Source organism: Molothrus aeneus, chromosome 1, assembly GCF_037042795.1.
Source record: "Molothrus aeneus isolate 106 chromosome 1, BPBGC_Maene_1.0, whole genome shotgun sequence".
Taxonomy (NCBI): domain Eukaryota; kingdom Metazoa; phylum Chordata; class Aves; order Passeriformes; family Icteridae; genus Molothrus; species Molothrus aeneus.
Window position 1 is genome coordinate 112,424,877 of NC_089646.1, and position 144,179 is coordinate 112,569,055.

The window sequence follows — 144,179 nt, forward strand, 5'->3', positions numbered from 1 at the left end:
GTTGGAAGAGGTTAGGCACATGTGAAGACATTTATGAATTTTATCATTACTAGTTCACATAATAATACATATTCCTTTTCAAATTTCTCTTTCAAATACAGCCAGTAGTGGAGTGATATAAGATGTTCCTTCAAAAGCTGAAGTGTATGAATTGTCTCTTGTACTTTGTGTCTTTCTATCTGTCCACCCTGGATTCATGTGACACTTTCAAAAGACAGGCAACAGCCACCACGTAGTAGGTACCTATTTATTTTGACCAACGGATGATCTTTCATATAAAAGTAGGAGTGTTTTTCAAAGACTGACAGATTAGATCTGGTATTGACACTGACTGTTGCAAAAATGAGAAGGGGAAAATTGTAGCTGAGAGAAGACATTTTCCTTAATCATTCAAAGATAATGGGAAAATTATTATTATGATGATAAAAGGGAATGTACCCTAAGTGAATGAATCATTTACAAACACTTTCTAAATTATACTCTTCATGTCCAAAGTAAGGTGACAGTTATTATACGTGGCTTGTACACCTGTCTTCCTGCTATAGAAGGCTAATTCTTTTGGCATGTCCCTTCCTCCAAGAAAATATCAGAAATATTTCTCACAATAACAGTCAGACTTTAAAGTTACTGAATATTGTAGAAACATATTCCATTTGGATATCCATTGGGAAAAAAAAAACCACTGAAAATTAAGAAAGTCCTGGCTTTTGATTCAGGAATGCATGTTGTCATCAAAGGAATTTACTGTTCAGTTCTGCTCACCTATCTAATTCCCAAGCATTGCTTTATCAGCTCCATAAAAGCCATTTCCTAATGTGTGGTTTAAGTACCAAGGAGAATGCCTTAAGCTCTTTATGGTGTTTGGAGAGTATTCATGGCACAATGCATACAGACTATAGCACTAGCCTATTCTCTGCCAACTGCTTATCTACTGCAAGTTAAAAGAAAGAAGATTAAAATATTCACCCACCTTAAAATTGTGAAGTTCATTTCCAGGCATTAAAAAAAAAAAAAAAAAAGATATTTCATTAGAAAAATTATTTCATATTTCCCTCACAGGTAATTTCACTATATGCATTCAATATGAGTTTCGGCTGCAACAATAACAAAAACTTCTATGTGAAAACCTATTTTGTGCAAACTCCATTTGATTCATAACTGAAAAGATTTGTAACTGCTATGATCCTAATTGCTGATGCAACAGATCATGGATTCATAGAATAGTTAAGGTAAGAAGGGACCTTAAAGACCATTTAGTTCCAAGCCCCCTGCTATGGGCAGGGACACCTTCCACTAGACCAGCTTACTTGGAGACTCATCCAGCCTGCTCTTGAACACTTCCAGGGATATGGTATGCACACAGTAAAGAATTTCTTCCTAAAATCTAATCTAAACCTACCGTCCTTCAGATTAAAGCCATTCACCCTTGTCCTGCCACTATATTCCCTTGTCAAAAGTCCATGTCCAGCTTTCTTTTCAGCCTCCTTTAGGTTTGGGAAGGCTTCTCTAAGGTGTTCCTTGAGCCTGCTCCAGGCTGAACAACCTCAGTTGTCTCAGTCTGTCTTCATAAAGTGGTGCTCCAGGTCTGCATCAATTTAGTGCCTCTTTATGGATTCATTGCAACAGGACCACCCCTTTCATGTGTAGGGGACCCCAGAGCTGGACAGAGCACTCCCCCCAGGTGGGGTCCTGCTAGGGCAGAGTAGAGGGGGAGAATCACCTCCCTCCACCTGCTGGTCACACTTTTTGTCAGGCAGCCCACTGTGGTTGTGGCTTCTGGGCAACAAGCATACATTGCCAAGACATTTTGAGCTTTTCATCTATAAACACAAGATTTTCTCCACAGGACTGATCTCAATCCATATTCCTTGTATTTTGTACTTTTGCTTGGGATTGGCCTGATATATTTTCTTCATAGGTAACCTGAGAATTTCAACCTTCCACAATTCACTCTGTTATGTGCTGTTGACCTGTGCATGCACTATATTCCCTTTTCAGGAGAGGTTTCAATTTACTCACCTCAGTAACCTGCACTCAGAAATGTCATCAGAAAAAAAAAATTGGAACAAAGATCAAAGACCTTAAAGCCATTTACCCTATTCATTCAATCTCACAGAGTCAGTTTCACACATATGCCTGAAGAGCTTACCTCACTTTTCAAGGACTTCACACAACTTCTGATTCTGGTGTTCTTTTTATTAAGGTTGGGGTTTGTTTAGTCATCTCTGCTTTAATATCACACAAAATATGACACCCAAATTAATATGAGCCATATTGGAATTTGGAAATGAAACATTTTCACATCACTGACTGGCCCAAACAAATAAGCAAAATTAAGCTTGCATGTGTCTGAGCTAGTTCAGAAGGAAGTGAAAACATGACAGGGATAGCCAAAGGAAAAAAAGTATAGTAATAATCACATCTTCTTCTAAAATGCTCTGAACCAAACACTTTCTAAAGGACCATCTGTGCTCCATTGTCATAAAAAATAATTAAAACACAGGGAAGGTATTTAAAAAGATTAAAACAAGAATCTCCAGCGAATTGCAAAGCACAAACTGTTATTGTCTACAGACAGAGCTGTAAAAATGCAAAATCTCCATCAATGAGCCAAGGAGGAAGGTTTTCAAATGAACTTGTCCTTTTATGTCTAATTAAACACATACTATGTATTATTGCACAATTTCAGGTAAGTACTCTCATTGCTAGTTTTTGCAAAAGATAAATTGTGCAGTAAAACATAAGCACTAAACCATAAGAGAAATTTTTCTTAAGTTCACCAGACTAGGTATCACGTCCTATAAAATTTTATTTCATTAAGTTTATAGGAAAAATTTTATGCTTATTGTGCATAAAACTGACCATTACAAAGTAAGGAAAATAATGTTTTCAACAAACATTTTATAAACATCTTTTCCAAAAATGTAATTCTCTAAAATGTAATTGTTTAGACTGATCTTTTACTTGGAGGTAGCAGCAGCAGCAAGTAAAAATGTGCAGTTTAAATAATATTTTGCAAGAATCAGATAATTTTTTAAAATTATTTTTAAAATTATTTTTTACCATGTACTCTGTTAGAACTTAGACTACTCTAAGAGTATTCATAGACTCTTCTAGAAAAAAATAATGCAATTATAAATTATAATTTTTACAAAAAATATGGATCCAGTTGGAAAGTCTGGTTTCAGGTATAAAGACAAACCTATTCCTTCAATGCTGTTCATGAGCTTCACTTCAGCACTAAACTGGAAATTCTTGAACAGCATTCAGCAAATACTTTTTCCCTCAGATACATTTTATATTGATTTTTTTACCTGAAATAAAAAATTAACGCTGGGAAAAGGAAAATTGCATCTAAATTGCACAAGTTTCATGGGAAAATTAAACATTTCATGGAGAAAATTAAGCTAAAAATGGCAAAATTTCAAAACAGCATTCATCCATTTAGTTTTTCTTACATGAGATAAAAACTCTTTGGAACTTCAAAGGAATGTCATGTGATTCGATTACATTAGAGATGATGTTGAGATTTTAGAAGCAGGAACCTTTCCTGACAAGTTTTTTCTGCTTTGTTGAGCACTGACAGACCTTGCCTTGAAAAAACAACTGAAACATTTTATGCAACATATAGCTGAGAGATTTTCTATATTTCAAGAAAATAATAGCATTGCCTTTTACTGAAAACAAAAAATGCCTCATGACCAAAGTTAAGCAAGCACAAGAAACAAAATCTACTGAGTAAAGCAAAGTCAAGAAAAGAAATTGAAACAAATCCAACCAGCAAAACTGAAACAGGCTTGTGGCCCAGTTAACTTTTAAGCAGAAATCAAGCTGTAGTATTAATTTTCCTTGTTGCACCTCATTTGACATTGCCAGAGAAAAACACAGGGCCTGAGGAAAGTTCCCATGTGGGTCTTTCAAAGCAGATGTTTTGTAAATGAAGCTTCCTTCCCCCCATGCACTGCCTCAATATTCTTTAGGTATTTTCTAAGTTTTTCTTCAGCATTTAAATAAATTCTAATGACCTTTTATTTTTTGTGTTCTCCTTTTTTGCAAACTCCTCTGTCAAATTAAAGCTTTCAAAATCTCACCCCTTTTTAACACTTACATGGTCATAGAATTATTACAATATAATCTGAATTACTGGCAAAAATAATCAAAAATATTCTAGTATTCCTGACATACCATAGTGCATACATAGATTTCCTAAAACATAAAATTACTCCATTTACAATAAAGAGACTTTTATTTTGTTTCTGTTGGTCAGGTGTCTTATGTTAAGGAAACATTTGTCAAAAAAATCTTGTCTACTTGAAGCTCCAAATTATTTTTCCAGTGCCTTCCTTCTTCAATGTCTCCTCAGAAAATTTCTAAGACACTGGGCAAAAGGGAAGAACCTGGGATAAATATGTAATTAGGAGGTAAGTCAAAGATAGCAGGAAAATTGTCTTTATTTTGGATAATGATCTTTGACAGTTCAGGGTTTTAAGGCTCCTATTGTTCAATATATTCCTAAAGAATTTAGATAAACTAATGAAAAGATGGAGGAACAGTAATAAAAGTAAACACTTACTATGAACTGGAAAAAAAATATGAGATTGACTGACTTAGATTAAAATGGACGTAAATAAAGCTACTTCTATGGGTGAAACTAGTTCTAACTTCAGATGTTAAATAATGCACTCTGAGATAACCTTTTTTATTTAGAAATGAATTCATAACAACCTTGATGAATAAAGATGATCAGATCTGAAACAAATCCAAAATGAGTCCTTTAATTTTGCAGACATAGGGTTTTTTTTTAATTATCTGAGTGATAAGAATTGCATTTAAATTCTTTCTACTTGACTTCCTCCTGGCTTTTAAAACTGGTCTAATAGGTGTGTTAGGAAACTGTTTTCCAAAACTACTTCACACTGAAAACAGCCAAAGGATTTCTCATAAAAGAGATTATTAGGCTTTAAGTTTCTGTGTGCCACCACTGTAGAACTGTCAGCTGACATTGATGCTACGGAATACTTGAATGGATACTTAAATTCTAGATTCTGCAAAGAATTGTAGCTTTTAAAAAGTTATACAAGTAACAGATAATTTGTCTGAATACCAAATGCCTGAATTGGAAATGCATCTACAGCCCAACAGCAGATTAATTGTGAACCCAGCATGTTAAGCATGAAGTTGTTATGGCTTGTCATATTATGGAATGTTTTGAAATCCATCAAAACAAGTCTCTGAGTTTGCTTTCTCTTGTTTGCCTTTAGCCTTTTCTGTTTCTTGATTTTACACTTGTTTCTGTATGGCTACCAGAACTGATCTTTCCAGAGCACGAAACAGTTTGAAAGCGTTTTGAAAGGTGGGACCACAGGCACCCCTTCACTCAGCTGGTGTCAGGAGTACTTTTCTCTGAGCCTCGCAATTTACTTCTGTCTATCATTTGGTGAGGAAGAAGTCAGTATAGACCACATGAATTAGAGACCTGGCATGATAGGAGCAATGCTTTGCAAATGTGAAACACAGATTGCCTTTTTGCTGCAACATGTTCTATGAAAGCTGTTAGCCCTAGTTAACCCTGCTACTGCCTCTGATGATCAGGACTATAAATGCCAAATTAAAGTCACAGGCAATAACACATCTGAAAAGAAATATCTCAGGTTACCTGTCCAAAACAAGGAGATGGTAATTAGACACTGAGATACAGTTGTCATTTCAGGTCAGCTCAGAGAACAGTTGCATTAGTGCTTTCTTTCATTTGTTGGAAAGACACAGCCTCACGGATTTTTATCTGGACCTACATTTGACTCCCACTGAAAAAGAGGTATGCTTGAACAACAGTCATTCTACATCCTGCTTCACTGATACAAGCTGTTTTGCATAACATACCCATTTCAGCCTTTCATTCCCTCACTCTTGGGAATCAATGCATTAATCTGAACTTGCTTTACTTGAGCATGAGCAGGAAACACAGCTGCTTTAATTCAAGAAGACCACTGAGTTTATTGCCTTTAAACAACTGAGGTGGGCTAATGTCATTTCTGTATAAGGCCAAGAATAATAACTTTTAATACATATTTATACTTCCAATAGCAAAACAGCTTGACTTCTGTAGGGGAATACTTGATAAAATCAACACTCATATAAGTTACATATTAGATATAAAATATAGTTAAAAATATAGGCTCTGTTTAAACCAATCTTCTCCAGCATGAGAATAAATTCACAGATAGAATGGCATGTATGAGCCAACACAAAACTTGCTATTAGGACTGACTTGCTACCTCCAGAATTTAGTTCAATGACCTAAGTGACACGACTGATGAGTTTAGGTTGGCTGCAGTTGTTCAGAATGACAAGCAGGAGACCATGTTAGTATTCACAAGCTGTTGAAGTTCAAAGAGATTTGGAAATAATGATAGTGTTTCTTGTCACAAAAAGATCTTGTAGAATCAGCAGTGTTCATAAAATTTGGAGATAATAATAGATATATGAATAAAAACATGACATTCAGCCTTTCTGCATGACATTCATTGAAAAAAGAACAGATATGTAACTATTTAGACCTTTCTTTATTTCATATTTGGTTACAGTATAACAGCATTTATCAGTGAATCTTCAGACAGTTTTGCAAGAACATCTTACAAAGCATATTATTTTTTTACAATTTGCTTCACAACTGCAAAATTGATAAGTAAATATATTACTTTATCCATAGGCCTGTATTACTTTATCCATAGGCATCTTCTATTACAAAAATTGATGCTATGTGACATTACAAGGAACTCTCTCTCTCTGGGTAGCATGGTCCCTAAAATCAGGTTACTTTATGTTTAAAAAATTGCTGTCAGGTGTGCTAAGATACTCCTTCCACTGGAACTAAACTGATAGGTATGGGAGTTTGGTAAGATACCTGAAGAGTGAGAGGAACTGCATATTTTAAGTTTTTTGCTAGAATTTGAAGGAATCAACAAGGGGAAAAGTGGTAAATATATTTCCAAAACACTAAGATTCAGTGCTTTAAGTCAAGAGTTATAAGTAGAAACATCCAGGCAATGACAGCACAGAGAACTGCTCATTTAGCAGACTTGAAATTTGTACTGTGACATTCAGAGTCATAGACATCACGTGGCAGAGGACTGCCAGTACCTGTATTCTGAATTTTAATTAATTTCCTGAAAATAGATTTAGCTTAATTTTCTAATTGCTTGCTCATTCTGTTTGCTGACATGACTACAGCGTATTTGGAACTAATTTTTTCCATTTCCATCAGATTAGAACAAATGAAATAAGGAGAGAGATAATTTGAAAGCTTTGGCTTGGTTTGCAGGTTAAGACTTTTATCATTAAAAGGGCTGCTCTGTATGCTATTAAAGGGAAGAGCTGTAATTGTACTGAATAATTTAAAGTTAGCTATTTCCATCTCCTGACAGGAGAATCTCATTAAAATATTTGCAATAATAAATGACAAATTTTTCAATTTGAGCCTCTTTGTGAGAATAAACTTGGCAGTTCACATACATATTACATAATTTTCTTCCATTATATACAGTAAATTGTGTTCTGTTAGTTCCTAGTGAGAATCCTCTTCTAAAAATCAAGCCACTGAGCAGATCTGCCAGTATTCCTTGGGAAGTTTTAGCCATCTAATGCAATTAAATGCATATGGCAGATTTTCATCCTGAGATGCAGTTCACTCTTTTCTTTATTACTGCACTGACATCTCCAAAATTATCATGAGGGAAATAAAACCAAAACATAAATTTCAATATTCTTGTGTGATGTTGATGACTTAATGGTTTTGTATCAAAAGACAGCACTGTCACCATTGTTTAAAAGTATTCAATCCATGCACAGGTTTTATTTTCCTAATAAAATTAGATTCATCCTAGCACATCTTCAAATAATTCTATGTTGCTGATTAATACCCACTAATAAAGGCTGAAAAGATATGTGAACCTTAAAACCAAGAGCAATTTGTGTGTTGGGACCTGGTTTTCTTTCATAGTGACACTTTTTTCATAGAAAGAACTTATAAATGAAATTAGTCATGTGCCACCTTCATTATATTTAGTTAAGTATTAGCAGAAAAAAAAAACTAGTAGACATTTCTGAAAAAATCCTAGTGAAGACAATTTTTTCTCTATGAGATCAATAAATAATTGACCTCTCCAGGAGGAATTACTGTAAAAAATAGTTTTCCAAGGCAAAGGTAAATTTCTATCTAGACTAGAAAACAATGCATCCCAGTAGTAGGAGCAAATATGTGAATAAAAGTAGTTTGTCTTGAAGAGGAAATTATTTTTATATAAATTTCAAGGAGGAAGAAATAACTTTAAGCTTCAGTCTTGTCCAATGAACCTTTCTGGATTTGAAGTTACTTTGTCAATTCCTGGCTGGCATTTTTTTTTTTTAATTGAAATAAAATACAAGTTTTGCTTTATAAGTTCTCTGATGGGAACCAAGGCAAAGTAATGAGATCCAGCTGAGATTAGCTTCAAATATGCTAATCCAGACTAAAATGCTGAAAAGAAAGTAGCTCTGAAGTATACATCTCTTGTAGAGTGTTACATCACCCTACCTATGCTTTCTCACACAGGGACTAGACTAGAGGATTGTATGTTGCAGTGAAAGGCAAAGAGGAGAAAGTAGTTAATTCATGTTTCTCTGCTCTTCAGATTTAATCTGTATCAATGAAATACATCAGAAGAAAATTGCTAGGTAGAGTGGGCTATAATATCACGCCCAAATACAATTTTTAAAGGACAGTGGTGAAATTCCAGTAAGTATGTAAAACACAGCGTGATGTATGGATGTATGGGAGAGTTCACCTGCTGCAAGTGTAAAAATTAATAAAGACAGACTTCACTTTCTGTCACTTGTCATATACCTAATAAGAAGATCCACATTAAGGTTCACATGCCTCATGCTATTCCTCACTAGTATGGATACTGATGTCCTATTCTAAAGTACTGGTTTAAGGATTCTTAGGAAGACAGTCTAATCAGATGTCTCCATAAATTCAAATTTTGGTAGACTGTGGATTTTCAATTACATGGAAAAGTAATTTTTGTTCCTTTGGATTATTGAAGTAGTATAGAACTCTAAGGAAATTTCCATTAAGTCAATATGCTTATTTCTATTACCCTGTTAAAGATTTTTCTAGAGAGTGTCTTTTCATGATGGAGAGCAGAGGTATGACAGGTAAATTTAGAAGCTAAGTACACTTAATGGCAAGATACTTTATTAAAAATTTTACTCAATTATATTCATCTGTGTTTCTTCATCATGCTTCTGCATAAAACAATTTAAATCAGCAGTCATCCTGCATCTGGTTAGAGAAATTATTACCTCCACAGCATTCTACAAATGAAAGAGGACTTGGTACAAAGACAGCTGAGGGCTACAGAATGTACGATTGACATGCTAAATGATGTGCCAAGCTGATTAGATAAATCCTCCTTCAAATAGAACCAGTTATAAAAAAAAATGACAGATGTATATTTTCTGCTGGGATTTATACAACCATCTGGCTTTGCAATTTCCAGATGGAAGTTTCACATTAAGTTCTCAAACTGAGATTCTAAGGTATTTGAAAGATCTGTGTTTTCCTTTATTCAAGTATCTGTGGGATAGATGAAGTGCTCTCAGCACTTATGGTTGTAGCTGCCTAAGGAAACTAGAATTTTTACATAGTATGAAATCTATTAGTTTGCCAAATATTCCCTTAATAAATTCATTCTATTAAAAGCTGCTGCATGATTAATGAAAATAGTATCTTCAAAGACATTTGCAGAAAGTCAGAATTTCACAGCTCATAGCAAACTTTAATGAGACAATTAAGCCATTAAAGTACTTTCATTCTTGCATTTGAGTTTGTTTGCTATATTTAACTTTATGCCATAAGGAAGCCTTTCAAACTTGTCTTTTAGTGTTTCAGAACAACCTTCTAGAAACTAATATTGTAAACAGGACATGAACAAATATACCAGGACTAAGGACATTTAGGATTTACAGTAGGATGACAGAAGTATAAATGGAGATTGATAACACCAAGCTGAACAGGCAAAAATCTTATGCATATGCATAATAAAAGATAGGTTAAACATTCTGGAAAGCATATGTGGTCTACACTTACTATACTACACTGCGGATAAATAGTTCCAATACACAAGTGCATGTAGTGAGTGGCATCATGGAAACCTCTGAGAAATCACAGAAATCAGGAACCTAAGAACCTGTCTGAGATTACTGCCCTCTCAGCCTGACATCAGGTGCTGGTTGTTGTTCCGCTGGAAAAGGGGACATAAACAAATATGGAAATTCTTAACAATACTTCTCTGGCTGCAGAAGAGGGTTGCAGGGGTGAGGACTGCCTCAGTTCTTAGCCCAGTGTTCATTTCTCTAACTGCATCACAACTACAGGAGTCATAGATCTTCCTTCAGCTGCCATAGTTTGAAGAAAACCACGTTTCACCACAAAATCTTCTTTTACTTCTTTGAGCAATGAAAGTTAAAGTGTAACATGCTTGATGCTTTCTACTGACTTTGGCTCCTACTTGAGCTGTAGAACTGTTTTCCTTCTTCCTGTCTCTCCTATAGAGCATCACTTGGGCCAATGGTCCTTGTGACCATCTCAATCTGTGTACAGTATTTATTATGCCAATCAGTTTTCTTACAGACTAGCTTCATATTCAGAGTAATGAGCTATAACTCAAACCCAATTTGATTAATTTTATTTAGGAGAAAAACACAGATGAGAGTTATCCCAAAATAAACTGATAAATACATATATGCATACATCTATAAATACATACTAGATAACTCCACAGTATTAACACCTTGAGAATCCAATCTAGGTCAGTTTTAAAGCATGGGGCATTGAGATGGGTTAAAACTCATCTGTATTTCTGCATGTATTATACTCCCTCTAACCTGCCAGCAGAGGACAAATTGCTGATTCAGTGTTGTACACAATACAATCATGACAGCTGCAAACAACAACAATTATTAACTCAGATAAGTGACAAATAACTGTCTCCATCTAGTTATTGCTTGAAGAAATTCAACCAGGCGTCTGGTTTCAAGTGCTAAAAAGAAATAAACACTGAAAGTTCAAATCAGAATTTTTACTTAAGTGGAGAAACTTTAGACACTTTCTCTGTTGGCAAAAATACATTTTTTTTTTATCTAGAGCCTCTCTGGGTTTTACAATATTGTTGAAACTAACCTAAGGGCTCAAAACAAGCCTTTTTAATAGGGCACATGACCAAAAAATGGATACATTTTGAAATCAGATCACTTCTTCAAAATTTAATTCACCCTCTATCGACTATATATCCTGTCATAATATGTAATATTAGTATGGGATGTGTTAAATAATAATTCTTGCCTTTGAAAAAAATTCTTGCTTTGGAGTTGGAAATTCCACCTGCTACTTCCATTCCAGAATATTGCATATCTTTGCAGCAGCTTTGGCAGATTTTGGATCAGTCTTTGGAAGGCTGGTGTATATTACATATTCCTGAGGAGAGTTTGCTTTTTAAGACTTAGACTTACTTACTGGATGTTGTCACTATTGTTGTTCATACCCTGTTTACTCCCATTTCAGATTTTTTTAAGACAGATTCTGACTAGATCAGCAGGAAAATGTCCAGTCCTTGGGCCATAAAATGAAACCTTAAAATAAAAATTTAGATTCAGCTATATTACTCCCTCTTTGGAGCCAGAACACTTGTCCTCGTCTCTAAGATTGCTCACAGTTGGACTTAATCAGCAGTTCAGGCACCCTTTATTATGTCACAGTCACTCTGCCAGGATACTTGAAAAGAAAGAGGTTGGTATTTTCTCATGAACATTTAAGGCATGCAACTTTTACCTTGAAGGATTTCTGGGTTTGAGGAAGCATAACCAGAAACTTGACATCAAGCAGCAGAACAGAAGCACACAGAGGATCTGCTTCTGATGGTCACTGCTGATATGAGGGGACAAATGTTTTCATGAAAGAAAATTAGAAAACTCTAAATATTTTTAATGTCTATAGCTAGGGGATTCTGAAAAATTTTCCAATGAAAATTTTTTCTGAAAAACAGACACAGAAATTCAAATATGATTCAAGACCTGGAGATTAAACTAAAGACTATTAAACTGCTTAATTTACTGATTTTTGGCAAGAAGCCATTTAAGCAATCAGTGCAAAGCTCCTAAATGACTTCCCTTTGAAGTCATGCGATGAAAAGAATTGATAAATGCCATCAGTTAAAATCAGATTTTTGTCTTGTGTTAAGGCTGTTTTTCAGTGCTGCACTGTCCTGTCCTACTCTCCCTCTATGCTTTGGTTGGTTCATCAGTAAACCATAAATCCAAACAATAATTTTATTCCACATTTAGCCTAGTCTGGCCACACAGACAGTAATGATTGAGTATAAGGATTATTACGGATGTTTAAATTGTTTAAAATTGCAATTTTCCCCAATTTATCTCTCAGTCTAATTGTGAAGTTCTCAACCACAGTCATAATGGAATTATAAATGTTATTAGAATTATAAAGCATAATTATAATAAAATTAGTGTTCCTTAGACAAAACTACGGTATCATGAAGTTAATTACCAGTCTGCATCCTTGAAATGTTATAACTGAATTACAAAAAGAGACATTAAGACTTGCCCCACTCTTGTGTCAGCAGTTAAGGCTTCCACCATAACCATAAGTACAAGCCAAAAAGTGATGCTAAGGATTTGTTACATAAACAAAAATGCACATAAAATGTGTTAGAAACTCAGAACATGATATGACATCAACATGATATTGTGGTATGACTTTTTTCTTGAAATGAAAATCTTTTAATGGGTAAAATTTAATGGAGATTAATGCTTGGTAAATGTAAGACTACAGACCTGGTTCATGCACAAATATATTTCTGATTTTCAGAATTCTTTCTGATATTCTCATATTAGTATTAGAAATGAAGGGTCATATCCTCACTAGGCAGTTTTTCATAGGAAGTATAGGAGATCTACACTGGAAAAATATGAGGGATCAAATATATTTTATACCCAAAACTAGGATACTCATTACAAACTTGGCTACTCTATCCAAAACTAGGTTACTCTTTAAACAGTTAATACAATAATTTGATTAATATATGCTTTAAAAAAACATAGTGAGGAAGAATTTCATTTTACATTAACAATATTTCTTGCCCGAGAGTAATCAGCTATCACTAAACACAAGCAGTATTTCCTGATAAAAAAAAGAAAAATAGAAAATGAGGGGGCACGGGGGGAAGAACTAACCCAGCCTGTAGTTTCCAAACCCAATTTTTCATATACTCCTTAAAAGCATCTAAATTGACATTTACTTTTGCCTGGTATTAGTATCTGTGTCCTTCAAATTCCCTGAACTGGAAAACCATATTATTAAGAAACACTTTTTTAACAAATCAAATATTAATGTACAATTAGATAAGCTTACATTCCGCAACTATGACTTCACTTCATGCAACCTTTTAATAACATTTCTGCTTGGCCCTGCTGTCCCAAAAATGCTGCTTTGTATGCTCCCTTAAGTCCTCCAGCTCAATGAAAAGCTCTCAAAACTTCACTTTTATGATCATTATGAAACCAGTCTTTCACAGGCATTGTAACTGTCTGAGCTTGAAACAGGCTGTGCTAAAGCTACAGTTTTGTTGAGAACATAATACTTTTATGACCAATGTAATTTGATGCTTCAGGGTCTTCCATGGCCACAAAAAGAAACATTAGACAACCTGGCTCCTGAATTGAAGGAAGTAGAAGGACTGGAAAAACTTAGGATATCACACTTTGAAGTTAAATGTTTTCACTTCTAAATGATGATATGTCAAATAAGATAGCCATGCATTTTAATGGCATAACCTTTTGCAAGATTAAGATCTATTCAATTAGGAAAAAGTTACATGAACTAAAGAACATAAGAAGCAATAGTGAAATGGAGATCAGGCCTTAAAAGTCTTTAGTACACAGATAACCTTCATTTTATCTTGTTTTATTGATTTTTCAAAAACTTGAAGAATTTGCAAGCAGCTTTTTTTTTTTTTTCCTGTCAACACATTTTATTTGTAAAGACAGATGGAAAGATGTTTTTTGAAATTTATACCACATCCGAAAAATCACAGATAAGAACTGCTAAGCACTGATGCAGTTTTGCATGTGGGAGAGCTGTGCTACAGTCTCTCAGGCTGATCTGATGACTCTGTGATGACAAGGTAGTGATTAGGCTTTCAGCTGAGATGGAAGCCTTTTCCTCTCTTCTAGTGGAGTTGTTTACCTTCTGAAACCCATTTCAGTTTCAGGTCTTCCAAGGTATCTAGAGGATGGATGATAGGTTTGCTTGATTGCTTTGACAAGATCAGTAAGTTCGTTTGGCTTGTGCACTTAGAAAAGTGTCAGTTTTCCCACAAGTATTACTGGCAGTCTCTGCAGCACTCCCAAAGCTGAACGAGCAGCTTAACAGACTGATCTATCTCACATGAAAGTTCATGGAAAGGCTGAAGGTGACTTTACTTCTCTTGATTTTAATTAAGTTGTAGTAAATTGGCTAATCCATATTAACATTTTTTTTCTACAAATATCACATCAAAGTGCTTCTCACAAGTGTATTCCTAGCAAAACAAATGTAACCTTAGGAGCAACTTGCACAACATCCTTGATAATTATTTCAGAACTACTTGGAATTTATATTCTCCTTCTCCTTGGCAAGTCCTCTGAACTGAAGAAGCAATCTTCATTTTTGCAACAAGCTGGGTTTAAATTTAATTTTATCTCTATTTTTTTGTTTGCTACAGTGAGATATTTTCAGGTGCTTTATTCTGAGATGGAGGTCTTTATTTTTTAGCCCAGTAAATCTCAATTATAAATTTGGATTGCATTTCAGCAACCACTTTTATTCTACAGTCAAAACATTCCTCTTTCATTACTAAAAAGATACGTTTAAAAGTTAATATTAAAATTGACATTAAGAGATAATGGCAAAAGAAACTGGATAGTGAAGAGGCAATTCAAGAACCAAACCATGACCAATACTTAAAATTATGCATATTTATGTGCATCTGGCTAAAAAGTATGCTATTTTCCCTTAATTAAATAAATTATTAACTTCTTTTTTTAAATTGATATATTGTAAGGGTTATGCATGTATTTTGAATGACACAAAACAAAAGACAACAGCAAATTAAATAGGAAGCATAAAGGATTACAGAAAGGAATACAGAAATAAGAAAAAATATGTAAACAGAACACTTACACAAAATAAGAAAGTAAAATGTGTAAATTTCAGATGGAGAGAGGGATAGAAAGGGTTTAGGAATGCAAGGAAAGATGAAGAAGAAAGGATTTACCTAGAATTAAATAAATATTTTTGTTTCACTTGCTTGGCCAAAAAAAAATCCTAGGAAAATTAATTGAAAGAAGGAAAAATTTTGTGTGACTCATTTGTCAGTGGAACTTTTCACTGGTGTATTTTTTTGAAAACTGAATTTCATTTAATCAGTGGAGGTTGGGGTTGATGAGAATTTGACCAAAGCTAAAAGCAACTGTTGAAAATGTATGAGTCATTCCCATCATTTAATTAGGGATTGTAACCTATGATTTTAATGCCACACTCAACAAAGCCAGTGACTGAATTAGATAAGCTGCATCCCAGCACAAGCTTTCTCATCTTCCTTACTCACATTGACTCCAATCCCAGGTGGAGATAATTTTAAGGAGATAAATTTCAAGGATTTCCCTTACTATGTATTTCTGGTTTTGAAAACACAGCCTATGGAGAATGGTCAGTCTCCAGTGCTCTTTCCCTCTGTAGTCTGCTGTACAAAATAAGTTAATGCAACAACATTTTCATGTTCCCAAGAAGCAAAACCAGGGGAAAACAAGGCAGGAAACTTCCTTTGTTAAAGGATTTTGGAGGTTGACCTGTAAACTCATCCCTAATTTCTGTAAATTCTGTGTATAGCCAATAGACTGGCAACCCACAGAAGCAATTTTGAGGACTGAGTCAAATATTCCACAATGCAGCATCAGTGGCATTTGTTCAAGTTCTCTGCAGTGTAGATGCATTGAAAGAGAATCTTGAGTAACTCCCTATCTTAATTAATGACTGGACAAGGACATTGATTAATAACTAGAAAAAGCCATAAGCTTTTTCTTATCTTAAAAGCCTTACTGCTGATCCAATAATGGCCAAAATGTTATGAAGAAATTACTGGCAATCTACCCACCAAAAAAAAAAAAAAAGTATACACAATTATCACTGTTATGCTAGTATCTGTCTTGCCTGTAAATGCCCAGAATTCTCTAATAGGTCATAATTTTTCAACTCACAAACAAATTATTCTGTCCCCTTTGATCATTTTAAAATAAATTGATGAATAATTCTGGAACAAATCCAATTAAAAGATGGGGGTTTTTTTAAGGAGTGCATTTTTAATTTAATTTTGACAAAGCTTAACCTGCAGCTTTTAAACATGGGAATCAAATGTTCTTTGAATTCCAACTGAAGAACTATAAAGTCAAAATTAATAACACAGAATAAGATCTTTCTGTAACAGCAAATATTTAGTAATTCCTATTGTCAATTTTTACAGAAATGCTGAAAACAACTCTTCTCACACTTACTCTTCAAACAAAATTTGAGAAATATGGGTGCTTATCCTTCATAGTAAAAAGTACAAACTAAGGTAGGCACAACTAAAATAATATTTTAAGAAAGGTCTAAGAATGAGGAAAGGCTAAATATAGAAACAGAGAAACATATAAGCATTAGTATTTATAGAGAGATAGATTTAAATTTTATTAAAAAGAATTTAATTACCAATTTCCTACATTCCTAAAATCACATGATAGTAACATCAGAAGACAGAGATTACTTTAATTCAGTGCCAGCTCATACTTATATTCTGTCACTAGCTTTTTTCCCCCACATTTTAGTACTCACAAAATGTTGGGTTTTTTTTGTTCTGAAGCAGTTGCAATTTTCAGCATTGCTGCTAGCCCAACATTGCATGCTTCAGGGGAAGGTTTAACATACTGAAAGACTTGCAAGATGAGCTTAACCTGGCAGTGTCGTATTTAGCCCTTCCCTTCTCATCCATCACCTGACTTCACAGACTGCCTGGTGTGATGGGAGAAGGGCAGTGTGCAGGGATGTGCAGACCTGTGCCCAGCAGAGCTGGAGCATCTGGTGGTGTGGTTTAACCCCAGCCAGCAGGAAAGCTCACTCCTCACTGGCAGCATCAGGGAGAGAGAAGGAAGGGTACAAGTCAGAGAACTGTGCGTTGAGATAAAGACAGTTTATTAGGGAAAGCAAGAGATATGAACACAAGCAAAGCAAAACAAGGAATTAATTCACTGCTTCCCATGGGCAGGCAGGTGTTCAGCCATCTCCAGAAGAGCAGGGTCCCATCACAAATAATGGTTACTTAGGAAGACAAATACCATCACTTCAAATGTGTCCCACCCCCTTCCTTCTTCTTCCTCCCACTTTACTCAGATCTCAGCAGAGCAAGATCCCACATGCTCGGGAAAATCCCTTTGGTCATTTTGGGTCACCTGTCCTGGCTGTGTCTTCTCCCAGTCTCCCATGCACCCTCTACTCCCTTGTCCACATGGCAGTACAAAAAGCAGAAAAGGCCTGGGCTCTGTGTTAGCAATGTTCAGCAATAACGAAAACATAAATTTTGCAGTCAAGAAAGCTGAGAAGCAGTCAAACATTAAGCTACCTCAGATCCTGCTTACAGATTTAAACTTTCAAAAAGCTCAAAAAAGCCAGACATCAAGCTCAGCACGACTAAAACTGTGAGGCTGGGTAACCTGGCTGAAGCTACATCGAGTTGAACTAATAATTTTAAAGTAAAATGCAAGCATGCCTTTAGATCTTAAAATTAGAAATCTTTCTGAAACATATGCAAAGCGATTTTTTGATTTTTAAATTATTCACAGATTATTTAATTCAATGGAGTAGAATTAATGCAAGAAAAAAGCAATGCTTATAAACACATTTCATTGATTAGCATGATAGCTATTTTCATCCCTTTTACCACCAGAAATCAGTTTACAAAATGTCACATATAATTCCTTTTCAGAAAACATTGCCATATCTCTTCACATCTTGTTTTTCTGACAAACCTGGTTTCTTTAGCCAAAGAATCAGAAATAGTATTAGATACATTTGCTTCCTTGAGTTCATGGATGGCTGAACAACCATTTTATCAAATTTGATAAAACCATCTGATAAAAAAACAAACTAATTTTTTGGTGCCTCCAAACCAACATGTAGCAATAGTACAGAACATTTGTAGATTCACTTATGATGAGACCACTATAGGGAAGGAGTAACATGGGAAATTAATAAGTACTAAAAATTGTGTCTTTTGTTTTTTTTAGCATCAGATATTGCAATCCCAATAATTTTTTTAATAATAAAAAACCCAAATAAACATAACGAGAAAAAACCCCCTTCTCTTAAAAACAACAAAAACCCCCAAGCAACAGTAAAAAAACCCATACCCACCACACACATGCAAAAACCCAAACCCACCCTCTGAATGGCTGCAGCTAAGCACTGACTGCTAAGAGAAAAACAGCATTTCAGCAAATCTATTAAAGTATCATTCTTCAAGTTCTAGAAGGATACAGGAAGTAACCAGAAAAAACCTGCAATTTCTCTGAGCAAAGATAAAACAAATTCTTAGTGTGGAAGCAAATTTCTTCTTATGGAGTTAATTGCATGTCAAACCTGCTGGGTGACATAAAGAATGGATAAATCAAAATAATTACAACCTGTTTCTCTGTCTCATGCTACTGCAAAAAAAAAAATCATAGTTTGAACAACTATGTTTGAACATTTATTCCTTTAAAAAGTTTCAATTATTTTTGGGAAAAATTACACTTCTGCATTCTTAAAGAGCAGCATGTCTGAGAAAAATAAGAAACATTCAAAATTTCATATTGATACATAATGAACCTTTGGTATAAAAGTCCAAGAAGAATTCTCATGGGGATGGTAAAGAATTTTTATAATCCTATTTCAGTAATTCAGATTAGATTATTGATGATAGGCTGTTGTCAGCATGTTTCATTATTTTACTTTATTACTGTTTCATTATTTTCCTGAAACAAATTCCCCATCTTTCTGGAGGACTTGTATCTTGTTTTGCACATAACACTAAAATCTCAGTGCAATGTAATAAAAACAATTTTGATATCAGCTAAGGGAATCAATTCAAGTTGTCAACACAAAAAAAAACCAAACCAAAAAACCAAAAACCCCACGAAAGTTCCAGTAAGTTTTGTTTTATTTATTTTTGGGGTTTTGTGCCTTTTTTTGGAGAAAGCAATGAGTTTGTTATGGAGTAGAAATAATTGATAAGGCTTTGAGCACAGCAGTTTCTGCTTTGCTGAGACTGAGGAAATTGCATGCAAGAGACAGAGAAAATTATTTCTTGATGTAAGTCACCTGGAATAACAGAAATTAAGGGATTCTTAGATACTTCTATGATCAGGAGAAACTCAACACCCTAAGAGATAAAATAAATAGTAAATATGTGAAATCTGTCAAAAGACATGTTCTCTCTCTATTACTTTTAGCTCCTTCTTAATATCAAAGGCCTATAACTGTGCAGTGCAGGGTAAAAATTATATATAGAAGTAGCCTTTACTTATTTTTTAGGAGCATTTTTTTGAGGATATACTCACTCTATCAAGTTCATTTACAAGCATTATGAAAATTGCAGGCATAAAGCATTCTGGAAAATGCAACAGAAAGTATCTAAAAAATCTGAGTGGTCATCTGATATCACCATCTCTCTGACATCCAAGAAAACATACAAGAGTCTCTGGCTGAGCCAAACCAAAGATCCATCACACTTTGCGCTGTGTTTCAAATGATGGGTAGTAGACCTCGTCTGGAAAAAAAGAACTGTAAAGTTACTACCCCAGATCACAAGCTCCTATAATTTGCAGCTCAGTGACTTCCTGACACAGAGATTTGTATTCCACAACCTGATTTGATTTCTCTACCATGAACAGATCCAACTACTCTGTGGCACCTGGAAAAATATTGAGCTCCCATTCATCCTGTTGCAAGAAGTCCCAGAGCACAATTATAGGCTAGGCTATATAGCTATTATTACACAGGAGCCATTCCAAATTCAGTTATCTTTCAGGAAGCACATGACTTTGTCATCTTACTCCTTACTTACTTACAGATCATTTACATATGTTAAAAAGCACAAGTGTCAGGCAATGTGCTAGTGACTTTTTCCCCCTGAGAATGATGAAAAAATATTTATATTCTTTACTTTCCTTCTTTTTTTTTTTGGGGGGGGGGGGGGGGAGGGGGTTTGTTTGTTGGTTTTCGGTTTTGTTTTGGTTTGGTTTTTTTTTCTGTTTGTGTGAAATTGTTCCTTTTTACCTGCTGGTTTCCCTCAGAAACTCTGAAGGGAAAACCTTCTTTAATGTATTTTGGAAATCCAAGAAGCCTACACTGAATTATACATATTTATACATATATCTTACAAACTATGAAACACTTTCTTGACACATATCTGTATACCATGGAGACTCATTATTAAACCACAAGGAATGTAGCTCTAAGGACATACAAGAGCAGATCATATGAAATAAAAGCATAATACAGTGCAAACCAAAGCCATGAGGAGCATCAGGCAATTTCCCTTTGGTACCTTTAGTCATTAAGTTATTTGTTAAGAAGCAGCTTGCAGGACTGAATGAATAAAGAGATGAGCACACATGCTGAGATTATTAAAACACATCCAGGAGAGTGTCCAGCACAATCCAGTCCCTTACATCCTACTGCAAAATTGTCTCATGTTTGGAACCTTATCATAGCAGTGATCTCTGAATGAAACAAAAACTAATCTGTTTTCTAAGATATAAATTATTGAGACACAATTAAGGATAATCCTTCCCTGAAGTCTGTCTTCTGAAATACAAAACTCTTTCACTTGAGAAGAGAAAGAAGATACAGTTTATACACTTCTATATGCAGTATGCTAAGACCTATTTATTGACTCAGAAAAGAGCAGATATAACTGTAGTACAAATGACAGCAATATCACCTTTTACTCTACAGTAATTAATGCCACTGGTTTTTTTATTGTGTAATATGTATTTGTCTGTATTGTACCTGCTTCTTTCATCCCTGTGAGTTTTAAGAAGGGAACAACATTAATTTACTTATTAATCAATGTTGGGTATAAAACAACTTTCCAAGTTGCCTTTAATGTTAAATTTCGATCTTCAGAGAAGATTTTCCAGGTACATATCCCCTGAAAATTGCAGTTCCAAATTATCTAAAAAATTTATGCATTGTTATCTTTAGATTTTTCAACACAATCATGCCTATTTTCAACTATGTTAGAAACGTGTCATAACTTGATTTTATGCCTGTAGGAGTTCTATTAGATGACTGTGTTAGCAATTTGACATTTACATCTGAAGTTGTTTACTTGCAAAGCAGTACATGTCTGTCTATCTGGTATAACAATATAAGGATCTGAAGACATATGCAAACTCATTTTACCTGACTTTTGCAATCAAAATTACTGCCCCTCACAGACAAAAAAGCTATTTTAATACAGTTTAACAGAGATTTAGTTTTCTGACAACTAATTTTGTAACAGCTGACTCCGATGATTCCATTTCCAATTCTTCTGTTTCTTTTATATATTCCATATTGACACCAGAGGTAGAATTAGTAAAGACTGATGAAAATTCAGATTGAAGTATTGATCTCCATAAGCAAGCAAATTCTAAGAAATCCTAATTCTGTTTAATATTAACTCTTGAAAAACTCAAATGTTTGTGGAAGATTATTCAAGCTAAGAGACAGTGACAAAGACTATGTCTGTACCTTCTTCTGCAGGCATTGTGATTTCATTATTGATGTTACTAAGTTTAAAAGTTTGTTGTTAAATGTACACAGGACCTATTCATATGACTTTTTCAGGGACTATTATTTTTCCTGAACTAAGTCATACTTTCCCTGGTACTTAATAATATATTATATATTAAAGAGGGAAGCACATAAGATGTAGGCTTGCAGCATGCTAGACACACACTTATATCTTCCAATTTGTGGTAGTAGGGGTGCCCTCAGAATATATAAAGGAATTTCCTGATTTTCAGAACTGGAATGACAGTCCATAAATAAAACTAAAAACAGAAATAAAAAAATAAGGCCCATTTTACCAAAATATTTCTATTCTTTCATTAGAGATATTTCATAATAAAATTTATGAAATTCATATTAAGCCAGTGCAAATCCTACGCTGAACAAAACATCAGTTGCAAGGGTTTGTCAGATTTCAAGGGAAGTGTTGGAAGAGAAAGGCTAGGCTGACTTTTTCAACAGACAAAGAAATGCAGCATGTGTATCAATCATCTCAGTTATAACTGATGTTAATTCCTGTACCCCAATGCTTTATTCAGATTTACAGAAAACAAAAAGAAAACAATTTTTTATGTAAATGTAATCTCTTAGGACTTTCAGGCACCCTTCTGTAAATACCAATTATCTTATTATGAGCCAAAAGGAATAGCCAAGTGCAACTCATGTAAGCTAATGTAAACTTCAATGTTTTTTTCAAAAGCGATGCCAGAAAAATTTACAACAGCTGAGTGATCCTTTTTGGAGAGACCAAATGACCAAAACAAGTTTAAATGAGAAAAGTAACACATTTCATGAGAGTGTCTTTCCAATCAAATTACCATAGTTGTATCTATAAGATTTTTTTATTACCTGAGTCTAGTCTCCTCAAAATCACAAACAAGTCCATGGTAAATTTCAGAAAATAATTGAGACCTGACAGTGGTATTTTACTGTATGAGACTCTTAAAGCTGACAAAACAAAAATTAAACTCATAAATTCTTCATATTCCCTGATATTTATTCTAGATCAGAAGCTTGTGTTTCCTTTATCATCCCAGCAGACCTGAGGATAAAATATCTAGTGGTTCATTAAATTAATTAAAAAATTTATACCACTAATAAAATTTATCCCACTTGACTTAAATATGAAAATTACCATAGTTTTAAATAATTAACCCATAAGTTAATCTAAATATATATCCCATAAACAGTACTATTGTAAAAGATTAATCAGAGGTGGAAATCTCCTCTATGAATTTTGGTGTATCAGTAGGATTTTTTCCATTGCTATTTGTAAAAATGATTATGTGTTATCATGGTAAACATGGTTTCATGGAAATATGGAAAGAGAAAATGTGAGAAATATGTATGTGTTGATATATCTCAGATATCTCTGACAATTTCACAAGTTTAAAAGCATGATTTATACCTAAGATCAGGACAAGTTTACCCACCAGTAAAAGACATGAAAACCCAAAATGCTGTTACAGTAACGACTACAAATGAAGAATTTAAAGCCAAATCAGCCTACAGCCTTTATGGCCCACACTTGGGGTTTGGAATGGACTACATGACCTCTGGATGTTCCTTCTAGTCTAAAGTATAGTGAGTTTCTACACAAAAATAATAATTTTCCAAGACATTTATATTAGATGGCCCACCCATACTTATCAGGCTGAAGCAGTCAATGGAGTCAATGGTCAACCTGCCCTCAGTGCCTGAATGTCAAACTCCCTCCTTACACTTATATATGTTGTTCTTAGTCAAATGCTACACACTGTGGGCATGGGACACAGGAGAAAAATCAGTAAGCAAGAGATAACAAGATTTAAATCTCTGCTACAGATGGAAAGAGATTTTAGGAAAGAATACAGTTTTTTAAGGAGTCGCAGACTACATATTTTTATCTGCCTGAGGTTTTGGGGTACCTTCCTGGTATTTATTCTAGGCAGTGCCTCTCTCTCCTCTCCCTTGAAATGGAATTCTCTACAATATAAAATACCTCTACAGGTTACTAAAAAGAATTACAATACAATAAAATAATAGTATTTAAAGTAAAAGAATAATGCTTGTAAAATCCACCTAAAAGATATGGTCATCTGTTAGTTTGGGGTTGCACATTCAGCTGTGAGATTACTCTCACCTTCACCTTCCTCAAGAGTCTGAGAGGGCAACTCATACTTTTCCAGATTCTGCTGGCCCCCTGAGCAATGTGTAAGGTTTCAGTAGGCAGCACCACACATCATCAATCATGTGGAAGTCAGGTTTGTACAGCATTCTGAAGGTCTGAGGAAAAAAAAACCATAGTAAACTATACTCGTAGATCATTCTGTATTTAATGGTTTGGAAGGCTATCTATAAAAGGTCTCATTCTCAAAAATGTTTATTTAATACATGGTAAATTATGGCTTTACCACTTCCACAATATTTTATTTTGAGAAATAAAAGGTCAGTTTAGCAACATTATTAAGGAAAAACAGCATAGACTTTATGGATTTTTTTGATCACTCTCATTAATGTCAGGTTCAAAATGGGTTGCATTCATAATTAGCTCTTACTGACTAAAAGGATCCAGTTTAAGAAAGAAGAAACTGAAAGTCTTTTCAATCTGATAAATTGCTAAATTGGCCTTCCATCCCTGGAAAAAATAAACCAGCTTATTTTTATAGACCATAACATTTAGCAAATGATGGGTTTTTGAGCACTTTGTGCACTGCAAGCTTCATTATTTGTGATACAGGGAGCTGCCATTTGATAAAGCTTATGGGTTGTATTGCTGCATGATGTCTTGGAGAGATCACCACCTATGGTGAACAGTAAAAGATCTCCTAGATGTAGAATAACATAATAAAAATATTTGCTTTTACTCAGGGTATTCCATCCACTTAGCATCTCACAAAAAAAGAAGGAATGCTTCCTGACAAGGAGAAAGAAAGAAGTGCACAAGACATGGACCATTTGCAGAGTCAGTGATGTAGGGTATATGTAAAGAATTTATATTTTCTGATCCCGGTGGGTTTCTTATTAAATTGTTCTTCAGTCATCCTGAAAACATGGTGGCAAATCTAATAATTAATGGAAGTAATTAGAATCTGCATTATAAAAGTGTAACCAGATCTTATTACAAATCCAACTCTTTTTTCAGAATTACATGGAGATTTTTTTCAGAATTTTTTCAGAATTTTTTCAGAATTTTTTCAGAATTACATGGAGATTTTCTTACCTGCCAGAACAGAAGAAAGTTTTCTAATTTTTAAATATATATAGTTAAGAAATTCGGTACAAAATAATTTATTAAACAAATAATTCTAGTTATGTAATCATTCTGAGATTAGTTCCACTACACAGACTTGGAAAGGCACACAATTCAAATACTAATGTTCAGCATATTAAGTTGCTTATTACATACTTATATATTCTTTTGGAAAGCAATGCTCCACCCCAGGATTTATTTTCTTGTCTAAACTAAAATCATGATAATTTTCTTTTTTAAATGCATATGTGTAACATTTTTCTTCCGTATAAGAAGAAATTGACCCTTCCCTTCCTGGGTGCTTTGTGATATAGGAGACAGCCTGAATGGATAAGTCAAGGCTTTCTACAAAGTAACTGAGTCAAAGAATTTCAGATACTGAAATGATTAGGCAAAAACCGTGTGACTATTATGAATGCAGCATTTCTTTATGTTTTTATTAAGATAAAATGTGAAATAAAACATACACAATTTAAGTGTCTCAACTACATTAATCATATGCAGCGATGCATTAACATAATCATTAATGTATTATTTATACATATACATGTAATACTTTCTCTTATTTTCCTTGCACAAATTTTATGCATGGAACATGACCTTATGTAAATTTGATTTAATCTTTTTTTTTTCTTTTGTAAAGGGATTCAAAAACTAGCCCTTGGGCTGCACTATAAAATGTGGCAAAAAACCTTAATGGAACTAAAGTTGAAACATTGTCTGGTTTTAGTTCCTCTGCTTTGCTTTCAAGTGAATTTAATATCACAATTTTATGGCAGCTATAATTAAAAAGTGTATATACATATATGAACACTTAAGTATTAAGCACCTTAAAGTCACTAAAACCAAAATAAGCTTTTTATGGCAGTGTTAAGGCCTTTTCAAAAGGAAAAAGATGAGCAGACTGACGCTTTGTTTCTGCTTTAGTTAGATAAGAGAACTCTGACTCCTTGTCAGGATGTAGGAACCACATATTTATATCAGCTATGAACACAAAAGTGTTTCTTCTCCTACATTTAAAAAAACCCAATCTATTCCCTATATTAACTTGTCCAAAAACCAGCCAAAGAAACATTCAGAAGCCAAGACTTTGATGCATGATGGCAGGGGAAGGAATATGGAGGAGCAAAAGGGTTGAAGCCAGTCCTCCTCAAATATAATAAAGACTCATCTCATCATAAATCTAATGGCTAATCCTGCTTGTCTAAAAAGAAAGTCACAGAGAATAAATGGGGAAGTACAAGGATAAAGGCCTTATGGCTGGCTGCAGCTGGGCTCAACATTTTGCAGATTGAAAGCTTTGAAAAATGTTTTCCCTTTTGTAGTAGACCAAGTTTGCCATGTCATAAAAAAGCTCATTCTGCATGAAGAAGCTTTTTAAAGAGTGCAAGATGAAGATGCAGATTAAAGAAGGAATAAATATCATGGTGGAAAAGAGCAAATAAGAAAACCACAGCTCTCCCACACTGCATGCTTTGTCCTTGTAGCTACAAGCTTCATTCCTCCCAGCAAACAATGAATTATAAATTACCTCACTGAATAGAACATTCACCCTCATCTATATGCTAATATTAAGAAGTAAATATGCACAGAAATAAGTGCACGTTTACAACCATAATAATGAATTAAAAGCAAAAGAACTCTAAACCTAATTCTCCAAGTCTTAATGGTGTTGAACAAAATGACTCACCATGATTTACAGGGCTGAAAAATTAAAGTCTCCTCTATAATTCTCAGAAGATAGGCAGAATGACTGAAACAGAATCTGTGCTTTAAATCTTCCCTGTCATATGTATAATGTATGTCATGACATCTACATTAAATTTACTACTGGTTTAGTTTTTTTCCTTTGTGTCTCATGCACTGGGTGCTTATATGAGGCTATATATTTATTTCAAAACACTGCAACATTTTGTCTAAGTATGCATAAAACTGAGTATTCCTTTAATCTTATAGCTTTTAAGAAGCCCATATTAGCAAAATTACTTTCAGAAAATATGGGAACTTATTGAATCCGCCATGTATGAATAAATATTTTTCAAAGACATTTCTTCTAAGTTTTTCAAAAAATAATTTTTCTGCAAATAAATAGTGCATCCAACTTGTTGGTGTTTTCAATGTATCCTGAAAGATTCATTCTAACAAGTCAAAGTTATGCTTACTGACTGCACTGGCAGATAACCAGCATGTGTCAGTACCTGTCTCCTAAATATGGCTTCACAAATAAAGCAATAAAATTCTTTACTGGATATGATGCTGGAATACTTTAATATGATTTTTTAAACTACTTCAGGTTTCTATCCTTAGGATGAGCTTTGATGCTAGGGGTAATGCTGTTCCTAACATGCAGATTTTCATGCCTTGACAACAGTGAAATACTTTTAAATCTTGAGTCCTTTTAACCTGAATTTCCTCGTATTTGATTTCAGGAACAGTAGAAAAATCTTACGGTGTTTTACACCTGGGGTATCAATGTACAATTTTTTTCATATTTGGTTTTTTTCTCTGCCAATGTGCAATGGACACCATCTAGTAATAACATTTAATGCCTTAGGAATCAGTAGCAAAACCTTTACAAAGTTAATGGCTACAGGATTGAATTTATATACTTTAATGGAGGTCTCATATGTCTGTGAACAAAAAACAGTACAGAAAGATTCAGATAATATGTAAAGACTTAACTAATTGGAGAATAATAACTATTTATAATTTTTTCCCTAAAAAAAGTTATCCTATAAAATGAATTACTGTTAATTATGGTATCACAAACAAAAGACCCTAATTTTGTGCAGGAGGAATTCCTTAACAGCAACATATCAAGTGTAATGAGACTCTTCTCTGAGGTCCTAAGCAGCTGTCCTGTCACTGAATATTATGGCAGTACATCATCTAGAAAATTAATCTGAACTACATAAAACATGTATAAAAACCTAGTATTGGGTATTGAAAGGAAAAAGCAGGGACTAAAATCTTTCCCTTGTTACTCTTAAGTTAGTATTCCCAGGAAACCATGTGTTAACTAGGAAAATACTGGGAAATTAAAATGACCTTTAAATTAGAGAGATTTTGGCATTTATATCCTGGTGATAAGTTGCCTTTTTCATACCTTCTTCAGTTTAAAATCCCACAAGTACATCTCTCAGTCTGACAAGATTTATAGCATCACTTGAAAAAAAAAAGCATTTTCACTGGTAATTCTTGTTAAGAATTAACATAACTTTTATATTCATCACATAAATAAAGATTTATAGTCTGATTAAAATCAGGCACAGAAATATCCTCCTTGCCATTCTTTGTAAAGATGCATAATGGGAATAAATTCTGATTTACAATATTAATTATTCCATGTCATAAAAAACAGTGTCTGCCTCACACACTGATATGGATTCTTCAATAAGAAATCTTCCTTTTATTTATCACTTCTCAGCCTACAGTGGGGATTTTTTAGGCTTCTGCTTCAGTTACAGAAGCAAAATAGAGCAGTATCATAGACACAGAGACGAAGAATATGCTAAAATAACAAAAACCACCCAAACCGTAATATTTTAAAAGATACAATCTGTTTTAGAAGGAAATAAAAGCTGTTTCTTTCACACCAGTTGGTTGATTAATGATACAGCTCAAAAAGATTAAAAACCACAATACTTAGCAAGTAACAAAGAAACCATAAAGTAAATTGAAGGACAAGCAGATGGTGACTTCTATCATATTGTTTTAAAATTGTGAAACCATGCTGTAGATTCTAATGATGCCAGTGCTATGTATGCTATAATTACCTTTAATCCAGGCAAAGGAGCTCAAAATTTGGGAACAGGCTGATAGGTGGAAATACTAAGTTAAACAATCTGGGATAAATTTTTGTTTCAAAAATAACAAGATACCATAATATTGGATGAGGGTCACAGATGGTTAGATAGATCTAAGTCTTTACAGAAGAGGCATCTGAAATAGTTGGTTCTTCAAGAAATCCTGTGTTGGCGACATCTGTTAGAGAGTTTAGAGCAATGAAATGGAAAAATATCAGACTAGAGAACATTTAAACAAACCAAACACATACAAGTCCGTGGGAAGTATCCATAAGTGTTGATGTCTCTGCAGGTCCATACAACTATCTTTGAAAGCCCATGATGCTCAGAAAAGTTTCCTGAGGACTGGAAAAAGCCAATGTCCCACTCCTCTTCAAGGAGGGCAAGATGGAGGATCCAAGGATCCAGGGATCCAAGGATCTACAGGCTAATCAGCCTAACATTTACCTTCCATGAAGTGATGATGCAAATAATCCTGGAGACTGTTCCTATGCATATCAACAAGAAGTTGATTTGGTGTATTCAACATAGATAATTGAATTATTTCTCCTGACAAACCTGACAGCCTTCAACAAAAAACATTATTTGTTTGGTGGATGAGGGAAAAGAAGTTGATTTTGTGCATCTTGATTTTAGCAATGCTTTCAATGCTTTCACAACATCTTCATTGAAACACTGATGGATGTGTAGACCAGGTGAGTGGTCAGTGGTGTGGACTTACACGGCCTGAACCTCTGGGTTCAAAGGACTGGTCAAACTCATGAAGTCAAGCTGGAGGTCAGACACTGGTTTGGCATCCCAGGAAAAAAAACCTTGATTCAATACAGTTTAACCTCTTTATTTATGACCTGGATGATAGGACAGAGTGCACCCTCACAAAGTTTGAAGGTGATACAAAACTGTGAGGAGTAATCAGTAGACCAGATGTCCATCCCACCATACAGAGGCACTTCAGATGGCTGGAGAAATAAGCCTTATAAAGAAAGAAAATTATGAAGTTCAGCAAAGACAAGTGTAGAGTCCTGCAGCTAGGGAGGAGTAACCCCATAGACCAGAACAAGCTGGGGGCCAAATGGCTGGAAAGCAACTTTATAGAAAGGCTCTGGGGGTCTTTGTGGACACCAAGTTGAATGTGAGCAAGCAGTGTGACTTCAAAGCAAATAAGAGTAACAGGATTCTGTGCTGCATTAGGAAGATTGTTGCCAGACAGTCAGAGGAAATAATCCTTCCCCTCCCCTTGGCACTAAGCCCACATCTGAAGTAGTCTCTTCAGTTCTGGGCTCTGCACTACAAGAAAGACACGGGCATACTGAACTAAATTAGGCAAATGGACACAGAGATGATTAAGGCACTGGAGCACCAATCATGTGAGAAGTGGCTGAAAGAGCTGGGAGAAGAGAAAATTCAGGGAGATTTACCAACGTGTATAAATACTAATGGGAAATGAGCCAGAGAAGATAGAGCTATGTGTTCTGTACCCAACCTCGTCCATAGGTTTCTGTTATGGGTTGACCTTGGCTGGAAGCCAGGTGACCACCAAACCACTCTACCATTCCCCTTCCCAGCAGGACAGGGGAGGGAAAACAAGAGGGGAGAATAGGCAGAGAGAAAATACCTTCTAGGTTGAGATAAGGCAGTTTACTAATGCCAAAGCAAAATATGGTGCATTTACAAGCAAAGAGGAAGAAAAAGTTTATTCTCTACTTCCCACCAGCAAGTGATGTTCTGGCACTTCCCAGGAAGTGGAGCTTCAGCACACAGAGAAGTTGCTCTGAAGGGCAAACACTGTGAACAAAAAAGGCTCTTCATTCTTCCTTCCTCCATTTAATTTGTATCTGAGCTGATGTCATCTGGTATGGAATATCTAATTGGTTAATTTGGGCCAGCTGCCCTAGTTGTGCCCCCTGCCAGCACCTTGCCCACTCCCAGCTCCTTGGCAGGGGGGAAATATCAAGAGATGGTGTTGATCCATCTTAACCAGCCCCCATACAGCTCCCCTTATCTGTCACTGTCAGAGAGAAGACTCAGGGCTGGACAGATGTTTGACTGCAGGTAAATCAATAACTGACTGCAGGTAAATCAATATTCTTTTAGTGACATCAAGGAAGGACCAACTTATTTTCCTGTTTTGCTGAGATGTTTATAATGTTCATTTGATGGTAAAGACAGGGGCAGCTAACTCTGTTCTAACAGCAAGAGGATAAATAAGAGCTTCACAATATGTACATGTTGGTCTCGATTCCTGGATTAGTCATGTATTCTCCTCCTCCAAAATGTCAAAGATACTGCACCAGAATGTTGCCCTGCCAATATCAACTGCAAGGACCATTGGAGAACATAAGAATTCTTTAACAAAAAAAATCTGTGTATCTGTATGATACAGCTGTGACTGAAAATCCATATGTCAAACACGCAACTGTGACTCATTTCTGTCATCACGCCTTGTACTATTTTGTGCTCATTACACTTGATTTGGGATTATAAACAAGAGGAAGATTTGTTTACTTGTTAAGAACTTTGTTTGTTTAGCTCAGGGCAAAATAGCTTTGTATCTTTGTTGACAAAGTGTGACAGCTACTAAAGAAAAAAGCTTTTAAGCACTCCTACTAAGCAACATTATCTGGGAAGCTAAATTAAAATTTACTTACAGTACAATAGGATTTCAATGGGTTTTTAACAATTCTCTTTGTACTTGCTTTGCCACTTTGAAGAAGATTGATATGGGATATCTAACCATTAGAGAATAATTTTTTGTTTGGTTGTTTTGGATTTTTTTCCAGAAATTACGTCTGTGTTAGAAACATAGTCTAACTGTGATACAGCAGTGTAAATTGGCTGAGTAAACCCCATGGGGGCTGAAAATGCAAGGATCCTTCATTTTTCTTTTTTTATTGGATACATACTCAGAAAAAATAACAACTTCCTAACTAAGCTTCAAAAATGTGTTTGTGAAGTTACAGCAATATGGGTGGAACAAGAGCACTACTAAAACTTTACATCTGAAAGTATATTTGATAAGAATTTAAACCCAAGAGTAAGCACAAGACTTACCTTGCACATTTTGCATTACAGAGATATTAATCTTTTGCTTGAATATAAAAGATGAATATTTAATCATAACAAGCCTTTTTCATTAGTTAATTTAAACAACTTTGTTTATGATATCCATATATTTCAAAAGACATTTTTAAATGGGGGACATGTCAGCTGATCAAATAGCTTTGCCTTTTTTGGCTAAATTAGTAGTAAATATTCTTGAGAAGAACATTGGATGTGCAACATGAAGGGAGAACATAATCTCTTTATTCTCTTTTTCAGCGCAAGTAGTTTGGTCCTTTCTAAAGAGACTGAAAAGTTTATGTTGTTTCTATAATGAAGTTTCTACTGAGTTTCAAGAACAAGATGACAGTGGTCAGTATGTGTTCTCTAAATCCTTCCTTTTAGTTTTTGTACTTTGGCCTCTGATGACAGCTGTTCATTCACACATGCTTATGCTCAAGAACACCACTTTTCTTTAGCAGAGCTCTATAGTATTTTCATATATTGATGATTATTAGTGAAAGAAGTATTTGGTGTATCAAAGTTAATGCTCCAATTAATGTTTTAATCCTGATTTAGAGTTTTCCTTAATCTCTTAATTGTTCTTCTTTTGAAAATATTTTTATGCCAGATTTAAAAAAGTGTAACCAACAAACAAATGGTTTTCATTAAATAATATATAACTTTTATTCTGGAAATTTTAAGCAAACTTTCAAATTTTCCATAGTTTCCACTTGGTATTAGTAAATTCACTATGAAACAATCTTCATGATTATTTGGTTTCCTGATTTAGAGATAGTTCGGTTTAGTGAGTGCAGCTTGGAAATTTGGGGTTTTCTTTGGCAAACTTTTTAAATCCCTACTTCTTCTTCAATGTTGTCTGAGAAAGAAGACCTGTTAAAAATTTTCCCAAGAGAGACACCAGGACATTTCAAAGAGATGGAAAGCTTTCACTTAAGTCTGTGTCATGATTTGACGACAATTTACATTATTTTTTAAATAAGTTGAAGAAAATATTTTTTTTTCAACAGCATTACTTATTCCTAGGTGTTTTCATGCCTAATTACCTTTAGAATTACGCAGAATTCACAGAATTCACAGAATCACTAGGTTGGAAGAGACCTTCAAGATCATTGAGTCCAACCCAGCCCAAACACCTCAACTAAACCACAGCATTGAGTGACACATCCAGTCTTTTTTTAAACACATCCAGGGATGGTGACTCCATCACCTCTCTGGGCAGAGAATTCCAGTACTTTATCACTCTTTTAATAAAAAACATTTTCCTAATATACAAGCTATATTTCCCTTGGCACAGCTTAAGACTGTGTGCTCTCCTTCTGTCAGCTGCTGCTAAAAGAAAGATAATTGATTAAATCAGAAAAAAATCAACCATCTATATGCTTCAATTTTCTTTCTCAAACATATGGACATGTGAAATATAGTGGCCATCAAGTTACTGAAGACAGAATCCTTTTCAAAAAGGAACAGAATTCATAGGAAGCACTTGCTTCTCCTCTATTTGATCTATATACAAGCATATGCATCTTGGACAAAGAATTTCCTTCTGCTGAGCACGTGGAATAAACAGTATTCTCTGGGGTTATATATACATCTTGCAGTTCTGAGGTAATAAAGAGTTCTCTGGAGAAGAGGGAAAAGGTAAGAATAGAGTAGATATTAAAACATACCTCAGAAAAGGTATGTTAGTGGGGTTTTGTTATTATGACCTTAAAACATAACCAGAGTAGATTAAGGAATAAATGAGGTGATGAACTCTTAGATCTGATCCTAAAACTGACTCATTATGGAGTCAAATTCTAAGGAAGGGGTAATTTGAATTATGTGTCTTAATGACATTTTAATTGGGTTAATAATAAACCTTCAATTAAACTGTCAAGATATTAATTAGGCTAACAAAACATTATTGATTTTGCATATAAGATGTGTCTCACTTGTCCAGATAAACCATACAGATTGCAGTGTAAAAACTGTTGAATATGCTCAAAATAACCTGTAACTTGGAAGCCTGAAAATGGTAAAAAACCAAGTTTTTACCTTCTACTTCTCTGTATTATTCAGTGTTCAAGTCTAAAAGATACATTTCCTATTTTCATGAGTTCCTGCTTACATATTTGATAACAGACACCAGTGCATCAGTGTGCACTGATGTGCGCACACACTCTGAAAAACAAGGAAAGCTGTTCAAGAAGTTACACTACTGTGAATTCACATTTTTTGTCTGCTACTGATTGCATTTAGTGTTCATTTTTCATTATTATAGTAAAGCATGTGGGATTTCTATAGCTTTTAAATATAACATTTTGGATATCAAAATGGAAAAAGAATATATGTCAACTTTTTGACACATAAAGCATCTGTGTTAATTTGTACCTATCACTACAAGTTCTTCTTGCCAAAGTATGGACTTTTTTCCTACAAAGTGATGTTTCCAACCGTTCCATTTAAAAGTATCTTACAGTTCTATAATTGGTGTTAGTAACCATGTTGATGGCATTTTGAATAACGTTAAATAAAAATTCCATTTCCATAGAAATGGAAATTATTTTAAACCTCCCCCACTAGTGTATAATTTTCAATAACATGACTTCCTGTTAAATTCAGTGATCATCATTTATGTAATTTTTAGCTACCCAGTAATATTAATTACGGATTAAGATTATTTCCTAGCTTTGACAGGGTGAACAAGACATCAGTTAGTTCAAAACAAATTTCACTATGTTCTACTGGTTGTCCATGACCTAGAGAGATGGAAAATGGCTCAGAGCCACAGTGATGCTGTACTGTATTTTTAATTATTGAATGTCTAGTTAATTTTTTAAAAAGCTTTTTTAAGATGGAGATTGTCATATTTATGCTTTTCTTGTTCTATGACAATTTAAAATGCCAGAAAAATTGCTGTCCCTATTTTAGGTCATGTTTCAACTGAAATGAAAATGGAAATAGAAAGGGTTGCTTGAGGAAGAAGGTTTCAAGAAGAATTTTTAATTAGCATTTTTATGTCCTAATAAACTATCAAAGGGGTAAGAACTTTAATAAATCTGTTGATAAAAATGTAGTCTTGTCACCTTAATCTGTCATAAAAATTGACAAAAATAGGCTGACATTAAATATCTCTAGTAATCATCTCTCACCTTAAGATAAATTAACTTGCATGTAATTGAATTTATGATTAAAAGTTTTAGAAATATTCAATTTTTTTCAATTAAAATTTAGAAGATTTGCAGAATTCCAGTACATTTAATAAGTTTCAAAATAAATGTGGGTTTTTTTCCTACTTTTTGCTATGGACAATAAACAGTAAGATATTTTAAACTCTTATTAAAATGGCAACAATCACACTTTTCAGACAGACTTCCAAGACCATAACATCAGCAAGTCTTTTTGCAGTCTCTTTGTTTGGAAGGGGCATGCTTAATCTGAATCCAGGAAGTCTGGATAATTCAGAAATTACAGGATAAATTTCTGCTCATTCTGCACAAGACAATATCCTTGATGAGTCACCTCAAGGACCAAAGTAGGCTGATCAGATCCTGCCTCAGTGTAACCTCATATGATCATGACAATAATTCATCACTCTTGTGTCATGTCCAAGACAAGAGCTGGTGCCAGGCTGTGGGAAGGAAAAACTCTGTAATAAGTAGTAGTGAAAAAAATTATTCAGAAGTGAAACAACTTCCTAATCTCATGCAGCTGGTATCTGACATTTTCCGAATATTGACTTTTATTTTCCATTTTTTTTCTCTCTAACTCATAAAAATGCAATAAGGCATGCTGTTAACTACAGCTACATATCTTCTGGTTGGCTTAGAGAATGAAAAAAGTGACTATTTTTGGATGAAAAATGCCATGGAAACATACACTGAGTTATACTGATGTTGGATTGCAAACATTATGTATTTAGTTTTCATATATTTAAAAGAATGTATGGCCTTCACCCACACTAAATCAAATAATTTGTTAATATCTTTGGGTATTTGCACATTTTTAATTGGAAATTACTAAACAGGCGAGTGCTTTTTTCACATTCATGTTCATGCTTTTGTGCAGCTCAGTTGCTGCATAGTTATGTTCTGCATAAATTCTGCTTTCCACAAGAATGACTCTTGAGTTGCTACCATACTGAAGGAGAAACTGAGGGTAGGACAAAATTAAGATACCTAGCAGCTATGGAGCACTCAGACTCTTTTACTGTCAAAGCCAAAAAGCCACTTCTTAAGTACATAGACATCAGAGAGAAAATTAAATCATTATTCATGTAATCTAGCCTTTTGCCCATATATATCTCTCACTTGTCTGTATCCATATATCTGTGTACGTGAAGTTAAAACACAAAATCATGTTTGAGCCATTACTTTGATATTCTGTTATTGAAAAACACAGTTTAGCATGCATCTTCCTCCTGTTCTGTTTTTAGCACAGTTTTTATAGCACCATCTTCACTAAACAGCTCCAGAAAACTTTTAGAAAAAAAACCCAAAGAACAAATAAAAGTACTTTCAGAATCATAAATGCCACAATCTGAACAGACTGAAAAGCATTAATGCAGTTATTTCATTCTACATGCAAGTGGAGGCATAATTGTCTCTGCAGGATCTAGGATTTACTGAATGTGTAATGTTAACATGAAGATATCAGGATCAATTTCAAGTAACAAGCAGCTAGAACATCTCTATATATACTCCATGACATAGGTAACTAAAAACCACTAAGAACTACCACCTAACACAGGGAAAAAACCTGAGCTACTTCCAGATATCCAGTGGATAAAGAAAAAGAGAACCCACTGAAAAAGAATCAAAATTAAAAAAAAATCAAAAATCCTTCCTCTTAGAGATTGCTAATATAAAATATCTTTTTTTTTTTAAATGCTTACCTGTAAAGTTTGGGTAATAAGATAAACCAAAACAGGGTTCAAAAACAATGAAGTTATATTCAGAATTCTGGGGTTTTTTTCTTTTTCAGTCAGAATGTCCAAAGATATGTGCAGTCAACTTACTAGAAGGATTCAACTGTGGTGAGTTTTTAATGAGGCAATAGTTCTGCACTAAAATTTGAGTAACCCCAGTTTGCAGCAGCCTCTACCTTTTATTTTTTTCTTAGGATGGTCAATCACATTAAGGTATAGTCACAAAACATTTACACACATAAAATAGTAAAGTCTGCAATTAATATTAAAAACTGGCACATTTCATTTATTTATCAGCCATTGCTGAATTCCCTCCAGAACAGCTGTTTGACTACACCCATGTACAAATGTGTTTACAGTACAGGCACTCTAATCCTAAGACTTGACCTTTATCATGGATTGAGGTCATAGATAATTCCTTATAAAAGTCTTGCTTGAAATGGACCAAACATTAAAAAAAAAAAAAATTCCTATGAAAAAAACCAACTTTGATGGAAAGCTCCCTGTACGTTCTAGTACATTTGAGCCAAGTGTGTTAGTCCCAGAGTACAAACATTAAATAGGGATATTCACAGAAACACATGGATTGTGTTGGGACATTAGATCTTCTAGTTCCAACACCCCAGCTATGGGAAGGGACATCTTCCACTGGTGTCTACACTTGGCTTTGTTGGCCAAAAAAAGCTGTTCTTACTGCTGTGGCTTCCTCAGGGGTCTCTGCAGACAACACAACAAAGGAATAATTTCACTTTGTGCTTTATGTCTCCTCCAGGTAAGATGAAGAATATTTTATTCCAGGCCAATGGAAGAAATTAGCTGAAATTGTAACTGTAACTGTGCTGCCCATTTTAGCAAGATAAATTTAGGTCAACTGTTCTGTACTCTGGAGAGGAAAGAGATGCAGGGAAACCACATTTTCTCTCCACCACTGCAAAGCTGCTAGATACAGTCTGTGTCCTTCAGTTTGGAGGCATGAAGAGTTCTTTACATTGGATGCCTGTGTAACTCACTCTGCAAGCACCACTTTTTCTAGGCAGAAAAATATAGATCTTCCTGTATGATGGGATCATTCTTACTTAATGCATCCTTGAGATTCCAAATTGAAAAATATTAAGGAAAACATCCACTCCCATTGAAATAGTGTAAAAATGCTGAATATGCCTAAAGTTCAGATGAATGGCAGTTCTTGGCAGAGACCACTTCTCCTTACAGAACAGACTCACTTAGGCAGAGGCTTAACCAAACCTGTTGTAGCTTATTTATTTTCCTGAGAGCTACCATTTAGCTTTAAGAACTTTTTTATTTTAATACAAGTCTTCCCCTCATATGATAGAAATTTTCTTAGAAATGTCATGTAAGAAAAAAGTCATTCCTACAAATTATGTTTATTTATGTCTTGTTTTATTTCACTGCAATTAGGCTGATCTTGAGGTTGAAAACTTAATTCTTCAGGACTATCAACATCAAAAAACACTTGATTGAACAGATGTGAACTTCACAGGTTTGGGGGTTTTTTGTGATGTTTATCAAAGCCAGATATGATGCCTTCTGGAAAGAAATCTGAAAGCATCTGAAAGAAATGTGTCAAGATAATAAGGTCCATCTGATTTCTATCACTCTCATATGTTTGGAGTTGCAAATAGATAATTTTAGAAATTCACAGGTTTTAATACAGCTATTCTGAGAATTTTGAAGTGTTATCAGCACTCAAGCAGACATAAAATTAAGGAAATGTGGGTAAAGATGCATGAAAACTTCACTTCTGCATCACAAGTTTCCTTGGATCTGTTGTACCATGATAACTGCCCATTTGTCTGCTCTCAGATTATGCTGAAGTAGTTTGACATGCAAAAATAAATGATTATGGAGAATTGCAGAACTTTGCATTTTTATTTATCACATATGAGCTGATGAATATTATCTTGCTATGATTCTATAGTTTATGACTAAATTACGATAAACAAATAAATTCTCCATTTGACCCCTGACTTTCCTTGAGTTGAGAAATGATAATGTAGCAGAAAAGCAACGTCCTGGCAGCCTCCTCAATCCCAATGGTGTCTAGTTTATTAAGCATTTGTCTTTAAGGGATATTATCATGTATATATAACTTTATAAAATTCTTCAGTAAATCTATTCCCACTGGGATACTGGAAGAATAGCACTTCTTTCTCATATAGTGACTCAGTTTTGAGTTTTATAACACTAAAGTGAAATGAAGGCATAAGGAAATATATAATTGCACAAATTTAGGGTTGTCATTCTTTGAATAATTTAGGTTTCCGCTGGAGTTAAAATGTTTCTTCAAAACCTAATCTCATCACAATTTCATGGTTTCCATTAGTATTAACAAGAATTACATGTACATATTGACAGGGCAGCAGAACCCTATGGAGACATTAACAATTGTATCAAACCTTAATGTCTCTTTTGCCAGGACAGCAGCACTACTCATCCAGCATTCTTTGATACACCATGTGATGCTCTGTTTTCTGCAGTGTTCTACTCTGAATCTAGCACTTTGTAAGGGTCTAGCAGAGGATGGAGGCATTTACTTTATTGCAGTAAGCTTTAAGGGTTTTAAAATGTAATACAACTAAGTTTATAACATAGATAAATATTCCAATTTTGGTCACTTGCAGATTTCTTAAAAAATGTATGGATTTTTATATATGTGATCATATTTCCCTAATTTTTACAAAAGCAATAGTAACACTTGGATGCTTTATTGCGTTGGGACAATCTTTCTTGTTCTGAAGATTTCTTGATAATAATTAGCTCAACCCTAGCTCTTTAGAAATAAATGCTTGAATGATGGCTAAATTTTGGAACTGCCCAAGCAGGATTTACCACAGGGCTTTAAAAACATTAGTTTTGTTAATTAAGAAGGCAAAGGAACTATGAAAAATTTGAGGTATGAATTATTTCCAGCTGTGAAGAAAGGAAAAGAAATAACCTGAAAATGACTTCTTAATTTTCATAAATATTATACCATCAATAGAAAAAACATTTCCATGAGATAAAGGGTATCTTTTTTTTCCCATGAAAAAATATTGACACAGGTAAACAATGTTGTAAGTGAAAAGGAAAGATCAAAACTTATGTTCAGACTCCTTAAACAGAGAAGTTTAAAATAATACAAAGTGAAACATGACATTTAGATCATACATCTACAAGAACTAATCCTACTCATTGTTGGATTCTGCACCTGGGATGGAGGGATTCCAGGCACAAGTATAAATGAGTAGAGCAGGAGATGAAGGGCAGCCCTGCAGAAAGGGATCTGGGGGTGCTGGTGGGCATCAGGCTCACTGTGAGTCAGCAGTGACTGCCCAGAGGGGAAACCCCATCCATTTACAGATGAAAAAGATACTACAGATACTTCTATGAATTCAGGGTCACAATCTGCATAGCAGCTTGAGAAAGGAAAATCTGCAGTCTCTGATTTAGTCTCATTCCTACTGGGACAGCAACTGGTGGACTGACCAAACTGACTGTTTACATGTTTCTTTCACCAAAATATGGTATAATAAGAATACCCAGACATAAATAATACTAAAAGCACAATTTTACCATGACATTTTTGGAACCTGAGTCTCTTTTTCTTTCTTGTTTTACTTCATTACCTTCTTTTAAATCATATATATATGTAGAAGCATGGTGTAAAATACTTTAATGTGACAATTCAACCTTACAATAAAAATGGCCATAACCCACATTTATAGCACAAATAATTAATTTCTAATATTAATTTTAGTATAAATTTATTAATTCTTTTAAGACATCTATAACATTATGTTTTCAGAATAGCATAAAATAATTCCTGATTATAGGCATTTTCTCAATAAGCTTAAAGCATCTCGAAGTTATCACAAGGCAGATGAACTTCTGAGGGATTGAACCATCAGTGGGCAATATCAAGACAGAATAACATGGTTAGAAAGAAGCTCAATATTTCTTTCATGCTGTCAATTTTCCATCTGGAACAGAGATTATCAAAACCTATTCAAAGCACATAAGATATAAATTTACAAAAAAAAGTAACACGATAGAACCAAACATCATATAATTTCTAAGCCTCCTGGCAAGGCAGTAGAATATTTTCATGAATAACGAATAGGAATGAGATCTCTCCCTTGCCTTGTGCAATCCCATTTTCCAGCAGAGAGTGTTGTTCATTTTGGGATCAGACTCATCAACACAGCATTTCAACAGAGTGGCCACAAAGCAGTGGGAACAGCACAAATACTCCTTTCCTTTTTAAACCCCATGCAGCTTCACATGCACTGAACCTGTGCACTCAGCAATTCAGCTCAGCCCCAGCATTTTACCTCAGAGAAGGAATATCACTGTGGGGAGAGGCAGAAATGGGAAGAATATCATCCATCAATTTAATCTGCCTGCTGGATCCATTCCAGCCCAGTCAGAGCAGGTCAAAAATACCTGTCAGTATGTCAAGCATTTTAAAACTGTCCAAGAACACTCTCCCCAAGGGGTCCCAGTGTTTTGACCTGCAAAACACCATCATCATATCCCTAGACAGATCCCAGCAGGAAGTGCATGTGCTCTTTCACAGGGGTAAATACTCTGTTTCAGGCCAAGGAAGGCTGAGTACAGTGTAAGATACTGTACTCCAGTCAGATCCCTGTAATAAATCTACCTAAATTTACACATAAATAAACCAAGACACTCAATCTTAGCATTCTTTTGCAGCATATCAGGGAGTTGTTCTTATGCATAAATGTAGTCACAGCTGTCCTATCGGGTTGTCTTGCTGCAGTGATTCAGCAGGTATTGCTGCAAATTTTAGGCAGTAAGAATCATGTTTCTTCTATTCATCAGAAAGAATTATCTATTTTTGTCAGAAATTTTATTGAGCATTTTTGTCCGGCCTATAGATTTACTCCTGTGTAAACCAACACAAACCTTGTGCTACTTTTGCCTTGGCCATTAAATAAGAAATATGTGTGCTTGATCTGGTTTAGGTAGATTGAACTTTTTACTATAATATTTTTCTGGACTTCTGGGATGAGATTAAGTTGTTTGTGGTAGGACATGATTTTAAACTAGCCTGCAGAGCCTTGTTTCTTTACCAAGAGAATATTCCGTTTATAGTAGCTTTTGACTTCTTTTATTTTGACGGGAGCATGTTATGAATTCTGTCTGTAATTCCTAACTATGAAACCTTTGATTGCCACCTAGGGATTTCTACCTCTGAGAGAACTTGAAGCAGCTTTGATCACAGCTGTCAGTGCAGTAACATTGTTTTTAGTCTGAGACCATAACTCTAATCTTGTATTATAATTCATTTCTGGATTTAAGCCACACACTGACTGAATAAAGGCTGTCAGCAGCTAATGGGTTGGCTCACAGGAACTGGGAGAGAATCGGTGTCTTCTCTCACTCAGCAAGCAACCCCCTGTTTAAAATCAGCAGTATCCCAAGACACTGCTTTCAACGTGGGCAGAAAACAGGCAAGACAGAGATAACACTTAGACATAAACATGGGAATAATCAATATTGGAAAAGTGACTTTAAGAATAGTAAACCTTACAGAGAAGTTATGTGTGAGTGAGACAGATGCCCTTTCTCCAGAAAGCCTAAATTATACATCAATCTTGCCAGACTTTTATAACAATCCAGTGCAATTTTTCCCCATCAGAAGAGCACTCAGCCACAGCTAATATGATGCATTTTCTTTACTACAGCACCAACTAGCAAAATAAACCAGATCTCAGTGAAGACAAGAGTGACTCTGAAAAAACCACATGATAGAAACAGATGAAGCAAGCAATTAAGTGCTAGCTATGTGAAACTAATGGAAAAGGTTAAACCTTTTGGTTTTGATTTCTCCTTCAGTAATCTGGGTATATGGTTTAAGTGAAAAGAGTCCCTGCAAAGATGGACACAAGGCATTAATCCTGAATAGAGTTTTGGTCATGGTGCAAGCTGCATATGCACGGTGCTGTTGTAGGAGGAGTGGAGAAGGATCACACTGGGGCACAGTGCTGGCAGGTGGCACCTGCTATGCTGTCCCTCTTCATGAACACAGGAATGCACAGTTCACATTTAGAGAAGGCAGATGCATCTTATATTAGTTTGCCTTCATGATTCCCTGTCAATAATGAGAAAACTCACATCTCTAAAATAGTATTTTAAAATTAGGTACGGCTTGCAAATGCCAGATTCTGAACCTAGGATGGAGTAATACTGGAGACAAGATTACACTGGGAAAGGAATGCAGGAAGGGACCTGGGGCTGCTGGTGGGTGTCAGGCTCAGTGTGAGTTAGCCATACGTGCCCTGGTAGCCCAGAGGGCAAAACCCATCCCAGGCTGTTTCAAACACAGCATCACCAGCAGGTCAAAAGAGATGATAACCCTGCTTTACTCAGCATTGGTGCAGCCTTACCTGGAGTGCCATGGGCAATTCTGGGCCCCACAGTTTAACGAGGATATGAAGGTACTCAGTTACATCCAGAGAATGGAAACAAAGCTGGTGCAAGAGCTGGAAGAAACATCCTGTGAGGAGCAGCTGAAGAGTCTGCATTTGTCTGTTTAGGAGAAAAGAAGGCTGAGGGGAAGAAGGCAATGAGACCTCATTGCTCCCCACAGCTTTCCAAGGAGGAGAGGTGAAGAAGGAGTTGTTGATCTCGTCTCCCTTTTATCTGGGGATAGGACATTGAGGAATGGCTCAAAACAGCACCAGGGAAGGTTTAGACGGGACATCAGGAAACCTTTCTTTACTGAAAGGCTGCTCAAACACTGGAACAAGCTTCCTAGAGAGGTGGTTGATGTGCCAAGTCTGTCAGTGTTTAAGAGGCATTCAGGCAACACCCTTAATGGTATACTTTAACTTTTGGGCAGCCCTGGTCAGGACAAGACTAGTCCAGCTGGACCAGGTAGTCATTGTAGGGCCCTTCTGACTGCTATATCTATTCTTTAACTCCAGATTGTGTAGCCCAAAAGTTTGAAAGTTAGACTTTAAATGAGTATTTCTTTCAACTCTCTTGAAAACAAGAGTACTCAAAGTTTTGCCAGTTAGAGTTTAAATTAGTATTTCTCTCATCTCTGTTGAAAATAGGAACAGAAAATGTTGTGAGCTGGTTTGCTGAGTACTGTATTAATGTTTTGCTCTTTTTCTCTGCCTTGAAACTGAGAACAGCTGGATAAAATTTAGAGGAAACTTCAGATTTTTTTTCATTATGTTGGCTCTGAATTGTTTCTGGTGACTCCACTTGCTGTCTTAATTTATCTCTGCTTAACAAGAAGTAAGTTTTTTTGATCAGAGAACTGCTGATAGCTGCTACACTTATTCCCTGTGGATTTCTTTTATGAATACTGCTACATTCTGTTTGGTGTGGTGGGGGAGAAATCATAGTTATTACATGGCACAAACATGACTCATTATGCTGAATATCAAAAGGAGAATAATGAAGTCATTATCAATCTCTCAGGTGGTTGGTCATAAACATTTCACAGGTAGAAAACTGAATTTCAGGAATTTGCAGAAGTCTCCTCTTCTAACACTTGTGTGCCATGCATGTACAGACACTATGCTCTAAAATGCATAATATCTATTTTCCAGTCTCCTGCTCTGATCACTAGAAAAGTAGTAATCTTGCTGCCCTTCTTATTTTGCTTATATTCTAGTTTTAGGAAAGAAATACTTTTCCCTTAAAAAAAAAGCTTTAAAAGCAAATAACTTTTATAATTTCATGTATGTATGCATTCCTACAATATCTGACTGCGCTTGTCTTCACTCTGTCACCTGTCTTTCACCGTCAGCTTTTCAGAACAGAGCTTCTGATGTTAGCACAGCACCTACAGACCTGAGCCTGGAATCCACATAAATCCTATATAGGCTCTTGCCAATTAAAATCATAGTAATTATGCAGAAAACTATGCTTGGAAAAAATTAAGTTTTTATGCAATAGCTATGATAGTAATAAGGGACATTCTTTGATTTTTAGAATTTAGCTTGAAGAATCTGGTATCACAGGATAGTTGACCTTGAAAGGAACTCTGGAGGTTGTCTGGTTCAATGTCCCTACTCAAGCAGGGCCACATAGAGCCAATTGCCCAGGTCATGTCCAAATGGATTTTAAATATCTCCAAGATTTTACTACTCCAAGTGGTAAATTCACTAAATATAAGATTCCAACTTGGCTTCATCCCTGTTGTGCTCTTGAGCTGTCAACTTTTCCTCTTCATTTGTAGTGTCATGATCAGCCTTGTCAAGTTGCAAAACGTGATTTAAAAAGAAAATTTTAAAAAAATTAAGAAAATTTTGGTTGTTATTATGTGAAGAATAATCTCAGGAGAAAAAATGAATCAGTGTTTTTTTCCCCCTCTTACAGCCTGCGGTCATAAAATAGTCCAAGAAAAAGGCTTTTACAGAATACATTTCTCAATATAAATTGTTTTTTAAAAGAGGAAATTTGAAATTTGAGGGAATCAAAATTGCCCTATAAAGTAAAGAAAAGGGATTATATGTGAAGGCTCTTTTTACTCCAGATACTAAGAAAATAACATTTACCTTGAAACCCTTTTAAGCAATTTTTTTGCTCTAAAGCTATTGCTGCAGTAGGATTGAAATACATTCACAGTCTGTTGTTAATGTTCTGTACTGTTAGAATTGCAAATGAAGACAATTTCTAGCAAAACAAAAAAAATGCTCTTGTCAAAAGCTTTCTGAATTTGTTTGTCCAGAGATAATTATTAACAACACTGACATTCAGACTAGTGAGATAAAGCAATCCTGATGCAATTTTCTCTCCAACAGCACTTGCAATACTCCTTTACAAGATATTTCTAATCTATTCAGTTATCCAAAGGATAGGCATTGCTCAGGGATAGGTATTAACGAGCTGTGCAAAAGAAAAAAAAGTTTTATAAAAACTGCACAGAGAAAGGAAATGGGAATTAATTTCTGTTTTGTTTATAATACTTTAAGAAAAATGTAATAAATATTTCAAGTGGTTCCAAAGTATTCAGAAATGATAACAACATATTTGTATACTGTATACGTTTGCTAAAGGACTCTACTAATTTGGCTAAGCACCACATTCTAATAGCCCAGTAAAATATGTGGTGACCTTTTTTTAGTTGCATTAAGCAAGAGAATGACACAATATCCATAGAAAAATGCTTGTGCAATGATGATAGGCAGCTGGAGATGGAATCCATTGGAGCAGAAAACCTGGCATGAGCTTTTCACAAATGCAGCTCATTTCCAAACTAAGCATTGGTGGGAACTTCTGTTTAATGTGTATTATTTTCTAGAATAAAGAGGACATTTTCTTTCTAGAGTAACACGACATAAGTTCCTTTAAATCTATCTCCTGCTAAAATGGAACATTTGTATTACAATCACTTTTTCCCTCCAGATGTCATTTGGAACATAATTCCCTAATAATTCTTTAAAATATTGGCTTACTTTTCATCCTCTTATTAGAAATGAAGCATTCATGCCCACAGCCTACTACCCACTGCCAGAGATAAAATGGGGGAAACTGACACAGCTTTCCTAGTGACATTAAATCCATTTAAGTTGTTTTTATTTTCTCTTCATTATCTCCCAGCAGCTCTGAGGTCTAATGCTCAAATTTACTTCCCATCCTTAGTCAGATGCTCCTGTAGACATAGAGCTCTCTTCACTGCTTTGAGACCTGGACTAGCTTAGCAACAGCATGTTCGGGATGACATTGGAGCAGCAGAACTAGTGTCCATGTAATTTACCATTTTTCTCTCATGAAGGCAGAAAAAAATCAGCTCCATTTTTAGTCTGGTTTTGAGTTGTACTTTAAATTTATGTTTTGCTTAAGGAAAACTTCTCGGAGTGAAAAGGATCAGAAAAAATTAGGTAAAAGGCACGGTCCAGCTGAAATTTCCCATGATACAATCTTGTAGGAGAGCAGAAAACGTTTTCCAGAAAGTGGTTTCAGGGTTTGAAAATTTTAATTTTGGGAGGCTGTAGTGAAAAGTCATAATCTTATCAGGCTATTTGTTGTATTAGCAGGTTTTAGATAGCTGTGAACAGGTGAAATGCCTTGCATAAGAATGCAAAGCAATGCACAAGTCAGTAAGCCATCCTCCCATGACTACTATTGATTACCAACATCAAAACTTCAAGAGAAATTTATCAATTTTGAGTTGAATATTTTACATGAGTTTTGACACTAGCACTAGTGTCAAAACACTAGCAGTTTTTTGAATTTTAAGAATAATGAATAGTCAAGAAGTCACCTCATAAATAATTCAAAACTGTTACTATTCTGACTTTTACAGAACATACAAATTACCTCCCAACTATAAGGGCAGGACAAGAATATTTTTACCTTGATATCTAAAGATTCCAATCACTACAAATGAGGCTGCTTTGATCTGGAAATTTCAGCTACAGCTTGAGAAACCAAACTTTAAGCGTCTAAGCTTGAATATTTTGGCCTAGATTCAAAATTTGAAGCTTATACTGCCTTTGAATGTCAGCCATCATATAAAAAGGTTAATGAGACTCCTTTTAGTGTGGTGCAATGCAGTAACATGCTCTTCTGAGGATGGTACATGAAAGGATGAAACAGCATGACCCAAAGTTTCAGTGAAATCCTGATAAAAAATACAATTAAGTGGAAAATTTTATGGTCGGAAAAGCGAAGCTTAATTAGTCAGAAACCAAGCAAGAGCTTGAAACAAATAAATTAATCATGTCTTCCTTCCTGAAACAGGCTTGGTTTTAAAGGTGGCAAAATTCCTTTGAGGAATTTTCCAAAATGCACATGGATAGCCTGGCACCTCTAAGAAAAGGATGGATCACAACATTTTCTTTTTTTTCTTTTCCCAAAAAAAGCTATACATTTAAATGAAATCTATTTACCTACTGTTCTTTCATCTTTTTGTCCAGAATAATTAACTGTGGAAACACACCAGGGGCTTATCCAGTCCCACTTTTTATCACTGAAACAAAATAATGGTGGAAAAAGACAGTGTTTTGAGTAGCAGCTACCAATTTCAACTTTGCCCCTGATGCATAAGGACACAGGGAAACACATCCCAAGGATTCAGTCAAGACAAAGATGAGAGAGTATATTAAAACAATATGGAAAGCATGCATGATAGAGTGAAGGAATAATAACCTGCAGATATGAAAACTTTCTCTAGATAGAATCCCTATTATTCAAAACATATTTTTTAATGTTCTTAAATGTTTTGAAAGTATAGCAGGTAGTAAAACACTCTGTGGTGAGTAATATCCAGTCATAATGCTTGCATGGAGTTTACAGGAACTGTTGAAATCAATCTGGGTCTTCCAGAAGGGCCCTGAAGGACACATTTCCAACTGCACTCCACAGCCCAGGAGGAAGGCAAAGAAAATTCAAACTTACCCAGAAAGATTCAGAAGCAGAGGCAGCAGTTTCCACCAGCAGTTGGCAAAGAGTGATTTATGAATAACTGTGCTGTGCAGAAGGATGAGGCAATGTCATTAGAAGAGGACTGAGTTAATGAGACAGCCTGAAAGCTAAAGATTGCAGCTTTCAAAATTAACCAGCTGCCTTACTGGGAAGAGGGATACAGCTTTCACTGCAGTGATTAAGTTCGTAGCCAGACACCTCTGAGTAGTTTTTCTTCTTCCTCATATGGGAAGAGGTGAAGTGCAAAGCAGCCTCGCCCTCTGTCCATACATGCTCTGCTGTACCAGGGATATGTTTTCTCCTAATCTCTAGAGTCACTTAGGCTTCTGAGAAATTCATATGCCATTAAAATTTTATTCATCACTTACTATGTGACTGGAACAGAATGAAAAAAAAAAAAACAAAACAAAACCAAAAAACCAAAAGACCTGCAGTAAAAGTTTCAAGATTAAAAATGTGAAAAGAAGCATTTTCTATGATAAAGGATGCATCTGATAAGAGACAAGATGAAGCTTAAAATCACAATGACTTGAATAAAAGTGAGATTAAAGAAACAGCTAAAATGCTATAGTTCTTCTTGCAGAAAGAAAAGGAAAAAACCATTGCCACAAAAGCATAGTCTGTATGAAGCTGAGTGTGACACTGGAAATAAAAGAATAGGGAAGGTGTATATTCTGATTGTGACTCCAATATCTTGAAGAGAATAGCGGGTATATGCATTTTCTATTTATTGCCAATGGAACAAAGAATCTGATGAATAACGGATTACAATAACTTCACTATATAAAAGAATTTGCATTACCTTTTAAGTAACATGCGAATGGTACCAATGCTAATTGCAATATTTAATTTTGATCTAGCTTTACAAGAGATGTAAAATATCTTCGCAAAAAAAATTGATAAGAGTTGCATTTTCATAGTACAGAAACATTTTTTTACAGCTACAATATCTTCTACCCTAGAAATGGCACTTTGCAAGTATTTATGAATATCAGAGATGGTGATAAAAAAGTAAGAAAGAGACATACCAAAAAAACCCCAAAGAACACAAAAAAACCTACATGAGTGAAGCAAATCCGAGAAAAATAATTCCCTAGCTGGTTAAATACCAAAGACTAAATAATTACTGTATGATAACAGTTCTAGAGCATATTAAAGTCATATTTCCATGTTATACACTGTTTTAGTACCTCTCAGAGAAATTATGACTCAATTCTTTCTTATTCCATTTCCTCATTTAATACCTTCTTCTGGTCCAATTTTTCTCTCAGAAATGAGCTGCTATGTACTTAATTTAATTTTAAGACACTATTCTCATGTGTACTTAGCTTTGCAAGATGAAGCCTCTTTTAAAATTCAAAATAAATGCTTTCTTGCATAAAATTTTGTCTTTCTTTCTAACATTACCAGCCATCTAATAAAAAACTTCTCTACCTACAAATAAAAATTTGGGTTGTTACATCCAAATCATCAACATTTTTTTTTCCTTAAAGCATGATGATGTTTGGCAAGAATTACCAAACTGAGGAAAGAGTCACCTGATATGAGGCTGTGAGCGAGTTTTTCCCTTATTAGAGCTATTAATAAAATTGTAATTGAACTTTTTTCCAACAGAGAATAAATGTTTTTTACAAAATCACAGAACAATTGAGGTTGGAAGGGATCTCTGTAGGACATCTGGTCCAGCCTTCCCTTGCTCAGTCAGGGCCACCTAAAGTGGATCTCAGGACTATGTCTAGATGGATTTTGAGTATCCCAGAGGATGGAGACTCCACGGACTGTCTCGGCTGCTTACGCCAGGGCTCAGTGCATTATGAGTGACACAAGAAAGTGAAACACATTAGAATGAGCCTTGAATCAGTTTTCAAGTATTACTTCCATATTTTCATTGCCTCCATTTTACATGTCTGCACCTGTGTTTCAGATGCTTGCTCAGATACACAGAGCATTGCAAGTGCTAGAAGGTAAAGCTGAGATGATTCTAAGGATAATACATCACAAACATGATATTGTCTGTATAGTATATCTTGTTATGAGGACTTTACTTATGGTAGCATTATAAAGTAATGACACAGAGAAATATTTGACTATTCTTTTGGTAATTATATGACCTTAGAATTTTATTCTCAGCAGTTAACTTTGTTTTGCTAACACAAACATTTGTTTGTAATGGGAAGTCATAATTGGTTTTATGCTAGTTTTACAAAAGAAAATGAAAATTTTACTTTGACTGCAACCCCAAAGACATCTTTAATTTTCAAAATGCTTTTCAACATTAAATTATTAACTAATACGATTACAGAGTAACATCTCAAATCATATTTCAGTTCATTTTGTCCCACTGAATATGAAATTTCTTAATTTCAGTTTTCTTTCTTTTTATTATTCAGTTCTGTACATGTTTCCTGTTTTTTTTTTTTTTTTGAGAAGATACACAGAATAGAATTTGTTAGTTTATTTGGACGCCATGTTCCAAATTTCATTGCACTTTTCTGCAGTAGTTGGTGTTTCTACGCTGGTGAGGAAGATTGGGCAGGAGACTCCTTCTGTAGGGACCCTAGTTAGAATATTATCATTCTAAAACAAGATAACAGAGGCAAATTTTAATTATTGAAAATGTGGCTGTACTTACAGAATTAATTTATCCAGTTCTAAAATACAAATGTCCATATATCAGGGCTAACAATAATAATAATAATAATAATAATAATAATAATAATAATAATAATAATAATAATAATAATAATAATAATAATAATAATAATAATAATAATAATGTTTCTCTAAAATTTGTTGCAGAGATTTCAGTAGATAGTTTTGAATCTGCTACAGGTATTCTGGAAATGCTTGTTGATCTACTGTGAGAGTTTTATTCTCGTACTGGAGAGATAACTGGAGAGATAAATTGCAACAACAAAAAATAAAAGTCATTAATGTCAGACACAATTATCTTTTATTCAAATGGTTATCTTTCCTGTAATCAAATAAATTTATATTTATGGGAAAATTAGATTCTTTCCAGTGATGAAATATATATGGCATGGCGTTAATACTTTATTTTATTCACTCAATCATTTGTAAAATGTTTCAAAACAAATTGGTTGTTTAATGCAACTCATTATTCAAAATAGTTTCCGCGGGAAAAAAACCAATAGCACAAGCATATAATTTTGTTTTTTAGTGCTTTCTCCACTTTCAGTGCTCATTTGTCTGACTGTGTGAGTGTGGCAGGTGTAGCTGGGAAGGGAGCTCAGTCCCAGCTCAGGAGGTGTCAGTGTGACTGCCAGAGTGGCTCCTGCATGATGGGACAGGGAAGTTTCCCTAATACCTTCTCTAAAATAGGTTTTCTCCACACTGGTAAAGAGTTCCTGGCACTACTAGTTCAGATGTTATCTGTTGCTGTACAAGGGAAACGAACATTTAGCACCTGTAGGAGCTGCCTTTCTGTAATTCTTTTGCCTTTAATTTGCAACAGGGGCATGTTCCTAAACCCCATGTAGAAGGTCTTTATCCAGCAAGAATAAAATGCAACAAAATTTGTTAATTAATGTAGCCAGATGTTTTCCTGATAATCTTCCATCCTGACAGCACCCAGAACTGTATGTGTTACTTAAAGGAAAATCTCAATTCAAAATCATCTGTGAAAACCTCACCTACCATTTCTTGGGGCAGTATTCCAGTTAAAAGCATGAAAGACCTCATCCATTCACTTTACACAAAAAATAAAATATTGATGTGAAATAACTCATAAATCCCTATCATAAAATAACAAACACAACGTGTTATACTGTGGCCAACCACTGTGACTTCTGAGCATTCATAGCAAACTCGGTATCATAATTCCTGACATCTGGCAATCTTCTCAAATCTTTCATTTTTGCAGCCCAAAAGCTATTCTCACAGGTGTAGCTTTGTGTCAGAAATTGTGAGAGCTGCATCCCTAACCTGCCACTGGATTCTTCCCTCCCATTTCATGCATAGAGAAGCAGCACACCTCAGGAATTCACTTTTTCAGAGGGAGGAAGGGTAAGTGAGAGGGGAATGAGTCAATCTGTATTCTGTTGCTTTCTGTCTTTGTGCTTCAGTGGCTGTTTTTTTATCTACATCAAAGGGCTTTGCACTGCTTTCTCACCTGGGTTCCCTCCTCTTTTATGTTAAGGTGGGAGTAAAGAATTCACTATGCAGAAAAGTGAACTCTAAAGGGAATAACATGTGTTAAGTGTTGGTAAACAGATTCCTATTAGAAATATTTGTACTTTTTCTTTGCTACTCTTTATGCAAGGTGAGAAAATATTAACTCTTCATTACCATCAACAGAGTAATAGCCAAACAAGCGGAAAAAGCATAAAAAAGACAGGTGCAGCTGTCTTTCACAAATATGAAGATTAATTAAGTTATCAGTCACCTGATTGATAGAAGGAGTTTTTCAAATAAAAAGTATCTTTTACAGTGGCTACCTAACAACAATCAAGGCCTAGATTTCTCCAAACATCTCTGTATACAAGCAGTTCTTTATCTAAATTGTCTCAAACAAGTTTTCATATGTTTATGAGTAGGAATGAAGTATTTGTGGTTTTTTTCCAAGTTGCTTTATTATACTGCAAAAAAAAATATTTAAAAGGAAAATGTAACCATTTTTCACTGTTTTAGCCAGGTTAAAGATTAATTCAAGTCCAAGTTCTATAGAGATTCACTCAGCTATTTACATTAATATGTGATGTCCAACATTAACTTGTCAAGTGTAAATACAACCAGGGGTATCAAGTTCCCAAATTTAGTTTACTCTCAGGGACTTCTACCTCCATGATAGGTCAAAAGCAAGTGATCCTGCTTTGGATTTTCACCTCCAAAACCTTTGAGTCATCTATAAAACTTCTGCTTCTCAAGATGTCAAAACAAAAGCAGCTCCAGCATTTCTAGGGGGTTATACAAAGAAGAAGAAGGAGATAAAAAGTTGACCTTTGTACTGTAAGGCCCCTCTCATCTATAGGTAATGTCACCAAAGTACTTTGCAAGTACCCAAGAGAAAAATCTGCAAGTTCTTGTTGTCCTGGTAAATAGTTCACACAAGACTCCAATAAGAGGGGCAGCAGCAGCTCTGCTTCTCTTCCTCTCGCCTTGGGCTGCACAGACCCTCAAAGGGGAGACACTCCTCTGCGCGTGTGGAGCTGCAAAAGCAGCTTGGAGACAAACATGAATACAGTAATAAATGTTTCCGTTTTGTCTGCCACCCACGTCGTCCCTTCCTCCAGAGAAACAGTGAGGGTGACCTGTGCCCTGGAAAAAAATACTGTGAGAAGGATACAATACTGTACTGCCTTGAAATGGTCTGTGTCATTACCAAGATTGTACAGGAACTGCTCCTCATCTAGCACTGCTGTGAGTATTCTTTGTAATTTAAAAACTGGGAGGGAATGTAAGTCTAGAATTCAAAATGTTCTTGATATGTTCTAGAAATGCACTGAAATAAAAAAGATGCATCTGGGTGGGAAGAGTTGTGTAGCAGTAGGCATAAAGTGCATACATAAAATGATGAGAAGAAATATCAGTGGGACTACTATATAAAAGACACAAAGAAATCCTTCTTCTTTAGTCAGCATGACTGAAGTTTAATTAGGGTATTACATAAATAAATTTTAAAAAGTCAAGGGAAGAATATCAAAGGAGATGTGGCCTAGAAAATGTATTCTTTTAGAAAATATGGGGGTTATAATCCAGGAGAAAAAGAGAAATAAAAATAAATAAACAAAAAAGATACTTCACTACTCTACAAAATGTAAAATATCACCAAAAGGGAAAAAAAATATTCCTAATTCGTGTGGCTAAAACAGAAAGTAGTCTTAGCAGTACTAGATTAGTTAATCTAAGGATAAAGAACCCTCATCCTCAGAAGTTTTTAAATAAAAGAAAAAACATTTTTTAATGAGCCACTGTTTTGATATGAATGGTTGTTCTCTTGCTGACCTGGCTTTGTCTCTGTTGACTTGGCTGCCCCTTTGGCTTCTGCTCAGAACTAAGCTGTGACACAGTGAATTAAACTCACACCCACAAGACATCTTACATGACTGTTCTCCCTCTGAAGCGGTCCTCTGATGTTTGCATGATGCCCAGTTCATCACACATACCATGTGCACCTCATTATTAAAAATCCCTGGAGGAGGACTGGCTCAGAGTCTTCACTAATCCATGCATGGGACATCGCGTGGGAAGAGTAGATCCAGAAATTCTCTTTACCATGCTACCACTGACCAATGGAGGCATCCTAATCCAGCATCAGCCTTTGTGCTCATCAGAGGTACAGTTTTTTACTGGTGCTGCCTTAAACAGCTGGGCCAAAGGTAGACAGAGTTAAGGGGAATAAAAGAGTATTTACTGAAGGGCCTTCAAAGGCCACACTGTGGCAGTATCAGAGCCATGGCTTTGGCTCTGCCTGGATGGCTCCAAGATGGAAGAAAAAGAGAGCTTGGTCACAAGATCTTGCATTTTTGTAAGTTTTGGTCCATTAGCATATTGGAGCTAATTGTCCAATTACAGCCCTAGCCCATTAAGTCCCATCCTTCTTATGTTCTCTCTTCAGTCCATGTTGTTTGTACTCCTGGGCCTGAGATCTGGATCTGGTTGTCCTTGGGTCCCCGGCTAGAGACATTGTTGTGTCTACCTGCTCTGTGAAGAGAGCTTACTATCCCCTTATATGAATCCCAGACCCACACACCAAAGCAGCACAAAATCAAAAATAAGGAAAAAGAGAAAAAGAAAGCTAAACCCCAAGGTATCACTGGTACCTTGCCTTCTAACAAGGCACTATGACCAGACTACCATTCTGGAACCCCTGGATGATTGTCTACAAAGAGCACTGTATGACATCCACATGCATAGACAGTTTGTATTCTCATGTTATCCATGCACGAGCTCATGATGCACATGCTCTGGTGTCAACCTATAGAAATGGGTGATTACACATTTTCCACTGTAACAATGACATATCCTGACCTGAAGAAAACATGACTGAAAATATGTCTTTTAACTGCTGCTGAGTGTGGTAGTCACATATCCTCTGAGAAGAGAGAGACACAGTTCTCCCAGGATTTTCCTGGGAAGCTGTAAGAAAGCTCAGAGAGAGAATTAAAACAATTATTATCTGTCTTTCTGTAACCATTTTTATAGATACGATTCTCCAGAGTGTGTTATTCATAATTCAACAATAGTGTGAAAGGTTTTTACTTTGAGACCAATCAAGTCTCAGCTTAGCGAGTCACAATTTAAAAAGACCTGCTACTTTAATCAAACACCTTCTGATTCACCTTCTGAAAACTGGAGTCTTTTCTTCTGTCTCTGACTCAACAGTATCAGCTGAGCTCCAGAAGTGCAGCAGTTGTGAGCTTCAGGCACATGACTATAATGCAACAGTCCAGCATTCCCAAGAAGGTACATCCAGTTCTAGAGCACTGCACCTCCTTTGTGAACCAAAGCAGACCTTGTGAGCAGACCTGCCTCAGGAACAGTCCCAGAGGATGAAAAGCTCCAGGCCGTATTCCTACACACCTTAAGTAATGGTCCTAGGTTCTGTAAGGGAAGGGCAATTTCCAAAGCAGTATGAGAGGCAGCCATACTTTTAATTGAAAGTTCTGTGGGCTGACTTGCCACATACCAGAGCACCTTACAAAATTTCTGCTGTTCTTATAGTAAATAAGCCAGTTTTCCCTACATCCAGTTTTCCCTACATCCATCAGTGTTGTCATACCATCATACAGACCCTATTTATGCCTACATGGCAAATTGTGCACAAGCATCTGGGGCTTTCTATGTGCTCTGAAACTATAACAAATGTTTAATTTTATTTTTTGGCATGCAACATCAGGAAGAAAATGAATGATTGTGGCTAGAGCTCCTCATTTCAAAAGGAGAAATTAGAGAGGGTGCTTTTAATAGGAACTGAGTCCAGCTTTGAGACTGTGGACAACTGGAAAACATAGATATCTCCCAGCTAGCCCAAAGAACTGGATTAGAACTACATCACAAAGAAGGAATTGTGTGGACTAGTTTAAAAATAGGGATTGCAACTCAGTACAATTACTAACTTTAAGGGAAGGAGGGAGACAGGGAGGCAGGAAGGAAGGAAGGCAGGAAGGAAGGCAGGAAGGCAGGGACAAAATAAAAAAAATAACAGAAAAATATAAAGGATAACACGGAAAAATCTTTAGGGTCTTCTAACTGACATGTGCTTGCTATGTGCTTATAGGTGTTATCTAATCTATAAAAGTCACTAGTCAACCTATCTCATTTAAGATTGCTTTAATTATAGTGGGAGTTTGAGCAATGTCTTCATTCCGTAAAAATTGTATTTATGAGAACAAGTACAGATTTTATTAAATCAACCATCTGTATGATACATATTGAGTATAAAATAGATGATTACCATATAAATTGGAGACAAATCTGAATCAAATATTGATCCTCCTTAACAGCCAGAAAACAGCCTAATTGTCATGGATATTGAAGGCTCTAATGGTTCAAATGAATACTATAATACACACAAAGACATATTACACAATATCAAATGAATACTATAATACACACAAAAATATTAAAGCATTAAAAAAAAACAAAACACAGGCTTTCAAGTTATTTGTTGGAAGTTGTAAAAAACTTGTAAAAAACTGTGAGAGCTCACAGAAGTTAAAATCAAATAAAAAAATAGCTAAGTCTGATTAGAAAACTTCAGTGCAGTGGTTACATTGTCTGAATAAAGTCAATTTCTAACCTTTCTGGTGAAGATGAAATAAATCAAGCGAACAAGATTACACAGGGAAAAGGTGGCAGCATTAATGCTATTTTTTTTAATTGATAGCACTATAGCTGGTGGTTGGTTGGTGGGCAGGTTTGCTCTATGTTTTCCTCAGAGCCTTGTGAATAAACAAATTAACCATAAGCTTTCTGTCTAGACAATGCTATGACAGGAAAATATATAACAGAAAGCAGTTTTCTGTTCTGCCTTCCACAGTGTACTGCAGATATACAGAAATTGAAATAGCTTTATGACTTACAGGAACAGCCATGTGTCTTACTCTTCTCCTCTACCTGGATTAGCTCATTTGCCAAACACTATAAAAGAGAAGATTTGCATTTTCTCTGCCGTACTGAGCCAAAAGGGCCAAAATTTCCCCTGCATTAAGCAGCCAGGTTTTGTGTATTATCAGGAGCAGACAGAGCTGTTGTAACTGTAACAAATTCAAACCGCAGTGAAGCTGAGGTGAGATAAACAGGTCTGCCTTGCTCTGGATATGGTTGGTAAATCTTTTGCTTTCTCAGTGATGGTAAAGCAGGCAAAGGAGCATTCCAATAAACTGCATTCACATGCGTTCTTTCTTTCCCCACAGCACTTTCATCTATAAATGCCTTGCCTTGGGAACAAATTTTACTGCTGGTTTCTGACTAACACTTTAACTTTGACTAAGGGCTGAACTGAGAATAAATTTCACTCACATTATCCTTCCAGCTTAACTGCTGAACACCAGGAGCTACCAACATTAGGTTTTCCAATGTGGTGATTACCCGTCGGTCAGTTCCTTCATTTAGATTTTATTCCCATAGGCTGCTTGTAAGAATATCCAATGAAAGTGTGTGAAAGTGTGTGAAGTTAAAGCATCATCCAATACACCTGCCTCAGTCAGAAGTCACAAGAAAGATGTTAGCTAAATTCTATCAGCTGAAAATTCTATTCTAGTCTCCTATGTGCTCATACATCAACACTTAAAACACTTACTTCAGGAATTATGCTTTCTGAAATGTTGAAATTAGTCCTATTAATACATAGATCTAAAAGTACCCCTTTTTCTCCTCAAAATAGAATTTTGGATGTGTAAACCTTTATATCTTTCATGGTCTACACATATTTTTGGAAATTGTGGTAAATTATTTTGCATTATATTTTATCCTAAATTCTTGAAGAACTGTGATATATATTTTACTCTGCCCCTGTTCAAGAGATCATCATCTAATTTCTGCTAATTATCTTTGATCACTTCAATCCCTTATCTGGTCCATGTGCACATGTTGTTACTATGAAGTGTATTAAGTTTTCTGTCATAAAAAGATTGACCTAATCTCTCTTCTACATGTTCATGATTTTCACATTCAATGAGTTAATTACACTAATGTTAAAGCAGACTTTGGCAGAACCTTAAATGCTCAGAGTTTTTATATGTAAGTTGATCACAGTCAATTAATATGTTGGGTTTTTTTACACAGAAACCATTTGACATCAAAGTTGTGTTGAATAATATTTTGTCTTTTGTTCATGATACGAAATGGAATGTCACAAATTTCTTCAAAATATAAACATGAGCAAGAGTAGTTATGGTTAGTGATTAAAACCTTAAGGGAAGCCAACGAAAACATCAGCAGAAAGGATCACTTTTTGTAGTCCTTTTTCAAAATTAGGCCAGGAGACATAAAGCACATAGAACAAATTATTTCTCATTGGCTCATTAGACCAATCACCTTTTGTTGAACTGCACAATTTTCAGTAAGTATAAACTAAATATGGCAGGTGGTGAATAAGCTGCCTTGTACTTAAATAAGATGTTTTAAATTATTTTTTAATAACTAAATATCCCAGTTTAGCTATCGAGGGTCATCCAGGAGAGGTTTCTATTTTCAGTTACACATTTTGCAGATTTCTAAGCCTATCAAAGCAATTTTGTGAAATCTTTCAAATTTGGTTATTATTCAAAAGCCTTTGAAACATAAATATATTTAATCTGAAATTAAACAAGAAAATTAATTTTACAGATAATCTATTAATGCATGGTAGGGCCCTGTGCAAAAATATTTTTATCTGTTTTTCCAATTAACATAATTTATGCTTTTAAAACCACTGGAAATATTAGAAACAAGTTTTAATTAAGTGAGGTTTTTTTATTTATTTCCTCCTAATGAAACCATCAGACCTAAACCATTAGTCTGAACCATTAGACTCATGTAATTACACCATGTGTCATGTCAGCTGGTAAAATCGATTCTGCCTGATTCTGCCTGATAGACCCAGGCTAGGTGTTGAACTGTCTGCATCGTTCCAGCTGCTGATCCCAAACAACTGTGGGAAAGCCAGAAAACACCTAGCAAGGCACTGAGACAAATCAAAAGGGACTGGGGACATCTGACTTTACATGCTGGGAAGACAGTAAGGGTAGGATGAAGCTTGCTTATCTTTTTATGTTTACAATACTGATCTTTGCTTTCAGAAATGGGAAAAAGACTTCAAATCATGACCCCTGTGATTCTACAACACCAGGCTATAATCAAGAGAGTGAGACAGAGACAGCTTAAAAAGAGTCTAGATATTTTGACTATTGATGCTGGCAAGAAGCATCCCAACCCACGTGTTTCTGCATGATGCTTTCATATAGTCCCTAATGTAAACTCAGAGCTCTTCCTTTGCACCCATTTCATGTCTACATGGTCTTAAACCATAGGAGCAATCACCAAATTATTGGTTTAATATTAATTTCCAAGAGAAAGACCCCTAAACTTTGGATGTTCTGGTGAAAAAACCCAACTTGATTTCTCATTCAATTCACAATGTGGCCTGGGATTAAGACACTGTTGTTACCTGATGGCAAGAAGAGGCATCATGCTGAAGATATTGGAAGGCATCAACTCCTTTCAGCACCTCTGGGTACTGATACTGACAGCCATCAACACCTGTCTGCTGGCAACTTGTCCATGCCTGTGACTCCGTCTCAGACAGGAGGTATTTTTGACTCGTGTAGTCCTGGATCTCTTTAAAGTTTCAGTTCATATCTCAAACACTAAGAACATTCAGCTCCTATTAATTTTGGAGTAAATGACTCAACTTTTATTACTGAGTGCAGCTGGTTAATCTAATGAACAGACTTGCTTAAAAATAAAAATATAATAGCATTGGTACATGTGATAAGAATGACAATTTGTGTTAAACAAGGATCTTGGTTACTTTCATGGTTATTTAAAGACATGGTAAGATGTGTAAAGGGCACTGTTGTTTGCCACAGCTCAGCCATCTTTGCAGAGCAGGTAATCAAAGAGAGGAACAAAAGGAATGAGCTATTGTTCATGACTTCTTCATATGGAGTGTATCCTTCAGGGACCAAAAGGAAGGTACTCACATACTACAAAACAGTAAATGAAAATACAAAAGAAATACATTCAAGAATTAACTCTGACAACTTTATTGTTTTTTAGTCTCTCTACAAAATAAGTTAAGAAAAAAAATGTAGTCCTGGATAATTCCTTTTTCCCAGTTGTTTGGTGATATCTCCCTCATCAATTTGGTTTTATTTTAAGAAACAGTGCCTAGTGGTATCTGTATAGAAAAATAGTTTTCCCAGGCAATCCACTTTCCTGCAGCAGTACTTTGTGTGCTGATTATTTCAGAGCATTCACATCCTTTTTTCATTTCACACTGGAGGAAGTAATTTATTCCATTGTACATGGCTCTATCCCGTCCTCCTCACTTCCTCTTTTGCCCTCAATTTCACTGTGCTGTGTTCTGTGGATGTCTAACCACAACCACAAATCCCCAGTTGTCACCTTTAATGCTACTGCCTGTTGTGAGAACTGGACAGTGCAAGGCAGCTCCCTGCCAGCTCCCTGCCCCACCAGAAATCAAGCAGGAGGAGGTCAGCCTTTAAACCACAGAATGACTCCGAGTGAAACTGCTGCTCACAGCCCCGCAGCTTTGCAGGGCTGTGGAAGCACAGTGGTCAGCTCTAAATTTGGCAGCAAAGTCTACTGGAAGGTCAGCACACTCCTGCTATGCATTCATTCACTGTGTTCCTTGTGAAGGAATCGCTGGGATTGTTCCTCAGAATAACTGATTCCACTGTGCTCCAGCTGATGTGCAGTGGGCAAGACACCATTTAAGCACTGAAGAGGCTTCACACTCCCATTTATACCTGTGCACATGTATGTAAATAAAAGGATATATATATATATATATAATGCATATATAAAGAATATCAATCAACTCCATTATGCTCTTGAATCTGGTGAGCTAATTTTGCCTTAGCTCCAAAATGACTGCCCACCAAATGAAAGCTCTGTTGCAGTAGAACAGCAGCCATGCACTCTGTATCTGAATATCCTCGAGTGAGAACCGAGCGATGTGAATTCTACTGTTTAACAGAAGCTGGATGAGAGAAGTCTGTTTCCAACTGTACTCACTCACTGTGATGTTCAGAAAAATCAACAATTAGAAGGATTAGGAAATCTGTGAAAAAGACAATTTTGGATCATAGCTTTGTAATTATAATGCACAAGAATATCTAAGCTGGTTTCTCATTCAGAACACTTAAAATAGAACTTTAAATTATGTTAGAATATTCAGCTCCAACTGATTATTTTTTGTTTATCTGGGCTATGCTTCAACAAACATTGCAAAGAGAAAATTACAGGGGAAATCTTTATCAATAGTAGCAGAAGTCTTAGTGGGGAAAAAAGAAGATGTACAATATTAAAATTAAATTCCTCCATCAAGGCAAATCAGGGATATATTGAAAAAACATCACAGCAATATTTTTCTTTTGATTGCAATTTTTTACTGATTCAAGCAGAATGGAAGTGAAAAAAAGTTATTTTGCAATTACCCTAACCAGTAACTTTTCATTTTCTTCTGTAATTATATTTATTCTAACTATTCAAATTTCAGCAAAGTAATTGTATATACAGGAGTATACAGACATGTAAAAACATAAGCTATTAATAGTGAACAACTGAAAAAATTACAATTTATAAGATAGTATCGAAGTCCACAGTTACACAAAACCCCTAAAACTCTTCTGGTGGCACTGTGAAAACCCCAAGAGTTTTATGCATTAATTCAGCAGCACCAAAGTATTAGAAATGCTTGTGACAAAACAGATTGCTGCATTTTGCCTCCAGCTCATTAATTCTGTAATTATTTTTTAAGCTTCTCTTTTTTAAAACTGAGAAAAATGTTTTATTTTATACATCATATGTATCCAAATAACCATGTCTCACAATTTTCATTTCTGCCTGTGTTTTTCATAGTATGAAAAATGCAAGCACAGGCATGAAATATTCATCTATGACATCAGAAAACAAAAAAAGCAGATTTCCCAAATAAAACCACAGGGGCCAACATAATTTTAAATGAGCATGTGTAAACAAACTATGCAACTTATTAGTGTTTGCCTGCAGCCTATATGCAATTCTTATATTTTTCATGTGTTTGGATTGATGGCTGTTTAAACGTAAAATTTCAGCTTTATACCTAAATTTACTGACTAATGAAAGTCATTAAATATGTCCACCTTCAACCTGTCCTTTATCCTGTTCCACCCTGGAGCCCATAATTTCTTTTCATTAACGATAACAAAACATTACAGCAAGATAGAAGAAAGGAATCTGCAGGAAGGCAGGAGAGACAAAAAGAGCAGCCCAATACTTTAAAGTTTTGAAACTTTGATATGACACTTTGTAAGACAGTATCCATGTTTATCTTGTTTTTTTCGTCATACACACTATGTTTAGAGAAATCAACCTCAGTTTTGTGTTTTGTGATTATCTAGCTGGAAAAATAATATCAGAATTAAGAACAAACATACATTGCTTATACAAAAATATTTTTCATTTCAAAATGAGACAGTTTAATAACAAGTACACCCTCATTTACTCTCAGTTCAGGGGTTTGGTTTTTGGGAAGGTGAAGTTGTTTATTTGTTTCTTTCTAGAAAGCTGATGACACTGATGATTGCATATATCAAAGCAGCTCTAAAGAACTTATCAGAGGCTCCATTAATTTTATAATCTTTCAGAAAATATCCAATCACCTTCTTCAGGTACTCAGTGGGAACTCAAATACCATATGGCACTAGTTTAAAACTCGAAGTTCTGTGGAGACGACAAAAGAACTGTTAGACTGCAGTGTATTTCATTCCTAGGATCAGTGAACAGGCTAACAAAAAAGCAGGCACACCTGAAATTGCACTGGTCTCTGTGAATAAGAGAAGCTGGGAACTGCCACTGTTAATTACAGTTTAAAGAGCTTGGAGTTAATCCAGGTGATTAAACACATGCTTAGACTGCCCTGAGCCTGAGCATTTCCGTGGAGAAATGCCCTGTTTTTCACACCCTATGGGAGTTTGTATTCACCCTCAGGCATCCACAAGTGCAGAGCGCTTCTGGGGAGCTGCTGAGCTCTCTTGCCTTGCCAAACAAGTCAGACTGTAGGAAGGGAATTTGCCATTAATTTCCCTGTTCCTGCCACAAGACAGATGGGTACCAGACAAAATTAAGGCATAACCTCCTCTGTAGCCTGTGTGTCCACCCACCTATATGATGATGGCTAAGTGCCTACCAAAGTCCAGCAGCTAGTGGCAAAGGGAGGCTAAGATTCAAAGTCTGGGCTGCTTTTCTAGTAAAAACATTTCGTGCCTATTCACTTGTCACTTTACTCTGCCCCTGGCTAAGACAGGATGTGTTTTGTGTTTTGTTCTGGTTTTTAAAGACTCAGAAATTAGATGTATCTTTTGCCTCCAGTTGTGTTCCTCAATCTAATGTGCTATTAAGGAGAGAAGCTTCAATTTTCTTTCCACTGCTAATGAAGCAAGTGAGTATTTCGCTTGCTTCTTCAATCAGACCTATAGTAATTGAAAGAAAAAGGATTAAAAAGTACAAAAAAGTGCTCTTAGAAGAAGATGAATGTCCTGACATGTCCCCAGCCTCATTGTTTTGTAAACAAGCCAGTCAGATTTCAGTCCTATAGGCAGAATTCACAATAAAACTGAGATGGTTTTGCTCAATATCACTACAATCACTTCTAGAGTTGTCATCAAATGTGGGAATAACTTAATGAAGGAGCTGTGCCTTGCAAGTTTCGTGCTTAATATTTGATCCCTGAAAACTGCCTGTAATGAGAGCTGCTTTGATATATGCAATCATCATGCTGTAAAAAGAGGGCCAAACAATGGACAGAGAACAATTAACTTCAATGACTATAGTCCAAACAAGTGTTGAATCAAATCAGATGCAAACAAGACTTTCCTCAGCTGAGGGTAGAGAGATGAAAAAAGAAAAGTGTTTCCAAATCAAAGCAAAAGTTCAAAGGAGATGCAGTAAAGGAAAAATGGCTTAGGCTCACAGAATTACAAAAGAACCTTTGCAAAAGAGAAGAGATTAAAGGTGTGCTTGTTCTGCCAGCTGAACCATCAGCTGTACTCAGAAAAGGAAGTCTGAAACAGAGACCTCTTTCTTTATTAAATTCTCTCAATAATTGTGTATAAGTGATAACAATACAAAATTTGCTGGCTATACAAGTTTTCTTTACTTTTCATATTTTTAATCTCTTGACATGAAAAAGAATGACTAAAGAAAAGTGATACATTTTATTGCAGCTTTAATGCAGAAAATATTCTATGCTCAGAGTTAATTTTTATGACATTTTTCTTGTGCTGTTTTAAAATATAAATTAAGTTTTTCTCCATAACACCAGGCTTACATTCAGTCCACAATTGAATCTAGAAACTACAGCTACTTTGGATGGTCAATTAGTTTAAGTTATCTCAACTTCCTTTAAGTGAGACTACCATAACCACATAGGTAAACATTGGGTTTTATGCAGTGGAACAGGAAGGAAGAATTGGTAGTTTATTTAAATTGCATTCTTAAAGGGGTGGTTCTTCTCTCATAACATTTGTGGGTCTTGTTAACAGCTGAAGTGTGTCAAAGTCAGAATGCAGACCACCAGGTGAAACACTTTGGTTAAAAGGATCTATATGAAATTGTTATGTTTTCAAAATCCAAGGAGAAAAAAAGAGACATGGTACCCCAATAAGAGATTATGACTCTGGAAAGAATCCAGATTGTTTCACCATGTGCAAAGAAGGAATTCAGGATCCTCTAAAATGTCTGCTACTGACTGGGTAAAATTTAAAATTACTGATATACAATGAATTATCTCAACTAGCTCCCACCAGTGCCAATCAGAACACAAGATGCCCTTTTACTTCTGCACAATCCTCCTCTCCTTTAGACACAAATTAGTTAGAAGAGAAAAATAGCTCTTATTTTGCTCATGCAACTAATATGGTTTTACAATAGGACAGCACGAATGTGTAAAATAAAGCAAGCAATAATTTGTACCTTTTTCATGGACTTGCTGAACATATGGCAATGGGGAAATTATTTTGTTGATTTCTACATTCATAAATTCCTTTTTAAATTGGCAGAGAGGAAATTTTCTATTCTTCTAAACCCAGACATGATCTGTTTTCTGATGCTGCTTTGAAAAATAATTGCATATGATAAATTCCTATGCTTGCATATCCTTATTTTGGCATTCATTCAGACATATGAAAAAATTTACAGTTCAAAATGAGGCTATCTTAAACAGTGCCAATAGCAACACTTACATTAAGAAAACAACTGCAATCACATTCATGAGATTACAGAGTAATACACTAATTTTCTGGAGTAAAAAAAAAAGAAATAAAAAAGGCAAAGTCACAAAATCCCCATCAACTAAAAGGTCATTCCAGTTTTTCTTCACTTCCTTTTCCTCAGGCAATAGAATTCAATTATAATAATGTACTTCATTTGTGCATTTTATCATTTCTGCTAATGTATTTGGCAGTTCATTTAGAAATTAATTTGGATCAACTTTCAGCTTTTCATAAAAGTACTGAAGAAATAGGCTATTGGACAAGATCCAAGCAAAGTCTAGACAGAATCACAGAATCATTAAGGTTGGAAAAGATGTCTGAGATCACCAAGTCCAACCATTAACCCAGCACTGACACGTTCATCCCTGAACTGCCCAAGTGCCACACCTACAGGCTTTCTGAACACTTCCAGGGGTGGTGATTTTACCACTTCCCTGGGCAGCTTGTTTCAATGCTGTCCACCCTTGCCATGAACAAACTTCTCCAACCCAAATCTTCCCTAGTAAAACTTAGTAGAGCTCATACCCGGAGATTAGCTCAATCATCTAGAGCATGGTGCTAGCAATGCCAAGGTCAAGAGTCCATCTCCTAAGTGGAAGGCTCCTGTATATTATTGGGGGCCCTGGATGAGCCTTTCACATAAGAGTTGGACTCCATGATCCTTGTGGGTCCCTTCCAATACAGAATATTCTGCAAACCTGTGATTTCCTTTGCACCTATCAATTGTTACCTGGGAGAAGAGACCCACCCCCATCTTGCTACAACCTCCTTTCAGGTAGTTCTAGAGAGCCAGAAGGTCTCTCCTGAACCTCCTGTTCTGCAAGCTAAAAACTTTCAGCTCCCTCAGCTGCTCCTCATCAGATTTGTGGCAAAGACACTTCCCCAGTTCCATTGCCCTTCCCTGGACATGCTCCAGCACCTCAATATCTTTCTTGTAGTGAGAGGCCTAAAGCTGAACACGGGATTCAAGGTGTGGCCTCTTAAGTGCAGAGTACATTTTATGTTCCTAAATGAACTCTATAATTTTTGTGTCAACCAGATTGCTGGCAGGAATGCTTAGACCCTTATCATGTTAAGAGATCAAAATATCTTTACCTATAAATCTCTCCTTAAATTTTTAAAGCTTCTTATTGAAAGAAATATTCATAAGAGATGAAAGCTGGACTAAAAATACTGTCTGAAAATAAGAATTTTTGCTTTTAGAAATCATGCAAATCACTTACATAATACTTGACAGTTATGAACAAAGGAGGTCTCTGCTCTGAAATGCTGAAGGTCTAAAGCTCATTTGAAATAGTGAAAAAAATTGTTACTTTATTGGTAGATAATGGAATAAGATCCTATAATCAAAAATAGATTATAAAACATAGAAGATTCTGTGAGACATTGAACGCTTTAATTTTTACAAAATAGTCTTCACTTTACTAGCTACAAATATTGTCCTCTCACATGTTATTCCTTACAATGAAAATAAAATTATAAGATGAACTACAAAGCAACACACTAAATGAGGTAAGCAGAGCCAGTGAGAAGATTGAATTAAAATGATACAGCACTTGACAGAAGGTACAAAATAAAAACCAAAACCCCCAAAACATATAATTATTTTATAAATTTCAGGTTAAAAAAATAAGAAGAGAATGAACTTCTGGAAGGATACAGAAACCTGAAACAAACTCATAATAAGCAGTTCTGAGCAAAAAGCTGATGTAGAAGTGTGTAAATGTTAAAATGTCAAAAGGCATCCAATGCTCCAGGGGATGAGAGCAGAACTACTAATGACACAATAGCAAATCTTATGCCAAAAAGCATAAAAAATACATCAAATATTGTTACAAAAGTGGCAAATGGCATGTGAAGCCAAATGGCATCACAAGCCGGATGGTTTGGTCTTTCTGGTACTCTGACTCACATCTTCTTCTATGTGAGGGCCCTGCAGTGTAGAGAAGAGATGCTGCACTCAAAATTGTTTGTTCTCTGGGTCCATAAGAAACTTCCTTTCCATCAGCATTTATGAAGACACACACAGCAGAGGTGGAAGACTGAAGACCATGGGACCCAATCAGACTGTGTTGTCTTATATTTCTTACACCTGGTTTTCTATTACCATGTCCAATTATTATCAGAGGTGCTTCATGAAGTTATCACAGGTGTTTATAGATGCTTACACAGGTAGTGTAGTTTCTAAGCATGTCAAAATAGTGAATTCACATAAGAGTCATAGCATCTAAAACTCATTATTATTTTTAACTGTTCATGATTCCTTCTCAGAGGATTCACGTTAGATACCTAAGTTGTAAGATTTCTGCAGACAAGCAGTATCTTCAAAAACTCCTATGAAATGAAAGCCCTTAACTTTTACTACTTTTTTTTTTTTCAGATTTGCTTCATGATATTTTTTAACTTCTAGACTGGTTTTTCATACAGGAAGAAAATCCCTGATAACAACCAAAATAAAACCTGAACCCTGAAATGCACCAGTTCTCTAAAGAGATGGAGTGGCTGACACAGGGGGAACTGAGCCTAGTTGAGGTAGCTTATTATGCAGTACTTTGGGAAGAATTACCAGAAGCACTGTAAAACAAAGATTAAACTATTTGCTCTCTCAGCATGTATAATATTCTGCAAGCCATCACCAGTTTCAGTTCTCAAATCCATAAAACAGACATGAGGTATATCAACATGTTACTGTCCAATCCACCTCTTGTTTCAGGATATCCTAATTGCACCTGATATGGCAGGGAGCCAGTTTTGCATAGATTAAGATGAAAAGATAAGTTTGTTCGGTTTTTTTTTTATACCTCTTTACAAATCCTTCTGAATCCTTAAAAACAACCACAACTCACCAAAAAAAAAAAAAAAACCCAACAAATAAATAAAGCAAAACAAAACCCAAGCATTTCTATTGTAAGTATTTTCTTTCCTGTTTAGTCCATAATGAGTAAGTAATAGGGATAGCTGAAAAGTCACTCCTCTATCTTGGAATTAGCCCAGACCAGCTGGCACCATCCCAAGACTCTTTATCCTCAGAGCACTTAAACAGCAGCAACTGAGCAGAGAAGAGTTGGGAAAAAAAAGTACAGAAGATTTATGAAAGCAGTAAATGCAACGAGACTTAGAACACAGTGAATTATTAGTTGCAAATTAATCTTATCTGAAGGTCAGACCAGTCCAACTGTTTGTAGATCACATGAAAATTGATTCTAGTTTCTGGCAATTTGCTATTCTAACTTTTAATTGAATGAGACAAATCATCTATTTTCTCCTAATACAATTTTGCCTTTTTCACTTTTCATTTCATGTGGGGTCTGCCCTGGATAGAGCATGACTTCTGACTTAAAGGAAGATTGATTTTGGTACAAGCAGTCTCTTTTTTTCCATAGGTAGCTACTTCTGCTGTCATAAGGAACTGTGTGAAGGGGCTGAATCAAAAAGTTCTCACAATTCAAAAGAATATTTGCAATAGTATTTTTTCAAGGCAGTAATAACCAGTTTTACTAACAGACAAAGATGGAAATATGAGGGCAGAGATATATATATATATATGCATATTTAAATATCTGTATTTCTATATATTTATTTTTCACAAGTATGTTCTCTCAGTCTGATTTTAAAAAGTAAAAGTAAAGAGTGAAACACTTGTATATTCCTGAATTCTCTTCTTCCTCCTGACAAAAGAGGTAGAAGAGTTAAATTTTTTATTTTTATCCCCTTAATTGCTAGGCAGTAAAAAACAGACAGAAAATAAATTATTTTTGATTGAGGGTAGAGGAAGGGCATCCCTCCAATTTTTTTTTAAGTCTTACTTTAAATTTGTCTTCTGCAAGGAGCTTACCTTCATTTGATGCAGAAGTCAGAGATGGGGTGGATGAAGGAGGAGGAAGGGGACAGAGAAGTATGTCTGCTTATGAAAGGTGTGAGTACGGGAGCTAAAAGGGTTATTCTTTTCACATTTATAGGTTTTTTTTTTCTTTTGCTTGTTTTAATGTGTGATTGAGATCAAGAAAAGCATTACTTGAAGGACCTCCACTAAATCTGCATGGATGGACATGACTCCATTCCATGTACTTTTCTGGACAATAACTGATTGGATTACAGTTTTTACCAAATATGAGGACTACACAGATTTGCATGTATCACACTGACAGTGAAAATCAAGCACTTTTCTGGGATTCAAAAGACATCTAATTGTCTCACATAAGCATATGCATCAGAGAGAATTTCCACATGCTTTCCCAAAAAAGTGTAAGGACAATAAATCAAAGTACTTTGCAGACACCACCTGAAGTGTGGCCTTGTATTTGTAGGGACTGCTTCAGGATATGAAGCTGATTTCATTTGATAACTACTCTTTGCAGCACAGGAGCAGAAAAACAAGGCTTCTGGCAGTAAAATCAGAAAAGTAGACAAAAAAAATAGATCCTGAAATCCCTGCTGTGATCATTTTTAATTTGCTAGTTTAAGATATGGGATCTTCCTGCCAAGACAGTGTACTTTTATATATTTGTGCAAGAGCCCGGGAGTAGAAATACTCCTGCAGCAAATAGATAGCCTTATTTTCCTTTGATAGAATTTTTTATCTTTTTAATACACTAAGAAAGTAACCCCCACAGTCAAATAAACAAAAAGATACCATTACCATTTAGACTTATCAGTGTCTACCTGTAGCATCATGTGCTCTGGTTTATTTCCCATCCCACAGAGTACTGTTGCCTGCCAGCACAGATTTTCTGCCCTCAGACTTTGGAAACACAACATCTGGCTCCTTATACAAGGATTTTCATCTTTTTAGACGCTGCCTACTGGAAGGAGGAAAGGGTTCCTATACTGGATCAAATTTGTAATCAAAGGAAGAAAATGGATTTATTTGCTTGAAATCATCTGACTAACTTGAAAGTATCATTAGATGCAGGTTTGTGAGGGGTACTCATTTCCTAAAATCACAGCCTAAAGGTTATCATGTGAGACAGAGAAAGTTTAATAGTCATATTTTTTGAGGTTTGGTTAAGTGCAATTTTCTGAGAGCTAAACATGTAGATTTTTTTTTTTAAATTCAGTAAATCAAATACATCTCTGATAAATCTGTAAATATTTTCAACTGATATTTTCTGTAAACATGTCTGATTATTCTTCCAAGATTGCATGAAAAACATTTGCAATCAGAATAACCGAATAACTTCCTTGAACATTAGTACAATTTTATGCCTTTACCTGCATTAACTCTGTAGGCATTTTATGAGCAAAATGCATTAAAAGTTTGCTCACATGAGTAAAGAACTGCTTCCTTGAGCCACTACAATATATATCTCATTATTTTATAATCTCTTTATAAAGAGATTATTTTATAATCTCTTTACAGAGTAGTATAGACTTGAAATATGAAATTTACCAGTCTACTGCTCTTTATATTCTACTTCCATCTCAAGAATTTATATTTGTTGCTTGCAACTTCATCCTCCCTCTTATTTGTTACCTCATAAAGGCATCACATAAATGAAAGTTAGTTTATTTTTTCCAGCTGCATCACTAGGTAAAATAAAGGATATTACCCAGCTGCATAAGTTCTGTTATATCCTTAGACTATCATGACCACAACATCCTCCTTTATTTTAGCAAGTGCAGTCAACTTGTAAAAATGAATGTTTTTTACTTCTATTATATAATGACACCTTGAGATGTAGAGCCAGTTGTAATGAAGGAAACAGAAAAACTCTTACATTTGTGGCTCTAGAAGAGCCCAAACCTTGACCTTCATTGAAATTTATTCAGTTCTAACAGAATTAATATTGCTCAAAGCTAAGATAAGCTGTGCTTCCCTGATATTTTGACAATATTTATTTTATTTTAGTTTATATTTCTTAGCGAAAACTAATTCCATCCAAAGCAGCAGGCTTGTGCAAAGTTGCCTTAGGCTGGTAGAGATTTTAAAAAAACAAAACAAAACAAACCTTTTGACAATAGGTAATAATAGGATTTAGAGAACACTTAATGCTTCTCAGTGGGCTGTTGATGTTCTCTGCCCTGAGATGCATCGGATGTCTCTGCTTCAGCCCGCGCAACTGAAGAACGAGTCTGGACTCTTCGCTTTTCGGTCTTGAGGTTGTTTATTAATTCTTATCTATAAAATTTTCTTTCTGCCCAGCCAAGATCTGCTCAGCAAGGCAGCCATGAGCACTCTGACCGCCCCCGAGGTGGTATCAACTTTTTATACTCCAAACTACGTACATCATATTTACTCTTAATTCCCAATACCTATCACCTGTGTTAGACAGTGTACTTCTACTCTGAACCAATCCCAAAGTGCCAACATCACAGCAGAAAATGGAGAACAAGAAGAAGAAAGAAGAAGGACTAGACATGCCCTGATTCCTCCATCTTGTCCTCATAACCCCCATACCAAAAATCCTAAAATCTACATTTTCACCCTGTGAATACTTTATTATTACACCATTCAAACCTGTGTGACTTTCACGTCCTCATACAAAGCTGGTAACTCGCTGCAAGGATCAAAATCAAATCTCCAGGTGTTCTGGGCAGCATGCCAGGGTCTCCGAGCCCCCTGACGGGGTTCTCAGCAACTCTGGACATCCAAAGGGATGTGCTGAGTTCCCACACCACATCATTTGTCCACAGTACCCAGAGTGTAAGAAAGAGTTTGGTGTCACCTGTGTGGGCTCCACCTGCTCCATTCTCTCCAGTGTTATGGGGAACCACAGCTGTAACAGGAATTTTTCAAGGAGGTTCTTACAAAGGGAGAATAAATGAGTTACTATAGAAAACAGAGTCCTCAAGCACTCTTCAGTGATATATATATAAATATATATGCACATCTTTTTTTTTTCCAGCACAAGACCAACCCTCCACTGAAAAGTAAAAGATTTCTGCAGGGTTAAACCAAGAACTTCATGGGGCAGAGAGAGTCAGTGGCAGAAAAATGAGTGACAATCTTAACCAAAAATAAAGAATGGGAAAGTCCAGACAAGGACAGAGGAATAGTCAAAAGGACCACACTTCTGAGTGGCAGCAAATTGCTTACATTAGCTTAGCTCTCCAGGATAAAAAGGATTCCTGTCAAACAATGGATGGCCAGTGACTATTGTTTTTTGAACAACAACAGTGGTTTATGGTCACTGCTGGCCAGAAAAAGTGTGTTTTCAGTCATGGATGAGATTCAATTTTCTTTCATTCCAGTATAAACATGCAAGTTCATAGATGACAGACCAAAGTTAACGTATAGATGAAGTTTGGGATAAATTCTTAGGGTAAAAACATAAGTAATTCAGACATCCAACTGATATTTTGAGGTTCTAGGTTTGAGCTGCACTTGTGTCAATTTTCAGATCCCCAGTTTTACTAAGTTAATGCTTTATACTTAATTAAGTTGTTAGGAATATAAAAAAGAAAAAAAAAATCCCCCCCCCCCATGTTTTCCTTCTTAAAAACAAAACAAAAAAGAAATCAGAAAAGAAAAATAAATTGACTAATATTGTAACATCTTAAGTTAAAGCCTGGATGAATAACCATGGCACTGACACATGCAAACTGAGCACAACGGGTGCAGACTGTTCAGGTATTAATCACAAAGTGCTAGAAATAGTCCAGGATGACAGAGTAAATACCCAGTGGCAAATGTGATTTGAAAAGCTTTCACTTTGCATTTCAAGTTTCCATGCAAGCTTAATAGAAGTAAAAAAGGCAAAATCTACTGATTTTTCTTAAGCAATAGACTCTGACAGTTCAGATAACTTTAAGATGGGGCCCTGGACTTGACGAGAGAAACAAAATAGCATAAAAAAAATGCATAAACTGCTTTGGGCTTTCCTATCTTTAATATCTCCTGATCAATGAGAGTTCTCAATCACAGAAAGGTGTTTGGGGATCTTGCACACAGAGCCACAAGAAAAAAATGAAATCAGAATTGTTTCAACAAAGACTCTTCCACAAGATGATAGCTTAGATTCTTCTCCTGAAAAGCAAAATGTAACCTGAGGATTTCTACCACACTTGAGCCAGGAGGTTTTGAGCGTCACCTTCTTGTTTGCTCCCCAGCAGTGGAAAAGTTTTGCAGCTGGTGGCTGCTTTGACAGAGAAATGGAAAACGTGCAGAGGCATTTGTACCTGCTGGGTCCTGAGAAGAACCAGACAGTCTAAAAAGTAGACAAAATTTGCAGTAAGATGTTTCCAAGGTAAGCATTGATGAAATCCCCTTTCAGCCATATTTGGGGCTTTTAGATTTTGGAGCCAGGATCTTAAGCTCCCTTTGCCAAATATTTTGAGGGGAACATCCTTTCTGGCTTGTGGATCCAAGTGAAACAAAACAATCTGTTTTTCTTCATTGAGCCTATCTAATCAGAAAACCTGACAGCTAACAGAAAGTAGATATTTTGAAAAATGTAACATCTAAGGTTTTTTTTTTCTTTATGAGTTTTAAAAGAAATTCCATGTAATTGAAACCTTGTAAAAACTGTAATTTGTATGCAGTAAGATTTTAATGGAAAATTTCTACCAAGTAGTTGATTTGCAGAGTGTCAAGCACCAAAAGCTTTATCTGAAATCAATAAAGACTTCTGGTACATCCCATTTCAGGTAATTAAACCTTGCATGACTTCTTTGAGAATATTATGTCGTGTTTTATTCAGTTTTGTAGTTGTAGTTGTTTTCAGACTTTCCCAATTTCCACAGAAGTTGTTTTTGTGGTATTTGTTTCTTTCCACCAGCCACTCTGAGAAATTAGTTTTCAGCCTACGGTTCCTTAATAAACAATTAACATTTCCATGCAATTTAGTGTGGAAGAATTTAAAAAGTAAGAGCCTGGTTTTGCACTTACTTAGTTGGAAAAAGGTCTTTTGTCCTGAAGAATAATTGTTGTCAAATATATAATAGAAAAGAGTTTTAAAGGAAGGCTGTGCTTCCTATGGGGCAAAACCAATCTTTGAACTTACATTTGAAATTCTTTCCGAAACAGGGACATTTTACAAATAGCTGGCAGTGGAACAGTGAGCTGGTTTCAGTTTTTCTTGTAAATATATTTCAATGTCTGTTTCAGTGATGACTGTTAAAATGAAAGTTCTTTCAACTTTGCAAGAGCAGAATAAACTATTAACCATGTTACAGGTGCTACAGTGCCCTGCAGGTTGCTGACCCACATATATCATCATCATCATCATCATCATCATCATCATCATCCATTGCATTCACTCTCTTGAGCCCAGGCATGGCTTCACAGAGTGTTGGGTGCTTATGAGCTGCAACAGTTGTGCATAGACAGTATTTCACTTTCTGTGTCACTTCATGTGATGGAAGACATCAGACCTTAATCTCTGTTTCTCCTGGAGATAACAGAGACAGGGCACCTTTGAATACAACAGTCAACTGCTTGCATTTTTTCCCAGCTTACTTCTGCCTCATTTTCTCCAGTCTTTGACCAGACAGCTTAAACATGGCTTTTCACAGATCACATTCACTCAGAGACAAATGAGGCACAACCAGTTTTTGTCTCTGAAGTGTCCAGGATGGCAGTGACAGAAATGCATAAGGATCTGCTGCAGACAAGCAGCTATTGAACCTGCCAGCCACTGCCAGTTGCACAAATGCCTCAAGAGAAGGCACTTTTATTCTTTCCCTATTGAAACTGGGTAGATATCCAGTGCTAAAAGAAATTACAGACTTGGCAACTCAGAGTTGTAAGATAGGACCTTGTCTCTTCCTGCTGTTTTAAAATTTGTAGTCTTCTTGAGTTTGGTTTTATCACTTAGCCCTCCTCTTTGAATTTCAGTATCCAAGACTGTGATAAAGAGAATGTCATGATGAATGTCTAAAATGTGTCTTTGTGAAATATATAGGAAGGAACTATCCTATGCATAAAACCAATTTATAACACATTAGCACCTGGACAGATTTCTACAAAAATAACTTGATAGCAATGCTTTCAATTATTCACTCACATAGTTACTCATATTGGACTATATCTCATACCTATGTGCATTATTAGCTACCATAATTTTTCATGTAGGCAAGACAGAGGCTGTGATACATAAGGATGATGGGCTATATGAACTTCAAAAGGTCAAGTCTAAAGTGTTATTTGATATTTTCTAGAACCCATTGTTTTCTTTCATGAAGGAAAAGAAACCAAAACAAATCACTTTTACCCAGTCTGCTGATTTTATTTTCTATCACTTTCTTATTCTCAGCCTTCAGAAATAATAAACTGGTTGTATCTGCTGACATTTTTCTGGAAGATTGATCTTCTCAGTCACACAGATTTTGCAAACATAATACCAGCTTGCATTTATATAGCTCATTTCATCTCAAAGAATCCCAAAACATTTTATAAATTTAATGCAGTGGAGTATATACTCACCCCACATTGAATATAGGCATTTCCAGAATAAAGTATTCTTTGTGACTTGCTAACAGCAGTTTGAGAAAAGTAAGAGAGAGTTATTGTATCACCTTCAAAATCTCAAGACAAAATTTAATGTGGCTGCATGATATCAGTAAGACTATGCACTGATCTGTTTTCTAATTAATGAAAGCAGAGGATGCTCCATAGTCTTGGAAAAAGTCTACCAGACCTTGGCATTAAAGCTGTAAGAATGACCTTTTTGGGCAGTCCAGGAGCTCTTTCAATGTTGCATTTTTTTTCTGAGACCAATAAGTGTCTAGAAAGTATTTTTAGAGGTCTCTATACTGAGGCAAAGATTTGGTGCCCAATTTGCCAACTGCAGATTGAGCCATGGGTGGGGGCCCAAGACATGAGGCCAAGAACTGCCAACCCTTTGGTTAACAAAGGGCACAAAGACAGATGGTGACAGCCAGGTGGATGGATACTGAGAGACACTGCAGGAGTGGAGGACTCAGGAGGAAGAGCAAGACTTGTGAAACTTGCTCATATTTGGACTGTGAGGGACAAAAGCCATGGGGTCCTCCTCAAAGGCATCAGCTCGAGTTCTTTCTGTCTTTAAAGATTAAATGTCTTTATGGAAGACATCAGTGATTCTGGTGTAGGAAACCCAAGGTCAAAACTGAAGACACCTGGTCTGGCTGTATGTGAGTGGAGTGTGAGTGGAGTCAAGCCAGGCACCTGTCAGCTCACTGGAGCTGCTGTGCAGGAGGTCCCAGCAGTGGAAGCCTCTGGCATTGGGAGTGTAACTGCCAGAGAGTCTCCTGAATGGTCAGACTGGGAAGTTTCCTTAATATCTGTTATAAATCTCCTCATCTGTCTCTTTTCTGCAAGGGAAAACCTCATATTCTCTTTTTCTCTGCAGTCACTCCATATTCTGAGCTGTGGCTGCTGCCTGTTCTTGTCACCTACTCCAGTTTTACCACATCTTTTTAGATGGAAGGAAACTAGATTGCAGTCACTGGTCAGCTTAGAAGGACACCAGGGCTTTACTCAGTAACATACTAATATTTCCCATTTTTTAAGCTCTATTTCTTATTTAGCATGTTTTGAATAAACTTCAGCTGTGAGAAACCCCCCATTTTTGAGACAACAACCATTTGAAGAGCAGGTGCTACCCAACACAGCACTGCAAAACTCTGTCTTGGGACAGGCATCTGTCAGGAGCTGCAGATCCTGGCTCACCCCACACAGGACACAGCACTGCTGGTTGCAAAACAGGGAGGAGGAGGTCTGTATCAAGGAAGAATGTTGGAAAACATGGGTAGGTAATCTCTGAAACGGCTGAAGCCTGTTCATGGATCAAATCCTGAAAATCAAAAATAAGACTTGACTGTGAGTTTTCAGCCACACAGCTGAGATTTCCCCCTCTTTATATCTGTAAGGTCTTTAATACTTTTTTTCCAATGAACATATTTCTCACAGATGTTTAATCATTTTTAGTAACAACATTTATCATTTGTCATATTCCAGAATGAAGAGATCACAGATCACCTCGGGTATGTGTTCACCAAAGCAGTGTAAACAGACACTCATTTGTCTGGTGATGCATTATTTATTTGTATATTTAAAATCAATCACCCTATTTCATTCCTACCCTGTAACACTTTTTCCTACCCCACAACCCATGCTTCCACTTTTCCTCTGCCTTCTTACATTTTATACATATAACCATTTTTTCCAATTCTAAAACCCCAGATATTTACATATCTAATTTTCAAATATTTCCATCTGACCAAAACTCTGTAATTCTGATTATCTTTTCACAATGATGTTGTGCTCCTATTTTTTGTATCTAAACTGCATTATTTTCCACTCTTTTTAGACTTTTGCAAAACAATGTTGCTGCCTCTACTATAAAAATTTGTGTGCTTCCTCCTAGATCATTAATGGGCAAATGAGAAAATGTGCACTTAACACCAGCTCCTTCTTCCAGACTACCTTCTGCTCTCACCTCCACCACTGCATGTTTCTACATAGTTTCATTATCCCTGTTTTATTCTTCTCTTTCAATATTCCTTTCATGTTACAGGATTAAAGTAACAGCCATTTTGGAAATTTTTAAAATAAAATTAATGTGCATTTTGGGTGCAACAAGTGATGTTTTCTCTACTGAGAACAGTTACCCCTAGCACTTCTCATTCTTCAGAAGAAACTCATGCATAAACTCAAGTAACTTTTCCATGGTAAAATAACATCTCACTTATGATACAGAGGGACAGTTTTCCTGTTGTAAGGATAGAAGAAGTCCTGACAGAAGAAAATGCTTGGAGTAGAGCATTTGCCCTAAATGCCAAGTATTTTGAAAGAGGTACAAGTTACAAGATGTACAAGAGGTCTTTTATTTTAATATGAATGTTCACTTGAAAGTGTACACTAGAAATATTTGTATACAATTCCTTGCACAGTGTCACAGAAAGCCTTTTAACTACAGGATTATTCCAAACCTTAACTCAGCCTTGCCTATCCCCCCACATTGGAAACAAACCTGGAAGAGTGGGGGAAACACATGTATTACTGAGTGTTTTCCTATTCAGAATTCACTCAGGAGGTCAAGGAATCAGCAATATTCATCAGAGGTTTCTGTGGCTAGATGGAACAGAAGGGGCAGGCCCTTGAGATTAACCTGTGCAGGGCCAGTAACTGGGCTTCAATGATCCTTGTGGATCCCTTTCAGCTTAGGATATTCTATGATTCTGTGATTCTACCACCCGAGACAGGTCTCCCAGTCCTGCTTTTTGCTGGCCTCCAGCTCATTCACCTCCAGCTGACCTTGCATGTAGACCACTGTGATAAGGGACATGTCCTGAGAATGCTGATGGAATGAGGATGCAAGGGGAATGAGGATGTTAAGGGACACATTATCATAGCTAACACATCCTGAGGGCATGCACTGTGGTGCAATCCCTTGCTGACCATTAAATGAGGTTTGTGTTTCATTCCTAGTCATCACTTATTTGGGATAGTACGAGGAAAAAACCAGCAATTTTTTCAGATTTATTAGGACAAAATAATCAACCAAGCAAAAGGTGACTACAGAAAGAGTTAAAGCATGACTGCTAAAGCAAAAAGTTATTTCCTAAAAACTTGAAAACTTACCAATTTATAAATAAGAATTTAGCCTTGCTTCTGTTTCTTTTTATATTTACATATTGGAAACAAAGAACATAAGATAAAAGTGTTCTAAACAAATATTATGTATGTGCTTAAAGAAGGCAGAGACAAAAACTAGGGAGTTTTTGTGAGCATCACTCAGACAACAAATACTAACTTAAAACCATGTAAGTCCAGTCTGTACACCTTCACTCAACTTAGGGTGAGCAGAATTCCATCAGCGTTGCCCTCTGGGAATCAGTATGTAAATAGTTTTATCCTTGTAAGGATTGTTTTAGAAAGCTCTCTGTTCCCCCTCTTGTTATTGGTTAAGATTTTCTGCAGTAATTTAAATATTCCTAACCCTTGTTCCTCATTGGACCCTCACCTTCACATTCCACCCCCAACCTATCCTTTATACACTGTATAATACATATATATATATATATATATATATTATACAGTGTATAAAGGATATATATATATATATAATATATATCCTGTATCCACCCTGGCCCTCGCTTTTTTGAGTGCTCCTTTACTTGCTCTTGCGATTGTCCTGTTTGTTGTTTTACCTTTTATTAAAAGTGTTTCTGTTTTGGGTTACTCCATCGAGCCCATCCTTTATTTTCATCTCCACATCACTCTTGACTGACACAGTCCTGAGGTGGCAGCACACTGGGCTTGCCACAGTTCTTTTTTAATGCATTCTTTGTGAATGCATTGATTGCAGAACAACCCTTAGATACTAATGGTAAATTAAAGGCTTTGAGTGCTCAAATCCTCTAGTTTCTTTAGAGCACCTGATGGGATTTCTCATATCCTGTTAAACTTCAGATTTGTTGACAAGAATGAGAAATTATTCTTCTCATCATAAGTAAGTGCAGTGAAAAGGGGAAAGAAGTTGTGAGCTTTCTTAGTATGTAATGTGCTTGTACTTAACTGTGTTTTAAAATGGAGAACAATGGGCTGATGGAAAGAATAGGAAAAAAAGAAACAGCTGCACCTGACAGAAGTTCTAGATTGTGGTAATGAAATTATGTTATCTGCCAGAAATTTCTCTTCTTCATTTCATAAAATCTCTGCTTTACACAGGTGTTCAAGTGCAGCTATGCATATGCTACTGTGGCACCATCTGTACAAGTAAGTGACTTTGAAATGTTATTTTTCAGAAACATCACATATAAAACAGGTCCATTCTAATCAGAAAAATACTAAGAACCTGAAATAGAGTTTCATCATTTGTCTTTCAAGTAGGGACACCCACACAGAGCACCTGCTGCTCATCACAGCAAATTAATTCATCCTCACCTCTGAACTTCTCTGCATACAAAATAGAGCAGCCAACTGAGAGGCTGGAGTACTTTTTAGTCTGCCTGTAATGGCAGTTGGGATTAAAACTAATGGCAACAATGAACTAAAGAGATAGATATGTAAAAACTGTAGGGCTTATGGCTTGTTCATATTCCCAAAATGCCTTCAAAGAATGCCATTCATTACATTCTCCCATAAATACTATTTAGAAAAAAAAAAGATTGTCAGTTTTTTGTCAGCCATTTATGATTAAACCAGTAACTATTAAACTGACAATTCACAACCAGAGCTTGAATAAAGATCTCCTTTCCACAATTCCAGTTAATCTTTGGTTTGAAGGAGAACATTTAGTGATAAGTCAAATAAAATTACAAATTCATTATTTCTTTCTTCTAAATCCTAAAAAAGAGTAAAAGATGTAACAGGATCATACTGTGATTTTAAAATGTCCTTCACTTTGTTCTTGTAAAGTTGGAGTTAATCAAAAGGTATGGAATTCAAATTCATCCTCAGTTCCTGAACATCAATATGGTGAGTAAGTTTTTAGATATTAGCAGGCTGCAGAACTGGGGAAAGCGTTCAGATGAATCATTAATGAAGAAATTGCCCATATTATTAGTGGGATGTATCTTTCTCTTCTTCATTGGCTTTCTATATTTTTCAAAAGGTTCATGTTTTCTGTTCTTACTTGACTGCTGGAAGTGCAAATCTCAAGAGATGCTTCTCAAACATGGGCAGAGTGAACTCTGATAACCCATAAATACAGCACAGTTCTCAGTCACCAGTGCAACATGCAAATTCAATTTTTAGAGGAAAAGAGAAAATAGAAAACTAACTTTGAGGTTGCTCCAATCCTCCATGAAACTAGTAATCCTGCTAATTATAGGAAATTGCTCAAATACAATGTTGTTTCTAAATAATTTCTCCAAAACATTCTCCAAACACTCATTACCAGTCATAAAAACATTGCTATGGTTACTACTTAGATATATTGAGATTAAAATGATAAAAAAAAGAGAATAGCATATATTGTCCTTGTTAAATTATTCAAATATAGGCTATAAAACAAGAACATCATGAATTTTACTGACTTGAGCAGGCACTCACTTTTGACACAAAAGTGATTAAACAAAGTCATATTTCTAATGCATGACCTAAAATTTCAACACCTGAACTTTTGGTCAACTCGTGCAAAGAACTCTCTGCATTTAAAGTCTGTCTCTAATTATCCTAGAAGTTTATGCATCCCAAAACACATATCTTTACATTATCTGAATTTATTTTTACTGTGAACTCTCTCAGAGAATATTGGCCCTCAACTTACATTATTCAGGCATTCCAAGTGAGCATTTGATATTTTACTTTCAGCCATATTTATATTTGACCTATTTCAATGGCGTGTTGAAAGAAGCTTTGAAATATTTAATCACCAAAAAAAAAAAGTGAGGACTAAGGGATTTTTTGCATTTGTTTCTTGTCTAAGTCATTGGATGTTTGTGAGATCTAAGGGCTCTTATTTCAGAGAATGAACATCATTTTAACTCGTAGAATCATAGGATGGTTTGAGTTGGTTGGGATGTTAAAGATCATCCTCTGCCATGGACAGGGACATTTTCCATTAGACCAGGTTGCTTGGAGAATACCAATCCAATCCTGCATTGAACACCTCCAGGGATGAGGCAGCCACAACTTCCCTGTTTGACATGTCCAGTGCCTCAACATCCTCACACTAAAGAATTTCCTTCCAATATCTAATGTAACCCTACCCTCTTTCAGTTTAGAATATCCTTCTTGTTCTGACACTACCAGGTGCAAGTCAGAAGCCCTCTCCAGCTCTTTCATAGCTCCTTCAGGTACTAGAAAGTGCTATATGGTCTCCCTAGAGGCTTCTCTTCTCCAGACTGAGCAACCCAAATTCTCTCAGCCTTTCCTCAGAGGTGAAGTGCTCCATATCTCTGATCACGTTCATGGCCCTCTTCTGGCCTTAGTCCAGAAAGTCCAGGTCCTTCTTATGTCAGGGGTCCCAGAGCTGAATGCATCTCTCCAGGTGAAGTGTCATGAGAGTAGTAGAAGGGGAGAATCTGTATCAAACAATTTTTTCAGGAACTGGGGACCAGTAGTGGCTCAGCTACCAAAATTCCTTAGTTCTATAGAAAGATTTCAGATGAATAAATTATCTACATATCCCTATGTCTATAGTTACTTGTTAGCTAGAAGCTTTTACAATATACATGTGTAGCTGAAAACTTTTATTGCTACGTTAAACTATTTTTCATTAAAAGCATACTTTTACTGAAGAAAAAGAAAAATTTTATGTTCAAGATGGTGCTGTCCCTAAAGTATTTAAGTACTGGTTAATTCCTTTTGCCTAAAACAGGTGGTTATGTCCAACAGATGGCATTGCAGAACATATGAATTTTGAAAGGCATAGTGTGTGTTATTTCTTAGAAGGTGAAAGAGAAGTTGCCTATCCTATGATGACACCAGATTCAGCCTTCCTCCTCTATCCCTTTGCCTTCTGTCATCTTTTTTAGCCTGGACTCCAAAGTAGCTTTTCATTATTTTGACTGCTAAGCTAGCATACAAAACACTCTCCCTGCAAGTCAGGGCATCAGATCCAGTTAAATAAAGATTTTCCATATTAACTTTGAATTAAGTCATTCCATTGTCAGAAGTGAGTTTGCAATTTAAGGAAGCAGTCATTTAGATAAAGGAAGAGCCTACTCTGAATCCTGTAAATAAAGCTTCCTATTCAACATTTTGATCACCTAATAAAAAAAAAAAGAAATTATATTTGTGCAGGGTAAGAGTTTTGGTTTTGGTTTTTTTTTTTTTTTTTTGAGGAGGTGAAATGGAAATATAATTTGGTTTTTAAATTATAGATTATTTTCATTCACTAGCTATCAGTTTCCATCAGTATGTCAGACATTGCAGTGCCTACTATTGTTTGAAGGACAAACAGGTCTTTATTAAACCAACTCAAGAAATCTGAAATTGTCTCCATCCATGAGATACCATTCTGTCCTTTCATTACCATTCAAACAGCAAGAGCTGAGAGCAGTCTCACTGGAATATTCTTGAACTAGGAGGCCAACTGACTCCTACTTTCAAGAGGACTTGTTTTTTAAGTTAAAAGCATGAGATAGTGCAGTTTCACAGAACCTAAGAGTCTGAGAAGAAAGGCCCAACCTACAACAGAGGAGTATGAAATATAAAACTCCTTAAAGACAATCAGAAATCCAGAGGGGCCTGCTGGGAAATGGGCTGCCATATGGGTCAGAAGGAGGTCGCTGCTCAGTTGAAATTTTTGTAGGAAGGGATAAGAAAAGATTGTATTGAAATTTTAAGACATGAATCTTGAGTCCTGCCTAAGAATATAAAGTCTAAGAAGTCCCCAAATCTTGAAAAACCCACAAAAACTCCCAAACAAACCAAAGTAAAAAAAATCCCACCCAACACAACCCAAAGTCCAAAAAGCAAACCTAGACTAAATATAATATAAAAGAAGCCTTCCCAGCTTCCTCAAAAGTAATAATTGCTAGCAATAAATAAATAGTTAGTGTTTGCAGAACAAAAGTTTTTACATTGTGTTTCTTTAGTATTTTTATCTTTAGGAAATTACCAGACATATAACCCAAGCTGTATTCTAAATCTTTCCTGACAACATTTCCTGTGCATAGCACTCCTGATAAATTTTGTCTTCAAAAAAAACCTCAGTGTTTTTCAAAACACAATTGTTTCCTTATCTGTATTTATTAAAGTGTCTATAAATGCAAGATTAAAAAACAATTCAAAAGACCTGTCAGACTGAAGAGTGTTAACCCTGCTTTGTATCATCTCTAACTAGATTGATACAGGAAAACTGAGACACCTGAATCATGAAGTGTGGTAACAACCACAGAAGTGATGATGTCAACAGAAAAAAAAGCTTCGCAATGACTTTTGTCACATTTATATTTCATAAATCAGACAGTCAGTTCTGCATTAATTTTTAAGTAGTCACTGCTTGCCCTTCCTCAGTATTTAGAGTAATGAATGCAAGGAGCAAATAGAGAGGTGACTCATAAGTGCTTTTGACAACTCTAATTTTCAAACACTTGATCTAGTCATAAATGATAACTACCGTGAACAGAGTTGCAAGGTCAGGGTGTGCAGGTGCTACCAGCTTAACTGACAGCTTTGTTGTCCTACTTCATGTGTTGGTGTGTTTGGTTTGGTTTGATTTATGTGGGGTTTCTTTTAATTAGCAATTCAAATAAAGGAAAAACAGTTAATATCAGAATTACAAAGGCACTTTTTTAATACACAAAATATATTTTAAAAATAGAAAATGTGTATCATACATATAACAACTTTGATATAAATACCTAATTATTTTATAGTTATGAAAAATGTTACAGCTTCTTTAGGCAGTCTTCTAAATTCAGGTCTGCCTCTATTTCTTAAAAAAAAAGAAAATTAACCATGCAGTGTCTACTGTGCATTTTTGAATAAGTAGTGTATATGTTTTATAGCATCTGTGTACTTGTAAACTATCTATAAGTACCACACAATAATTTCCCTGATGCTTTAAAACAACCTTTGCCTAGAGTACTTGTTAAAGTACATGCATTTTCAGTTATCCAACCATTAGGGAAAAGGCTTGGAATATCAGCATTAGAGGAAATTTCTGCTTTGTTCAAGCTTTTGATGCCTAAACATGATATGTGGGGTTGTGGGTTGCAGTTAGACACAGTGGGTCATCAGCAAACAGCCATGAGTTTAATGTGGCTGCCTCTTTTATAGGGCTTTGGATTTCCTGGGCTCAGATAGTTGATTGGATGAGACCACTCTCTGCCCAGTTCTCTCAGGCCAGCGGTGTATCTGCATCTCAGCTAGAACAGGCTTGGCTGAGGTCTTTGCTTGGGTTTGAATCCAACCTATCCCTGCCTTATCCAGGGACTTGTTTTCTTCTAGGTTGGTCAGGTTTAGGGGGCAGCTTCAGATCAGCTGCAATGCAACGACATATACATGTACATATTATTTATTCTTTCCATATCTCATACCTGTATCACAATAGAATTGAATTGAAAAAGACATTCAAATTTAAAGACTATAACTGTGATGTGGTTATATTCTTCACAGGATTCTTCACACTGGAACACCTGTGATATACACTTCTAACCAATGTTGAACAATCTGTATATATTTTCCCCACTAGCAAATTGAACTAACTCTTTCAACTCTGAAATTTACTTAGTGACTAAAATTAGAAATACTAACACCCCATCATCGAGCTGTCAGCTGGAGAGCTCTTCAGTAGAATACAGAAAAAAAGGTTCTTTTTATTCTAAACCTCTGGTGTATTGGAGCCTTGACAGAAATAGGAGTAGAAGGAAAGGCTTTTCCTGAGAGCATTTATTTTTATTTCATTAGGATGTATTCAGAAGCCAAAGCCAACAGTAGTTCTTATTTAAACAATCCAAAAGTTTCCACATCAACAAGGCAGGACCACAGACACAGTGAGAATGATCACCTAATGCTTGGCACAGTATGTGAGGGATTCTTTGTGTGAGCACCAGCCAAAAGTCTGCCTGTCACTGACCTAGACTGAAACCACTTGCTTGCAAGACTGATAATGGCTGGGTGAGGTGCATTATGGAGAATTTTAGACAATAATCAGATTTGTAACAGAGATCAAATGAGATTTGTAGTTTACTCTCATGTATAAGGCCTGCCTGGTGGAGAAAGCGTGCTGGCTTTAAGTCTGGTGAGAGAAGAAAGAAGTCATATGATAAAATTGCCAGTATATTGGATGAATATCCTTCTGTTCAGAAATACTTACAAAACACTTTTTCCTCCTATTTCAAGGTTAATAAATATATGATGGAAAAACTTGCTCAAGGTTTGTGCTTCCTCTGATAACATTGACTTGATTGCCAGATTTCATGCAAGAACTATACAGGAGCACTTAGGGATTGTAATGTGTCATAGAAGCTGAAATCTAACATGACTTATCATTTTTAAAAGCTTTTATAGAGGTGAGACCCTGTAAGATAATCAAGCCACCACTACCATACATTTTAGGGTCACTGCTAACACCAGCCCTGCCAGCATTTGATGTCAGCCTTTGGTGAGATGCCAGACCTACCTCTAGGGTCACAAACAGCCTGAAGGCAACCATAGCATGCCTTCTGTGTGTGAAAGCTGGCAGACATGAGAACTGCCCAACGTGAGAAAGATCAACATATTTCATTCACCTGAACTACACGGAAAAGAGAAAAATGCATTATCACATCTACCTGTAGTACTGGATCATAAATAAAGATAAACCCATAAACTGCTGTGGCAGTCATCTAAGATGAGTAACACAGGGATGTTTTGAATCATTTCTTAGACTCATATAATGCCTTGGGTTGTATAGGTCCTTTAAAGGTCATCTAGCTCAAACTCCCAGGGACATCTTCAGCCAGATCAGGTGGCTAAAAACCATTCAACCTGACCTAGAATGTTTCCAGGAATAGAGCATCCACACTCTGGGCATCCCCATAGTATACAAAAATTCTTCCTAGTGTCTAGTTTGAATCTGCATTCCTTTAGTTTAAAATTTCCTCTTTTCCTATTGCTGTAGATCCTGGTAATTGTCATCTTTCTTTTAAACCACATTTAAAAACTGAGAGGCTGCAGTTAGGTTTCCCCAAGGCCTTCTCCAGCTCAAGCATCTAACAGAACTATACCCATATCAGATACTTCATATTTGCTCTGCACATGAACAAATACAGGTTTGAAAGACACAGAACTTATTTCCTTTCACATCCAAAGCCATCACTCACCTGGATAAAAGCAAGGGGGAAGAACTACTAATCCTGTCAAATACTACTGCACTAAATAAGCATTATTTCAACACAAGCAATTAGGCAGGTAAATTTGTAAACAAAACAACCCTGCTGCAGCAGACCAGATGTATGGCACATGTCCAAGCAAGCATGTAGTACAGCCATGATGATCTTCAAATTTATTCCTGGTTTGGGCATTTTCAAACCTAAACAAACTAGCCAACTCTCTTGGTACGACAATAAAAGTTTGCTATGAAAATTTTACACTTTGCATGACTCCTAGAAAAAACTAATTTGAAGGAAAAAAAAAAAGGAAAAAGAAATACAACCAAAGATGACCTGGTTTTTATTTTTTTTTCTAATGGGAAAACTCTTTGGGATGTATTAGTTCCTTTTTTATTCCTTAACTCCTTGTTTCCTTTTTATATTTTCCTGCAGAAAAATCAAGGAAAGGGATAAAGCGGCTGAGAAATCAATAAAAATACAGAAAGGTGTGTTTCAAAGTTCTTTTATTTAAAAAATGAAAATTTATTTTAGAAAAAACATAAAATTTTAACAGTTTTTCAAATAATTTACCCAACATAATAAAACTGATCTGGCATGGCTTAATGGCCTAATCAACACATACATACATTCATCCATGTGTCTGTACATATGTTTCTCTTTACATACACCCAATGTATAGCTCCATATGAATTGATTATATAATTCATTCAGTTGTAATTTGTGTGCTTTTCCTGATAATGGCAATACATCTGCACAGATAGTGAAGTTTTGATTAAAGTGGTCTAAAATCAAGTCACAGGACAACACCATTAATCTGGATGGAAGTTTTTGAAATGTGCAGAATGCAGTGTGGAAAGTAAACATTCCTTAGCTCTAGCCTTACTGTTACTGGATAAAATTATGATTTATAAATCACAGGGGCATACTTGTATTTCGGAGCAAAAAGTTACCAGATTTTTAACGAAAAAAATACCCAAAAAACAAAAAACCAACCAAAAAAAAAAAAAACCCAGAAAAAAAATTGCATGAATACACTGAGTTGTCTCATGAAAGATGCAAGTTCAGGTGGCAGATTGAATCTTTCTCCTATGGAGGAGGTAATTACTGAGAAAAATCTAGCAGGATATTTGGAGGGGGCTTTTTGACTCTCACAGTCAGTCAAATAACAGAACTGTTGCATCCTTGGGGTGTTTTTCTTCCCATGAAGTTTCCTATCAATGGAAAAATGCAAAAAGCTTTAAAAAAGTAGAGTTAAATAGTTTTCCAGGCAACTCTGTAAAAGGTGTTTATTTCTCTTGATTCCATGTTCTTTATTCTGGATTTACTTTCATACATAAGACCCAAAACTGCAAGTGGCCTAATGTAAACTGCTTCAACAAACATTTTCCTTTCCTTTTAGTTTCAACTATGAGAAAAATGCCATCTTCCTTGATTAAAAAAACAAACAAAAAAAAAAAACTAACGGGACGCTTGGCCTGCTTCACACTTGCACATAAAAAGGAAGTTTGATGCATGTACTGTGATCATGTTACCAGGAATTCGGGAAGGGACCTACATCAGTTCCATTTCAGGTATCAACATCTGCTTTTGTCCAGCAATATGAGAAACTCAAACTGCCCTTTCTGTGGTAGAGAAACAACTCGTAAGTAAATCACCACCTTCTGTTAAAATGGAAGACCCAGAAGCCTCACAGACAGTGGAAAGCACATTTAAAAAATAATGGATGGAATCTCAAGGGACTGATCTTAGGAAATTACATGCTTTCTATTTTGAATATGTTTAGAAGAAAAAAAATATATTAGCATGCCAAAACCCATTATTTGGAATCCACAACTTGTTGAAATCACTACTCACAAAGATGCAGAGCTGCATGAATAAAAATGAGAGAGAAGAAAAGTGTGCATGCAGGGTAATAAAACTGCTAAAAAAAATCACAAGGCAACAATGTAGCTAAAGTATTGATTGTCAACATGAAAGAAAAGTGACCCCTTTTTGAAGTTATTGAGGCCACTTCAGCTTTACCTAATTGCCCATATACTCTGTTCGTGGCAGATGAGAAAGATGGTTCATTACTCAACCAAGATTATGGCTTAAGCAGGAGCAAGTAAAACAGTATAGAATTTGAAATATCTTGAGTTTGAATAAGAATTCGCAATTAAAGAGTGTACTTGGAATAAATTTTAAAGGAGGGATAGAGGCACCATCTTGCTGAAAATCCAATGCATTTTCTCCCAGTATTCAGAGTTTAAAAAATCACTTCTTCCATAAGTTTACAAGGCTGTTCTGAGACATCTCTATTTCTATAAATCTTTGACCCCCCCCCCCTGTTATTACCACCCTATCCAAAGGTTTGTTTGGGGTTTTTTCTGAAATGTGTTTGTATATTTTGATATTTTAGAAGTCTGCTGACTACAGGATTATTAAAATGCCTTGGGTCTGAAAGAATGCAGAGGCAACAACAAACATTGCTGTCCCATCCTGGGAAGGTCAGCCATGATAAATGGGCACTAAATTCCTACAGAAATACTTTTAAGTTCTGCTGTATCAGCTCCTTAAACTATTTACATCAGAGATGCTTCACATGAGAGAGGGCTGTAGAAAAAGTACATCCAGCTAGCACAAAAATGCCTTTACCATGCAACACTGACTAATTCTCACACAGTCAGAGGGATGTCCTGAAAATGGGAGAAATAAGTCTGAGCAAGTTTTATTTTTCAGGAACTTGGAGCAATTGCTCTTGTTATGGGACACTTCACTTGGGAAAAGCAATGGAATTCACAGGGAATATACACCCAGGAAGAGATAAATAAGGAGGTGGCTGGCAACAATTATATGCCAAGAAAATACGAGCATTACAAGAAGGAAAAGCACTGTGGCTATCCAAGAGAGAATTTTGATAATTGCTGTAATATAAAGATTGTTGTCCTTTACATTTTTATCAAACATTTTGTCTTAGTTTCAGTCCTATATTTAATAATGTGGGAGATTGTCTTCTTTTCTCTTGGAAAAGCAGACTCAGGAGAAGGTGGGATTTTAATGGGATCAAGAGCATGGTGGGGTGAATCCTCTGTAAAGGATCTAGTGTGTACTCTGTGGCTTGTGAGCCATGTCCTTATCCCCAGGGTTTTCTGCAGCTTTAGGAGTGGGAGAGGGGGCATAAGGCAGAGTGCCTGGGCAGAGCAGGCTGTGAACACAGAGGTGATGCTTAAGACCAGGTATTGCAGGTCTCAGTGCTGTGCAAAAGACCTGGATGGAACAGTTCAAGGCAAGACAAACACTGACCTTTACTCAAGTTTTAATCTTGACCTTCACCTTTGTTTCAAATTTTACCGCAGAGCTGCATGTGTAAGATCACAGTGAGTTTACCCAGTCTTCTTTGAGATCATGAACTTAAAACTTCAAATGCATTTCTCTTTCTCCACTTAAAATATCTGGAAATGAGAATACGGCAAAATGAGGTGTCTTTGTTTCTTATACACACAGTGAGAAATGGCAATCAGACATCACAGAAATCATACTAGAACTTCATGTTTATAGTATATTCTTTTCCATGAATTTTGATAATCTGCAATTATTTTACAAACCATTCAAAAAAGTCAAATGTATTTAAAAGAATGTAAAGGTTTGTAAGTGAATTTGGGTTTAAAAATATATTTTCTTCAGAAAACATATAGAAGTATCAACTCAACTTGTGCAAGCAGATGTTTGCACCAATCCTTTCTACCAAAAGTCTTATTGTCCATAACTCACTGTCTCAAAGATCTCCTCCCTTCTTACACAAGCATTTCAGCCAAGGCATCACCTTAATAATAAAGGGTGCACTCTAAGAGTGCTTTCTTACAGGCGAAGGGATGAAGAGACAAGAGCTTCTACCTATATATAAGATAAAATTTTCTAGATTTGTAGACATTGCCAGGTTTGAAAGTCAGAAGTCTTAAATTGATTTCTGCTAAGTGGACATTAGTTTGAGGATGCAGCTAGTCACAGAAACTCTGTTTTTCTAATTGCACAATTGATGGTCTGCATACTTTCTCTCAACTTTTCTTTCTCCTTACAGAAAGCCAAGAAAGCTGAAAAAAAAAGTCATTCTTCAGTAAAACTGCATTTTTTAAATTAAGTGTGACATTGAATTTCAGGCATAATAAATCAGAAACAATCCTGTTGAGACTGTCTATCATGTCCGGATCACCCCAGGTCCTGAGCTCTGCCAATGTACAAAACAAGTACACAAGAGAACACAGAAGTGTTCTCATTAGCAAATCAACACAGCAAATGAAGTTTTCTGACTTTAAAATTAAGGGTGGAAAGCAACATCCTTAACTTGGAATGAGATTTTCTGGTCTGTAGCATCAAGCTAGTCTTCAAATATACATCAATATTTGTGAAGAAAAGCTGATGGCCAGTATATAAATTCTAACTCATTATAGGTACATCCACAAATGAAAAAGACTACCCATTTTTTTACTTTTCTGATGTGGGAAAGCACATATGAGCCACTCCTATTTCAGGTAGGATGAATACTCCAGAAAGACTTTGACTAATAAATTGTTATTTCCTTTCATTAGGACATGGAGATTTTAATACTATTTTGTTGTAAATTAATGCCATTAGATCATTATCTGATAAAGAAATTATGCTCATCTTTTAGCTTGTATGTTGCTCTGAGAAATGGAAATATTTTTCAGCAAATATAACATTCTAAAAAAGAATTTATTTTCATGTTACCACCCACAAAATCAGAGCATTTAATCAGTTCAACTATGAAGTTTTAAAAAAAGAGACAGATGCATAGAGAACTGCCCTTACATATGTAAGGAATTGCCAAAATCAGAAGCATTTTTTAATGCTGAAGTCACACTTAAGCTCCATTCTTCAATCCTGAAGAAACGACTTTGAAATTAAGATGTATAAGACCATGAGGACCCAAAGTAGGCACTGGGAAATGAAATTGCTGTCTCTGAGTTATTAATATGTCACTTTTCTTTAATGCAATTCATTTAATGCTTTTTTTAATATAAAAAAGTTGAAATAATCCCATCACTCAGTTAAAAGAATAAAAGTACAGCAGTTCCCAGCTATAAAGTAAAGGGCTTAAAGAAATTTCAGGAGTTTAAAAGTTCACCAGCTTCATTGCATTTCTGAAGCTGGCACAAAATATGCTTTTATCCAACTGACCATAATCACTTTAGCAGTCATTTAAGGTTCTTGCATGATTTCACTATGGCACCACCCTTCCACAAAAATTTTGCGTGCTTACATAATTAGATCCCAGAGGTATGGCCTCTTAGCTTCCAATGCCAAATACAGGGAAAAAAAAGTACAATTACATCATACAGATTTACATCTATTCAAGACCAGGTTAGGGTTTGGATATGCTTTTCACCTTATAGCCATTAGGAAGATTCCATATGCTGTATAAGAAACTGTTAAGAAATTGCACTGTAATTTGTCAATGTTGTATTGAGCTCTGCATGAATTCTAGAGATAAATGTGAAGATCTACAGCAGTGGGAGTTGCACTCCCTCTACACTTCCTGATGGAAACAAGTGGGGGAAAAATAATAAATTCAATGCCAAAAACAAGAAAGAAAGAATGGAACTGAAGTGCCCTATTCTTGTCAGATTTTGATGCTATAAATTGCAAGAAAAAGCACCTCCATCTAAGCCAGCTATCAGTAAACTATCAGGGGGGAAATACTATAAAGATCTATTGCAGTAGATAGCTTCCTTTCTCCCCTCTTCAGGAGACATTAATGAAATTCCCAGTGCCTGATCCTAAAAGTATTGGGGAAACAGAGGGCTGTCAGTGACTTGAGTTTCTCATGAGCCCAATAGGAAACTGATTGATATCTTGGATATCTTTCCCCTCTCTAACTACGATCCTCCCCTTCCCCTGGGCAGAGACTCAAACAAAAAACTCTGGTACAGCCTCCCAGGGACTGGGCAGTGAAGCCATGGTTAAACTCCAGAAAGGCAGGCAGCACCTTGATCTCCAGGTCATGCCCCAAGACACCCAGGGGAGCATGCAGGGCAGAACAGACCCAGCTGTGAATAACTCTGCAGTAAGAACATTGGAGATCTTATGTGGAAATTCTCCTTAAAAACTCTATGACTTTCACTGTTGCTTCCCCACACAGCCACTTTACTGCATAAGGAGATTATCTATTAGCATTATAATAATAATAATTGTAATAGCCAATTAAGCCAGTGAATTAAGGTTCTCATTAGCAGTACTATTATGTAGGAATGGTTTAAAATAAATTACACTTATTCAGCTCAGCAAAATTAGAGATTGAATCCAACTCTTCCCTCAGTCCACTCTGGATCATCTACAGGTTCAACATTTCCATTAAACAAATCCACCCTTCTGATGAGCAGCAGCAAAATTCTGGTGCCTGGAAGGAATCCTTTCTGTGATGGCTGCTTCATGCAGGGTGTGAAGTCTCTGGACTTATAAACTAAAAACTCCTGCACTTTCCTGCTCCGGGTTTAATCTAAAAAAGTGGTATCTTCTGCAGGTCACTCTACAGTAAAAATTGAGCAGTTCATGGATGGTTATCTCTCATTGACAAATAAGTCTCCTACATCACAAATAAGGAGAAGAGGAGACAAACAGACATTTACCTCACAGAACTGATAGGCAGTGATTTAATATTTGCTCTATCTTGTTTGTTTTCACAAAATACTGCAATACACAATGTAGGCCATTTTTTCTGCAATGTTGTCAGCAATTAGCAAGATGACAGTCAAGCCCAAAAATTACTTCCAAGAATAGATAAAGAAGCAATGAATGAAGTCTTATTTGTGGAAACTTCTTGCTAATCAGGACTGAGAAACAACAAACCCCAAGCATTCTCAAAAACAACTTACAAGTTATTAAATAGAGCTTGAACTTAGTAAAAAAATTCCAGACAACCTGTGCATAAGTAGAAAAAGTATGAAGTGAAAGTCCTTGATGTACAATGAATAACAAATCTGCTCTGGTTTCTTGTCCTGTGATCTCAATACAACTTATTGTGTATATAGCCAGAAGCAAACATACATTCAGGAAGGACTGGGAATGAAGGACAGGAGACTTTCCCCTTTCCTCTCTGTGTATCAGTGTGTCTGGTTTTCTGTACATCTTGGGCAGAGCATCTATTTAAAGGCCATGAGGGCAGGGATTGCATCTGCTCAGATAAACCTTTCTCCAAGGAGTAACAGTGAAGCAGCACTGTATTTAAACAATGTCAGTAGCTAAGTAGTTCAGAGAAAGAAAATACTTGTGTGGTGTCTGTTAATGACGGGGATGAGAAAATGCTGCCATCTTTATGTGCTCTCTGTTATTCTGACAACTGTGATCAGAAGCAGCAACAGCAACACGAAGCCAAGAGAAATTAATGGCCAAAAATAAAGGCAGACAGGCAAATTCTGCACATGTTTTTTTTTGAACAGAGGTCATTTACTAGTAAAGCATACTAGAGGATATGAATACCTCAGTTTTTTCTTGTTTTTGGGGTTTGTTTGTTCTGATTTTTTTTTCACATACACACACACAAAGTATTTCATACTTTGCACACTTTGCATAATGATAAATCCTTAGAAGCAGAAGGACAGTCATGGAACAGAACAGTCACTTGCTCTCCCTGGGACACCTGGAAGTATCAACCATATTTACCTTATTTCTGGTTATTTACACAAAGGAATCTGTGATAACTACAGTGACTGAGGAATACCCACTTCAGAACATCCCACAAATTTGCAGCAAGGCTTGTTTTGAACACTTATAGAAAAGAAGACGGAACAGAGAACCCTAAAAAACCCCTGCAGATATTAGCTTCAAGAAAAAAGAACAGCTCCCATACCTGTAGAACCTTCCAGGTATGAAGAGGATCAACTTGTTGTCAGACACCAAACCATGGTAACCAGTCCAGTCTCCAGTCCCTGGACTAGATAAGACAGAGCAAGTCCATCAAGCCCTGTGGTATTTTGTATTCTAAAAAAAGGCCTACTCTGCCTTTCAAATGTTTTGGTTTCTGATAATTTAAAGCCATGAAAATTAATTACAGGACAGCAAATCTATGCCTACATCTGATTAGAACAATGTAAAGATTCATGGATGCCAGAAAATATCACAGTCATGCACTGCTGTACAATTTGCATCATTTCTCATTTGCTTTCACACACACTCTAATAAGATCATTTCTGCTTCAGTTTCCTGAGTGGGAGTTCCCTGAGGACTGGATTTTGTTATCAATTTTGATGGCTCAATGCTTTCAACCTTCAGCTTACATCCAGACAAAGCATCCAGTGAAGAATAATAATAAAATAAATGTCCTGTCATTGCTTACTGACAAAGTATAACGATCTAGTCTTTGTATGCTTTTCAGTTTTACAGAACAGTTTTTATTATGTTACTTGTTACATTATTTTGTGAACTGCTTTTTATTATATTATGCATCACAGTCTTTATTTTTCATATTTCTCATCTCAGTCATTCAAAAACCATTAGGCAAATCCCCATACTGTTAAAGCCACTTTAAAAACAATTATTTTGAAAATAAATTAATTTTAAATTCCTTCTATGTGCTTATGATCTGTCATGCCTTTCAAGTTCAAATGCCTTATGTTCAATGTATAGACACAAGGGTTTTGTTTTAAAAATTCAGAAAGAATTATCTGGGGACTGGGAATTCAATAAAGTCCATAACTGTTAAAATAACTTTATTAACTGTTAAAAGTCCAGAACTTCTAAATAACAAGGTCTGGTAACAGAGCTTCTTGTCTCTTTCCTCACCCAAAGGACTCTAGTCATGTGTAGGTTTCACCCAACCTCATTTAAGCAAGAAATTTTAGAATCAGAGTCCCACCAAGTGGTAGAGTGGAAATTCACATCAGTAACTCAGGAGACAAAACCCGTTGTAAAAAACAACGTCCAGAGTAAAACTGAGCCACTCAGAGTTAAGGCTGTAATTATTAATCCATGGAACAAATGACTGTCATGATGTGAGTGTAAATCAATTAGCCTTTTCCTCTCCTCAGTCAAGACAAACATTCAAATATGAAGGTGAGGAGAGAGGACTCTAAATTTATGTGTATGCTTCCTCTAAACTTTTGTATGTTTTTCAAAATGAGGATATTCAGATATCTTCTTCGTAAGAGTATCTGAAGGCTATTGAGGATAAACTAACTTAAAGTTGGTTGATCATTAAGTTTTGGGAGGTACATGTTGCTCAGAAAGCCCTCAGCACATCAGTACACTGATCTTATAAATAGAGATCTGTGCTCCAATTCCTCTCCTGACTTTGTCCATTCCGTCACCTGAAAATCTTCCCCTTTCTCTTCATCACCTCTCAGGAAGAGTCTGTTCTAGGGAAATAATTTTTCTAGCCACAGGATTAAAAGAAACAAAGACAAAATCACGCATCCCCAGTAAGTTGTATAGAATAGATAGAATGGAATACACATCCTGGAGATACCAGTAACATTAAAAAAGAGCAGAACTATACTTTTTTTTTTTTTCCCCAGGGATTTATCTGACAATGTATTTCACTGTGATAGAATCTGATAAGAAACCAGAAAACTTCAATGAGAACAGAATATGTGATTCTACTATAAAGGCCAAATCTTCAATGGCAATTATAACATTCATACTAGCAATTTGAGGGGTTTTGGAAACATTCCCAGACACTTAGACAAAATAACCTAAAGCACCCTGAATATATGCTTATGAGCTGCCTTAGCCTCCAAAAGTGAATGGCTTCATGCTCCCTCCATTTCTCCTAAGAATTGCTCCTAGAACTTATTTACTGCTGAAGTACACTGAAGAATTACTTGTGAAAAGACAAGTTTAAACAGCTTAGAAGTACAGTGCAGAATGATCCTGGTCACTGTTCTTCCAGGGCAAATCATCAAACTGAATAAAGACCCTCACCACAATTCCTAAGAGCACCATTTCCCTTTGGAGCTTTGTTCGTAAGGTGGTAAAGCAGAAGAAGGTTTGAGTGGGGCAGTGAGAACAGTCAGATTTCAAGAAAACAGTCCACAAACAGATATTTAAATTGTTTCAGCTAGGAAAGCCTAAAATGAGACAACACTATTGGTTTCAAGACTAACACAAGAAAATTATGTTACACTTCTGCCACGGGTAGGTCAGTAAGAAGCAGATGCAATTTCTGACATAGAATATATTTAGGTTGGCCCTTACGGAACAAAAGAAGTATAAAAAATAAAAAGAAAGCTACTAAATACTTGTCTAGACAGCAAATTTATTGAAACATAAGAATCTGTCACTGGAGGTTTGTAAATGAAAGATTAAGCATACATTCATTGGGAACTATTTGGGTAAGGTCAATGTTATCTGTAGACTAATGGTCTAGACTGTATTCTCCAGCTCCACTCTACCCTTATTTTTTATTATCTATTTTGCACTTTCTTTTCCAAGATTTTTAGAGAAAACAGAAAAGTGCAGAAAAGATACGCTTAATGTCATTTCAATTTAGGAAAAATAAAAAGAAATCTACCTGTACATATTATTTCTTTATTTAATTTGGATTTAGAACTCTGATTCTTATAGCAAGAAATATAGAAAACAAAAGTGTAACTTTTTTTTTGTTGTTGAGTAAAGCAATAACTTTTTTCTTCTCCCTCTCTCACTTTCTCTCTCTTTTTAGGTTTTTTAATTCTCTTTCATAGTTTTGGGACACAGATCTCCCAGGAGACAAACTGTCCCTCCTGCACTGGAAGCAGATATCACTCTTACAGTATCATCTCATTTCAATAAAATTGAATAAATAGAATGAGTTACTGCAGTTTTTTTCCTTCCAAGTCCTAAGGGGACCAAGTGTATGTTGAAACAAGAATTAAACTATCAAAGAAAGACCATGAGGAAATTTTCCAAAGCGCTTTTGGAGTTTTGGTGTGTGTACAACAGAGCAAAAATGTCAAAAGACTCATCTGTCTGTTTCTAGCTCCATCCTCTCCACATTCCTTACCCACAGTACACACCCTTGCTGAGAGTCACCAGGACATTTCCCAGCTAAGCTTGCTTGGCCTTATCATTTTGTATATTTATTTCTTTTATTTTTGTCCACAGAGTTGTCGGCAAAGCATTTCTTAAGATCTGCATCTCCACTGCTGTGTTAGGGGGTCTTTGGGTTAGTTGGTAAAAAAAAAAAAAAAAAAAAAAAAAAATTCCATGAATTCCATGTTTGCATAGAGGTTTAATTGATTGTTCTTATGTCTCACCCCTTTCTGTGCTTGAAAGTCAGATGATTTCCTAGGTGAAACACAAGTTCGCAGTATTTCATTGTCATGCTGGTGCAGGAGACAGGAGACCAATGAAATGCACCTGGTTGAAAGTGAATGTATCTTAGTCCCTGATGTCCAGCAGCTTCATAACTTTTGGGCTGAGATAAGGATATCGTGCCCAAGCATACCAAGGGGTTGTAGGGAAGCTAAGCACAACCGAACAGAATCAGTGAGCTAAATGCTTGGAAAATTGAGGGTCTGGCTTGCATGACCAGACTGGATAGCCTTCATGCATTGGTCAGTAGCCTGACTGCTCCCAGGAGAGGGAAATCTTCATAAACCAACTTCTATAACAGTATAGCCAAATAAAATCTCAACCAAAGACAAACATCAGGAACCATAAAAACAAATGCATATATAGCATTGATTTTGGAAAGATTTCAGATCCTTTGGGCACAGCCATGAAAATTCTCAATAGTTATGCCACAACTTAAATATAAACTACAAATTTTATATAGTTCTCATCATGTAGAAGAGTCAAAATAAATGAGGTGTAAGGCATCCACAATGTTTTCTGTATACACTTCAGATATTAAAAGTTATTTTAAAAAACTTCTTTGTCATTTCCCTTTTCTTAAATGAGGATACTGACATTGATAGAATTAGAATCAAGCATCAATTAAATGTCTGACCTTGAAATGTTACAGAAGTAACACCCTGAATATATAAAGCATTTTTTACTCATCTCAGCAGGCTCGATACTATGAATTATGTAAAAATGAGCATCAATTTTTCAAAGCAATAGATGTGACACCACTGTATGGTGAAAACAAAGTACTTACATTAAATGAGACATGCAGTTGGTCCAAACTAATGTGATCTAAACAGTCTTCACTTAAAATATTTATTAGATAGAAAATATTCCATAGCTGCACTTTGCAGTACACATTTAGTAAGCAATCTTTTCCCATGGCATTTAATGTAGTTATTCTGATTCTGATGTTTTAGCATCTTGACAGCCAGGACATATTTCACCATTACTAGAGTCAGGCCACTAATGCATCTCTGTTTGTGTGGACTGTGTCTATTTCACAATTTTATTCAATTTGCAGGACATCAGAATGACAAAAAAATTGAAAATAATGTCACGAAACCTAACTTTTAACCTCCCTATTACAGATAAATAAATGATAAGCAATAATTTTAAAGGGGTTTTTTGTCACTGAAAGTTTACTAGTACACTGAAAATATTACCTAAAAGACAGCAATTTTTTGTATGCAATTTAAGAAATACAGCTCATTTTAACCACTATGTTTTCTGCTCTTTTTCTCAGGAATGCTATTGCACATCATAGTGAGGGCAGTCGTACTCACCCAGCAAAAGACAACAAGGCAAAAAATAAGACTCAGAAAATTTCTCTTTCCTTCACAGATTAGTTTTTGGCCAGAGAAAAGCAAGAGTATGGTAAAATTTTGATATCGTGCTCAAAATGTTCATCCTTAACAATACCTCAAATTTTCTTGGGTGGTAGGAAATTTCTTCAGCAAAAACATAGTCAGGCATCTTCACTGAAAAGGTTGTCAAGCATTGGAACAAGCTGCCCAGGGAAGTGCTGGAATCACCATCCCTGGGGGTATTTAGAAGGTGTGTAGATGTGACACCTGGGGGCACAGTTTAGTGGAAGACTTAGCAGTGCTGGTTCACAGTTGAAGTCAATGGTTTAAAGGTCTTTTCCAAACCAAATAATTCTGATAATTGTTAACCAATTTTGGTTTAGGACTCTCTAAATTTTTGGAGTATGTTCCCCAGCATATTTGAGAACAAATAATTTTCTACAGTAATTTAGGAAAACAGTTCCACTTTCAAAAACATATCTCCATAACTTAGACTACTCAGTGACTAAGTCACCATGGAGGTTTTACCCAAAAATAATTCACCATTTTTCAAAATTAATGGTTGCACTTAGGAGCCAACAGTAACTATAAATACAACTACAGTTGGACATAAGTAAATGGCACCTCACTCTGCATTTGGAGAAAAATGCAAATTCTTACTAATAATAATATATTGACAGAAGACAGATTCTCAGGAATTACCTGCTAAACATACAAATATAAAAAAGAGTTATGCCGTTCCATTAGGGTAAACATGAAACAATGTCAGATAACAGTCCCAAGATTAATTGGGTAACACCAAAGCTGTAAAACTGTAAAGAAATACCAAGTCAGAATCATTGTCTCTGAATCACATATTGGTTTATCAAGAATTCTGGAAAATGAGTGATTTCTAAGCTCAACTCTAGCCATACTTTACAGTTTCACATAAAAGAGCAAAGGCATGTCTAAATAGCTTTATATGTGCTTTATATACACAGATATGTTAAAATTGTATTTGTATACATATATATGAAGTTATACATATATACATTCATGCATACAAAACAAACACCTGCAATATGCAATTGCACATAGTGTCTACGCTGTCTCAGACAGACATTCCAATGCAATTACTTTTAAGCAGTGGTGCCTCACTGGGATTGTTTAATCCAGAAAAGAGAAAACTCAGGGGAGCACCTTGTCAATATATATAAGAACTTGCAGATATTTAGGGGCAAAGAAGACAGAGCCAGGCTCTTTTCAGTGGTATCCAGTGACAAGACAAGAGGCAACGAGCACAAACTGAAACACAGGGAGTTCTTTCTGAACACCAGGAAACACTGAGTGAAAGGGTCCCCAGGCATGGGCACAGACTGCCCAGAGAGGCTGTGGAGCCTCATCCCTGGAGATACTTGAAAGCCATCTAAGACTGGGTCCTGGGCTGTTGGTTCTGGGTGGCCCTGCCTGAACTGTTGGATCAGATGTCCTGCAGAGGTCCATTCCATCCTCAGCTACTCTATGATTTGGTGATATTTTGGCAGTTTCAAGGACAAGAGGTATCTGCAGTACAACTCCTATCAGGAAAAAGAATAGATCCATCAGAAACATATTTACAGAGTATATCAATATGGAGACTTATAGTTAAAAAGTAGATGTAGATGTCAAATTTTTAAAAGCTTCATAACTGTAGCACTAATTCCTTTTTTTGTGGAATTATACAACACAATATGTTTTTAGTTTGAAGACAAGATCATGTTTAGCATTGTTGGAACACTGAGGCTACATGCCTAATTAAGGATGCAATTCACAGAAAAACGGTATTAAACAACTTTAACGGCACATATATGTTTAACTAATGATAGCATTGATTTTTCAGTAGTTTAGCTTTTGAACATAGGGCAGCTGGCTTACTATTATATATAGTTTTAGCACAGTGCTATATGTATTCATCATGAGCAACAAGCAAAATAATTACTTTTGGGACAGGAGAACTGAGGCTGTAAATATTGAAGTAATAACACAAAGCTTTAACAAAAAGCCTGAGGGATATATAACACAAATAAACCTCCGTAAATTCTCATTGTAAAAGGTGTTCTATTTCTTGTAGTGTACCAAGTGCTGTCACAGAGACTCAAGATAGGAAAAAACCTTCCAGTCCCTATCTGGACAGGAATCGCTCAGTTGTTAAAGGGAAGACACACATTGCTACCCATATAAAACTACCTTTTATCACTCAGTCCTGCAATCGCTGGGCTGAGGTTACGTGATCACTGCCACATTACTGAGCACTACCTCACCATCCAGGAATTCTGATCCGGAATGGTAAGGCACATGAGGAGGGTACAATGAGATTTCTGACATGGGTGACAGACTAAGGGGGTCTCAATGCCCTCAGCTGAAGGAACATGACTGCAAGAATGATCAGCTCCTAGCTGACCCTGAAATTTTGGAATCTCTTACTCCAGATGGATCCCTACAAGTCTATGGAGTCTGATGGGGTCCATCCAGGAATCCTCAAAGAACTGGCTGAATGCCATTGCAAAACTTCTCTTGATGATTTTTGGGCAGTCCTTGGAATCCAGAGATGTCCCAACTAACTGGAAGCTGGTGAGTCTCCCAGTTTTCAAAAGGGCAAGAAGGAGGTCCCCAGAAACTACAGCCCTTTTAGTTTCACTTTAGTTCCTGGTAAAGTTATGGACAAGATTATTCTGGGAGATGCTGAAAGACAGCAAAGTCATCGGTCACAGCCAGCACAGCTTCATGAGGGAAAATTCTGCTTACCAAAGCTGATTTCCTTTTATGAAAAAACAACCCACCTGGCTGATCAAGGGAAGCCAGTTGTTGTAATCTTTTTGGGTTTCAGTAAAACTTCCCTACTGTCTCTCACAGCATCCTTCTGGTTAAAATGTCCAGCCCAGAGCTAGATAAGCATGTCATGGATGGGTGAGTAACTCAAAGAGCAGATGCAACCCTCTGGGAACCCTCTGGGGTCATCCTTATTGTGGTGGGTCCTAATATTGCCCCTTTTCTGTTATATGACTTGTTGCATACACCCACTGAAGGTATGTTCTTCCCCACAAAGCCAAAGCGTGAATCTCATACCTAACCACAGGTGACAAGTGCCATTATGAGCATCCCAGACATTCCCAGAGGACTAACAGATCAGACCAAAAACTTACTGGAGAGACAGGTCTTTCCCATGAAGGGTTAGATGGTCAGATGAGGCACCTTTGGGTAGGTCATGATCCATGAATCACTTCTCCAGTTTGTCAGTAATATCTCTGGTTGCACCACATGAAATCTTTACATTTGTAATGGCTACAAAATTGCTACACACTGTACCAGGTCTTCGGCAATGAACTGTGACGGGCAGTTCTTAGCTGCTCCAGCAGTTCATTGCAAGTAAAGCAATGCACAAAACTCCAGGAGTAGAAATAATTAATAAAGGCTATTATAATAAATTTGAACTTTTTTCTTATTCAATTACAAGGGTTGAATCCAACTACTGTGTTGTTACAGATAGTTAACCCAGTTTTGTTCTCTAGCCACAAACCAGAATGCCAGCCTTTTTTTCTAGAAAAACAGCTCTTCTATAAATAAATAAATAGAAATTAATTATTAATTAGCCACTTGGCAGCAGAACTCATTTCTACTAAAGACTAGTTAATACCTTCCTAGGACTACAAAAACAGACTTATATCACTAGTGAGTGATAAATTTGTTTTGCTATTCTGGATGCAATTCTGAAGGTGTCAAAAATACCCACCAGATTTTTAAGTTTATCTATATTCCTCAGCCCACCATCCCTACCTTTTTCTTTTTTTCCCCCCAAACTTTGGTTGTCCTTTTTTTTCCCCAAAACTATTGTCTTAAAACCCCAAACTCCATTTTTATGCTTAGCAAGACACTGTTTATCGCATACAGGAAAACTCTATGTCCAAGTTAGGAAATTGCACTAAGTTAATCACATTGAAGTTACTTTAACCAAGGAAAACCAGCTTCAACAGGACCTCAAATTTAAAAGGCAGTGCTTATCCTAAGACTTGTCTGCCTTTGGTTATTGGTATGAAATATCTGTGCCATTTTAACATTACTTCAAAAAAGACTAAGCAAGAAAACTAGGGGTTAAAGAAAAACAGCTAACAGTAAAACAAAATGTAAGTGTTTGGTCTAATTTGTGCTTTATAGAGAACAATGATTTTTTTTTTTAATATGAGGTAACAAGCTGCAATCCACTTTCTGTATGCTGAATATAAATGTTGGCTTTTTTTAAACTATACAAAGCTTGTGAGTAGAAGCTTAATTAAAACCTTTCAGAAAATATTTCAAGCATGTAACAAGAAGATTTTTGTATATGTCTCATTAGAAACTGATGCATCTCTATCAGTTAACTGCAACAGGAATTAATTATCCTGACTTTATGGCAGTCAGATATTCAGCATACATGGACCCATTTTGCTGGAGCACACTCCCACTCAAATTCATGGAATCATATAACATCTTGGCTTAGAAAGGACCTTAAAGATCACCTTGTTCTAACTACTGACTGCCCTGCCAGGGGTTAGGTTACCAGCCACTAGGCCATTGGCAGAGACCCCATCCAGCCTGGCCTTGAACACTTCCAGCAGTAGGGAATCCACATCTTCTCTGGGTGAATCCATCCCAGAAGAGCCCAAAAAAAGACCAGAGAGCAAAGGCTGGGTTTCCAGAAAACAAAGTATCTTCCTTACACAGCCCTAGTATCATCTTTGCAGCCTGGCAGTTCTTCTCTTAAGAAATACTTAGGAAACTAATAGAGTTTTTTGGTTAGCAATTAATAATTTTGGAAATAGCTACAAGTTCAGACATTACTTAAATGCTTTCCAAACAAAATAAAAACAGGAAACAGAAAGGAATTTAATTCAAGATGGGGTTAACAAATTTTATATATTAAAGCAAGACTGAAGTAAAATGTAAAAGAGAATACCATGCAGTATGACAAGTTATTTATAGCCACTCTGTTAAGAACTTCAATATGTTTTATAACCAGTTTATTTACACCATCTTCATTCTCATCCTCAGAGATTATTTCCTCCTGAAACATCTCAGTAAGCAATAAACACATGATAAATGAAAGTTACTGCAGCTGAAACTGTAAAAAAGTTGGTGCTTTAAAGAGCTGCCAGTCATGGTGAATAAGTTCAGACAACTTGTATTGATTAATGTTTCTGTCAGAAGAGACTCTTCCAAGGTTTGCTTTGTCATCCAGCAGAGATCAGAAGTCACTGTGTGGTCTTTTAAAATACAGTAGGATCAGTTGAAGTATGTCTAATGTTGAAATGAAAACTAAAAGAGCCACTAGATATTAAGCCAAACATTCTGAATGCTGTACTGTCCTTGGCATCAGCAGGAATGTGCTGCATGTGGAATTAGCAGAATAATTTAAATTATTTGAACAGTTTTCAAACTGACTTCAACAAATTATTAACATAAAATCATTAAAGGGGTCAAAGTAAAGTTGTGTTACCACTAGAAAAGGTAACTTTTAGTTCAATTAACTTCACCAGAACATGGTGTTTTCTGAAATTCTGTAATCAGCATGATTCAAAAGCTAGAAAATTAAGCAACAGATGTACTAAACTAGAATACAATGTAATGTAACTTACATGGCATACAAGAAAACTATATACCATATCTTTATTAACTGACATATATTTTTAGGAATATTATTATAGAAATTCTGCAATGTGTTTAGAAATATTTCAATCAGTGCAATGCAACAGTATTTTATAGAAATCTAATTTATTAATACATTTTAAATTGTATTTTATTGCTGTATAACATACTTTTTTGAAGGATAAATCTGTTTCATAGAGCTTTTATTTTCAGTAGATAATTACCCAGATGGCTTTCAGCAACAGTACTTCTATCACAATCAAATGGTAATATTTCTGCTCATACCAGGTACCTGGTCTGGCTGTACATCTTACTAGAGTCAAGCATAGTTCACAACTGATGAAAGAAGAGGTATGAAAAGGAAAAAAAAATAAAAATCAAACAATAAAACATAAAACTTGTCCTGTCTTCTTTATTTTGCTCCATTAAACCCTTTGGACTGCCAAGAAAATTCTCTTTTTCTCCTCTGATGACATTGCAGTAACAATAAACACACCATAAATTAAATTTACCTAAGAGTGCATTCTTTGCACTTATTTGTATTTGCAAGCACCAGGGCATTTTATTGTCAACGAAAGAAAATTTTACATTTCATGAGACTAAAACAAATCTGCTAAAGCTTGAGAGGAATAATACTTGATGAATCTGCCAATTTCATAGTTCAGTTATTTGTCCTTTTTCAATTGCAGTAGATGTAATTTGTGTCCATGAAGTTCTGTGCAATTCTATTTCACTCTCCTTCCAATTTCCTTATTCCTCCAAGTCTCAAAGTACTTTTTTTGCATATTCCCCATAGAACATGAAAAGTTACACATGCATTTGAAAATTTCAATGTTGTCAAAATAAACTTGATTATCTCAATTTTTTCACTGATATTTCAAAGACAGGTATTCTCCTAACACACAATAAATAAAAATGACAAAATTCTTTAAGGCTTTTTTTAAAAAGCATTTTTTTTCCAAAAAGAAAGAGTCTTATATTGTTTCAGAAGTCAGAACACTTATAAAATATAATCTTTTCTGAACAAGAATATTGGTTCTGTGGTAGACAGGATTTAACAGGATTTATTGTCCCCAGGTCCAGGCTAACTAATATTTTTGTGCATTAACCTATAGCTTAAGAGTCATGATAAAAACATGAGTGTGAAACTTTTGTATATAAAGAACGCATGAATTATCACACAGATTTATTTCCACCTTGAACTGTATTGTCACAGAGGAAAAAAAAAGTTCTCTTCTTCAACAACTAGACAGTGAACTAAAGAACAGATAAGTTCAGTTCAGAAAAAGCCACTGCAGCTCACTCTTACTCGCTGCACTAAAGACTTGTAAGCATTAAAAGGGATGCTGTCAGCTAAGGAGGTTAATTGCACTGATAGCAACCATCTTCTGAGGCTTCCTAACATAGATATATTTTCAAGTGCTTCTTGAAGCCTTACGAGGAGATAGTGAGATTGCTAAAACTTGGCAACCAATATATAACCTCCTTTACTGGATAACTCAATCCCTATCTTGCTTGGTTTCTGCTTTCTTCAGCCCACTAAACTATTTCATTTCAACATTAGACATATTGACGTATCAAAAGTTCTTTAAATCCCACTGAATAACTAAAGGAGGACTTTTTTCAATGCCTCATAGATAGCCCAAAAGGTGAAGCCTTATAAATAACAGCCCTTCCAAAAGCTGATGCAGTAGCTGTGTAATTTCACCCTCTCAGAACTAGTAATCATGTCCTTTGTGAATTGCTGTTCATTTCCAATACAGGGCTGATATATATAAGTGTGGAAAAACTTCTGAAATGATAAGGCAAGCATGAAACTAAGTGCCATTAGCATGAAGTGGATGTGAAAACAGAAGAAATTCCAATTTTAGTGAAATGGCTATTCAAGGATATGCATGTATCACACGACTTAATGACTTTGCCAAGAAGTTGCACAAATTTTGGACCTGCAGCTGGAGTGTAGAATAGTACATTTCTTTAGGAATAATCAAGTTTAAGTTCAAAATAAACCCCAAACATCTGCTGCTTTTATCACAAAGCTAGAGAATTATGAAAGGTCACAAACTGCAGGGAGAGGGTGCCATTCAGAGGGAACTTGGCAAACCTCAAGAAGTTCAGCAAAGCAAAGTGCAAGGTCCTACACCTGGGTTATGGCAATCCCAGACACACCTACAGGTTGGGTAGAGAAGTGATTGAGAGAAGCCCTGAAAAGAAGGATTTAGGCACAGTGGTCAGCAGGAAGCTCTACATGAGCCAGTAGTATGATCTGACAGCCCAGAAAGCCAAAGGAATCCTTGTTGTCATCTTATTGCAAAACTCCCATACCTTCTTGGTGATTTCTCATGGGCATCTCCTCACAACACTGACTCCTTCTTCCTCACAGCACAACCAACAAACTCTAACTCTCTTCACAGCACAACCAACAAACTCCACTTCTCTCCTCACCCAGCTAACCCACTCTTTTGTAGCACTCGTCTTCTTATTGGACACAGCTGTGGCCTATCAAGGGCAGGCCTGTTCCTAATCTTTGGTGATTAGTACAGCTGCAATTCCTCAGGTGTGAGACTACCTTCTGCACTATTCTCTTACATTCTGTCCCTCCAAAAATCCTGGGCTACATCCAAAGAAGGGTGGCCAAGCAGGTTGAAGGAGGTGATTCTTTTGTTCTACTCTGTTCTTGTGAGACCCCACCTGGAGTGTTGGATTCTCTTCTGGTGTCCCCAGAAGAAGGACACGGAACTGTTGGAACAAGTCCAGAGGAAGGTCAAAACATTGATTAGAGGACCAGAGCACCTCTCTTACAAAGGTTAAGAACACTGGGGCTGTTCAACCTGGAGATGAAAAAATTGTGTGGATCTCTCACAGCAGCTTTCCAGGGTCTGAAAAGGTCCTACAGAGAAGCCAGAGAGGGGCTCTTCTTCAGGAACTGTAACAATAGGACAAGGGGTAATGGGTATAAACTGAAAGAAGGCAGGTTTAGGGTAGATGTTAGAAAAAAATTCTTTACTGTGAAGGTGATGAGAAACTGGAACCAGTTGCTCAGGGAGGTTGTGAATGCCCCAACCCTGGTAATGTTCAAAGCCAGGCTGAATAAGGGCTTAAGCAACCTGGTCTAGGGGAATGTGCCCCTGCCTTTGTCACAGGAGGTTGGGACAAAATGATTTTTAAGATTCCTTCTAACCCTTAACAATCTATGATCTAGACTAGATAAAGTGTTTTTCAAAGGATTTGGAAACACAGATAGTAGGTGAAAGTTCTTCTGATGGGATTTATGCTTGAGAGATAATGAGAGATTTAAGCTTGAAAGATGTTCTGATTTGGTTTTCTTTTGTATTGATTATATTTTTTTAAAAGGCAAGTAAGCCCATGCTTTCTTGATTTCAAATGTTTCCTCAATTAAGGGATCTCTTTAGCATGCCTGACTTTTCACTGTCATTACATTGCTCATTTTACACTTTTTCTTAGCTTTGCAGTCTGTAATTAAGACAAGGCAAAAAACCAGTAAATGATATTGAATTCTTTTCATAAATGATGGATTTTTCTCCAGTGCTGTGTATTTATCTAGCTCCTACTCACCCATTTGCTGTAGGTGTTTTTTCCTGTGCTCTGTGTATGGGAAGGAAATCATCTGTATTTATCAAAATCTGTCTAATTCATATCTTCAGACACTACTTACAGTTTCATAAAGAGGTTCACTGCAGTGACAACCTTTACTCTTCTTTATGCAGCGAGTGTACACAGACAAATCATGCTCATCATAAGATGAGCCTAACACTTTCAAGAGTATTCATATCACTGAGATGAAAAGAATTCATATTTGTCTGTAAGTAGATACAAATCATTGTTCTTGTCATGAAATATCCATACAACTACAATAAACTAATTTTATGGAGGAATGTGTCTCCTTTCCTGCCTTTTTAACCAAAAAGTTGTTTACTATCCATTAACTGCAGGTCCAAGAACATTATGCAGCCATTAAAAAGCTACACCTCAGACATGTTTCTAATGGGCCTGTATTTATAGACAATAAGTAGGGCCAGTGTTTTGTCACAGTAAATTATACATGAAACAGTCTAGCCATGGGAGAAAAAAAAAGGCAAGTGTCACAAATTGCTAGTAAAACTGCCGAAGCTCACAACCTGCATTTTAATCAAGGTATACTTTATTTCATTATAAAAATCAATTAAAACTGTTTAACAAAATGTTTAAAAAAATTAAACTGCTGCTATAAATGACTTTTGGCATGCAGATGGGAAATAAGAACAGCTTTTTACTTCACCTTTATCAGAGAAGACCATGTTTTAAGCTAACAGTACTCAACAACCTGCAATCCAACTTGAGTAAAACAGTCCCTGAGAGCCAGCAAATTAGTATTGTATTTCAGATAAGGTTTGTCAACAGATAAGGTTTGTCAACAAAAATAAATTAGGTGTAGAAATATTGATGTTCCACTTTTGTGCAAGTATGCACAAGATGTCTCTACTATTCAAGATGATCAGTTTTCAAATGTGCACAAACCCACATATTTTTTTAATTATTTCTGAATAGAGAGAGCACACATACTCCAAAAAAATTCTACTGCCATTACGGGCATAATTTTTTTTAGAATAGATGTTAATATACACTTCTATTAGTTCTGCAGCAGAACCACCAGAATCCACTGAAATTCACAGCCTTTCCCTGACCTGTAGAAACATTGAATTTAGCTCTTATATTTGACCTTGGCCTTGCAGTCAGGTCCACCACCCTCCCTTCCTTCAGTATATGGAAAAATAAACTATACTGGTACAGGAGAAACAAAAATTACAGATGTTACCAATACACTACTACATTCCTCTTCCCTGGAATAACTCATCCTGCTTTTTGATGCTTGTGAAAGTCAGTTTATGGCTTGAACTGACATCCTTCAAATGGCATAGATATAAAGTGTTACTACTAGTGATGAAATTAAGTCTTTCTATCCTCCTGCAGTATGAGTAATCTGCAGAACCTCAACTTACTAGATCTCACCATTAAGGCAGAAGAATTGTCACTTCACCTCTTCGGAAATATTACAAGGCTGTAACCTGCCAAGAATAAACCACTAAGGAGTTGAGAGTAACACACAAAGATTGAAAGATGCATTTCTGGCACTTTGTTAACACAGTGCATAAAGAATTGTCATTTAGGCCACACACCAATTGTAAGGGGCAATTACATACAGCTCTTGCTCCTAGTTCCTCTAGGAGTTGTCAAACATGCGTCTCTTCCCCACTGCATGGTAAGGAAAACCTTGCCATCTGTCAACCTGCACTATCTTCTTTTCATTTCACTTCAGTCTGTTTTTTCTGCACTGTTTTTTTTTTTTCTGCTGGTACTGCTTCTTACCTCATTTGCAGAAGGGGCAAATCAGTCTCAGGTATGTCAGTGATCCTTGTGGGTCCCTTCCAACTTAGCAGATGCTGTGGTTCTGTGATATGACAAACATTCCACAAACATTGCTTTTTACTTTTACTTTATATACTAAGAACTGTATTGACCTTGGAACTTCAGGAAATGTGTGGGAAATTCTGGCTGACTTAGAACCTAAACTGGAGAAGAATTTCCATCATGTTTCAGAGAAATGTTCAGGGTCAAGTTATTTAGACGTTGCTCTAATACTACTTTTAAGGTTCCTGTATGCTTGAACTAATATACTAGTTGACCATACAGAAATACCTAGTCTGTAAGAGTGAAATTTCACTGGTAAAATGTGTTCCCTCAACAGTTCCTGGATGATTTTAATTGAAAACCTTGACTGACCTCAGAGTTCCTTAAGGAAAATAATATTTATTAATATTACCAAAATTTGTGATGAAGTATTTCATTCCAGAACCTTAAATAGAGATTTTGGTTTTTTCTCCTCAGACCACAAAATCTGTTCTTCAATAACAGAGGCATCAGAATTGGTTAGGTAGGCATATAAGAGGGAGAAAAAAGAAATGGAAAAAAATGTTCCTACTGAACATGTGCTCAGAGTAGAACTGCAAAGCAAGATCTTTGTTGTAGGTTCTCCAAGCTACTTGGAAAACAAGGGAGAAAGTTGACAGCTTAATTTTCCATACATTGGTTCCATACATTCCATACAATTTTCCATACATTCCATACATTCTCATCATACTGTAAGAGAAAGGAAGCCTTACCCGACTTTTCCCTATGCAGTCAATTGATATGTTCCTGAAAAGGGGCATAAATGAGTGTGCAAATCCCTGTGCTACTGAAACAAGGAAGGGATAAAAAAGCTTTTGGCACAGCCTGCTCCTCCAGTTTCTTCACTGTGGGCAAGTAAGAACCTTAAAAATTTTAGTGTCCTGCTGCAGCTAATTAAGTACAGCAGTCCATTTTCCAAAATGGTGTTTTCAATTATGTTATGCCTACATTTTCAGTGAAAACCTTGCTTGCTGTCCATGATATTTCAGGGTTATCATCTAAAGTCTCCTTAGAGGCATTTTCTTGTTGAAGTCAAAGAAAATATAGTTCACTGAGAATTCAGCAGAGAGTGAGACAACATCTTGTCTTGAAATATGAGTATTTTGATACCAGAGGAAGTTATTTTAACTTCACTTGATTTTGTTTTACAAATATATTTCTACTGTGAATTTTTTGTGCATGTGTACACATATATATGCGTTTGTACATGCAGAGACACTTGTTTTTCCCTATGTGGTTTGATTTAACTGTACAATGTGGGAAAATAAAGATGGATTAAATTATTATTCAAGGTTTTTAATCCCTTTTAAATTCTGATACTGCATAGAGTCATCCAGAACAAACCTCATCAGTGAGTTGTTCATATGATGCATGCAACAATGTTTTGGTTTATTCTATTTATAACAAAGCTTATGAAGAACAGAAAATACAAAAGAAACATTACAATAGAGATTGGAAATTTCTTTCAAGGGGATTGCCATATATTTGTACCATCAACTATAAACTGAAATTGGAATGAATTATGTTTATAGCTGCCTTTGCAGGTCACAATGCAAGTATTTAAGTGAGTTATTATTGTCACTCTCCTGATTTAAACTGACAATTAGTTTCCTAACAAACCATTAAACATTTTTCAACCAACAGAAATACAACAGTTACTATGCACAGTAGTTCATCTTCTACTGGATGGGTTGGAACAACAATTTTGAACTTATAATTATTATTTTTCTGTACTTGAATTGTAAAATAAATAAAATCATGTAGCAAAATCTTACAAGGCATTATTACAATGGATTCTGTTACAGGGAAATTAATGAAAGTATTATTATATAAAAATTTCAATCTCATTCATGCACCCATTCAGTCAGCCTGACCCTCTGTATTTCAATTTTTTTGAGTCAGATGCTAAAGTTGTGCCCTGTACTGACACTCAGTTGAAATAAACAGCCTAGAAGTCCCAGCTGTACAGGTAGATAATTATTCATCAGTGTCATGAACAAACTACTTCATACAGGGTGACTGACTTCAAAATACTGAATCCCCATCTGGTGAGACCTAATGAGCAATGGAAAGGTTTGAAAGTAATGAAGCAAGTCTCTTTTTGGCAGATGTTACGTGACAGCTTCATCTTGGGATCCTAGCAGCACTCCTGATGGCTCATATCAAAATATTCTTGAAGGCATCATGATGAAACTTGTGGAAAAGAGACGATCCTTTTCTCTTCAATGGGCTGCATTTTATGTCGCTCCTCTTCTATCTAATCCACTTAGTAAATTTTGATTTCAAGAGACTGTTCAAAGTTCATTGAACTGTGTTTTTTCAAATGCTTCAGCTCACATGCTGCAGGCTGAATCCCTGCAGAAGATAATATTGACCTAACAGGCATGTCAAGGTGTTTGTTTTTATTTTTCCCCCAAAGGCAAGAGGGAAGAAACATGATTCTGGGTCACTGCTCTTCACATGCATCGTGTGGCATACACACGCTGTGGTGGTTTGAGAGGAAGTGGGTTTTCTGGGATGCTGTTGTCACACCAATAGGTGCTCAGATTTGAATATTGGCACCTGGTGTGGCCACTGGGGACATTGGATATGCCTCTGAGAACACAGGGGTTAAAAAAGCAGAGCACTCCTGTGGGAAGCCCTCTTGGTTTCCATGAGGGAAGCAGGTCAGACCTCCCCCGGCTGGGCGGGGGAGGGGAAAAGCCATGCGGCCGGGAGAGGTAGGCCTGGCCCCGAGGGTGGAAGGGTGGAAGAGAGAGGAGCACCAGGAGGCATCAGGCAGCTCCCTCCAGGAGACAGAGAGAGAGAGAGAGAGAGAGAGCCTGTGCCACCTTGAAATTTGATACCATGTCCTGGCAGCACAGCCCGGCTTTCGGAGAAGGAGGGGGTGCAGCGAGAAGGTGTCCGGCCGCTTGTGGGAGTCTCCGGGGCGGGCAGAGCCCGAGCTTTTAACCCCTTTTTGGACAATGAAAACCTTACAGAACATTAACCTTTCCTAGAAGAGAGATAGAGTGGAAGATGAAGAAGGAAATGGGCAAGTGTGATGAAGGTCTGGGCAAGTGAAAGATGTCGGGAGAGAAGAATCTTAGATGGGAAGAGATGATGGAGTGGCCTTAGCTGGACTCTTCTTGTTATAGCCATGGACAGAACCATTTTCCTTGTGACACAGAGACTGCATCCAGGGGGAGGCAATGGCTCAGAGCCAAGAGGGTTCAGTGTTGATGCCCCTCAGCCCCAGGGGGTGAAATTTGGGGGGGACAGGTGTCCCAAAGGAGAGATTGTGGGGACAGGTGTCCCAAAGGTGAGACTGTGCTCTTTTTGGAACAGGACAAAGCATCCTTAAAAGGACAACCCTAGAAGCAGCTCTGGTCTGTGTTCAGTGGTGAGAGCACTGGACATGGAAAGAAGTCACGATGGCAAATGTTCTCTGGGTGGTGCCACGAGTGACATGGAAACACACGAGGTTTCAATGGTGTTTCCTGGGGAAGCCGATGGCACAAGGACTCCTCTCCTCTTGATGAACTGAGAATTGATTATCTAAAGGGTGCTGATGGACTGAGAGTTGAAATTTGGGGGATAGACGTATTGGAAATTTGGTGGGGGGAGGAGGAAATGTATTTGTAAGGTTTTCATTTTTCCTGTGTGTTCTTTTTTACATATAGTTGTAGTGTAGTTAATAAAGTTTTCTTTTCTTTATTTCTAAGTGGGGGCCTGCTTTGCTTCTTCCTGGTCACATCTCACAACAGAAGCCAGGGAGAGTGTATTTTGATGGGGGCACTGGCATTGTGCCGGTGTCAAACCATGACACACGCCACATAGGGTCCCCAGTGAGCTCCACAAAGCTCTGTTCTCTCTACATCCTCTTCAGCAGATCTTCACTCTTCCAGTGAGGGAAAAATCCTGGTACTGCTACTTGGCATTTTTCTCTATGTGTTGGTTCTATGTATGCAATTCAACTTTAATAGTTTTGCTTGTTATATAATAAGTAGCAGATGAATACTAAGTTCCTAGCTTGATCTAAACTCTTAGAGGAGCTAAAGTGGAATCTTAGATAGAGGCAGTCTAAGCTGTAAGACTTCTAGAGGAGTTGTTGTCCTTGGTGCTAATGACAAAAGCAATGAGAAGGAAACACTGCTGGAGGCCAGGGACATTTGGAAGCTGTAGAATTTCCTATTTTAAAAAGCAGAACTTTATATTTACTTAGAGTATCTGTGGTGATAGCTCATTCTACACCTTTTCCAAGACTTTTTGGTGTAATACCCAATGCAAATTCAAGAACTCTTGATAAGAGGAACCACTCAAGTATTTCCAGGTCCCTAATACCTAAATACCTTTTCCTTATAGTAGAATTTGGCAGCTATCTTTATATAGTATAGCTAAAGGATTTTTCTTTTCCTAGAAGAGGCATTTATTTTTACTTTAGGAACCTTACATAATTCCTCCTCCTACTACTGATCATTGAGCAGTTCTGTTCTTTTTGCATACTAGCTGGTCTTCAACGGCCTGTTTTTTTCTATCCATTTACACAATATCCTATGAAATTGCAGTTTTCCACTTCTCTAAGAAATTTGAAAATTGCTTTGCACATATTCTAAAAGAGATTATTCATTATTTTTACTTTTTATAAAGAGCAGTTTTGTGCTTTACTGTAATGCAAGACCCACAAAATTAGCAAAATAAATATTAGCTTTGTAAGCTTTAAAAGTGGTGACACTCCTGGATGTGGATGTGGCACTTGGGAATAAGTTTTACTGGTGAACACATTGGTGCTTTGTTCATGGTTGGACTCAATAATCTCAAAGTCTTTTTCAATCTGAATAATTCTATGATTCTGTGAGACACCAGAAAAGTGAATTGCTAAACCAAAGTGTCTCAACAATCTGATCTGCATAAATACATCATTTACATGTTATTATATTAATTAAGACAAAGGCATGAAACTGTGTCAGAGGAGGTTTAGGTTAGATATTAGAAAGAGGTTCTTCACCCAGATGGTGGCTGGGCACTGAAACAGGTTTCCCTGGGAAGTGGTCACATATGAATATCATCAAGTTCATGGAAGTTCACTTGAACAGTTTAGTGTATTTTCATCTCTATAAAAAACAAAAAGTCAAAAAATACACCTGAAGTGTTCAGGTAGGAATGATTATGCTAAGGCTAAGTTATGCTAAGTTATCATCCTCTCCATGGGCAGCTTCCCTTTTATTTTTTTAGATACAGAGTCATCTAGACATATCAGAATGTTTTTGATGATTCCTTGATTAACGGCCAACAGGGAACAGACAGAGGGCCACTGTATGCTTGCCTTTTCCCAACCTAGAACATGGCCAGGAACATCAACTTCAGACAGCCACAGAAAAAAAGCTCAAGAGCCCAGGTAGAGGCCAACACAAACTAAAAGAATGAGCAAAGCATCTCCCAAAAGCAAATGGTCCAGTTTTCCATGAGGAAAATTCACTTACTGCTTGCTTGCTGGTGTGCAGGTAGCCAGAGGCATCTCACATTGCACCATTTAGCATCCTTCTTCCTACATCCTTCTTCAGCTTCTCTGAGCAGAGCTATCACCACTTGCTGCATTTGCTCGGACAAGAGGAGAATTTGCTGTTTAGTCTTACAACCCTTTACATTAAAATCTGCAAATGGTGCCAAAAGTCCTGAACCAGGTAGTATCCTATAACAAAGAAAAAATCCTTCAGAAGAGAAATGCTTTCTCATTGTCACCTAGAGATGGAACAAAAAGAATTGAAAACTGTTCTGGATTTTATATCTGTCAATATCTCCTTTAGAAAAAAGGGAGAATAAAAAATGCATTTCTAATGTATGACTTCACTTTTTCTGTCCCTAACTGTCCTCAAGATGAAACGATGTCTCAGTTGAAAAGATGTGATGCTTTATTGCATTTCTTTTCTGATACCATCCTTTACTTAGACAGCCATTTGCATCTTAATCTATCAAGGGAATTCCAATGAGAACATTCAGTTCCTTTATTTAATTCCAGCACCTCCATAACAATAGGTATGAATCATAGTGCACATTACATTGCAGCCCTGCAACTTTGAGTCCATTTTTTTCACTTTATTTTCATAGCGAGTCTACAAGGAAGTATTCTCTAAGTGCTGTCTCACAAATTAATAGCTACCAGAGACCTGCTTTGTTTCTATGGCTTTTTCTCTTCAGGCTCCAGCTTTCTGCATTGGAAGTGTTTTATGAGAAGCATCGTTTAACATTAAAATTCAACATATCTAAGTTAATTCTGACTCAGGGTCTATTAAATTCAGAGCACGTTTCTACCAATGTGAATGTGTTTTAGGCCCACTCACTACTCTTTGAGGCAATTACAAGTTTTACAAGACAGTATAATCACGAATTCAAAAAACTTTACAGGTTTTGTAGTCCATTAAAACTTTCCTGCTGATCTCCATCTGTTCTAAATATAATGAATACATGTTTCTTTCAAGCACTCTGCTTTATCAGCATAATACCTTTTTGCCTAAGCAGATTTTATCTTGGCTTTCTGGAGAGACATGGTTTGATTTGTAGTTTTTTGGTTAAGGAAAGGGGAGAACAATAGCCCCTGCCCCAAACCTTATCTGTTGCTTTCTTTATTTTTCTCTAGCCAAGTATCTACTCAATAAAAAATCAGAAAACCCCAAACTTAGGTTGTGTTGGCACCCTCAGAGTCAGAACTTCTGTGATGACAGCTTAAATGACCTGTGGATGACAGTCTCTTATAAATCAACTTCATTGCCTGCAGCCCTCATTGCAAACCAGAGCAGGCTCAGCTGCTCCAGTGCTGCTGGATTCACCAGATCAGGTTGAGCATCATGTCAGTGCTGTTCTTGCCATCCCAAACTGCTACAATCATCCAGCCCTGCTGGACTGGCTGCCTGCAGGTCACTGCAGAGCCTCGCTGAATTTCTCTTCATGGGACTGCCAGGCCAGGCAGTACCAGAGTACCAGTGGCTCTGCACAGATGCTGCACTAGACCAGGCTGGATAAGCCCTTCCAGACCCCCACTGGCCTCATGTAGGGTCACTTGGATGTAGCTGCATCTCTCTGCCATGGGCCTGAAATAGAGGATTGACTGAAATTGGTGAGAAGCCTACAGCTGCAGCAGGACAGGCATCAGTCGTGCACCATTGTTTTGCAGTGCTGTCCTGTAGAGAACATTTGTCTCATGGGATTGCTCTTCTGACAGCAGGAAACAGGGCATGAATAACATAACACTTCTGCAGCAGATGCAAGGTTCTGCACTCTCCTTGACCCCCATCCTCAGTTATCATGTAATTTAAGATGTTCTTTGGGAGATGATCTGAAGAAGATGACACACTTGAACTATTACAGATCAAAGACAAGAATATATTCCATAGGGAAATGATTCCAGAAAAATAGACTGCTTTGTTAGCTGTTCTTTCCACTTTATGTCAGCCACATATAAACAGACCTACTCAGTTCTCCTCCCACAATTAGTAAAAGGTACATCTATACCGAAAAGTATGTTACAAACCTGAATTTCAAAGTTCTCAAAAGCAGGTGCATAGCCTGTTTCACAGCTGCCTGAATTAAGATAAAATATTGTGTTCAGCTCTGCAAAAAGAAAAAAAAAGATGAGTGGCAGAGAGGGAACTTTTTTCAGATGCAGAATAAAGTGCTCCATCCACTGAACCATGCCACATGCATCAGCTTGCTTTATTTCTGATACACTTGACCACTCAACTGTTTCTGGTTTGTCATTTCCTTAGGAGACAAGCAGAAACAAAGGGAAGAAAACAGCTAAGAAATAAAGCAGGCAGTAGCAATATAAAACTCAGGGTGAGCTGTGCTCTGAGAAGAAAGGTTAAGTAAGAAAAAGAAAACAAATACTGGATGGATGTAAAGGAAACATTTTTTGCTGTAACAGCTCTGGCTATACACAGAATACGTTAGCCTGGCCAAAGCTCAGGGCTTAAGCCATTAGCTTGCTTTCAGAACCTGAAATAACAATGTATTTTTGAGACACTAAGGAAAAACACATCACCTAACATCCCACTGTTAATAGTTAACAAAGGCCATCCACCTGTGCTGTCCTGATAAAAAGCACTGCTATTTCCTACCGCCTCAACCCTGGTGTGTCAATGCTGAAAGCTGACAAGCAAGAGTTTCTGGGCTCCTGGAAGCATTCATTCATTCATGCATACATAAGTGTATCTTTAGAGAAGAGGCTCCTGCTTGCTCTGCTTAAGTAGAGGAATATGGGAATTATCCATGAAGATAACAGGAATACAAGATCAGCTCTAAATTTGGCAAGTATTCTCACCATGGTGACTGTGTAAATTTATTACAAGTTTCAGTAGTATCTTAATCCTTCAAGTAGCACTTAATTTAATATCCTGATTCATTACCTGAAACAAGCAGGAGAAGGCAGTTTTTAAAGAAATACAACTCACAGATGGTAGTAAAAAATAACAGTCTCAGTAGATTTTTCATGTCCAGGCCTCATAATTTGATTTTTTAAAAAAGACTAGGGAGACCTGAAATACAAATAAATTGAGGTATACTGCAGAGACCATGAACATTTTGGTGGTCACTGAACAACCCAAACAATTCAACCAATCAACCAAAGAAAATTAACCATAAGAACAGAGAAAATAAAATTCTATATGCCATAACTTTACACCAGCTTTTCATTCATATTAAAAAAATATTGACCAAGTTAAATTGAAAAACACTGTTCTGTTAATCTAATGGATCTGTTACTTTGGGTTGTCTTCAGAGGTTTTGTTTCCTCAAAAAAAACCAAAAACAACAGCAACAAAAAGCACCCAAACCTTGATATCTAGTTTTGATCCAGTAAAGAACATATATGCAAGCTTCATTTTCTATTAAGAATTCTTTTCCAAGATCAACAGATCCTAAAATAAAAAACCAAAACCCAAAAGTGATAATTAGAAGTTGAAGGATATATCAGCAGAGTAAAAACATACCATTAGTAGAATTAACATTTTTTTTTAATAGGGCTTGTATACTTTATTGTAGGCTCATTTTCAAACTACTTGGCATTGTGAATACTTTCAAGTAAAGATTGAAAAGAAGGAGCTTAACCAGAGTTTTGGAAAAGTATGATTATAGCTTCTGACTTAATAGGAAGTAGTTTTGCAGCTGTCATATCTACTGTGGACCAGACATGCAGAAAATACAGTTGCACTGACCATTCAAGTAAGCAAAATACAAGTTAGAAATCTTACCTTGGAGTTTTCTTGCTGCAAGGCTTGCAGTAGCAACAACATCAAACAAATTACCGTTTCTTCTGTGATACATAAAATATTTCCTTGATTATAAATTAAAAACTGAGAACATAATTCAGATATACCATTACATCGATATATGGTAGTCTCAAAAATTGGAAAACCAGTAAAGTCATCCAAAATATGTTCATCAACAGTCAGATAATTTAAACCTAATTTTAATCATACAATTTAATCTAATTATTTGATGCCTAAGGTTAGCAAGTCCACTAGTAAGGTAGTGTTGGGAATCAGAACTGATTCAGGTATAGTAATTTTTTAATGGGTCACAAGAAACATTAACTACTTTTACCTTTCTGTAGCAGATAAGCTGTGAACTGGCACACATGTATCACAGAAAAAAATAATATCATCTTCTGAAATGAAAATAGATTATCTCAGCTGACTCTTCCAGGCCTACTTCCCTGCATTTGGAGCAGTATTTTGTTATCTCTTTAATTCCTAGGAAAGTATTAATTCTCTAAACTAGCATATACAGGACTATAAAACACAATTGCCTTAGCTCATGAAAATATGTTTCATTATAGATGCTCTGCCAAAGGGTACAAAACCTGGCCTTCAGAGCAATTAGACACATCACAGGTGATACACTTGGCTCTGAGAAGGAGAAAATGACATTTGTTTAACACATAAGCACTTCAGGCCAACTGGTTCATTCACATGCATTTCCTGCCAGAAAGACTGAAAGGCATTTTTGTACCACTTTGCGAAAGTTTGGATTGCAGCATAGGAAGACAAAATAAAACAGAAATAAATATTATACTCTAAACTGAGAATTTTGGCTAAACCCACATGGCCACTGATAGACTGATTCGGTTTAGGCATGGTGCTCCCTAGTGTATTGTTCCAACTGAAACCACTCCAAACCACTCTCTCACTCCTCTCTCCTTCTCCCTCTTTCCTGCAGCTGGATGGAGAGGAGAATTGGAGGCACAAAAGCTGAAGATCATGGGTTGAGACACAAACAATTTACTGGAAACAGCAGTGAGATAAAAAAGCAAACAGTAACAGCGGCACTTATTTTAAAAAGTGTACGAGAGAGAGGCAGCAATTCACATGCAAATGGTCATGGTGGAGCCTGAGCCCACTTTCCCCCAGCCTGGGAGAGACCCCTTCCACCTACCCCCATAAAGTGAAGTGAGGGGGTATAAAACAGACTCTGGGCTTCAGCCATTTCCCCTCCTGGCTACTGCAAAAATGAACCAGGACATAAACACCGGGTACAGGGGATACCTGAGTGGCAGAAAATGGCATAAAAGGAGTTTCGTCACCCTGACAACTTCTTGTTTATTTCTGACAGTCCTACTTGAAAGAGAGCAGTCACAGAAATATCACTGCTGAAAAATTTCACACAGGTTTGAAGTCTTGAGCTCAAAACCACCCCACACAGGAACACACACCCTTCAGCAGTAATCTAGAAAGAAAAACAACAAAATCCTCTGGCTTTTTGAACATTTTTGACCCTGTCAAAAAAAAATAAACAAGTTTTCAATCCTGTGACTTAGGAAAGCAACATTATTATCATCAGGGAAAGAAACTTCTTCTCTGCTAACAGAAAAGCAGAACACAAATCTTGCTCTGCAGGGAGCAGTAGGATGGTAGCCAAAAGATTCCTGGGAAGGAGATTGCTCACTCTTGACCTCTGAAGCAACAGGGATCAGAGAACACCCCTTAGACGTATTCTCTCATCAACAGAACTCAAACTGCAAATAGCAATTGTTTTCTAAGTTCTATTTTATCCTCATATAACTCCAGTAGTCTATGTAGTATGTTCTGTGGTCTCAAACGTACATCCTACAGGTGTTTTGTGTTCAGTACACACAGAAGCAAGAAAAACTCAAAACTATGGCTAGGGGTACCTTCATTGCCTCCCCACACACCACCCCATGAAAAGAAGAGGAATCTTACCTTCTGCTCAGTACGGTTCCAGTGTGACAGTGTTCACAGGGGTTCTTGGATGAGGGAAGAGATGAGGATCTGACTCCATGTTTCAGAAGGCTTGATTTATTATTTTATGATATATATTACATTAAAACTATACTAAAAGAATAGAAGAAAGGATTTCATCAGAAGACTAGCTAAGAATAGAATAGGAAAGAATGATAACAAAGGTTTGTGACTCGGCTCTCTGTCTGAGCCAGCTGGGCTGTGATTGGCCATTAATTACAAACATCTAACATGGGCCAATCAAAGATTGTTGCATTCCACAGCAGCAGATAATCAATGTTTACATTTTGTTCCTGAGGCCTCTCAGCTTTTCAGGAGGAAAAATCCTGGAAAGGATTTTTCATAAAAGATGTCTGCGACAGTTCCAGTTAATTCCCCAGCTACATTTGCTGTTGTTCAAACCACACAACTCTGGCCTGGCTGAAGGGATCCCCAGCAGTCATTGCTCACCTTGCCTAGGATAATTCCTGAACTCCCTGGTAAGGGGAGTTGGCATTGTAGCTCTCAGATTGAACAACATCCCTTTACAGAGCCCACAGCCTTCTGAAATCGGGCATTAGGATCTGAAATGCCACCATTGTCTGCCATGGGTAGAGACTGGTATGTTTATATAATATACTGGGAAGAGTGGTGGCTTAGATAAGAAAAGCCTCCTGAAGGTGCTGGGGTGAATCTAAAATGTGCAGAAAAGACAACAGTATATAAAATCTGAAACTTGGATTGCCACCATACACATTATCAGAAGCTGACATTACCACATACTCGAAAAGAAAGACCTGAAGCAAAGCTCTGGCCTCTGATTAAGCACCTTTAAATAATTAAATAGTCAGTCTGTGTTTTGAGTGTTTGATTTTATTGTTCTGGATCTTTTTTTTTGTTTTTGTTTGTGGGGGAGTTGGAGGGTTAATATTAAGGAATCAGACTCACTATTTTATTTGCAGACATACAGCTGCAATGGAGAAATCTCTTGGCTGACAACAGAATCTTAGAACCCTAAATTTTATGTTTCTTTAATGTAACTAATGATTATTCAGTGGAAACAGATCTGGAAGCCTCCTGGGTTTATAGTGTACTGGAAAAAAAGCAACAAAACCCAAACCTGAAAAGGTATTAAAGTGCCTGGAATATAAACCCTTTTTACATTTGCTTAATCTCAAAAGTGTCCACTACTTCCCTTATGCAAATGGAAAGGAGCACAAACTGCAGAGGGAAACTTCATTAAGGGAGGCAGTGGGCTGACCTTGATAGACAGGCAGGTGGTGGCTGCAGACAACCCTCTGGTCCACAGCTCATCAGGATCCATCTTTGAATTTAAGGACTCACACAACTCAAAAATGTCATGTACAAGATTAGAGGTCTTCAGATCCATCCTTGGCTCTTTACAGTTCAAACAAAGAGACATTATATATGTATGTCCTTACTGTGCAGGATCCCCCTCCAACAATATATAGTTTTAAAATCACTGCAAAATATATAGTTTTTTAAATCACTGCGAACAAGAGACATCTCAGGAAAATGTTTTAAGATAATTAATTTCTCATTTTTGTTTGCGCAAGTCTTTTTTGCCAGGCTTGTTAGCAAGGTACTCTGTGAATGATGAATATAAAGGGAAACTGCATGGGAGTCATGACTGTTTATGGGAAGGTTAATAATGGAACTGATCATGTCATCACTGACATTTTTCCTGTCTTTATTTATTTAACATATGGGAAGAAAGTCAAGGACAGAAAATGAAATAGAAAAGGAATAGCTGATCTCCTTCCTTCATTGTACTTAGATAAGCTGAATAATATAGAGTCATTCACTGTGAAACAGGGCAAAAAGTCAACAAATGCTAATGAGTCTCCATAGGTTTCATGCATTCAGTTCTCTATAGCCTTTATTGGTGTTTCTTCTGAAGCTTTGTGCTAGCAGTAAAGAGAGAAAACAGCAGTTTGAAGCAGTACTGGAGGTTGGAACCTGCTGTGTTGAACTTCTCAAATTGCTGGGAATGAGAGAGCTTTAGTAGTTCCTGTACAAAATTTAAATCTGTATTTCAAGTGGCATTTCAATTGCTGCTGAGCTGCTGCATGGACTGAGTGGATAGAGCAAGAATGCTTCATCTCCTTGATTATTTCCTCAATGGCCTTTGAGCCATTCTGTGGAGTAGAGTTGAACATTTTCAACCTGTGGGCAAAACTGAGTACATAAATAAGAGTATAACAGTGAACAAACATTGCCAACAGACCGTGTTTATGAACATGCTCAGTCACAAGGACAGAATGCTTCTTAGAGGAGAAATAAGTTACACTAAAATTGAAAGGGAACCTTAGACAATGTTCCCTGGTTTGTGTGGAGTACAACTTCTTTAGAAATCCTAATCATGTACCCAATGAGCTCAGGGAGGGGTGTAACACTAATGCCCAAAGTCTGCAGGGAGCAGCTGGGCCTGATAGTGTGAATCTGCCTGCACCACAGCTGCAGGAGTGCCTTTTAGGATGGAATCCTTCACCTCTGCCAAGACAGGCTGGTGTCTCCTAAAATTTCCCCCCATCAGTTCTGCACCTGAGCAAAACAATGCTGAAAATCAGCTGCTTAGAAAATAGGTTCTTAAGACACACAGTAACTCAAATTTCACAAGATGAGAACAACCATTTAAATCTTCAGCTCTAAACATGTGTTTTAACTCTTCAGCAAGAACCCCATTTTCTGAGGAATCTCCTTGGTCTTTACAGTGGGGGACAAACTACCATCCCGTGTTCACCAGGTTGTCCTTACCAGTTGCTAGTCAAAATTTCTCTTCAAACATCCTTTGTGAATCTGGGATTGGTAGTGAAGACTAGCAGATTTATCTCGCAACTGGAACAATTTCATTTTTTAAGAAATGACACTAGTGGTCAGCCTACATGCATTAATTTTTCATCTCCCTGTATGCTCTGCCATGAGACAAAAGAAGTATCTCTCCTCTGGGGATAAGGGAGCAAAATAACATTTATCTTCCTAATGCCAACTCTAAGCTCCTCACACATGTACAACTGTCCTCATGCCAATTTTTTTGTTTCAAACTCTTTTGGTGACTCAGCTGGACAGTGGGACAGGATAAATTAAGATATCTAATTTCTCTAGGGATTTTATTCCACATAAAGGGACAAAGTTCAAAAATCCCTGAGCATATGCTGAATGATAATACATGCACACCATGCAATTCAGCCTCATGAGGGTAGCCAGTCACACATTCCAAAAACTGTAAGGCCATGTTTTAAAGGTGATGTGCATAAGCTAACAAGCTCAGCTGTTCCCATGCTTATTAGAAGTTAATTCAAGGATCTATGCTATGCTCCTGCTGAGCTGCAACATTTGCCTGATTAATGCTTTTTAGTGTGAGCTCGTGGAGAGTGATTACTTTCCTCTGTTTCTTTAGGCAGTGAGTTTACCTCTGCTACCAAGGCATCTGTAAGTGTTTAAGGAACATTTCATCTCAGGGAGGGGATCCAGACACTGTTCATCAAAGACTGCTGTTAGATCATGGCCTCAAAGTCCCACTTACCAGTTCAGGTTCAAATTCAAGTTGTCTCAATGTTACTTAGATGCAGACTTTTTTTAATGTCACCTTGAGAACGCAAAAGGGAAAAGAAAGGAAAAAAAAGTTGTAATTTATGTTACATAACCACTCCTTAGTTCCACTTCTGAAACACCAGAGAAGAATGCTGATCACAACTTCCTAGCAACTGCTTCTACTTGAGCAGAGGAAAAGCAATCCTTCCTGTGGCAGCTACCTGAGCACTCTGTAGCGATCCAGGGTTTCAGGGCTCCAGTTTCAGTGTAGCAGGATATGGTCCCCAGGTACAAAACTTCAAGCAGCTACTGGTAAGACACTGTCCTGCAGGATCTGAGTCATCCAACACACAAAGCTAGGATTTCCATAGTTTCCCATTGCTTTTAAGCTTTTCCTCCTCAACTTTAATTTCATTGACACAAACTTTCCAACTCCTCAGTCTGATTTCAGTACAAGGATTCAACAAGAATTCAAAGACACAGTATGTTTTACCTCAGACCACTGACTCCTGTGTGATTATCTATTCTCTTGAAAGAAAACCCAGCACAGTCTCAACAATCCCTTGAGGGAAAAGAAAAATCTAAGAGAAGAGGAAAAAATGTGATATTATCCATTAAGCTCAGAGGGGAAAAGTAGAACACATAAAAATATGATGGAAAAAAACATTAAAAATTATGTCCCAAAACACACTGCAGTTCTTTCTGTTCTTCCTATAGTAGCACGAGAAAATTAAAAGCATAACACTAAAACTTGCATAAACTTCTGGTTTATAGAATTTACCTTGCTTTAATTTTGGCAATAAATTCTATTACTAACAGTTATTATTAAAAAAAAAAAAAAGAAAGGAAGATAACTGTAGACTGGAAGCATTGTAAAATTAAAGGGAAACCTGGTCTTTAGTTGTTGGAGGGTGTTAGCCAGAGAATATAGAATTAATGAACAAAACTGCTTTGCATTAGACAGCAAATTTTTGCTACAAATGCAAATTAAAGCATTTGTTTCTAGTGTAGAAATCCATCCTATCAATTTTTCCTCAGGCTCTGTTTTCACACTCCTCAGGGTGTCTGGCTGTTGGGAAAGAAAAAGAATTGATTTAAGACTCAGTTCTGCAACACTGTTAATTATGTGAGTGGATCTTACCCACAAGTCATCCCTATGAAGTAAATAGCAAATATGCTTGTATGCATAGGAATTAGAGCTGGCTGGGAATTTTATTTTTTTCTCCTTTTCTGTTCTTTTTTCTTTTCTCCTTCTCCCCTTCCCTTCCCTTCCCTTCCCTTCCCTTCCCTCTGGAAACAATTTTTTGCATAGATACTGCAACTTTTGACAAAATACATGAGCTTGGCTTGTATCTGCTTCTTTCACAGACTTGGAAAGGGATTTTCCATGCAGATTTGCACACAGAAATTTGGGATCAGAAGACTGCTTTTGTATTGCATGCGCACAGTGCACACAGTCCAGCAAAGGTCTCCTCCTGGGGTTAACATTGGTGCCCTAGGAAAACTAGTTACATGCCATTTCAGTGGGGTCAAGAATAGGAAATTTGCTATGACAAGAAGTTCTGCTTGCTCCAAACCAAAATTTTAAGTTATGGTGAAGAGTAAAATATATCCATTCCTGCTCTGGTCATTCTGTTGAATCAGCACTTGAAATTTGCTTTTCCATGCCTGTGTGGCAGGCACAAAACACCAGACCACCACTCTTCTGCAGCAGGTTCTTCAGTGGCTGAGACACCTTTCCAGTGACAAACCCAACTCTGTCAATTCCTTCTCCTTGCTTGGAATGATGGTGACATTTAGTGTTTGACTCTAATCATATAAACTGACATTTGGTTTTCTGTTTGCTACTAAACTGCTTGGGATTTAACTTCCCTTTTACCTGCAAAAACAGCTTCATGCATAAACAACACAGAGAGATTCTATAAAACAGTAACTGTAATTGTGAGTCAGAAAAAAATTCAACTTCATTGTGTATTACCATGTGCTGTCAGACAACTTTATTGTTGCCCTTACTTACTGGGTACTGGTCCAAAGCATGCTCAGTTTGAGGTGTAGCACAGCATTGACAAACCAAGTGTAACCTAATTTATTCAAACATGTTTGCAGGTTCAGCCACAGAACTAAGAGCACACCAGAAATCCAAAATCTTTCTCTGCTGCTCCAGCAAGTCTTGCAGGATGAGCTGATCTAGGTCTTGCAGCTGTGCCCAAGGCAGTGCCCAAGCCAGGTAGATTAAAAATAGGAAAGCTCCAGTATTGTGCTAAGTTCTTCATGTGTGTATGTATACATGTATGTACACATACAGACCAGTAACAGGGCTTTGGGTTTTTTTTTCTTGAATTGCTAACCCATGCAGGAAGCTAAATTTTAGTACAATTGGAATTTTTCTGTAGATATGCTCATCTTTTAATATTGTCTGTGGTTTAACTCATTAGAGTTAAAAGGTCTCTGCAACCAGATTAAATCAAGCCCTTCTATAAATACAGATTCTTTGTGGAAAAAGAAAAATAAGGATTACCCTGCTGTTCCTTTTAGAAGTCAGTTCACTGTTCAATGTTATGTTAGAGATATGATGGCTTTAGAGGCAAAGTACATTTCTGTAGGCCTGGCACACAGTGATAAACTGAGTCCTATTCAAGAAGAAACACAACTTCATCAGCAAAGGCTTGGATCAATGCTAGTACAATCAATCCCTTGACAGGAGAAATGGGGTTGTTATGACCATCACATACATATACTTCATACAGATGAGGTTTCCTATCGATGTCTCTTGTAGAGGGAAAGGATTGGTCTAATTAAAGCTGAGGGCCTGGGAGAGATGTATTCAAGTCTCCTCATCTGGGATAGATTTGCTGTGGGACTCAGCCTATGGCAAAGTCCTGTGTTCAAGATTCCCATTTAAAGAAAGTGGAAAAGTAGCTTTTTCATTTCTTTCAGGGATTTTGTGCAGATAAATATGTGGTACTTAAAAGTGCCATGTAAGAATGTAAAACAGAATCTGAACAACAGCCTTAAGAAGATGAGAATGATACTTATTCTTTTAAGGCAGGATATTAAACCAGTCAAGCAGAAGTATATCATTAAACTATTCTTTCCAAGGTTGTAAGTAAGCTCATTCCCCTGAAGGTGACTTGCCAGGAATATATGCATTTTCTGTAAGATACTGATCTCTATCTTCAGTTTGTTAAATAATACTGAGAATAGAATTAAGGCATTTATGCCTGCAAATGTGGTATTCTCAATGGCTACACAGAGATTCAGCTACCTGTCAAATTTCCCCACCTTGCACTAAGAAGAAATAAGGTAAGAGGAATGGGATTTTTCTTCCCTGGTCTAATAGCACAGACATTTAGATCCAAGCTAGTCACCCCCGGCTCCCTCTCAAGTTCATGTTGTGAATACATTCCTTCTAGCAGGTGATTCATCTCATCCTAAAGCAGACAACTAAAAATAGGTCAAGCTTTTACTTCTGTCAATTGCAGCAGCAGGTTAACATGAGAAGCTTACCTGAAAAGGTCTATGCAGTATCCCACCATGTATCAATTTTGTGCCGTTTTGTTGTGTAGGCTTTTTCTCATTTCTCTGGTATGTGTTTAGAAAGTCTTTTAGCATGGTCTAAAATAACAGTTTCACAAAATATAGCAAGTTTAGAAAGAGTGTTAAATGCAAATTATACCTCTTACATCCTGGGAGATGAATGCTTGTCCTGCAAATTAATTGCACTAAAGTTTTCTGGAGCCTGAGTTTGTCATCTACAGCTAGGTAAAGAAGAAAGGAAGTTAAAACCCTCACTGGTCTTTTTCTTCCTCCTAAAATAGTAGATGTTCCTGTTTCCACAAAAATGTGGAGCTTCCTAAAGCCAAGCTATACATACTTTGGGGGAAGAAAAGAGTATCTGTCAAACCAATGTGATTTCTTTTTATAAACATCTTTTTCTAAGTTCCTTAGAAATATATCTATGATTTCTCTTCAGAGGGCTCATATCTGTGTATTTTGTACCTTATGTGCAATAGGAAGGCTCCTTCACCCCTCTGCAAGAAAAAGCACAGCTTGCCCACTGGATCAGTCTCACATAGTCTTGCTCAAAAATTTTAGAAGCAGCAAGAAGATATCTACACAAGAATAAAGCTCTGTCATTAGTAATTAGGAGTAAGGTACATGCTGATAGTTTTAAAAAAAATCAACAACACATATATTTTGCCCATGAACACTGGCATTTAAGACAGAATTTGTGCCTTAAAAAAAGAACAGCTTCTAGAAGTCTAGATAAATTTTCCTAATTTGATTTCAGTGATCAATAACATGTGTTCAGTAGAGGTGTCTTGGGAAGACCTACTAAATGAGCAGTCACATTCACCAGATATACTCTCTCATTAGTGGTTACTTTAGAAACAATTGCTTCTGAAATGAAAGATGAGTAAAATTACATTTAAACTATTGCCTTTAATACACCAAAGAGGACCTTAAAATGAACTGAAGAGGAAAGATATCATATGATTTTGTGGCTTTTTCACACAACACTAATACAAGAAAGAAAACAGAATTGTAGCAGAAGTACAGATCTTCTTGTTGTTTTTATGGTATCAAAAGGATAAAAAAAAGTGTTTCTAAACAATTTTAGAATAGAAGAGAGAAAGGGAGAAAGGGAATGGATCTGATTTTTATTATCCTTGCTAAATGCCCAATTTATCCTTTTACTGTCAAACCTCTTCAATTGTTCAAGAGCTCTTAGGGTCCTGTGAGCTTCCGAGAAAAAGCAATGCCCCATCCTGAACTTATAAGCTGCATTAAAAAGACCATTATCACCATCATTAATGGCCAGATGGAAACAACTGAATTTTATCTCTAAAACTCAGGCTACATCAGTAGATGAGAGCCCGACATATTCCTGACACCCTGGGCAGAGGAGGCACCAGGCATGTGGAGATCATTCCCCACATCCCAGATGTGCTAAGTTCTGCTTTCCCTTCTTATTGACTGCAGGTGCTCAGGTGCTGGCAATTGGGAGCAGCAGAGGTGCTTTCTGCAAGGAGAGGCCAAGGCTGTCCCATGCCTGGCACAGATATCTGCTGGTGACCTCCTGCAGGGCACAGCTGAGCCCATCACCAACACTGCTGGCTCCTCTCTGGTAACATATTTCAGATGGTAAGAAGTGCTGCACAGTATCTGTGAGAGAGGAGTGAGAAAAACATGAGAAACATCCCTGCAGATGTCAAGAAGAATGGAAGGGGATGCTCCAGATCCTCCTGCAGCCCCTGCAGGACCCACACTGGAGTAAATGGGCATTCCTGAATGACTACAGCTGATGGAGAGTTCATTCTGGAGCAGGGAAAATCTGTGGAGAGTAAAGAGCAGCTGAGGGGAGCTGTTATGAACTGAGCCCAAACCTGCTGCATTTCTCTACTGCTGGCTAAGAGCTGGCACCACATGGAAATTTCAGTTCATTCCTCAAACTGGCCATCACCATTCACTAATTTAGGACTTGGTCCTTTCACTTTAAACAAACCCTGTACAACTGGCACAGAGCAGAGAGGTAAAGTAGTGGCTCTGCTCTATCACCAAATGTTGTATTTTTTGAGACCCCCGACCAAGGGAGGAATGATGCACCTGACTCCATGTTCTCAGAAGGCTAATTTATTATTTTAAGATACTATATTATATTAAAGAATACTAAACTAAACTATACTAAACTACACTAAAGAGTAGAGAAAGGATGCAGAGAGAAGGCTAAAAGATACTAATGAAAACTCTTGACTCTCTCTTCAGAGTCTGACACAGCTTGGCCCCAGTTGGCCATTAAGTCAAAACAATTCACAACAGAAACTAATTCCAAACAGAAACACATTCCAAAGCAGCAAAACACAGGGGAAGCAAATCAGATAATGATTGTTTTCATTTTTCTCTGAGGCTTCTCAGCTTCCCGGGAGAAGAATCCTGGGCAAAGAGATTTTTCAGAAAATATGACAGTGACAACCAAAACTGCATCCAGGCCTGTAAGTTAAAAGAAATCTCAAAGACCGTTTCAGTGAAGGAATATTTTCCAGAGCTCAGGAGCACACTGCTCACATATAATTTTTCTACAGTGCTATAGAAGAGGCAATAGAGATATGAACTTGGGAGTCTTCTACCTTTTGTCCTCCACCAAAAGGGAATCCTGCACCAGTCAGTGAGGTGAGCTTAGCAGTAGCTCCATTGGAGAATCCATGATAGAATTTTTTACTCTGAAAAGATGTAATTTTATCTGCAGAAAAACAAAAGCAACAGAAAAACCTTTCTTCTTGAAAAGTCTGATGTTTTCACGGTGTGAAGCCACATGAGGATGCAGCAAAGGATTTAGACATAGATATCTTTTTAAGAACCCAGTGCTCTGGTCCAGTATTTCAGAAAAATTCCGTCTCATGAACATGCACACACATACACAGGCCTTGTACATTTGTTGATCTCTAATTTCTTTTTCCTCTTGACAGAGCTTATAATAAATCAGAAAGGGTAACAGACAGAATTACCACACAAGAGAAATGAACTGGAAAAATGGATAATAGTGTTTATGTTCATAATTTACATTCCATTTGCAGCTTCATTCAGAACTGCAGCCCAGTAGCCAGTTGCAGTCTATTCAAGTGAGCCAAATAAAAGACTTTTATTATTTTTGTTGAACAATCTCTCAGTTTGCCTGTAAATAAAATTATTTTTTGTTGAAAAATATTGAATTTGCTCTAGGTAATTTATCATTGTGGCACACTCTGAGCACACTAACACAGAGAGATGCCTGAACAGAAAACTTTTATTGTAATTGGTAGGATAGCAGCATCTGTTCTGGCACTTCTCAAGTTTGCAATTATGGAAAAGACTTTGTTCTGGAAAAAAACCTATCAAACTTAAAATTAATAAAACTGAAGAGGGAAAGAAAACAAAACTCAACACACACCTCCACTCTCTTAGAGAGAAAAAAAAAAGAATTCCTGGATGATTTCAACTGGCTTTCAAAATGCACTTTGGTAATTTGTTATCAAGAAATGTGAAATACTCCTAAGTGTATACAGCACATTACCAAATAAATAGGTTTTCTGACAGCTTTTTCAGGCAAGCAGATGAATTGATCTATGAAAAAACATAATAAGTTATGTTGGCTATTAAAACATGAACAAAATAAATTTTTTTTCATGAAACTACATGGCAAGTTTTGATCTCAGCTGGCTCTAAAATGAAACAGTGTTTTTTTTTTCAAAAAGAGTCACAGGTGGCAAAAAAACTGCAACTGTAAAACCGTACTGCAGACAGGATTTATCATAAATTCCTGTGTTGCAGAAGCAACACACAACTCAGCACTCACAAACTGACCAGCCTTGAGGAACTTTTGTCATTTCCATTGCATTTTCTTGAGAAGTGAGACTGAAAACTTTTTTGGCCCACACATTTCCTAATGATTTCCACAGCCACAGAAGAGACAGTGTCAGGTGTCCTGCACCCTCTGCAGTTCAACTACAGTACAATTATGGAAAATCTAATTTTTAAGTTGTCTTGGGGGAAAAAAGCCAATATTATCAATCAAAATTTCAGTTTGAGAAAACATGCATTAATTCCTAGCATTCCAATAGAAACATTTTAATCAGTTTCAATTTTCATCTGAAAACATCTGTGAGAAATCCTTCCTCCCCTAATTGCCAGAGAGGTTCATAGGCCCCTCAACCCATGGCCATCTTTCCACCCCACACACAAGGAACAGGCACATGGACTGTAACCCTCATCTTTGCAAAACATTCCTGGTTTCTCAAGAATTCCTTGGACTTTGAAACTGCTCCTTTAATGTTCCCTCCAGACCCATAATCTGCAGCAATGGGAATGCAGGAGGCTCTTGCTCACCCAAGCCATTTTGCAATCACAACAACATTTCACTCCATGTCTTCTGCCTGCAGATCTCCCACCCTCTCTTTCCCCTTAGCTCCCTGCCCACATTTTTGTTCTTCAACAATAGGCCAAGTAGTAAGTGACACCTTTTTGCTATTGAGGAGCCACTGTCTCATGAAATTTTACAGCTAAGAAAACCTTACCATTCAGCCACTTAGAGCAGTGATGGGACCTAAACAGATGTTTGCTGCCCATACACTCTACACTTTCTGTTATATGTAGCATTTTATCACAAAGGAAAGCATTTTGATTCAGCTGTAATCATGAATCTGTAATAAAGGACTCAGTCAGGCTGTGAATGTGCTACATTAGCTACAAATTATTCCTAATCTACATACATTTCCCATCTCTGGCACTCAGTAGATAGGGAATTTGTCATCTCTCCCACATAACTGTGTGGCTATTGTATTCAAAAATGTTGCCCTTCTCCTCCAGAGACAGCCTGAAAGGTGTTCAAAACTGTGTGAACTGAAAATGTCCAAAACTTGGCCAAGAGCTATAAACATAAATGGAGAAGTGGCTGGTTGGAGCATAGTGCTAAAATGGCCAAGGTTGTGGGTTCAATCCCTGTATGGGCCATTTAGGTGAGACTGCTAAAAATAAGACTTAGGGGAACAGAACTTCTTCATTTCCTGAGAACTCATTCTTGCAAAACATTTTCTTGCAAGCATGAACGGCAGGCCTAAAGCTAACTCTCAGATCTCTTCTTATTGCTCATGTGACACAAATGGATAAGCTCAGATATTCTGCATAAAAGCCAGATCCATTTTCCTTCCCTTACACAGCAATACAAAGCTACTCATACTCCAAAAGCTGCAGCTCTGAATGATCAAATCCAGCAAATTGTCAATGGTCCTGAAGCTGCTCCACTTAATCCACTCTTCAGTAACAAAAACCTTGCCCTGGAGTTCAGCTCCCAGCAACAGCTACGCAGCAGAGCCCTGTGTATACTTACCTAGGGAAAATATATTGCACTCAGCACATTTCTATCTCATGCTCTAATTAAAGGAATGCAAATATACCTGCAATCTTACCCTAGAGACCCAATCATTTGCATTTTTTCCTCATAGAATCATTTTGATTTATTGGCATGACTGTAAGTTATATGAAACATGAGGTGATATCATGAACTCTTCCTCAAAATTGCCTTCAGAAACTAGAAGAACCTTTGATTTGCCCCATTACTAAGTACCTGCTGTGCAATCCACAACCATCAATTTTGAGCAAAATTCTGGACCTGAGGTGAAAACTTATTTTTTCCTCCATTCATCAGTAGAATGCGCTTCACCATACAATTTTCCTGAGGTCAAAAAGAGCACATTTGTCAAAGCAAAGCTTTTAAAGAGATGCTTTCTACATGGTAGTATGAATTGAAGTATTTATTTATAAAACTTTAATGTTGATGTTATACTTTAGGGTCAAATTAGAATCTCTTCTGTATAAGAAAGATACATCTTACATCTCTCCCTTAATTTTTATTTTTACATACAACTCTTTATAAATTGACTTCAAAATTTGACTGTAAAAAGAAGAGTTCATATTAATAGTGCATTAGCCATTCTTGTGGCTTTTCAAGCCCATATTTACAATTTTAAAATTGGTCAAACTTGGAAAAAATCCTAGTTTTTCACCATATCAGAACTAACTGGATACTGCAGTTTAAATGCAGTGCCCTTCAGACCAAAATTAAAGAACTTAATTTCTACTTTGGGAGAACACAATTAAAGTTTGAACAGAGTCAAGACACAAACATCTCTTCTGCACTAGTTTCACAGTAAATAATCACTTAGGAACCTGTTAAAGTAAACAGTACTTGTAGAAGCAAGTACAGCTAGGTGTTTAAGTTAGAGGACCAAATACAAACAGGCACAGAAAAAAGTCTTATCTTTTCTCTTCCCCTTTATTTCTACCTGCATGTGTCTGCATCATTTTACCTGTTCAAGCTGCATTTCTTTAGCTGATGACATTTGGATTGTGCTGGTAATTAGCTTGGGGAGGCAAAGACTAATGACCCCAATTATTGCTGGAGGCACAGCTGGAGAATCTTAAAAGCTAAAGTTTATCAGAGTGTGTGTGGGGGTGGAGGGTGTTCCAAACAGAAGAGCTTTCCTCAACATAAGATATCTAAATAGACTTGCAGTGTTCATGTTCTGTATTGCAAATTGAAGTGGTTCACTGGCAAAAAGAGAGGGGGTTTTTGTCTACAATGTTATTTTATAACAAGGAGAACTTTTGAGAAGTATAAGCACTGCATTGAAAAGGCCCATGTGTATTCAAGTGCCTTTTATTTCTATAACTGTGTAGCCCTGTTAATAGAGAATTGCCACTACTAGTACCAGATCCCATTTTTATAGTGAGTTTGAAAGGCCTCTGTTGGCAGAATGAGAAATTTATAACTCACACAGAATGTGGTAGCGCAGAAAATGCAGCCTTAGTATGAGAGCAGAGTCTCTGCAAAATGGGGAAGCAGGAAGTGGCATAGGTAAATACTGACATGGAGTATTTATACCTGACAAGAGGTGTTTTGTACAGATAACCTCACAGCTGTGCACAGATCTTCAAAATTTTCAGTTAAAAGCCCTCAAAACATAAGAGAACACCTGAAGCTGGACAGAACTGGTCTTTGGGATAACAAATAGAACAAAGAAATACATGCAAGGGGTACCTCATATGTACAGTAAGTATGGATATAACTTGGCAGTGAGGAGCGAGGAAGAAAAAGGACAATATAGAAGTGTTAACAAATACACAAATTGTAGATCCCAACAGGGTCATGGGAATAGAAACCAGGAAAATGAACACCCTATTCCTCCTGGGAAAGGGCTCCAGATACCAGTGATGCCTCCTAACACTCCTCCATGCACCAAACCCCTGAATAAAGCCACTGACCTTTGGATCCAATGGAGGTGGGGAAGGGTGAGCATAACCCCAGGAAAAAGGGGTAGAAGCATCTGTTGCAAATTTAGTAGTATAACTATTGTTGACATTTTTCTGTGTCAGTACTGTGATTACACTATTCTTTGTTTAACTGCAGAATTACACCCAAGCTAATGATGGTGCTTGAATTAAACTCCTAATATTTCTGCTATATCTACACTAAATTCTCTGCTTTACAGATAGATAAAAATATGCCATATTTTCTTAATACTTATTTACATAAGGCATGGTTGCAGTCCCCATGATCAAGGTTCTGAGCATGACACTACTCAGTTTGTTAGTCAAATACAATGAGTGAATTCCTTACTGATAGTTGTTTGCTTCACAACACAACTCGTGATAGTTCAAATCAGCCAATTCTTAGCAACATGACATCTCTGTTATGGTTGTCCTGTTGCACATTCTGCCTCTCTGACTATCCAAAATGTATGTCTTGCCTTTATAATCTCTGAAAAGAGATCCAAGGACACAGAATGTAAGGGACATCTAGAAGGAGTGGGCTTGCAGCAGTTACTCAAAACTGGCACTGTCAGTTTCTTGCAACATCCTATTTAAAGATATTGAAAGAGTTATGACAAAAGTATTAGCAGAAATCATTCACAGAACTTTTCTGAAGAGCAAGGCAGGATTCCATTTTCTCTGAGAATATGCCTATTTTCATAAGGGAAACAAGCAGCCTTCTCATTGTATCATAATGAAAATCTAGGTGCAATGTTATGTGAGTTTGTATGGGAGTATGGTCTAAGATATTTTTACACAATGTTATCTGTTAATATTCTTCTAAGAATATTGAAGCTCACCCCTCCAGATTTCAGTCCAGCTGTATGCTTTGCCTCTGTTTCTGAAGAACTTTGTAGTGTCCCATGCACACTGATAGGGGCCAGCCCTGCCTGTTTGGGAAGCTCAGTGAGTACATGCTCTCCCCAGGCACACTACACACGCAAAATTGATGCTCTTTATTTTGCTCAGAGGAAAGATCACCCCAAGCCCAGGACAATGCTGAGCTCTCTGTGTGTCCTAGACCTGCCTAGACCTGCCTACAAGAATCAGATGGGCATCATGTAACTTCATTTTAGAAGTCTTTGAGAAAGCTGCTTTTGGGAGAGGGTCTCTTCAGGCTCCATTAGGGTGCAGACGTAGAGGACGGAACCATGTTCCTTGCTACGTTTTTTGTTTTGCCGTCAGAACTTTCCTTTGAAGTACAAAATTATTTCCATTGAATATAATGAGACTCTTCATGTGTAAGAGGAGTGCATAGACTGTGCACAAGTATAAGCAGCAATAGGGTATTTCACATATAAGAGAACTTGAAGATTTACCTCAGTGATATGAGATGACATTCCACTTGGTGAAATGATAATAATCCATTTCAATAACCAGGAAAAAAATACAGAGAGAGCTGCCTTTTTATTTTCCTTTTGGAGACAGAGTTTCTCTAAGTATTAATATACTTTTGGCTCACCAAACTTGAAGTATTTTTTAGGACAAGATAGACTCCAGGCATGTTTAGTTCTGTAGTTACATACATGTTCAGTTTTACAGATCATGACCAGAGATATCCAAATCTGTCAAAAGATTTGAAATACACAGTTCAGACAAGTCCTACCTCTGAATTAACAACTCCATGAATGAAGGCATTGTAAATAAACAAAAGAGCTGGGCTAAATATTGTACACATAATCAACAGACAAAAGGAAAAAAAACAAATACACACTTTAGTTTATTTTCTCTACATTGAATTAGATTTTGTTGAGTTCACATAAGGAGAGAAAGTCAGGGAACACCAGATCTCAGGACACCCCCCTAGATGGCTCAAGCCCCTGCCAGGGGGCTCAGAGACCTTGGCATAGAGCCCAAGACACCTGTGACTTTGATTTTAACCCATGGAGCAAATTACCACCTTCATATGAAGAATTACAAATCAAGAGAGTTTGAGTAGAATAATAGTTAGTTTGTCACGGGGAGAAAAATTGATTTTTGGGGTATTTAGAATGAGGGCTTGGAATCCCAAGATGGAGGAATTTGGGCATACCCTGTCCTTCTTCCTTCTTCTTCCTAGCCTCCATCTTCTGGGTGATGTTGGCACTTTTGGATTGGTTTAAGGTAGAAACTCACTGTCTAACATAGGTGATAGGTATTGGGAAGTTATTGTAAATAATTTACACGTAGTTTTTAGTATAAAAAGATAACACCGCCCTGAGGGTGGACAGTGTGCCTCTGCTTGACCTGCTGAACAGATCTCGGCAGGTCAGAGAAAGAATTTTATAGATAAGAAATAATAAACAACCTTGAGAACGAGAACAGAAGAATCCTGCCTCCTTCTTTGACCGCTGGGCTGGGAAAAGAGACTTTCTAACACATCTCACGGTCACTCTGACCAGCAGAAATTCCGAGAAGGGAATATTTATTTATGAACCACATATGCCAAAGTAACAAAGTTAGCTAACATGTTCCTAGCAGTGTGTGCTCTTCCTGATGTCCCCAGCTGGCCCTCTGACACAACCCCGTGGCCAGGGCCATGGGAGCCATGCTGTCTCCTGCCGCTGAGGCGCTCATTAGCGCAGGGACTGGGAGCCCTGCACGCGGCAGCGCGCGCTGTGCTGGAGCGCCGGGCACAGAAGAAAATGAAAGTAGTAATTTTCTTCAGCTCAGGCTTTTTTCTCCACTTTGATGTGATTTGTTAGAATGCACTTAGTAATTTGAGAGCGTTCCTTTTTCCCCAGCCAGGTTCCAGCAGTACTTTCAGGGTGCCCTGGGGTGCCTGCCGCTCTCTGACATCTGTTAGAGTTGAAGGCCATCAGCTGGGTTTGCATGTCGAAAACAAATTCTCAGTGGGGTCCACAATTTCTCTGCGCTGTTGCTGTGCAGGAAAGTAGTATCTATTGATCACTGACTGTAACTGTGGTAGGTCAACAATTACTGCTGATGGGAGCTCTCCCGCGCCTCAGTGCAGCAGCACGCATTAATGTTGTTTCTAAATGAGCAGGTGGAGGGGAGGGGACTTGGATATGTGAGACAAGGAAAGGCTCTGCTCCTGGGCAGCGCTTTTATAAACAAAGAAACTTTAAAAGTACTTAAATGTATAAAAATAAAACCACGTTATCTAGTACAAAGTATCCATCTGGCACAGGAAAATAAAAAATGCCAGGAAAATTGGAGCTTGTGCAAGATTAAATGTCTACATCAAAAAGTCAGAGATGATAATGAGTGATTCCTAAACCCTCTCAATACTTCATCCTACATCTGATGTTTCAAATACAAACACACACACAGAGGAAATTAAAGAACTAATGTATGTAAGAAATATTAAAATATTTTCTGCTTAGAAACAGAGCTATTTTAGACAGTGTTTTTCCCTTACTTTTTTAAAGCATGACAAGACTTTGCAACTTCAATGAGTTCAATTCCACACTGTAGACAAAAATCACTGTGCTAATTGTAGGTAGGAGAATAGCACAGGTTTATGCTAATTGTAGGTAGGAGAATTGCACATTTTCAAACAGCCCTACACATATTTAGACATTTAAGGAGAAAATAGCATAGAATTCAAGCCAGAAATTTGGCAATGATGTGGAATAACACATGTTGCTTTGAAACAGAGGTGAAAATACATCAATGTCAAGCTCCTCTCACTGCCCAGAGCCTTTGTATTACAGCAATTCGATTTCCCAAGCCAAGATCTTGCTTTAACATTAGTTTCTAAGACAGAGCATGATTGGCCACTGGCATACACCTGGAAGGAGTGCTGTTTCTGAAAACTCCCTGTCAAGTCAATCAGACAAAAAACAAATCTGATTTCTATCATTCTACCTCTTTCAATTTGGAAAGAAACAAACAGTGGTTTAAGTATATACTTACCAACCATGCCAAATGCATTGCTGTCAGAAACAGGATCAGGAAAGCTGATCCAGTTCCCTAGGCCATCTCACACACTGTTCTCACACACTTCTCCCAGTATGACCAAGGTCTTTATTGCTTCCTCCCAGCATCCCCTGGTTAGGAGACTCTTCTCATGCCAGGCTACGTGACCACAAGTGCTAGGAGCTGCTAACTTCTCTCTGGGGAAGAAGGTCTGCAGCTCTGTGCTCCCAAATAAACCTGAAATCATGAAACAATGCAAGTCCTCTCCTGTCTTAGCAGAAATGATATTTTGTCTCTGAAATGACCCATAATATGCCTTGTACTGGTATGTTTGGTAAAGGGGCTCAAATAATCCTGTCTTAATCTTATAAACCACTCGTGAGCAGAGCAGAGCTACTCACTCTACTGCATTCATGTTTTCATCAATTCAATTACCCATCTTGACATAAAAAGGAGACTAAGGAACAAACACACAGACTGACAGATGTTATTCTTTTTTGCAAAAAAAAAAAAAAATCCCTTCATCCAGAGAAAAAAGCCTTTGCCACACTTATCATGACACATTAAAAATTAATTTGCTTCATAGCCCCTCAACAGAGTCCAGGGATGGGGGGAAACGGGAGTTAGGTGCTGGTATTTTTCCATCAACAAGAAAGAAAGCAGGAGCCAGAAACATAGGCAAACAGAAAACAAAACAATAATTTGCTTTAAATCATAGCAGACAGTTTTAATGTTAAAGGCTGCACTTGAAATATCAGAAGTGCTCAGAAAATAACAGGACAAATAACTGAAAAAAATCAAATCTAATCTAAAACTTAAGAAAGTGCAAATGAGAGATGTTTGAATTACTAACACCACTAGGATGTAGGCAAAAGGGCTACAGCATTTCCACTAATTACAGTGATACTCCATGGAATTAAACCGTGGCAACAGTACTGCTGCTTTCAAACAAAGGACATGATTTGAAACTTGTGACAGGAAAGAAAGTAAGGGATAGAATTACAAATGAAGTGGATTGGAAAGGTTTCTGGATTCAGTCATACCCAAACAAATAGTTGGTGATAATTACAATATTTAAGATGATGCTGTCTTTTGGAAAAATAACAACACTCTGCTTCCTCTCCATTGCTTAAAACTTTGAAAGCATAGCAGGGGAATAATTTTTTTTTTCTCATATATGCATCTATTTGTTTTATATTCACCAATTCTAAACAGTGATTGAGTACACAAAAGCAACTTTTCTGTATCTCTATAAAAGTTGTTTTCCTTTCCTGTGTATAAAAGGATACAACAAAGTACAAGTAACTTGGGATAGAGATCTAGCACCAATGGTCCAGTGGCATCAGTTGTGGCAAATACAGTTATATTATCAGAAACCAAGACAAGTGCAGAAAAAGCTACTTGGAACTGTATTTTTCTCTTCTACTCTATTAATTTCTGGAGCTTGCCTCTTACAAGGGTAGACTGAGAGAGTTGACCTGTTCAGCCTCCAGAAGAGACAACTGAGAGAGGGCTTCATCAATGTCTATACGTATCTGAAAGGAGGATGAGAGGAGCATTGATACAGACTTTTCTTGGTAGTGCTAAGCCATAGGACAAGAAGCAATGGGGCAGAAACTGATGCTCAGGAAGTTCCTCCTGTGCATGAGGAGGAACTTCTCTACTGTGCAGTAACCAGTCACTGGAAGAGATTGCCCACAGAGGTTGTGGAGTCTCCTTCACTGGAGATAATCAAGAAGCATCTGGACACAGTCCTGTGCTGTGTGTTTGAGGATGGCCCCACCTGAGCAACGATGTTGGACCAGATGAATGACTGTGGTCCTTTCCAACCTGACCCATTCTGTGATTCTATGATTTCTGAAGCAAGTTTGCCAAGTGCAACCACAAACACTACTTTTGTGGCCTCTAATTGTAATCACCTCATGCCTTTCTGCCTCTAGACTATAGTACTTTCAATTCATTACTATGTGCCTGGTATAAAAATGCTTCAGTTTAGCCTAATGTGCTTTTTTTACAAAAATTTAATCTTCTTTGTCAAACCTTAACTCTGAGGAGGAATAGGAATAGATCAGCTGCACTTCTATATATTTTGTTTTCTTCCAGTACCATAAAATTATCTCTCAACAACTTCAGCTCACTTTCAAAATCTTCTACTTTCTACCTCCTTCCAAAATTCTTTATAAATCTTACTTTCTTGTACTTTGAGGCTAGGGGATGAGGAGAATGTCATTGACTGGTGTATTTTCATTGTTGTTGCTTTTAATTCTTATTCAGTTTATTAAAGTCTCTCTTGCCCAGCTTAAAAAAAAAAGAAAATAATATAACTTACTGTTGTTGAGCACCTTATTCTTTCAGGTTGTTTCTTCCTGGCATCCTGGAGCCTGATGCATGCTGATTTACCCACTGCTCTAAATACATCCAGGGAGAATCTGCAACAATGAAGGAAAAGCTCCAGATTCTTCCTCCTTCATGTGCAAGGTGATCAGCAACACAAAATTTTAAAATGTAGTAAATTGCCTTTTTTAGCCTATGCTTGGAAGCTCCTTTTAAAAGTATAAACCAATCTAGTCACTTCATTAAGACTTTTAAAATATAGGAATGAAGACTCTGGTGTCATATTCTCATATAATAATACTCTGATAGAAGATTTATTGTATTTAGGTATGGTTTCTAGACTATCATTTCTATTTTCTTTGTCTAACATTTGATTGATTAAGAGAACTGGCAGGTTATATAAGTGTGAGCTTTTTGAGTGGTGTAAGAAATGGCTGGATTTCTCACATTTGCAGTAATGGCAAAGTAGAGACAGAAAAAGAAGATTAACAAAAGTTTAATTGCTGCATGGAAATGGGTTCTGCATGGATGCTGATCTAAATTTCCCATTTAAAAACCTAATGAACAAAAAAGAAAAAGAATTTTTAAAACCAAATTCTTATCAATTAGGTAATTTGCATAAAATGCATTTTTAGGTCTCTGCAACATTGGAAAGAACTATGATATGGACTAATGCTGCTAATCCTGCTTGAGACCACAAACTTAATGAGACAATTTAAGTCAAGAGATAAGCTGTACTTTTCTGTTTGGTGTTGAATTTCATTAATAACAAGGAAGAGTTATCATTAGCAGCCTTTGTAAAAGTAGCAGAAATACTCATAAGAAAGCAGAAATAATTGAAATTGCACAAAGTACATTTCATGAAGTAGAATAAAGTATGTCTGGGAACAACCAAAAATTGTATTTAAATTGGATAAATTCAGCATACCTTGCTCTTTTGCAGTTTAAATTTCAATTCAGTTCCTAATCAGATCATTTCAAATAGGAAATAATAATGGAATTTGTTTCCATATCAGTGACTATATGCAGAGCAAATATTGCTGAAATAACCCAATTATTCTTTCTATTTACTTTGATATCATGCTGCCTCCAAGTAATTACCAGAAAAGTTGGACAGATGTAGTTCTATAAGAATTATGCTGGTACCAGCAGCTAGCACTCAAATACCATGTAGGAACCAACAAGTGAAACACTTAATTCCTGGATGGTTCTCCTTGTTGACATAAAGTTCTTTTG